General features: G+C 39.1%; 1 protein-coding gene and 1 long non-coding RNA gene across 4 annotated transcripts; one reads left to right on the forward strand and one right to left on the reverse strand.

Annotated features, from left to right (window-relative positions):
- Positions 1 to 1,512: 1,512 nt before the first annotated feature.
- On the reverse strand, positions 1,513 to 76,310 carry RIMKLB (ribosomal modification protein rimK like family member B). 3 transcript variants are annotated; one of them, XR_003375246.2, is made up of 9 exons: positions 75,732 to 76,309; positions 74,707 to 75,128; positions 70,405 to 70,624; positions 33,410 to 33,640; positions 19,240 to 19,326; positions 13,929 to 14,132; positions 7,888 to 8,033; positions 1,921 to 2,108; positions 1,513 to 1,578 (listed from the first exon to the last, which is right to left on the reverse strand). XR_003375246.2 is itself a non-coding variant. In XM_087926055.1 (8 exons), the coding sequence occupies exons 3-8, from the start codon at positions 70,577 to 70,579 to the stop codon at positions 2,016 to 2,018; spliced, it is 936 nt and encodes a 311-aa protein (XP_087782181.1). In that variant the 5' UTR covers positions 70,580 to 70,624; positions 74,707 to 75,128; positions 75,732 to 76,309; the 3' UTR covers positions 1,513 to 2,015. The 3 variants fall into 3 exon arrangements, 2 of the variants coding, with proteins under 2 accessions (XP_087782181.1, XP_026569160.1); XM_087926055.1 differs by having other exon boundaries at positions 1,513 to 2,108; XM_026713375.2 differs by lacking the exons at positions 1,513 to 1,578; positions 1,921 to 2,108 and having other exon boundaries at positions 4,116 to 8,033; positions 75,732 to 76,310.
- A 161-nt stretch (positions 76,311 to 76,471) lies between these two features.
- On the forward strand, positions 76,472 to 83,128 carry LOC148127189 (uncharacterized). Its single transcript, XR_015742052.1, has 3 exons — positions 76,472 to 77,279; positions 77,396 to 77,516; positions 77,725 to 83,128. It is a non-coding gene; the product is annotated as an uncharacterized LOC148127189 (long non-coding RNA).
- Positions 83,129 to 144,179: the final 61,051 nt, after the last annotated feature.

Genomic DNA, 144,179 nt, shown 5'->3' on the forward strand with positions numbered 1-144,179 from the left:
GTCAGACTCACCATGCAGAGTAACAAGTCAAGGAAGCTGTCTCTCATCTTTGCATGTTACATCAGCTAATATTTTGAAATCCATCTCTCCCCAGATGGCAGCATTCTCTGTTCTTGGGTGCCATCTGTATAATCTCCTTCTTCTGCTGCCACCTACCAGTTTTATTATTCTGTTGCAGCACAAGGGCATATAGAAGAAGTTCTTGTTCAGTTCACAGAAAAATCACACAATGGGGATCCTTTAAAGGCATGAAGCTCACTACAACTTTTCCTCCCATACACCCATCTCCTTCAGAAAAATATTGGACAGAAGACCAAGATAATAAACTTTGTAGGTATCGTTACGAGATGGAGCAGATTAAAAATACAAATGCCACCAGATGCTTCTGTTACGTTACCATCACATTTCAACACAAAATATTTAGTTGCATTAAGCATACCTAGTTATTAGTTTCCTCTTTCATAGTATCTTATTTCTTTTTCCAAGTGTATTTCTAAACAAACTCTCATAAACTTAATTCACATAAAACATTAAAAAGTAAAACAGCATTTCCTGAAAACTGGAACTCTGGGCAGTGCCAATTGTCTGTCTTATTGGATTGCCCTTTTAGTGCAAGCAAAGTGAACATTTAATTTTGATGAACAGCACACAGGCTCCTATTGTTTTAATATCATTTTTCATCTTCTCCACTCAATTCCAGCAACTGCTAATTTGCATGGGTGTTGACTATTATAAGGAACAATTTGCAGTACTATCCTTTCTCTTGTTTAGCTTAAGTCACAAGAGTTGCAGGAATCACATTGTGTCAAAAATCCTAAAAAATAGCAAGAGGAAAAAAGTGTGTTTAAGAGCCAATTTTAATCTAGTATTTTCCCTTTATGCAATGCCCATGTATCAAAAATAATAGGGAAGACAATTTTATAAGAGTTTTGCAGAGTAGCCATTTTTTTCCCCAAATAAATTTGAAAAAAAGTTAGCTATGTCTGGGAGAGATTAAATACTTGTGAAAAATAGAAGTTATAGAAATAGTAATATAACAGTATCTGCTTAAATCTTCCACATTAAAAAAATACTCTATAATCTATGTTAATCTATTTTAGCAAAATATCTTGGCACTTTTAAATTTCAAAGCATATATCTGTAAGATTAAACCTGACAAAGAAAACATTTCTCTTGTAATATGACATGTGTTATGCTCACATGCAAAATCATTTGGGGGAGTGTTCATCTGCAATATTTTGTTCTTTCATATTAGCCATTATTTCTACTGCTGGTTGTGTCACTGCTGTCATATGTTTATGCAGCTATTTGGATATTAAACCAAAAGTAAAATATTAAAAAGTTATTCAAACTGTTCATTAGCAATCAATAGCAGCATACTGAGCAACCCGTATGGAAAATTCCTGAAATAAAATCCCCATCTGAATTTTCGCAAGTACGCAATGCCCTCCACCCAAGCCCTGCTTTAAGAAATAGAAAATTATATAAACTTTTTACTCCTATTTTTCGTACCTGTTAATTGATGCCGATTAGTTTTGTGCTGACTGTGCCCCTGGAAAGCATCAAAGCCCTGTAAAACTTAAGCCAAGAATGTATATTGGGGGAAGGGTGCAGAAAGAGGTAGGTACATGGGAAGATCAAGATGGCAGAATCTATGAAGTTACATACCATCCCATCCCTTCTTTCTGTCATTGCACACTGCTTAAATTTTCTCTTGCTGTGATCCTATTTGAACACCTGGATCGCAATAAGTTTTAAAGTCTAATTATGCTAAATATATAAAAAATGAAGAACAAAAAAAGAAATACCATTTGCTTCCTAAAACTCATTATTTTATAGCAATGATTATATTATGACTGGGGAAAAGAAAAAAGGAAAGCAGTGTTAGATAATATGGGATGATCAAGAGCTGAAAGTTACCTGCCAAGGGGTTGGTATTGGATGCCACCAGGCTGCTGCGTTTATTGTTTTACCACAGGGGGGGGAAGTTTAGGGAGGAACATTCTCAAGGATTTTCACAAGCGCTCTCTCTCTCTCTCTCTCTCTCTCTTGTCACCAGAAAGGGGAGAAGGGAACTTTTTCTCTGGATTGTTTGACTTTTTTGGCTCCTGAAAAGTTTTGCAAAGAACAGTAAGAAAGTGTGAATTGTTAGAACATTCAGAAAAAGTAGTGTGCACTACATAGTGGTTCCTTAAGTGTTGCAAATTCCCCCCCCAAAACATCATTATTGACAATGCATTAAACAAAAAAAAAAGTCATTCAACTGAAAACTGTAACATGAGGGATACAGAAATTACCAACGATGGTCTAAGCCATCATCAGAATATCCCAAAATTCACCCTCCAATATCAAGACAATCATTATACACTGCTCAAAAAAATAAAGGGAACACTTAAACAACACAATGTAACTCCAAATCAATCACACTTCTATGAAATCAAACTGTCCACTTAGGTAGCAACACTGGTTGACAATCAATTTCACATGCTGTTGTGCAAATGGAATAGGCAACAGGTGGAAAGCATAGACAGTTAGCAAGACATCTCCAATAAAGGAGTGGTTCTGCAGGTGGTGACCACAGACCACTTATCAATTCCTATGCTTTCTGGCTGATGGTTTGGTCACTTTTGAATGCTGGCGGTGCTTTCACTTTAGTGGTAGCATGAGACAGAGTCTACAACCCACACAACTGGCTCAGATAGTGCAGCTCATCCAGGATGGCACATCAATGTGAGCTGTGGCAAGGTTTGCTGTGTCTGTCAGCGTAGTGTCCAGAGCATGGAGGCACTACCAGGAGACAGGCCAGTACATCAGGAGACATGGAGGAGGCGGTAGGAAGGCAACAACCTAGTATCAGGACTGCTACCTCTGCCTTTGTGCAAGGAGGCACAGGAGGAGCACGGCCAGAGCTCTAAAAAATGACCTCCAGGGGGCCACAAATGTGCATGTGGCTGCTCAAACGGTCAGAAACAGACTCCATGAGGGTGGTATGAGGGCCTGACATCCACAGGTGGGGGTTGTGCTTACAGCCCAACACCGTGCAGGACGTTTGGCATTTGCCACAGAACACCAAGTTTGGCAAATTTGCCACTGGTGCCCTGTGCTCCTCACAGATGAAAGCAGGTTCACACTGAGCACATGTGACAGATGTGACAGGGTCTGGAGACGCTGTGGAGAACGTTCTGCTGCCTGCAACATCCTCCAGCACGACCGGTTTGGCAGTGGGTCAGTAATGATGTGGGGTGGCATTTCTTTAGGGGGGTGCACAGCCCTCCATGTGCTTGCCAGAGGTAGCTTGACTGCCATTAGGTACCGAGATGAGATCCTCAGACCCCTTGTGAGACCACATGCTGGTGCAGTTGGCCCTGGGTTCCTCCTAATGCAAGACAATGCTAGACATCATGTGGCTGGAGTGTGTCACCAGTTCTTGCAAGACGAAGGCATTGATGCTATGGACTGACCCGCCTGTTCCCCAGGCCTGAATCCAATTGAGCACATCTGGGACATCATGTCTCGCTCCATCCACCAATGCCATGTTGCACCACATACAGGCACGTGGAGGCCACACACACTACTGAGCCTCATTTTGACTTGCTTTAAGGACATTACATCAAAGTTGGATCAGCCTGTAGTGTTTTTTTCCACTTTAATTTTGAGTGTAACTCCAAATCCAGACCTCCATGGGTTGCTAAATTTGATTTCCATTGATAATTTTTGTGTGATTTTGTTGTCAGCACATTCAACTATGTAATGAACGAAGTATTTAATGAGAATATTTCATTCATTCAGATCTAGGATGTCTTATTTTTGTGTTCCCTTTATTTTTTTGAGCAGTGTATATTAAAAAAAAGAAAAGCAAAAGAAAGCAAAAAGATAACCTTTTGTCATAAATTTTATAGTACTTTACAAATTCCTAGAATAGTGAAAAATTAAAAATGAAAGAGACAGTAGCAGCAGAGGTTACCTGTCTGAGCACCTACAATTCCATAGAGAGAACAGGAGTTGGTCGTGAGTCTCACACCAGCCAAATAGCTCATAAACCTTCTCAAAAAGAGTGAGCCATGAGAAAGAATTGTACATGTTGATATATCTTACATAGTTTAAACCCTTAATCATTTAACCATCTTGAGCTCTGCTTTTATTAAATGGGAGGATATGAAGTTTAAAACAGTATTCATCAAGTCTGGTACATGTCCAATGCAGCACTTCTAAAACTGTCTTTTATTTTTTTCTCCAAATTTCACAGGCTCGAAACATTCTTCTTGGCATATCTTCTATAGTAAATTGCTGAACAAAGTCACTGTAGTTTGATCCGACAGGTTAAAAGTTTGGTGGAACACAACAAAAATAGTCCACAAATATGCTGTCCTCCCAACATCTGTTATTAATGCTCTACCAAAGTGTTCCAGAATGAGAAGTTTTATCAACAATATAAAATCTGAGAAGATACAAATACAACCTGTAATTCTATACAGTAGAAAAAGTATAAACATAGCATCTGTAAAATAAAAGCACAAATAAAACACACTAATCAAACTCCATCATTATCATCCAACGCCCAAACGTAGTTCCATTTGAATGCTATATGTAATCACTGACTGCTGACATTCACTACAGCTCCTATTTTCCCAATTGTTCAATTCTGTTTTAATAGTTGTCCATTTCAAATTGTGATAAGTAATGTTGGTACTTTAAATGTACTTGACAATATTTTCCAGTGAAGTGTGATGTGTAGCACTAGTTTCTACAAAACTTAAACCCTAGTTATTAGAAACTAAATTCATTTTCTTTACCAATAGTAATGTTTTTAAAACTTTTTTACAATGTTTTTTTTAAAATGATAAAATAAGGAGGGAACATACTACCCCATTTTTTCAAGCACAGAATTTCCTATGTGATTTTAACAAACAGTGCCAGCTTCTATTTCAACAATGTGTGAGACTTTTCTTTGCCCAAATGTTATTCAGTCTCTTTTCCATCTTTCCAATACAACCACAACACACACATGGTCATCACATGGCAAACACATAAAACCAAAGTATAAAATCCCTTTATGTGTTCATTGTGTATGATAAGAACAAAGTGTATGTGTCATTCCATTGCATTTATAGTGGTGTAAATTGGATCTATACATTTTGAAAAAAATTCGTATGAAAAACATTTGTCACAAACTGTTTTTCTCAAACAGTGGAGAAACTCAAGTAGTCCAAATCAGAAGTACCAGGATCAAAGAGTTGTCAAGCTTCTTCTGGCATCAAATTTGTTTCCTTTAAATGTTGCAATACTTTTCTTCTACTTAAGAAAGATTAATTCTTTGTTCGTTTCTGAAATATGTGCAATCTTTTAAAAAAACATTTATTTTAGAAGGCACACATCTAGTTAACAAAGGGATGAAGGGCCATAAAGCAGAAGGAAAGAAAACTACTTTGGGTTTTTCTTTTTCTGAGTTTTTTTTAAATAGAAACCTTTCTGTTTTCTTCAATCTACACACTCTAAAATTTTGTTTCTGCTTCATCAGCTAATGCCATCAATCATCCTTCTATTTTGCTTTTAATAATAACATTTAATTCTACAAAAATGTCATTATTGCATTTTAAAAACCTGTACAAATAGGCATGATCAACCTTCATGAAAGCAGCCAAATACTTTTCTATTTATTCCTAGTGTCTCTGTAAAGTGTTCACAAGTGGTGTTTAATACTGAAGTGAAAGTTAAAACAGCTGAGTGGTAAAGTTGGCCAGTGGAATGAAGCTCAGAGCCCTGGAGGGTAAATTGCTGTTCTGAAGCACTGAGACAAAACAACCCTGAACCCAGAAGCTGCCCACCCTCCAAAACCCTTTCATAAGCCAACCTGCTGTTACAAATATTCTACTGTGTCATGTTGTGGATGGCTGTTTTTAAAGTAACAGGATTTTATTAACATTTTCCTATAATTTCAATATGGTATATACCCATAAATGAGTGAGAAATGGGTGAGGAGGAGGAAGATGAGGCCATTAAAACAGACCCAAAGCTGTTGTTTTGGTTCTTTTATCAAATTTAATAAGAAAATGCACAGCCAGAAGTATCAGGGATGGACTGGGAGAGGAGATCATCAGGCTTTCTGAAAAAAAGTTTGACGAACTGGACAGACAAAAATTAATGACAAAACCAAAGCAAAATACAGACACATACAAAGGGGCCTGAGATCCACACACTGGCGGCCTTAAATCATATTCCCATTCTGGCTGGGCCTTACTGACAAAGTGTTTCCCAAAACCAACACCTGCTTGTTTCTTTCAGGATTTATCCTTTGTAAATCAGGCCACTTTATATTTTAATGCCTTCTATCAATAATAGTGACACATTAAATTTACAAAATTAATTTTGAAATTTGCAACCATTTCAACCCTCCTCCACACCCCTCCCATATTTTCTAGGCATCAGATATTTTTGTATAAGTTTGTTACTATTAGTGGTGATGTTGAGTAGTTACAGGTATTTTTCAAACTGGACCCCTGTTAAAGATGTAGGCATGGAGAAGGAAGTGTTGGACGAGCATGTATTAAAAATGAAACATTTAACACAGCATATATCTTGCAAAAAGGACTAAAACACTAACAAATACAAGTCAATGAACATTTGTTTTAAACTAGTGTTATTCTTTTTCACATTGGATTAAATATTATTTTGTACACCAAAAGTTAACAGTGCTGTTTATCTCAGTTCTTGTGCAAAAGAAAACATGCCACTTCTGCCATCAACGGTCCAAACTGAATTTTACACACATTCTCCCCATCCTGACCTAAAAGCTAGGTTTTAAAATTATTTTTAAAATCCAGATACATAGTAATTTTTTTCTCCCAAGGAAAGTGAACTTGATTTTAAATCTAAGCATGTGGACATCTGTCAATATAGAAATGGCAGAAGTTGCACATTTATTTCAAAAGCTCATGCTGAAGTAATCAATATTGCACCCTGTAAAACTGCTTAAAGGCTGGAATTTCAGAGGCCATTATGGACTGTTTGCCAGGGATACAATTTTACAGATCTTATTGATAATAGATAGAAATGGTAATAATTTAGAACCTTTGAATGAAATAAAAGGCCGTTCTAATTTCTCTCCACTCCTATAAGACATAAAGGAAAAGGCATATAATAACTAATAGGAATGAGCTCCAATGAGGTGAGGGGATGGTTGGCAAAGTATTAGTTCACAGGTGCTTTTGGAGCATTAAGTTTTCAAATTACAAACAGCATAAATGAAGATGAAACATTTTCATGAGTTCAAAGATCATAATGACATCCCTATCAAAACAGTTTTTATCCAGTTCTTTTCCCCCATTTCAGAGTATTAAACAAAGTATTATCAAATGAAAAATAGTTGTTAAAAATAACAACTAAACATATGTTCTGTAAGATTAATAGGAAAGAAAGCAGCATTCACAGAACATGCATGTTTTGATTCTAAGCCCCAAGTTAAAACCCTCACCTCACCTCCATAAGCTGCTTCCAATAAACAGCACTACAAGTTGGTTGCATTTTAAAAAAAATTACAAGAAAGTTGGTCATAGTTATTTACATGTGATATTATTCCACTAGGAGCTTAATCTCATTGGCTATTAGCTGGTTCATATTGAATATCCCCCCCGGGAGCTTGGTGAGCAACTCTCTCTCTGTGGTTTCAGGGTCACTGTCGACAGAGCTGGAGCTAGCACTCATATTGTCGACAGTGGCACTAGCTGGAGGTCCCAGCTCTGGCTCACTAGTCTCGCTAGCCGTGGATACCACAGAGAGCAAGGACATGCGTCGTGTCAAGCGACCGGGAGGAAGCAGTGAAGCGGCATAGTCCGCTATGATACCAGCTACATCTAGATTGCAAGCCTTGTCAAAGGCAATGAAACCTACATTTGCATTGGCCTCACAGACGCAGAACGAGCCATCATCCTTCATTAGGAGGTCGATGCCACAGATATCCATCCCCAAGATGTTAGAAACTTGGACTGCCAGTTGTTTCCCTTGTTCACTGAGTGAGCACATCATACCTATACCACCTAATAACAGAAAGAAAGCTAAATAAGGGTACAATAGTATTCCAACTCAAATTCTCAATCAATAAATCTACATAAGCCACAGAGAGTGCTGTGAGATTTTAATGTTTATTATGGTATTGAGGCCTAGTTTTTAAGAAATTTTGTGAGGATTTTCCATTTTAAATAAAAAAGGAACCTAATTGCTAGTGTTAAAACTAAATGTGCTCTAGAAAAACTTTGATGGGTGAACAATAGAGGCTGATATATCTTCTTTACCTATTTTTATTTTCAATTACCATTTATTTAACTAATTCACAACTACAGTTAGGCTGTGTTTGACCATGCATTTGTTCCTCACTCTCATCTCAGAGAGATGAAATAAAGGACTGAATGAAATAAAATAGGAACATAAAACACTTATGAAAACTTAATCTTGGAAACAAGACTTGCGCTATCCACATAAATCAATTTTAAAAAACAGTTTTTAAAATTAATAATAGTAGAAGTCTCATGAGGTTTCAATATGCTTACACAAATTCTCATGATCAGGGTAGAGAAAGTTGATTTTTTTGGTCAGGTTTTTTATTCTGTTTTACATATACACATCAATGTGTGAACAGTGTGGCACCTGGGTATTATACCTTTTTGTGCAATTAAAAATAATAACATTAATCATATTTGTTACATTCATCAAACTTATGTAATTCTAATGCTAATACACATATTTGTATTAAATTATAATCTTCCATTATTTAAATATTCAATGTTTCAATATATTATTCTAATACCAATCGCAATATTGTTTAAACATACATGATAATTCCATTATTCAATTTCTAATTTCCCCTCTAATTGCTTTTATCTCATTATATAAAAATGTGTATATTAATAATCCCTCCTCTTATTTCTCCATTCTAATTTTTAATCATGCTGCCATTATATTTAAAAAACATTTCCTTTTTATTCCTCATCTTACTCACATTAATACTTTAATTCTTATTTGCCTTCATTTTAATACGAAAACAATTATATTAATCATACATACATCAGGCTAATGTAGTTCTAATATTAATACACATATTTATGTTGTTATGCTATTCCCTTATTTATTTCAATGTTTTAATATATTATTCCAATATTATTTAAACATACATAACACCATTCAATCTCTAATATTCCCATCTTATTAATTTTGTTTTATTATATAAAAGTGTATACACTATTTCCCCATTTTCCTATTTCTATCTCTATTCTAGTTTTTAATCATGCCACCCTTACATTAAAAGACATTTCCTTTCTAACCACTGCATTAGTATTTTAATTCTTACTCGTTTTTTGACTTGCCTCCCTTATTCCTCTCTTAGATCTTTGTTTCTGTCTGCATCCACATCCTGACTATTCAATCCAAATATTTGTCCCATCTCTACCCTCTTCCGTGTCTAGCTTTCAAAGTATCAACCCATGCCCGTCTCCCTTTTGAAAATATCTCCAGGTGTCTTTTAAAATCTCTTGAAGTATCTGTCTTCTTGTTTTATTTCATCAGTCATTGTTATTTTCATTGTTGTCTCCATCTTATCTTCTTTTGTTTGCTGGTTCATCTGTTCCATTTTTTCCTCCATTCTTTCTGTTGGCTCCTCCCTTTCCTGGGTGTTATGTCTCCCCTTTAATTGCAGGAGGGCAAAACGAAACAGGCAGTTCACAAACCAAAAAGCAAACCTTCCCAAAAGGACTGTGGAAGGGTTTCCAGTCCTCAGCAATAAATCCAAACTCTGTCCGGCAAACCTGACGTGGCTATAAATCCCAAAGCCTCAAAGAGTTCTCTCCGTGTGTTCACTCCCATAAATCACTTTGCTTCTGGCAAAGCTCGCCAGCCAAGCCGTTTCCTTTTATCCACTATGAGGGCGTGTTAATCTCCTTAATTAGTCACTGGCTCGACGCCTCCTTCCTAATTGTGATTGACGCCTCAACTTACATCTATTATGCACATCTAGCCTAATAAAAGACTAAAATATCAAGACATAACTTTAAAAGGTTTAATAATGAATGATAATAAGTTTTAATAAAATATTAAAGGGAATGTTTAAAATATTAGTTTGAATATAGAGTTTAATGGATTAATGTGTTGATTGTTATGGATTTATTATTGTAGTATTGGTTTCTGAAATAGTAGAATGTACTAAGCAGAATCTGATTGGGATTTAGGTGTTATTTTAAATTTTAATTTAGGGGAATGATAGAAAGGCATCATACTCCGATTAGTGATTCCAGGGGAAACTATTCTTTCTTAAATTGGAAATGAGACAGATGTAAATGGAGAAATGGACAAAAGATATAAAAATATTTTTCTTTAAAGCAAGATTAAATATATAAAACAGAATTAAGATGAGGCAAAAGTCGAGAGGAGTTATATAATAGATATAGAATGGTAAATAAGATGGGTAATGGTATATAAGAAGAGCATGAATTCAATTGAAGTCCATACAAAAAGAGGTAATCTGGGGCCAAGTTACTTTCTAGAAGAAAGTTTTATGTTTTTATGTCTATGTCTTATGTGTGTGTGTTTAATTAAGAATTAAATAATAAAATCTCGGAGGAAGACTAGATGAGAATAATTATAAACAAGCCAGAGGAAAATATAAATTTGATGACTGAATAGCAGATAAATCAGAAAGGAAATATGATTGAATAATGATTAAAGAGAAACAATGTAGAATTTGGTAAAGGGAATTTACGTGTTTATATGGAAATGGGATAAATTATAAGTACGTGATATAAAGCAATATGTTACCTGCCTTGTAAAGATCTACAATGGAAAGAGGTTTTATGTTTTTAATGTTTAATGATGTTTTGTTTTGTTTGTTTGTTTGTGAAATCAATAAAACTTGTTTAAAAAAAAATCTCTTGAAGTATCTGTCTTCTTGTTTTATTTCATCAGTCATTGTTATTTTCATTATTGTCTCCATCTTATCTTCTTTTGTTTGCTGGTTCATCTGTTCCATTTTTTCCTCCATTCTTTCTGTTGGCTCCTCCCTTTCCTGGGTGTTATGTCTCCCCTTTAATTGCAGGAGGGCAAAACGAAACAGGCAGTTCACAAACCAAAAAGCAAACCTTCCCAAAAGGACTGTGGAAGGGTTTCCAGTCCTCAGCAATAAATCCAAACTCTGTCCGGCAAACCTGACGTGGCTATAAATCCCAAAGCCTCAAAGAGTTCTCTCCGTGTGTTCACTCCCATAAATCACTTTGCTTCTGGCAAAGCTCGCCAGCCAAGCCGTTTCCTTTTATCCACTATGAGGGCGTGTTAATCTCCTTAATTAGTCACTGGCTCGACGCCTCCTTCCTAATTGTGATTGACGCCTCAACTTACATCTATTACGCACATCTAGCCAGGTTCTTTCCAAAGACTCCTCCCCACTAGAAAAGTCTCGCAAGTGTTCCTGGTTAGCTATTCCCGACTGTTGCTCAGCCAGAGAAGAATCAGAGGAGGTCGAAAGTCCTGACAGCTCTATTAAATCAGGTTCGTCTCTCCTAGTTACATCCATTTCCTCATCCTGACTACAATCCAAATCGCTCAACAGAGCCGGCTCATAATTTACCGCCGTTTCCTCTTCGCTTGAGCTCCCATCTGCCAACGGAACAGATTCCAACTCCGGAGTCACAACACCTGGGTGTCTTGATCTTTACTCATTGTCCCTTGTATTATATTTTCCAGCTTTCCCTCTATGCCATGCTTTATTTTCTTAATCTCCTTGTAATTTCTTATTATAATTTCCTTTATACTTTGATACATCAATGCCACATCTTCCAAAGTTCCACTCATTTCCCCCTGATGGAGTATCTCGTCTTGTTTTAATAGGTCTGTCAGATCCGTGTATCTGCCATTCTTCATGGAAGAAGAAGGGGGGGGCAAAGTTGGTATAAGAAATCCTTTTTGATGTAACGTGGGTATATTAAATCTTATATTGAATTTGGATAACCCATGATATACTATGCAGGGACGGAAACCAGATGCCTGGAAACCTGTCACCTCTGAAAGAGACAGCCACAGGATGAAGAGACCATAAAAATTCCTGCTGGGAGATGTCTCCTGGGAACCTCAAAAAAGATCGTTCTCAGAAGAGGGTGGGGGGGGAATAAACATATTGGCTCTTTGTTTTACTAAATACACATCAAGGGGAGGGGTCTTAAACTCCCTATCTATCATGCATGCCTGAGGCACGTTAGATGCTGCTTTTAATCCCTACATGAATTGTCTCTTCTCAATAAAGGATTCCTTTTGATATGTTTGGTTTTCAGAAGTTCATTCTTGTTGGTTGAATAGGAAAAGTTCTGTAGCCTGATAAGGTCTTATCCAGTAGTCCAGGAACCATATATTCAAGCCTAAAATTGCTCTTTAAAAAATACACTGATCATAATTCCTTATCTCCCACAGTTAATCCTTCAGTTCCATTTAAGTAGTCCAGGAAGTTGTTCAAAATCTCTTTAAATCCCCTTTATAAATTTAATCATGTATCATGACATTCAGGCATCACTTTAAATAGACATCTTCCTTGTTGTCACATTTAAATCTCTGGTAGTCATAGGGTAGATGCAGAAAACTCAGTAAATATCTTCACTGTCCTCCAGATCAGTATTGTTTATTCTATATCAGAAATCTTGCCAGGCTTGTAAATATGTGTTATATTTCCTTTCATCAGCAAGTGGCGCTCTCAGCTTAAATTTCAATGTTATAATGAAACCAACCCGTTTCCCTTTCCAGCATTATAAAATTTAAAAATCCAACCAATTTAAAATCCTTCCCAATTTAAAAATCCAATTTTCTGTATTTTTAAAAGTTTTTTGTTTTCTTCCCTTGATCTTGTCTTTCCAATCTAGTATGTTTTTCGAAATGTTCACTCTCTGCTTTAACAAGTAGTACTGAGCAAATAATTCTCCTGGATTTTTCCTTTTGGGGTTAGGTTTTGAATAAAAAGGAATCCTCTCATCCCATTCCAGACACTGTTCACTAACTCCGCTCCTTAGCTGTTCCTCAGCTGTCCCAGCCTCATGGCAGCCATCTTTAGGCTGCCTCTTCTCCTCAGTGTGGCTGAGGGAAAAGAAAGCTTCAGCCCAGGCAGGAGAGATGCAGCTCTCGGTGATCTCACAGGGCATTCCTCTTTGCTTCGCTGCCCCTACAGGATGGCATTGGCTCCTTTTGGAGCCCACCAATGGGGAGAACTCAGTACAGGAGCAACAGAGATCCACTCTCCGTGACCAATTCTGCCACAATGTCAGCTGGAAGCCCAGAAAATTAAAATTTTTGTAAGAGCCTGAGATAGCATTAATTTAATATTTTGGGATGTTGATATTAAAAAATGTTCTGGTGATTACACTGTGTGAAATTGCATGATGTTGGTTCGGCACATAAAATGGCCTATCTACTCTTGCTACTTCTTAACTGTAGTAAATGATGGGGAGAATGATCCAAAAGGAAACTGAGAAATAATGTAAATGTAAAGGCAATCTATACAAATACAAATTATTTAATTTAGTGGACTTTAAATTTAATGGATAAATGGTTGCTAGATCTGAGTTTTGATCAACTTTCGGGCCTTTGCCCCAAATAACAAACACAAATGTGATATTTGGTGAGTCAGTTCATATAATAACCAATGGTTCTCATCAAAAGGTGTTTGATGTTATTAGTTTTTCTACGTAGAAGCATATTTTAGAACTTGAAAAATCCAATTTGCTCTTTAATGTATATGCAAGTTTAGGGTTAGATAGTGATTTCCCTTTTAGCTCATTAAATCAAAGTTTACTGTATTTTTTATTTCAAAATTATCTTTACATTTTAGATGTTTATGAAAAATGTATGTCTTACATTAGAATTTAAAAATTCAACATATATAGTAAATTCAAAGACATTTTTATTCTTACCAAGTGAGCAATTGCTTTGCATTCTACCATCTGTTGAGCAACGCAGCATAGTGCCCACGACACGGCCTCCCACCACGATGACACGCACATCTTTGCCATGAGACTCCTGGACATATTTTTGGAATAGATAAGGGGCTTCATGACGAATTAGATGGCTCAGGTCTGCCAGATGGTGTTTGTCTCTGGCTAGAAACACAGCTTTTCCTGGATCAAAAAACAAAAACAAAAACACACACACACACAAAAGATGAAAACTAGTCAATGATTTTCCTGCCTGTATTTTACACATTCTGTACATTCTCAACTTCTGTACTGAAAACATTATCCTGGTAACAGCGGTGTATGAATATAAATAAAAATGGCAAAGAACTTATAAATTTAGTGCTACTAAAACAGCAAAATTTGGAAAATATTACCTTGAAGTACACTCACAATTTCCAGGGCTTATTCCAGTTCTCACTCCCTCAGTATCCTTCAATCTTGGCCTGTACCATTCCGTGCTATTCTAGTAGAACTAGGTTGCAAGAGTGTTTTGCAACAGGTTTGGGATTCTCTAGACACATAAAACAGAGGGCTGCACCAATCACAGTCTAAAGATGGCAGAGATTCCAAGGTGCTGTTCATGATTAATTGATGAATCAAAGCAAACCAATCCCAATTAAATTGCAGTTGCCAATTAAAATAATTAGTATACCAATGGAATGTAAAACTTATTTAAAATTCTTGCCAAAACAAAATTCACACTAAGTACATTGATTCAAATGTTAAATTTATTGATAAATATCCCTTAGTTGAATACAACCATATTTAGGATAATATCACTAATAAATAAAACATATTTCATGCTATCTTAAGGAGGATTTTATAAATAATCATTTTTTCAGCAACTAATATGAAAGATGTTGATTCGATTTAAAATTTCTTCATTAAGGAATCTGATATACTAAATCTTCTTGTCTTGGGTGATAAGCCTATCACAGATTACAAAGCATATTCTAACATAAACAACTAAACTAAATAATTACTAGCAATGAGAGAATACAAAACAAAACTGAAATCTACAAATAAGCCTAGGTTCTAATACTTGGATGAAGCTCTAAGCAAAATAGTAACAAATACACATTATATACAAAAGTAGGTTATTTCTGCTTTTGTTCTCTAATAAAGGAGTTTTAAAAAGTAATTCAGAGTAACATGAATGAACTAATGCCAATTCATAATGTCCTTGTATAAATCAATGGTGCAACCACATCCGGAATATTGTGTGCAGTTCTGGTTGCTAGACTTATAAAAATGATATAGTGCAGCTGGAGAAGGTTCAGAAAATGGCAACTAAAATGATCAAGGAGTTGGAAAAGCTTCCCTACAAGGAAGGATTGCAACCCATGGATTTTTTTTTTGTGGCTAAAGTAATGAACGAGAAGGGATAGCACTGAGGTGTAAAAATTACACATGGTGAAGAAGGAGAAGCTATTTCCCCCTCCCCAAAATACTAGAATCAGAGATTACTTAGTGAAATTGAATACTGAAAGAATTCCAAACAATCTTTTTCCTTAAAATCTATGCCCCTTGCGACAGACCTCATTTTAATGAATATGTGTGATACTATGGGATGCAAATACAGTATGTAACAGGTTTGACTACATATAACTGATTTCCTATGCAAAGGGGAGGTTACATTTATCCTGTCCAATCAACTTTCCTCTTGCACCTTCTTTGTTAACTATAAAAAAGAATGCAAGATGGGTCTTGAGGTTCTCCCTTTTTATAGGGAGACCACACTTTATTGGGTATCCTAATAAATTGCTTTTAAATTATCTACCCCCTCGACTGCTTACTGGGAAATGTAAACAGAGGCAAAACCTAGCCAAATATGGCTATCAGTCTTTTGAAGGCTAGCTCCTGGGAGACTATTAGGCTTTCTTGTACAATTGGTTGGGTGCCATGAGATAACTGCTGGATTAGATCTGGCAGGGCACTGGTTACATTTTTATGTTTCGCTATGGATGACCATATTCCAGAGACATCATCAATTACTGCTATAGGTTGGATCTACTGCTGCAGCTAATGTAACAATTTATTTCATTACTGCTGGATTTAGAGTGTTCTTTTCTTGTTCTCTGCAAAATTTTGTCTCCCCATGCAGAAGTACTGCAGGGAAATCTATAGGTTTTCTATAATTCTAGATTCCACTTAGCTGGGAAGATTTGAGGGTAATACAATAATACTTTTTTTTCCTTTTAGTGCCTGAATTTTCCTTTTCAAAAGGTGCTTTTAACAGACTTGAGTGAAGCTGAAATACACTAAAGTCCTAAAGTAACAGCTAAACATTAATTCTGACTCATTCATGATGCTTCATGGGTCAATGGTGTTCTTGCTTCTGCTAGGGTCGATTTTTGGTGAGACAGAGCAGTCCACCTTATTTATACAACTCAGTGACATGAAAGGAGAACAAAATCATACAATAGGTCTACATGAGTGATACAATTATTTTAGAATTGTATATTAGTTTTTTATTTAGCTACTATTGCATTATTTATAACTTAAATTTCAAAATGTTCATATTACCTATTTTTTTATGAAAAAGAATGGTTCCCCAAATGCAGTAATTTCATTTTGAAGTCATCCTCAAAAGCAACATTATATCTGAAACTGTACTGAAGAACATCAGGCACTTGAAGAACAGCAGTTAAATTGAAGCCTCCTTCTGTAGACTTCTGCAATACCTGCAATATAATCATCTTACATTGCTCTTCCAAGAGTTCTCACTTTACTTATGCTATTCTCTTCAACTATTCTATTTTTTGTGGATTTAAAAAGAACCTTCTCATTTGTTTGGGGGGGGAGGGATCAGATATAATTTCAAATCAACTTGAAGTAATTGTAATTTTGTAAGATTGGATTGAATAAACTGTATCAACAAACTGTATGGAGACAAAAAATACCACTGAGACGGTAAGGCAGGAGTCCCCAACCCCTGGGTCACAGCCCACTACTGGGCCATAGGCTATTCAAAACTGAGCCGAGCAAGCAGTGGGCCAGCATGCATGCCTGTAGGCAGAGCTTAACTTGTGTGCGCAGCAGGCCAGTGTGCACACATGCACAGCTCAACTCACTCAAGCAGTGGGCTGGCCTACATGCATGTGCACATGTGCATGCACTAGCCCTGGCTTGCTAAGTTAAGTTGCGCATGCATGCGTGTGCGCGCCAGCCTGCGACTTGCATGGTTCAGTTGTCCTCTCGCCCCCACCCCCCAAGCCAGGCCACCAGTAGTATAATTTTTTCCAAAAACTCTCAGAGAAAGTGGAAGTACTGTATATTAAATAATTATTTTCCTACAAAGAATATAGGCATTACAATATTTTGCTGCATTTATCTAAACAGATACAAATCATTAATTCTCAATAAAGTTTAATTAAGGTAGGATGGACTTTAAATCCTCATGACAATCAAAATTTAAAAAGAAAGGTTTTATTGTATGATATTACCATGTCATTGGAGACATTCACAGTAGCTATTTACTATGGTTGGTTGAATAGTCAGCCAGATGTTCAGATTGGATTTGACATTTTTATCCACCTAACTAGTCCTTTCCAAGGATCTGGGATTGGAAGATGTTATTGTTTGATGATGATAATGCAGAACTGAGGTAGAATTGTGCCCAGTTGTTATCAGCAGAAACTTATTCTACTAAAAGAAATATGACAGGGGATTCCACTACAGTGCTGCAGCATTCAAAATATCTGAACCCAATAACACAACTCTTCTATAGTGCCAGGCAAGGCCCTTTTCCAACTTTGCACCACTAGAACTTGTTCAGAACAGATTCCTAAGATTGGCCTTTCAAGTCCCAAAATGTCTCTCTAATATCACCTTGAGTCTAGAGACAGGCCCCGTGAAAGTGGAGGCTAGAATGTAGACAACCATAATCAATTACTGCTTAGATTATTCTTTTTCCTTTTTGGCTTTGCCTCACCAACGACATGAATGATTTTCAGGCTACATGGAATTAAAATCTAAAATTCAGTGACAACTAAAATCTCATCCCTGGGATCTTCTCCAGCGTGGGATATGATCAGGCTGAAGTTCTCATTCAACTGTGTAACAGACACAGAACACCAACTTGACCTAGCCAAGGTTATCAACTTTTTTTGCCAGAACCCAACAGGTTCTCTGCTTCCCTTAGAGCATACTTAACAAATCTTGATATACCTGATCATTGAAGGGCCTTTACTTTGACACAATGTCATACCTCCCCTCAGCTATCTTGAAGGCTGATACAGGAAAACCCTTTACCCAGAGAGACAATGCTCTTGTGACTCTAGACAAATAGAAACAATGGAACACGTACTTCTACAAATCCTGCATTACACATTTGAACTAGTCTCAACTCAGAATTAATGTATGAATACCCAAGTGCACACAAGACTATTTTATACTTCCTTGCTGCTTTCAGATATCATCTCTGATATCTGAACATATAATATTGCAAGTTTTTGCACATTTTTTCACCGCAGCACTTAAAATACACCAGAAGATGACCTGTGCTACAAATCAGTTTTAATGAACATCTAGATGATAATTATGGTGTTTTGTAATACATTCAGTTTATATTTTAATGCTCATTTATTGCTTTTTCTTTTTAGACTTTTTAGATTTTAATGTGTTATTTTTGTATTTTCTAAAGTTTTAGTTTATATCATAACCTAATATAGCTTGTTTGATAAGTAAATAAGTTGTTTTATTTTGGAGAAGAGCCATCTTTTCCAACTAATTTTATAAAATGACATTTAAAAATATATTACTAATACATTAGAAGAGAGCGAGTTGAAAAATAGAAGGCAATTATAAACCATCTCTATACTTTTCCACAAAAAACCCTATATGAATACATCCATGAAGTTACCAAAAGTTATGTTCAACTCATGGGCATTTTCATGAAGAATGCGTCACTAATTTATATGCAGAATCGAAGAGGCACAATCGAAAGTTGCTCAAACTTGACAATTTAAATAAAAAACTTATATTTAAATTGAACTGTTGGGCCAAGTTTATCAATTAATTATGCTTTTGTGGTAGTTGAAAGAAAAAAATTGTAAATCTTTATTATTACAATAATTAAAGATGCAATATAGTAGTATAGCTATATGACTTCTATAATTAGATAAAAATGTATCTAATGTTAATAAATGAATACAAATAAGTTAGGAAATGTAGATATATTCAATGTATTCTGAAAGCAGGTTGTTAATATCGACAAAACAACTCTCATTTAACACTATGATAATTATATACAGACTCTTACACCCACCTCTATGACCTCGTGTGTTTTTCACGACCATGGGGAACTCTAACACTTCTGCTTCATCAATCATTTTGGCAAAGTTTTCATGACCCCCTAGAAAAAAAATAGCCAAAGCTGTAAAAAGGGATGCACAAAATGTGAGAGTTTTGGATGTTTCCTTGTGGTTACAATGTAAAATTGTTATTCTAGACCTGGGGTATCAAACTGCTGGTCCATGGGCCAGATGCATCACGTGCAGACCATGCCCACCCCAGCTCCGCGAAGGGAAAAAACATCATGATACATCACGTGATGGCAACATGACGCGGCAAGTTTGATACCCACGTTCTAGACAGAAAAAAGTATATTTCTCTTGAGTATTCTCAGGTTAATTTCTAATACTTTCAAAAGCTTATATCAAGGGTAAAGAGAGTTTGAAATCTATACATATCAGAGTTATGGCATACTTCTAATTGGGTCCTGGATAAAAATAATTTCCTATAAATATAAAATTATCTTACATTATATTGGTGCAAGTTATAGCTTTTCCTCTTGCAATTTAGCTCTACCTAACAACAGAACTAAAACAAGTTCAGGATAGTTAGATCTTTTCTGCATAGGCATGGCATTATGCTAAAAGGTTTGATTTATAGCCATAGGCTTATACAGTACAGCAATTTGCTTAAGGCCCAGTGATACTTGCATTGTCTTATCAGTTAACAATGGCATGCTATCTATAACTTTTCTTTTTAGTGAATAAACTATATCAGTTATTGTACTACATTTTTCTCAAATTTGACAAGATTGTAAGGATTGGGATGAGAAGTTTATAATTTTTAAACTTTTGGACAATTTTACTGTTTTATTTACAAATATATATGTATGTGGGTATAATATATGTATTTTATATTGCTATTCCCAATTTATATTATACAGATTGCTAATTTTAATTTCTTGTATCTATGTGTAGCCTGAGCTGAACTTTTAGCATATTTTGATTTAATATTGTTTTTAGTCATTTTTAAAAAAATCTATATGTACTTTTCTTAACTATCATGAGATTGTCAATTTAGTTTTAAATAATACCAGTTCTTTTGTGCTGGTTAATGACTACAATAAACTTAGTTAACTAACTATAATCTTTCTAAAACAGGAAAAGCAATACTTCAAAGATCTCATAGAAAGCTGAGTAAATACACAGTGCAAGTGCTATACTATTTATTTATTGGGACATGTTAAAACCCACCCTTCATTTTTGTAGATAATCTTTTTAACACCAAGAAAGGACAATACAAAATCCACATATTAAAATCAGTAATCTTGGGCAAACAAGATATTCAGCTAGCATTAAAATAATTATGAAGATAGTTTATGGGAAATATGCCATTGTGAGGGCATCATAAACTAAAGATTATTATTGTTGATGATCTATAAGAAACTCTAGCCAATTTGGACAAATCTCAAGTCACAAAGAGGCTGACATATGTAGACATTGTTTAAAATATTTAGGCTTCAAGCAGTTTCAGACTTTAAAGGCTTTGGTTTGAATATTGCATGGAAATGCTTAAGGTCAGCACTATCTTCAGAATCAGTGTAATTCCATTCTGCCCAAATTTACAATTTGACCACTGCATCCATGAAGCTTTCAAGCAACCTACCAATCACAACCCACATTAACTGGATTAACTGCATAACTGTATGGAAAAATCACTGATTCACTGTGGCCAATTCATACCCACAAAAAAAAGAATTAAGACTGAACGGACAAATCTGTAAAAAGTATGGATGCAAGCCAACTTGTATTTTGGATGTTTTGTCTGTTTATCATCTGAAATTCAGTTATTCCAGGCAGAAAAAGTGTTTCAATTGTTCTATTTTGGTTACTGGGATTGGTGTGTGTCTCTTGCAAACTGGGTTTTACTATTTAAATTCTCTTGTGCAATGTTGTGTGCTCTTTGACTGAGCCAGAGAAAGGTGAAGAAATGGCACTTCTCCAGTATGAACAACTAAAATTGCCTAGCAGTACATCTCTTCTTCACCAACCATCATCAGGAACAAAATGTTCTCTCCAAGGCAGATAACATTACTCTTACCTGGAGGCTTATTTACTGGAATACCTTGTTTTCTTTTAAAACAATCTCCCCTTGCTAGATTTTTCTGCCCTTGTAATAGAGGGGACTAATAGTAGCCTGTTCACTGGTCTCAAGAGCATCTGTATCACAAACATCAATTTACCTGGGTCATATCCTGAATCAGTCACTTGCTTAATGAGTAAAACTGCTGAGGGAGACTCAATTTGGAAGTGACTCCATTTATCTCACTCGAAGAATTCCTGGGTGATTTACCTATCCTCTTTTGCATGACTTACCAACATCAATGTATGGCCAATAAAGTTTTATGGGCCTTATCTCTGACTCAGCTGAGTTAAACATGTATGTGACTCTGAGGTCACATGCATGATGCTTTGACAGAGTACAAGCCCCAGGAAGAAGAAAAAGTTCTTCTGTTCTCAACTCAGCAAGCTATTGCATAATTGCCTGAAAGATAAGCTACTGTGGGGTCCTTGGTCTCCCTGAGCTTGCTTGTTTTCTTGTAGACGTTTCATTACCCTAACTAGGTCATCATCAGTGCTAGCTAGTTAGGGTAATGAAATATAAACTAGCAAATCCAGACAGCACCCTCATTTCAACCCTGAGCTACAAATATTCTCCTTTATAAATAAGACATTGCAGTTTTTTGTACCTAACCCTAACCCTATACGTTCAAAAAGTTCAATAATCAACAGGAGAAAAGATCATGCACGGAGTATACACAACTAACATCAGCAAGCCATAATCAATTTAGTATTTCCCACCACAGAAAGTGTTAGTTTTCCAATACTTTTGGAATTTTTGTTTTGATTTAATCAATTCTTTCTCAAGCTGTGCAATTCATTTTCGTGGGTTTGGGATATCTTTATATATCTTTTAAATGAAGGCCACTTTTACTGCATTCTGCATGTATGGGTGGGAAGTCAGAGGGAAGGAATCTAGCTTTCTGGTTGTTGTATCTAATATTATGAAATGTGTCAGGAAAATGGGAAACAACAGAACACACAAAATAACCTGGTAGCAGTGCTAAACACTAAAATAGGAACTGTTAGGAGGACATCTGGTAGGAGGGATGCAATCCATACACTACAGGGAAAAGGAAAACAGGTGGGCCTCTGTCATTCACAAACTAAAAATAGATCTCCAATATAGCCAGAACAAATTAAACCAAATAGAATCACAGAATCATACTACTGGAAGGAACTTTGGAGGACTTGTCCTGCCCAAAGCAGGAGACCTAAATGGATATCCAATCTTTTCTTTAAAATCTTCAGCAATGGAACAACAACTGTAATGACCTTCCTCAGCTGTTCCTTTAGGACTCTTGAAACAATTAGTTATCAAAAGGAACTTTTACTGAGAGAAAATGATTGCAGAGAAGTCAGGAGGAATCTGAAGTTAACAAAGCATTAAGCTGTTCTTTCCAATTCATCCCCCCACCCCTTCACCAGTCCACCAGCAGCCAATACAATGCCGCATGGCTTTTTTGAGAACTCTGAGGCATTAGCTTGATTCCCAGGACCCACGCAGAGACCTTGGTGATCAGGCTAGAGCCAGCTGGGAGGAAGCCCATCTGTCTTCGGGAACGCCCCCTCCCTAAATCCCACGCAGTTACAAAAAAAAGTGAAAGCATGCAGAGAATGCAACCCCATTAGCCTTTTCCTATCTCCTTCATCAGAATGGCAGTGTCCCACTAGGGGATCTGACATGCTGCCCTCCCAAAAGAAGGATGGCTTATACCTGCAACACATAACATAATAAACAGGAAAGGAAAAGGAAACATTTAGTCTCATTTAGGTTTATCAGGATATTAGTTGTGAAACCATTTGATTAATTTAGGGGCTCTAACATGGTGGTGATTAACCTATTGGCAAGAAAATCTTTCCATGCCACCAGGTACTGGAGGGTCCCTTGATGTGTATGGGAGTCCAAGATTTCTTTAACTTCAAAATGTTGTTCACCTTCCACCATAAATGGTTCAGGAACAGGGGGAAGAGCAGGCCTCAGGGGAGAGGACACCTCAGGTTTCAACAGACTACTATGAAAGACTGGATGGACCTTGAAGTGGCTTGGGCAGGTCTACTGTAACAGGTTTAGTGATGCGTTTAATTGGGAAAGGTCCAACAAACTTGGGTCCCAACTTCTTAGAAGGTTGCAATGACTGTAGGTGGCATGTGGAAAGGTACATCTGATCCTCCACCTTCAACTTCTTTGGCTCAATTCTTTTCTTCTCTGCTTGACATTTGACATTTTCTTCTCTGCCTGCCTCTCTAGCATCAGTAAGTGCTTACGTACAACCAGCCAGGTGTTTTGTAACTGGCCTATCCAGTCTTTCAGTGAGATTACTGGATCCTTGGTAGGTAACACAGGCATACGCTTGAAGTCCTGACCGATTGCAACTCAGAAAAGTGAAATTAATACTATGAACAGAATTGTTGTAAGCCACTTCTGCAAATGATAAAAGGTCTGTTTAGTTGTCTTTTTGATAGTTGATGAAGCACCTAAGATACTATTCCAGAACTGAGTTCGCTCATTCACATCCCCTCTTTGTTGCGGATAATGACTAGAACTAAGTCCCTGGTTAGTACCTAATCAATCGAAAAAGGCCCTTCAGAGCTTAGAGGTGAATTGAACCCCTCTATCTGATATGATATATTGGGGTGCTCCACATAGCTGGTAGATGTGATGTAAAAACAGCTTAGTGAGTCCCTGCACTGTGGGTATTCTTTGGTATGGGACAAAGTGCACTTCTTTTGAAAATAGGCCTGTTACCATCCAGATTATTGTATTCCCTGAACTTTTGGGTAGTTCATAGAGATCTCTCTCCATTCCATAGAGATCTCTCTCCATGGTGCTGATGGCTCGGTCACAATCTGAAGGAGTCCTGGTGTTTTACCTTTTCTCCACTTAGCAGATGCACACACAAGGCAACTAGACACATAGCTTTCAACATCTTTTTTAAGGGAGGGCCACCAGAATTGTTTTATTAGATGCAATGTCTTTACAAATCTGAAATGTCCTGCCACTTTCAAATCATGGCATGTCTTCATAATCAGGAGCCTTTGGCTAGTTGGCACATAGTTTTGCTCCCACCCAAGCCAGTCAATCCTGAATGGAGCAGACATCACCGTGGTTGCGGAACCATTCATTGCAAGCGTACTGCAAGAGCAGCGAGCAGGCCATGGAGGTGGCGAGAGCAGCAGCGTCAGTCACAGCTGAGACAGCCAGTGTCTCGGGGCAGAGAGTAAGTCGTGAGTCTCCTCATATTCTTCTTGCTGCCTCCATGGCCTGCTTGCTGTTCTTGCAGCGTCTTGTGCAGCACACTTAAATATAGTGCGCTTCACAATGGGGGAGACGGTGTCTCTTCCTCCTCATGAAGCCCATTACGACGTGTAGCATCAGCTGCAGCCAGCCCAGCCAGTGTTTCAGGGTGGAGAAAAGTTGCACGTTTTCCCCAGTAGCTGAAGTGCACACAGCATCAACAAGGACCAGAAAAAGAGGTCAGTAGAGGAGCAATTTGCTCCCGCTCTGGAATATGGGGCAAGTCTCCATCTGCCCCTTTTGCCCTTCCCTTCTCAGGACAGGCAAGGAGTGAGTGGGAGGGATAGGGCAGGGCCAGCTCGTTTAGCTGACAGGAAGCCACAGCAAGGGGACGAAAGAGCTTCAATTTATCTGGGAACCTGAAATGACTCTTGATTTAAATCATACGATTAAAAAGCACCCCAAAAATAAGAAAGAACAACATCAGCAAAACAAAAACAAAACCCCAACCCTCGCCTGTTTTTGGAAATGTTTTTTACACACACACACATGAGAGAGAGACAGAGATGAGAGAAAGGGGGAGAGGGAGAGAGAAAGAGAGAGGCATGAGAGAGGAAGAAAGAGAGGGAGAAGAGAAAGAGGGAGAAAAAGAGAGAGAGGGACAGAGGGAGAAAGAGATGAGGGAGAGAGAGAAAAAGAGATGAGACAGAAAGAGAGAGAAAGAAAGAGAGGAAAGAGAGAGGGAGAAAGAGAGGTAGATATGTGTGTGTGTGTGTGTGTGACAGAGAGGGGGGAGGCTACCTGATTTAGAAGGTCATGAATTAAGATTCGGATGGCACGATCATTAATGATATGATATGGTTAAAATAAATGTTGATTTTAACAATCACTTTTGTTAGATGTTTCATTCTAAGAGTTTGGAATAAATATTATAAACCAATAAAAAGGCAAAGATGAGGATTCTAGAAAAGAAGGTGATAACTGGAGAACAAAGATGGATTATAGGCAGCGTTGGCTGCTAAAGCCTTTTTATCTTCCTCATGAATCATGAGGCTAGAGAAAACTACATCTTACCAGCCCATGAGAGATTGCTAGCCAATATAAATGAACACAGAGCATAGGATAACAAACTTAGAAGGGACCTTGAAAATCTTCTAGTCCAACCTTCTGCATATTTAATACTATTCCTTGGATTTAAATGGAGAGGGGATGTATGTATACACACCCACACACAAACACACACACGAGAGAGACAAACTCTCAGTTGCAGGAAACTGCTTGTGCTAAAACTAAATTACAAGAATGGACCTGTTGAATTATATGTTGGATCATTTCCTGTCAACACAAAATTCTTATGATACACAAACTAAATTGCTAATTAGAAAGCTGTAAAATGGCGATATCTCTTCTGGCATTAAAATGGAACTTAAAAACACGAAAGAAATATTACAAGAACAAGGTGAAATGCTGGGCTTTGCTTCAAAATTCATTGAAAATGTGATTGCAGAGTATGAACAAAAAAGACAAAGGACAGAAGAGGAGGTGGAGCAAAACATAGAAGGGCCCATCTTTAATTACCATCGAGAACAAAGAGCTCTGGAAAGAAAGAGAAAAAGGGCGTTGGTACATACCTGACACGCCCATTCTCCTTGAGTTGCAAAAAGCATCCAGTAGTGGGAGGTGCTTCAGTCTCTGCTTATCTAGGCTGGGCTTAATTTGCGGAATGCTCCTCCTCCTCCACGGGACTCCTCTCCAGCGTTCCCCAGTTTTGGCGAAGATGAGAGAAACAAACACCCTCGCCCTTAATACTGTAAAAATTTGTTGGCCGAAACAGGATCCCACCAGACAGAAGAGGATGGAGCTGGATGCTCTTCGCAGCTCAAGGAGAACGGGCGTGTCAGGTAAGTACCAACACCCTTCCTCCCACGAGCTGCTCAGAGCATCTAGTAGTGGGACATACCAAAGCTTGGCCTGTCCTATGGGAGGGACTCCGTCTGTCTTGGGATCCCCTCCTGGTCCCTGTGGACCCGTTGCAGAACCCTTCTGCCAAAGGAGGCCTCGGCTGATACAAACACATCTATTTTATAATGCCTAATGAAAGGCGACGGAGAGGCCCAGGTTGCGGCACGACAGATGTCAGTGATTGGTGCCTGCGTGGCCCATGCTGCCAATCTTGCGCCGCTCCTTGTTGAATGAGCTGTTATGCCCCTGGGCACCTGAAGTGCTTGAGTCTGATACGTTTTTGCTATTGCGGCCCGTAGCCAACAGCCTATTGTGGAAGATGAGACCTTGCATCCCTGATTGTTGGGCTGAAAAGACACAAATAAAGCCTTTGTTTTTTTAAAAGAGGCTGTGCGGTGAATATATATTCATAACGCTCGCCTCATGTCCAGCCGATGCCATTGTCGTTCCAGCCCTTGGGATAAAAATTAGGAAGTATCAGTTCTTGTGCCCTGTGAAAGGCTGAATTAACTTTGGGTATGAACGTAGGATCGGGACGAAGGACGACCCTGTTGGAATGGAAGACGCAAAGATCTTGTCTGATCGACAAGGCTGCCAGTTCCGAAATACGATGAGCGGAAGTGATCACTACAAGAAAAACTATTTTATACATCAGAAATTGGAGACTTGATGATTGCAAAGGCTCAAAAGGGCACTTAGTGAGTGCAAGAAGGACCTTGTTAAATTCCCAAGTGGGATAACGGTGAACCGTTGGTGAGCATAAGTTCGTGGCTCCTCAAAGGAAACACTGTATGCATGGATGATGGGAAAGAGATAGGAGACCTTCATAAGTGAAGACTGACGCCACTTGTCTTTTCAACGTATTAGGTGATAATCCTGTCAAGCCCCTCTTGTAAGAACTCTAGGATCTGGGCCACAGGTGGACAAATGCGATCTATTTCAGACTTGGTACATCATTTGCAGAAACTGGACCACGTGGCATTGTAGATGCGAGTTGTTGAGGGACGTCTGGCAGCTTGGATGGTGGCGATAACTCTGTTGGGAAACTTTTCGCTCTTCAGACGACTCGCTCAACCTCCAGATGGTCAGGTGCAACCATTGAGGGTCTGAATGTTGAAGGGGTCCTTGAGTTAACAAGACCCTGTCTGGCGGAATTCTCCATGGTGGTGATACAGATAAACTGCAGAGGTCTGCAAACCACGACCATCTGGGCCAGTAGGGAGCTACCAGAAGCAGTTCCGCCCTTTCGTCAAGCAGCTTCTGGATGACCTTGGGGATCAGTGGAAATGGCGGGAATGCGTACAGAAGCCCCAGGGGCCAATGGCAACAGAGCGCAATGCAATTCTCCGCTCCTTGTGAGGGGTATCTGGAAAGAAATCTCGGGAGCGGAGCGTTGAGGGGGGAAGTGGACAGGTCTACTACTGGCTGCCCAAATGTCCTGACCACCTCTTGAAAGAGGGTTGGATGGAGGAGCCACTCTGATGGACCTATCGTGGCCCTGCTTAGCCAATCTGCCTGTGTATTCGCCAGTCCTGAAATGTGTTCTGCTCTGATGGAAATCAGGTTGCTCTCTGCCCAATGACACAAACGCTCCACTTCTCGCATGAGGTTTCGACTGAGTTCCCCCGTTTATGTGAGCTTTTGCAGTTACGTTGTTGGTCAATATTAATATGTGTTGGTTGCGTACCTGTGGAAGGAAGCTGCGGAGAGCCAGGTGTACTGCTCGAAGCTCCAGCCAGTTTATGCTGCGCAATCGTTCTATGGAGGACCAGCGGCCTTGGGCTGTGAGCAATTGAAAGTGAGCTCCCCATCCAATCAGGCTGGCATCGGTTGGTGATGGTAAGTCTGTGGGGCTCTTTGAATAGGCAACCTTTGTTTATGGCTGGTCTGGTCCACCAGAGAAGAGATATGAGGACCTGTGATGGAACTCTGACCTTGTATTTGGAGTTGCTTCGGCCGGATCGCTGGTATGGGAGCAGGAACCACTGGAGGGATCTAGTGTGGAGCCGGGCTCAAGGAATAATAGATATACATGAGATCATCTTGCCTAACAATTTTGATAGATCAGCTAGGGACACCCTCCTATGAACCCTGACCTCCTTAACTAATTGATGAATGCTTTTTTGTCTATCTGGTAACAGGAAAACTTTGCCTTCCACTGTATCTATGACTGCCCCCAGATGGATTAATCGAGTCGAAGGTGTTAAATGACTCTCTTCCCAATTGATTGAGAACCCATGTAGTTGTAGGGAGTGTAATGTGGTCTGAGTATCTATGACTGATTGATGAACAGAAGATGACAAAATTAAGATATCATCGAGGTAACACTGCAGTCGTATGGGGACACCCCAGAGATGAGCAGCGAGGGCTACGAGAACCTTTGTGAAGGTCCTGGGGACAGAGGCTAGTCCGAAGGGAAGAGCCACATATTCAAAATGGAGATTATTATAACAGAATCGTAAAACTTTATAGTGGGAGGGCCGAATTGGAATATGTAAGTTCGCCTCCGTCAGATCTATAGATGTAAGGACGTCACCTTTTCTGATACCAAGTAAGATAGATTGTAGGGTGTGCATTTTAAATTTGCGATGTACTAAAAATTGATCAAGGTGTTTCAAATCCAAGATTGCTCTCCACCCGCTTGAACTTTTGGGAACAAAAAGATGTGAATAGAAACCTCGCCCTTGTTGGTCGGTAGCTACTGGTTGGATGGCTCGTATGTCCAGTAGGTGCTGAATAGCTGTTTTCATAAGATTTCGTTTAATCGGATCTTTGGAAAGAGGGCACGACATAAAGAAGTCTGGGGGAGCGGATTGAAACTCCAGTGTGAGGCCAAATCTGATCGTGTCTCTGACCCAGCAATCAGACGTTGAGGAGTCCCATTGGTCCGCGAATAATTTAAGGCGGCCGCCAATGGGAGCTGGGTCCATGGGGTTATCTTGGACACCGGAAAAATCTATTTCCCGCTCCTCGGAAGGATTTCTTGGGTTGGCCACCCCTTTTGTTCCTATCCCCAAATCTGACCTCTCTGGCTATTGCCCTGGTCGGAAAGGTGGGGGTTTCTGGTAGAGAATGGTCCCTGATAAAAGGGCCAAAAGGATCCCTTCCAAAAGGACTGAGGGTTTCTAGGGTCTGACTTCCGAAAAAGGGAGGGTAAAATTTTCTTTTTGTTTCGAGTCTCGATGAGTAGCGGATCGAGGGAAGGGCCAGTCTGTCTCCCATTAGAGATGAAGCGAGCTTGCATTTATGTTTAATATCCGCTTGCCAATTCTTTAACCATAGCAAGAGTGGCACTGTGACATGTGAAGTGATGGCTCTGGCTGAAAACTTAACTGCATGAAAGGTTGCGTCAGCTGAGAATTCAGCGGCTGCTATAAGCTTTGCAATGTCTTGGAGTGCTCTAGTGCTGGGATTGGGGACATGCTCCCATAATAGCCAGAGCCATCTAAGGGAAGAATGGGTAAAGAAGGAAGCAGCCATAGCTGCTCTGATGGCCCACGCATCAGACTGATGGGCCCTGCATAGGGCTAGCTCGGCCCGTTTGTCCTCTGGCTTTAATGCCTCCAGCGCCTCACTGGGAATGGAGGACGAGGACACTAATCCCACAATAGGTTCCTCTACCTCAGGACTATTCAACAATTTTAAGAAATCTGGGGCCAAATTAAAGAATTTCCTGTCATAACCAGTGGGGGCTGGGTACACTACTGCAGAAGCCCACTGTTTCTGTACCAGGTCTGCAAACATGTGAGGGACTGGAATCATGTCTGCCTCAACTACAGGTTGGGTGAAAATGAGATCCTCTGGTCCCTCGTCTGACAGAGTTGGGATGGTAGAAGGGGTGGGCTTGTCCAGTTGCACAGTGTTTTTGGTCTTGAACAATAGAGATTTGAAAAGTTGTGGCTGGAACAAGCCTGTAAATACAGGTTGGTCGGGAACGAGGCCCTCATCCTCAGACATCCCCTTTCTAAGGGGCCTGCTTCCGACATGGCCGGGTCAGTATCATGCATTGATTCTGATTCACTCTGGTCCGTGTGCTCAACATGTTCTACCTCTTTTGCCTCCTCCTCCTGCTCCTCCTCCTGCGGCTCCTGTAGAAGCATACCCCCTTGACACTGTACCTGGGTATAGTGTGGCTCCGACCTGGCCAATGACCAAACTGATTGCGAATCATACTCAGCGGATGCGGGATGATCCCTGGTCAGAACCGCATGTTGCAGGCCTGCTGCGATTCCCTGACGGACAGCCATCTCCATCCAGGTCTTCATTCGCTCTGGCACATTGTCTGGAAGAGACTGTTCCTGTCGAAGACCGGCAGCCGTTGGTGTGAACGTCGCTTTGGGTATTCTTTGCATGGTTGGTGATTGAGCTGACTGGGCCTGTTGACTCAGGGGAGCCACGCTGTGCCTGGATGAGAGGGAGAGATCTAGGGGGGTAGGAGGGAGGAAAGAGGAGGACAGCTCTGGACTGTGGGGTGAGAAGGCTTGAGAGGTCCTGTGTGCCTCCCGTGTGCACTTATCTATTTGTTTTTCCAGTGCCTTGTGGCGCCTGTTGGCATCCTTTTCTGATGCCTTAGAAGTCCCTTTTTTTGGCTTAGGATTGTGTTGAGATTTGGACTTGCCCCTTGAAGTTGAAGAGTGTGAACCACTACCCCCTGCCATTATGATTGTGGAAGGACCAGTACGCTCGTTATTTAATGCTATATTGTGTAGGCGGTTGGCGTGCCCAGGGACCTGGCCAAGAATGGACAGGGTGCCCTGAAATCAAATCCTTTTTTTTTCTTTTTTTAAAAAATATGGATATCTGCTTCAAAATTAAGTTGTATCTCAACAAATAATTTATTATTGCTATAAAATTGCAAATATTATTATATTGGAATGATTAATATTATCAGAGCGTATGGGTATGCAAATATATATCAAATTTGGATGTCCCAATCAGCCAAATTGAGAACGCCTAGCAGACCAAATTATCACTCACAGGCCTTCAACAGCTTCCCTGCACAGGCGGGCGCTGGCCTAGGTGCTCACTGTTGTGCCGCTGGATAGGGAGAACTGTGAGGGTTGAGCCAACAACACGAATTAACAAAAGCCTCGAATATGTTGGAAACGAGGTTGTAATGATTCCTTGGGGTATTTTGTGTAAAAAAAACCCTTCAATCTGGAACAAGGATTACCTCACACAGTCTTTTGAATTAGCATTCAACGCGGCCACGTGGTCCCTTTACAGTAAAAAAATGGCGACCAGACGTTATTTGTGGCGTGCGCGCCAGCAGCAATCTCCTGCCGAGAAAAAGAGATAAGCTCCAACAGCCTTCCCTTAGGGCTAAACTGGCAGGGAGAGGTGAAACAATGAGGCGATTACACCTCCACCCCTAAATGGCATTCTTGGGGGAAAAAAAGAAACTGCAATACGACTTGGGAGAGAGCGAGAGAAAAAAAGCCTCGCCGTTTAAATGATAAAGTGGCTCGGCGATCATAATGGCAAGGGTAGGGCTAGCGGTTGGGGGGGGCGAAATGACATCGAAGCCTCCCTGCGCTTAGGAGCGCTTCCTGATAATGCGATCCCTGATGGCCAGATGGCAAGGGCAGCGTCGGTAAAAAAAGAACAATTGACTATCTGCAAACCTTAAAAGAGAATTCTCCTGTTTCGGCCAAGGATTAACGAGAAGCACTGCCTATCTCTCACGAGGCTGAGCCAAAACTGGGGAATGCTGGGGAGGAGTCCTATGGAGGAGGAGGAGCATTCTGCAAATTAAGCCCAGCCTAGATAAGCAGAGACTGAAGCACCTCCCAGTACTGGATGCTCTGAGCAGCTCGCGGGAGAAAAAGTTGGAAACAAATATTGGAGATTTGGCAATTTGAATAAAGAGGAAATATCCGGAAAATTAAAAAAGGGAAAAAGTATCAGCAGAAATTCGAAGGGCGGAAGGGAGTTAGAGGGGGATAAAAACTGGAGTGAAAGAATAAAGGGGAAAATACAAAGGGAAAGAAGGGATAAGAAACAGGACTTGGGAACAAAGAAATATGGGAATTCTAAAAAAATGGGAAAAATTGTTTAATTAGACATAGAGATAATGGCTGATTGATATTTGGAGAGGGGATGGAAAATAGAACTGCTATTTTTTGATAATGGAATTCAATGCTCTTTTCCTTTATGCATAGAGATAATTGTAACAAATAATGGAATATATTTATTAAATATATTGAAATATTTTAAATATACTGAAATAAATGAAATGATATAGGAGAGCTGAAATGGAATTAACATCAAGGTTTAGGATTAAATGAGTAGATTAGTATGTCCTTTTTTCCTGAAATTGTAGATAAACCTTATGAAACAATCTGATTTATATATGTTATGTAGTTTTAAATGGGATTATTAATTTTAATGTTTTAGGTAATAAAATGTTAAACATTTAACGGGATTTAAAAGGGGAGATAATTAATGAATATGTAACTTAGAGGTGGCACACTTAAACTGATATTTTAGGGGGGAAACCAATTTATAGAAGGAGTGTTATTAATCAGAATTTAAGAGGAATATATAAATGTGACAGTTAAAAGTACTAAAGTATAATAATTATGAAGTTAATATATGTGAATTAAATAATGAGATAAGCATTTGGAGTAATATAATAAAATAGAAAATGTATAAAAGCATTGTTAAGATAAGAAATTGAAAAGAAAAATTGAATATGTAATTATGGTCATATTTGTACATATTTGTATGTATATGTGAAGCCTATAATCATGCTGTTCACTAAAAAGAGATGTTAAAATGTGGAAAACTGAATAAAACTTGTTTAAAAAAATTCTTATGATACATGTAATATTAGTTTCAGTTAATATTTCATAGATGCATAATAATTGTGGAATTTTTCTTACCATAAGAAAAAGTGTCTGGAAGAGGCACACCATGACCAGCCAATTCTTGGAATGTCCAGAACTTGTTGACACAATTAAGTATGGCTTGTGGACGGTTCATTAGCCGGCAGCCCACCTTCTCCAGATGGCGAAGAACTGTAATATCACTATCACTCTGCACCCATGGTGTTGGTACACGAACCACTACTACTTGTGGGTAAGCAGTGATGAGTTCCCCATTGACCCGAAGACCTGCAGGAAAGAATAACAGGTCAATTTGATTAATATCAGTTAATAAAGAAAAAGCACTATATTTAAACTATCAGAATGGTATATCTAGTCCCTTAAGCTTTTGGAATAGCTCTTACATTACGCCATGCCCCGTTGCATTAGGTTTTACATGATTTTCATAAAAACACTAGTGTTCTGCATAAATAAAAATAGTAGAAATTATATACTATGTATACTACAGCAGGAGTCACCAACCTTCTGGACCTCAGGGACCACCAAACTCATAATTTTAGATCCCAGGGACCACTAACTGGTTCTGTGGTCTAATTTGTGGGCTTGGTGGTCATGTGACTGGCTGGGCATGGCTTGTGTGTTGTCGTGCATTAGGAGAAACTCAGGGCCAACCGAACCAGCATATGGTCTCACAAGGGGTCTGAGGATCTCATCTCGGTACCTAATGGCAGTCAGGCTACCTCTGGCGAGCACATGGAGGGCTGTGAAGCCCCCTAAAGAAATGCCACCCCACACCATTACTGACCCACTGCCAAACCTGTCATGCTGGAGGATGTTGCAGGCAGCAGAACGTTCTCCGTGGCATTTCCAGACCCTGTCACGTCTCTCACATGTGCTCAGTGTGAACCTGCTTTCATCTGTGAAGAGCACAGTGGCAAATTTGCCAATCTTGCTGTTCTGTGGCAAATGCCAAATGTCCTGCACGGTGTTGGGCTGTAGGCACAACCACCACCTGTGGATGTCGGGCCCTCATACCACCCTCATGGAGTCTGTTTCTGACCGTTTGAGCAGCCACATGCACATTTATGGCCTGCTGGAGGTCATTTTGCAGGGCTCTGGCAGTGCTCCTCCTGTCCCTCCTTGCACAAAGGCGGAGGTAGTGGTCTTGATGCTGGGTTGTTGCCCTCCTATGGCCTCCTCCATGTCTCCTGATGTACTGGCCTGTCTCCTGGTAACGCCCCATGTCTCTGGGCACTACGCTGACAGACACAGCACACCTTCTTGCCACAGCTCACATTGATGTGCTATCCTAGATCAGCTGCACTACCTGAGCCACTTGTGTGGGTTGTAGACTCCATGCTACCACTAGAGTGAAAGCATCGCCAACATTCAAAAGTGACCAAACCATCAGCCAGAAAGCATAGGAACTGAGAAGCGATCTGTGGTCACCACCTGCAGAACCACTCCTTTATTGGGGATGTCTTGCTAACTGTCTATGCTTTCCACATGTTGTCTATTCCATTTGCACAACAGCATGTGAAATTGATTGTCAGTGTTGCTACCTAAATGGACAGATTGATTTCACAGAAGTGTGATTGACTTGAAGTTACATTGTGTTGTTTAAGTGTTCCCTTTATTTTTTTTTGAGCAGTGTATATATTCTTTTTCTTACTTTCTCTGTGGTAGTCATGGGGGGAAGGGTTTCAGGCTTGACACATTCCTAAGGGGGGAGGAGTGGAGATAAAGAGAGATGTTTTGGCTAGGTGATCTTTCTTCCCATGGGAAACAAGCTGTCCTTGCTGGGGCCCCTTGAGGTGGAGATTTATGACATCAAGCAACGTTGAAGTACTTCTGTTGGAGAATGTGACTTTTGGGGGTTGTTTCTAACTTGTAATATTGTGGGGTAATTCCAGGTTGTGTCAGATCTGGAATTACCATGGACTTTGCCAATTTGATGCTTTCCTAAATAAATCTTTTTGGAAGATGGACTTTGTACTTTTCTTTTTAAATGGATTTCATCACTTGGAAACCTGACACTCTGTTTTTTTTTTCCAAGCTCAGGACAACACTTTCAGGTACAGTGTATTGTTATCTTTGAAATGGCAATTTTCAATTTGGAACATTTTGAACTTGGAACAATCTGCATACTGATATTTGGGAAATTTTCTGTTGCTGAGTAGTAAATACCTAGCTCCATGAGCTCTGACTTTTCATTACTTTTCTTTTTTAAGAAGTTGTATTTTGTTGAATTGTATTGTGCAGTTCTTGGCACTCTCTGAACTTTACTGTTTGTTTTCATTACCCAACCACATAACATCTTCACTACTCAACTGAATTTTATTGTATTCTTCAATTGCTGTATTATGGTTAGGGAGATCACACCCACCAGGTCTTTTTTTGCCTTTTTTAAAGTTTGACTATTAGCATAATATTTTTATACATTCCCCTTAATATATAGACAATTAAATCTGTGAAGGTTATGTGCCAATAGTCTTTCCAATTTCACTGCTTATTTTTGTTTTTACAATGCTCTATGTGAGTCAAGAAAGAACATTTCTTTGTCTTGCACAAAATTTAATTTAAACTTCCTATTCGCTAGCCTTCCTATAAAAACGAAAGGGTGAAGAAAAGGGGAAATTACAGCTTTCATTCTTCTTTCATGAACTTCCATGGACTAATGTGTTTAGGGTATGTGATAAAGTAGGAAATCCTACTATTGGCAATGGTTCAAATTTTTTTTAAAAAACAAGGTAAATAGGAAATATTCAAATTTGAAAAGAATTTGAGTTATTTCTGCTTAGCAACTTGACAATTACCTCTATGTAATTACTTTCCATTAAGACAGTACCCATAGGCATGTTAAAGGAGAGCCAAGCTGCTTTGGTTTAATTAATATAAACAAATGGTTCCCCCCTGAACTGACATTGGATCTTCCTCTGACCTAGAGGAAAAAGATTGGGGGGGGGGGGAATAAATGTGTTCTACATGTTCATGAACTGAGTCCTAGGAATACCATTTCCAAGGGAATGTGTGAAAAATGCTTCAAGAATTGAAAAAGAAGAAAACTGTTTGCCCTTCCTAAACAATTATCTGGTTCAGTGGTTCTCAACCTGTGGTCTGCGGATGTCTGAGGGGCTGTGATATCTTCAAAAGGAATCTGCAAAAGCTTGAAGAAATGTTATGGTTTAAATCTTGAGGTAAGTTTTGGGAGTCCATGGCCATGCTCCATTGTCACAAAAAGCATTTAAGGGGGTGGGGGCAGTGAAGAAAAGATTGAGAACCACTGATCTAGTCTATTCTGAAGAATAGAGAACATTGCTCCATTAGATCTCATAGGACGACATGATCTAGGTTTTCATTGATTACAGAATATCATGTAATGGGACACAAGAAACATGTTTTGACATTCTCTCTTCCTTTTGGAACAGCCCACCACTCAAGTTTATATTGGCTCTGACCTTGCCAAAGTCTTGGTTATAATCCAGACGGTGGTTCAAGAAATTAGTGAAGCCTGAATAGTTTCTTACTGTTGGTAATGGATTACCATAGAGCATGTTATTCTATGTTATTTCTGCATAAATTTTTTTAAAAAAATTGGCAGACAAGGGTAATCCGTCCCCCAAAGTAACAAACAAGAACATCACCCTCTATGATGGGGGCCTTGATAAGGCAAAGGGGCTTGTGTGGGTAAATGAAACTGTGGGTTATGTTGTCAGACATGTATATGTCCAGAAGGGTATCCCAAGGCACAGGTCATGATAGATACCCCAGACTAAAACCGATCATATCTGCCAACCAGCACTGGACCAGAGTGGAAGATTATGATCTATTCCTTCCACATGCCAATACCAAATGGCCCTGATTCCCCGGAGGCCCTAGGGCCACTACACATGGCAGCAGGAAGACCTGTCCAAAGGCAGAGGGTACTAAAAATCACCAGGTTAAATCAGGTTGACTTTGGACTTTGGATATTAGAACGGTCAACATTCAAACAATGAAAATGGATACTGGACTAGAAGAACTGCTTGAGGTCAACAAAATGCATTGGGATATCATTGGACTACATGAAACATGATGAAAAGGAGAAAATTTAGTTGAACTTGATAGGGCATTTACTCTACACTAGAGGTACCAAAGATAGACAACGTGGCTGAGTTGGTTTTCTCATCAACCAAAAACTAAAAAACTCTGTAGTAAAATTTGAAAGTATATCAGAGAGAGTAACCCAATGTATCATTCAATTGAACAAACAATACAAGCTTCAAATCATCCAAATGTATGTGCCAACAATAAGCTATAGTGATGATGAGGTTGAACTCTGTGACAATGTGACCCACCTTCAAGACAAAGAAAAATGCTGATACAAAATACAAATGAGTGACTTTAATGCAAGAATAGAAAGAACAATACCTACAGAAAAAGCAACTGGCCTCTTATGGAAATGGCAAATGAGATAATAGAGACGACAGACTACTGGATTTTACTGAAATACAGGAACTCTATATCATGAATTCATTTTACAAGAAAAAAGCTAGCAGAAAATGGACATGAAACAGTCCATCTGGATACACAAGCAAAATTGACTACATCATGTCAAATGATGAAACCATATTCTGTAATTGTACTGTCATCAATCGCTTTAACATTGGAAGTGACCATAGAATGGTATGAGCTAAAGTGAAAATAGACTGTAGAAAAAAAGCATATGAAAATGATAAAGCCACAAAAAATAAAGAGTAATAAGTTGTTAGAGGAGAACAGCATTTTTGAGATTAATCAAATTGCTTTGCTCTATTGCAAAATTTGGAAGAGATGAACATTATGGACCAAAATGAACAAATAGTCAAAAACATCCTTGAATCTGCTACATCTATACCACCACCAGAAAAACACTATGTACAGTAAAACGTCTCTTATGATTTAATTGAAAAATGATGGACAATAAAGAATACTGGAAGTTTCACTAATAAACTACAGTTAAGTACATTAACTTTAACATAAGAAATATTCAAAAAGAAATGTGTCAGTTTAATGTGAAGCTTATGAAAAAGGCAACTGAAGAAAACAAAGGAATTAATAGAGCAAAATACAAGGTTTTTGCATTAAAACATGAAGATGGCTCTGTGTGTAGAACAAGACAGGTAACGGTAGAAATAATTTGCAAATTCTATTCAGAGTTATACAAAGAACAAGATCACCTAAAAATAACAACACCAATGAAAGAGGAGATGCCATATATCTTAGTGGAGGAAGTATCAAGTGTCATAAAATCAATAAAAAATGCCAAAGCTTCAGGAAATCACTGTTACGGTTGGAATGCTGAAAGCTGGTAGTCAGTTTACACAAGATACTAACAAAACTATACTCGAGATGCCTCAGAGAAGAAAAAATATCCAATGCATGGAAACATGGTAAAGCAATTTTTATATACAAGGGGCCCAAGATGATTAGCCAATATTAGCCAATAAGCCTTCTTTCAGTGAACTACAAGGTTTTTATCAAATAATAGAAAAAAAAATATTGAGAATGTTAAATGATGCAAGACAAAGGAGTAGGTAGGGTTCAGAAGTGGCTACAGCACAATGGATTACATATGATTACATAATTTTCAAAAACTATCTTCCCCTATGCCTGAAAAGTTTTCGATCAGTGTGTGCTACCTACTCTAATAAAACATGGACACTTAACCTTACAATTTATACAAAAGCTAACAGTGGTGCAAAGTACCATGGAAAGATACATGATGTGGATGACAGAATAAACAAAAATATACAATATCATAAAGAGAGTAAAATAATTGGAATGGAAAAGGGAGGATCACATAGCAAGAACTGATGGCAGGTGGACTAAGCAGTCACAGAATGGATCCCACTTGATAAAAAGTATCCAACAAAAAGGACCTAAAAAAAGATGGAGTGATGACATCGGCAAGTATTGCGGCACAACTGGCAAAAGAAAGCTGGGGACCATATTTGCTGGAAACATGTGGAGGAAGCCTTCATCCTGCAGTGGATACAACCATTTATCACATGATAATGACTAAAATGATGATGATGAACATAAAACATAGGATTGGAGGGGACCTTGGCGGTCTTCTAGTACAACCCTTGTTCAAGCAGGAAACCCTATATTATTCTGGACAAATGGCTTCCAATCTATTCTTGAAAAGGAGGAAGGAACACTCACAACTCCTGGATTAATTCTTCTGTTAGGAAATTTATCTTTAATTCTAGTTTGGATCTTTCTTTGAAAATCTTATTTCTTGTCCCCCTCCTCTCAGGTGCTTTGAAGAATAGGCTGACCCCCCCCCCCTCTTCTGTGTGACCGCTCCTCAAATATTGGAAGACTGCTACCATGTCATTCCTAGTTGTTCTCTTCATTAGAATAGACACGCCTAGTTCCTGCAACCATTTATCACATGGTTTAGCCTTCAGACGCCATATCATCTTTGTTGCTCTTCTCTGCACTCTTTCTAGAGTTTCAGCACTTTTTAATACATTGTGGTGACTAGAATTGGACACAGTATTCCAAGTGTAGTCCTACCAGTGTACTAAAGTGGTATTCTCACTTCACATAATTTTAATACTTTCTCTATATTGATGTAATCTAAGGCTATACTGACTTTTTGGCAGCTGCAGTACACTGCAGTACACTATTTAAGTAGTAGTCCACTAGACACCAAACAGTAGTTAGTGACTACTGTTGAGCCAGATACCACCTAATCTATATCTGTGCATGTTTTTTTCCTGCCTAAGTGTAAAGCCTAAACCCTAAATTAGGTATGTCCTGGGAAACTGTGAGAAAGATCGTTCCTACAGAAGGGGTGGGAGGGGAATTAACATACTGGCTTTTGTTTCTCTAAATACACATCAAGATAAGGGGAGGGGTTCTAAACTCCCTTATGTATCCTTGTATGCCTGAGGGACCTCAGACGCTGCTTTGAACTCCTACATCAATTGTCTCATCTCAGTAAAGGATTTCTTTTGATACGTTGGGTTCTCAGAAGTTCATTCTTGCTAATTGAATGGGAAAAAGTTCTGTAGCCTGACAGCCCCATTGAATGCAGATGGTTAGCCAGATGTGAATCCATCTGATGGTGATGCTGTTTATCCCATATTTTTCTAAATATTTTGTTATTTATTATTTATACTGCCATTTTAAAATTTCTGTTTTCTGACTAATGTCACCTTGATGAGTTTTATAAATTTGAAGAAATTAAATCAGGCATTTTTCTCCTGTTTCTGTAAAAATAAAGATTCAAGTTCCTTTGAAAAATAAAAGCAGAAGATAAAAAAAATCTCTCTTTTTAAAAATATATTTTGTGAGATAGTCAATATATTGCAGCAGTCCTGTGGCAATTCTGGGAAGCCCCTTTCCTTGGTATCCTAACAACTGAACGTGTCTTAGCAAAGGAAGTAATGAGATTTGACAAATTTCTTCAAGCACTTAGCCTGAAGCATAATTCCTAGTTTCTCCAGTTCTCAACATATCCAACATGCATTTCAAAGTTCACTCTATAGTAAAAATAAAAGGCTATAATTATACACAGCTTATAATGCTTTCTGCTATGCCTATCTAGACATTTTTCCGTATCAATGCTTAAAAAAACAAAAGAAAAATCCTGATTTTTCAAAATGTTACAGAAAGAACATTACTGTAAAGGACAGAATTCGCTACAAGATGCTTCATTAGCTGCAAAGCAAGCATTACTGCATTGTTGCATTGTGCTTAGATGTTTATTGCAGGGTTGCACTAATTTCAAGGAAAGTTTAACTTAATAAAGCCACACCAAACCAAACAAGAATCTTTATAGCTAAACTAGAAGGCTATCATCCTATACATATTAAAGGATGGTTCTAATTTGGCATGCAGATAATTTGATACTGTCAATGTGGTTAGTTATCCACTATATGCACAAATGTAAACTCAGCATTGCAAGTATGGCAATTATGTATATAAGGGCCTTGTGAGGGTAGAAAGGAAGATTTTGCACCATATTTTCCCTATAAATTTTTTTTTTCTACTGGGAGAATTGGAAGAGGCTCTCCTCTTCAACATTTTATTTCTAGAATTATGACTGAAATGTTTTTTAAAACATTTTAAAATTATGCTAGCTATGCATTATAGGGGATTTCAATGCAGTAATAGATATAGAAAAAGATTACACAACAAAGAAAAAAAAACAGGAAAAAGAGGAAAACACTGCCAAGTACATTTCATAAATCGATACAAGAATTAAATCTTAAAGATATGTGGAGAGAACTTAACAGACAAGAAACACAATATACGTTTTTTTCAAACCCACATAGTTCTTGGTCTAGGATTGACAGGGTGTGGATGGATATAGAAGTAGCAAAAGATACAGAGAAAATAGAGATACTACCGAACATATGGGGAGACCACAACCCACTGATAGTGAAATGGAAAGGGAGAAGAAAGAGAGGAAGATGGACTTTAAATCAGAAACCCCTTAGGGATAAAAACTACACACAAATGTTAGAAAAAGAATTAAAACTAGGACAATGCAAATGACCAAACAACTTTGCAAAATTTATGGGACACAACCAAAGCATACATCCAAGGTCTACCAATTGCATATGGAGCAAAAAAGAACAAAGATAAGAAAAAAACGACAAGAGAAACTTGAGAAATTGGAACACAGTATGCAAAAAGAACCACAGAATGAAGAAATTAAAAAAGAGATGGGGGTGATTAAACATGAAATACATTTAACTTTACAGGATGAAATGTCACGAAACCTCAAGATGGTAAAGCAAAACTACTTTGAGTATGCTAACAAACTGGGGAGATGCTTGGCCCATAAATTGAAAAAGAGAAGGAAAGGAAAACAATACAAATTCTACAGGATGAAAATGAAATTCCACACCATCTGGCAGAAGAAAAACAATCTATTGCCCAGAAATATTTTGCAGCACTCAGGATGAGATACCAGAAGAGAGGATCAAACAATATTTGAATGAGAAAAATTTACCTATAATCCCAGATCTCACAAAGGAAATGTTAAATGCCGAAATCACAATGACTGAAATGAAAGAGGCAATTAGTAAACAAAAATGTAATAAATCACCGGGACCAGATGGGATCCATGCAGAATTATATAAGGAAATTCAAACACCATTGGAACAGCTAATGTTGGATCTGTACAATGAAACATTAGAACAAGCAAAACTTCCAAATTCATGGACAGAAGCCTTATTTTAAAAGAGAACACCAATGACCAACTGATACAAAACTACAGACCGATTTTATTACTTAATATGAATTATAAAATATTTGTTAAAATAATTGTGGAGAGGGTTAAGAAAATTTTGCATGAATATATCCACCCTGACAAAATGGATTTGTACCAGAGACATTTAAGAAATAACACCAGACTGATAATGAATGTATTAGAGTGTTATGAGGCACACCCAGACAAGCAATTGGCATTAATGTTTATGGATGCACAAAAAGTCTTTGGTAATTTGAACTGGAAATTTTTTATCAAACAATGACATCTAATGAACTTTGGAGAATTTTTTTTAGATATGATCAAATCCATATATATTACTCAAACAGTGAAGATAATTTTGAATGGCGAACTAACAAAGAAATTTAATATATCAAAAGGAGTAAGACAGGGGTGCTCTCTATTACCACTACTATTTATCATTGCAGCAGAGGTACTATTAACATAGATCAGAAATAACCAAGAAATAAAAGGTCTGAGAATTAAAACAGAAGTATATAAAACACAAGCATTTGCTGATGACATGGCATTCATCATAGAAGACCCTCTGGAATCAGGACATATATTGTTACAGGAAATTGAAGAATTTGGCAGAGTGGCAGGACTAAAAATAAATAAAGAAAAAACAAAGATATTAATAAAGAGTATGAGTGAAACAAAAGGAGGAATTGGAGAAGAAATTGGGGATTCAAACAACAACAAAATTAAAATATCTCAGGGTGTAGATGACAGCTAAATGTTCATCGATAAAAACAGATAATGACGAGAAATTACTAAAACAAATACAAAAAGATCTGGAAAATTGGGGGAAACTCCAGATATCATTGACAGGGAGAATTGCTACTATTAAGATGAATATACTACCTAAGGTATTATACCTTTTCCAAATAATTCCAATAAAATTAGGTAAAACCTTCTTTGAAGAATTAAACAAAACAATTAAAAATTTATTTGGCAAGGGAAAAAAGCCCGGATAAAATTAAAGCTCCTGCAGGATAGTAAAGACAAGGGAGGCTTCAGATTTCCAGATTGGGAACTTTATTAATCAAGCCACAATAACAACATGAATTAGAGATTGGGTAAATCTAAAGGATAAAAGAGTGTTAATATTAGAAGGACATGACATGCAGATTGGCTGGTACGCTTTCATGTGGGAAGGGCAAAATAAATTTCATTCGTATTTTCAAAGACATCAAATTAGAGATATATTACTAGGGGTTTGGGAAAAATTAAAACAAAACCATTATACAAAGATCGCAATCTGGATGTCAACCATGGAAGCTATAGTATATCTGAATGTTTTAGACCTGAATAAGACATTGAGCTATAAAGAGCTATTAGATGAACAAGGGAAATTAAAATCGAAGCAGGAGTTTATGTCACAGGGAATGCAAGTAGATTGGTGACCGTACTTACAGACACAATTTAGATATAAGAAAGACATAGAACAGTATGGAATATATTTGGATTAACAAGAATTGGATAAAATTTTACAGGGGCCAGAGAGAAAAATGTACAAATTACCAAAATGTACAAATATTTGTTAAGATATAAATTGGAAGAAGAAACTGTGAAGGAAACAATGATAACTGGGCCCAAAACTTTGGATATAGTATTAATTTGGAAGATTGGGAAAACCTTTGGAAAATATATTATAAATTAACTATCAGCAATTTATAAGGAGAACTTATATAAAATGTTTTATCGCTGACATTTACTGCCAGCGAGACTTGCAAAAATGTTTCCCAATAATTCAGCAAGCTGTTGGACATGTGACTATGAGCAGGGAACCAATTATCATATGTGGTGGACCTGCCCAAAAGCAAAAAAATATTGGCGGAAAATTAGAAATTGGCTAGAAGAAATTACAAAAGTTAAAGTTGAATGGAAACCAGTGTTCACTCAATCTGACATCTCTCAAATTATATAGAATAATCAATCACATTTATTACATTAATGTATAACACAAATTTCATCTAATTATACTGTATATTACACACATAGTTGCATGTAATGTTGCCAATTTCCGTCATACCTTTTTATTTGACTTTTTTTTATTCCTTTCATGTCTACCTTCCAACCAACTGTACCAAGAATTTCAGATCTCATAGTACTCTGACTCCTCACTGTTTTGCTTACGTTGTGATAAGCGGAATGTTTGGTTCTATTGTATTTGTATGAATTGGTTTAATAAAGTATTTTTATAAATAAAAAAAATGCTAGCTGAACTACTATGAACAATTGGTTTCCAAAAATGATCTAAGTTAATCTACAGAATATTTAAAAATTATAGCTAATATACTGATATACTTTATACGAACAATACATTTTCTAAAATATTAACAAATTCATTAGGATAGTAAAACTTCAATTAGACTTTAATATCATTATATATTTTAAAGAGCTAGTATAATTTTAAATTTGGATAGTTGTTAAACATAGGAGTAAGTCATATTACTGTATTATCTTAAATAGCTGGTATAGTTATTTTTAATTGATTCTACATGATGTTGTATTGGAGACTGTCACAATCTCCACTTTTTGTTTTCTCCAATTTTATGTTTGTCTAAACTCTTCCCCCCACCCCTAAAGTAAAACTGGGGATGAGGAATCTTGTTTTTAACACCAAAGCACCATTTTCATTAAGAATAATTGGTACAATTCACCCAGGAACATCCTAAAGTTGGGAACAGAGAATAGTAAATTAGAAATAACAGTCTTTTTAAGCTTAGTCCCTGATGTACATGAGGGACTAAGCTTAAAAAGACTGTTATTTCTAATTTACTTAGTGAAGTGTAGTTAAACAAAATAGCACCTAGCAGCTGATCAGCCTCCTGGAATACCATCGATCAGTTGTTCCAGGCAGCGGGGATAACCCCTGCTGATCGCCGCCACCTATCACTGCCGATCACTGCTGATGCTATTTGGCTGCAGCAGCAGCAATCAGCAGTGATGGTGATCAGCAGCAATGATCTGTGATCCCCGCCTCCTGGAACAGGCCAAAAACGGAGTGTGCGGAGGCCGAAAACGGCCGAAGGGTGGGAGCCGGGTGGGGCTTCGGCAATATTTGCTCCATAAGATGCAGGCATTTCCAGCCACTTTTGGGTGACTAAAAAGTGCATCTTATGGAGGAAAAAATACGGTACATGTATACTTGCACAACGAGGATTTTCAAGACTTTATACTATCCTTGCTCTTGGACTTCTGTATGATGATACTGGATGTTCTATACAGCTACTAGGGGTTTGGGAAAAATTAAAACAAAACCATTATACAAAGATCGCAATCTGGATGTCAACCATGGAAGCTATAGTATATCTGAATGTTTTAGACCTGAATAAGACATTGAGCTATAAAGAGCTATTAGATGAACAAGGGAAATTAAAATCGAAGCAGGAGTTTATGTCACAGGGAATGCAAGTAGATTGGTGACCGTACTTACAGACACAATTTAGATATAAGAAAGACATAGAACAGTATGGAATATATTTGGATTAACAAGAATTGGATAAAATTTTACAGGGGCCAGAGAGAAAAATGTACAAATTACCAAAATGTACAAATATTTGTTAAGATATAAATTGGAAGAAGAAACTGTGAAGGAAAAGTAAATTTGTGCATCTTATGGAGGAAAAAATACGGTACATGTATACTTGCACAATGAGGATTTTCAAGACTTTATACTATCCTTGCTCTTGGACTTCTGTATGATGATACTGGATGTTCTATACAGCTGTGATAATTCTTGAAAGAAATATCTTGGTCATAGGGATTCATGCACTGACAAGATATCTATTTGTTGTGATTGGAAGGTCCAATCCTGTTAGGAACTTTGAATCTGATGACTGTTAGATCGTGGATTGACGTCAGAACCAGGGAACGTTACTCCCTTTAGTTTGATTTGATTGTGAAATGACTGTTGAATTTCAAAAGGGAGTCCTAACAGTTTTGCTTGCAGTTTTGAATGAGAATGTTACAAGGGAGGACATTTGATTTGCAGGACCGGCCTGAACCTTCAACCTCCTCGGCTTCTCAATCAGGTTATCAGCCGGGAACGGTTGTTAATGAGGAACTTATGGAGTCTTCAGGTGAAAGTAATAATTTAGATAATCGCTGGGTGGATGTCAGAAGCAGGCGTCTCCTTACGAGAAGAAACCAACGGGAGCACAGGAGGAGGGCAGATCAGTAATTAGCCTAATTAGTTGCTGCTCAATAAAAGAAAGAGGAATGACTCTGCATTCTGTCGGGAACAAATTGTTTGCAAGGAGAACTGAAGACTTTGGCTTGGAGGATTTAAATCTGAAATATCTTGTTGGGATTTGGATTTATTGGAACTATCATTTTGGATTATTTTGTGGAGGCTAACCACAGCTGTAATCAGTAAGGATTCCTGGTTGCTGCCTTTATTTGCAAGGACTGCTGCTTTCAGCCTTATCTGTTTATTTTTGGAAGGTGGGACATAACATTATTGTTCCCGACCCAAAACAAACCATCTTTCAGGTAAGATGGACTTATAAATCAACTCTGGTGTGTGATCGGAGAAAAGGAATATGTTTGCAGCGTATTTGTGAGACCAGAAAAAAAAATTTGTTGCCTGACAGAGTCCGGGAAATCTGCCAAAAAATTGATTAATTTCCATTTAGCCTGATAAGAGTCCGGGAAGTCTGCCAAAAGACGGGACATCTGTGTTAATTTATTCCTTTGAATTCGGTGTTGTGTACGTTTGAATATTTTGAGCTTTGAAACTTCGTCTGCTCATCTGAGTTTATAGGTAAGACATTACATTTTTTGCTTTCAAGCCTGAAAAACTATCATCAAACCAAGATGGATACAAAAAAGCTGCAGAATTTGATCGAGCAGCAACAGTTACAGATAAATCAGCTCCTGCAAAGCAATGTGACGCTTCAGAATCAGGTAACACAATTGCTGAATTATGTTTCCAGCTCACCAAGCCCTGCTGCTGTTCCCCCTGCCCCTCCTGTGAGGAAAAGCCCAGTATCCATGCCGGAGAAATTTTCTGGGCAAATGGACATGTTTCCGGCATTTCTTGGGCAGTGTCAATTATTCATGTCCTTGAGGCCTGAAGACTTTCCAAATGATCGGGCCAGGACGGGATTCATTCTCAGCCTTTTGTCTGGGCAGGCTGCCAAATGGGCTACTCCCTTATTAGTACAGGATAGCCCATTATTAGACAATTTCCAGGGATTTCTACAACAAATAAGGGTAATGTTTGAGAACCCGATTAAATCACAAACTGTGGATAGACGGTTACGGGACATTACTCAGGGGAAACGTTCCTTCAGGAATATGTTGCAGAATTTCGGGTGCTGTGTTTGGACTCCAACTGGAACGAACCGGCTCATATGGCTGCATTCCAGGAAGGCCTGTCTGATGCCATCAAAGATGAGCTGGTCCATGCAGAGAGGGCTTTAACTTTGGATGCATTGATAGTTCAGTGCTTACGAATTGAAGCTCGTTTGCAGCAACGTGGACGCAAACGGCTCAGTATGGAACCATCTTCGTTTTTTCGTGCACAACCCACGCCACCGAGAGTTTTCCAACCCATAGATATGACAGAGGAGCCGTTGGAGTTGGGAGCACTCCGCCCTCGCTTAACAGCGCAGGAACGTTCGAGACGGTTCCAGGAAGGCTTGTGCCTTTATTGCGGGGGTCTGGGACATTTTGTTAATTCCTGCAATCGGAGAGGGAACCGCAGACCCGTACCTGAAACCACTCTTGGCTCGTCAGGAAAACAGCGTAGACCTGACCTTAAGGAGGCCTTAGGTCTGGTACGTTTCACATCTAGGCCCCGCACTGAACCTGTTACAGATACTACAGTGGTTGGAATTTATGATTCACGATGGAAAAAGGGACGATTCCAGTACTTTGTGGGAAGAGTAGAAAATGAAATGGAGATCCGTTATTGGCAGGATGTGGCTAAGGTACATGCTCCAGACCTTGTTCGAAGATATCATGCAGAATTCCCTTCAAAACCACATCCTGAACGTAAGACTCGGGGGACGGGCCCTGAGGTGGGGGATAGTGTTGTGATTGGAAGGTCCAATCCTGTTAGGAACTTTGAATCTGATGACTGTTAGATCGTGGATTGACGTCAGAACCAGGGAACGTTACTCCCTTTAGTTTGATTTGATTGTGAAATGACTGTTGAATTTCAAAAGGGAGCCCTAACAGTTTTGCTTGCAGTTTTGAATGAGAATGTTACAAGGGAGGACATTTGATTTGCAGGACCGGCCTGAACCTTCAACCTCCTCGGCTTCTCAATCAGGTTATCAGCCGGGAACGGTTGTTAATGAGGAACTTATGGAGTCTTCAGGTGAAAGTAATAATTTAGATAATCGCTGGGTGGATGTCAGAAGCAGGCGTCTCCTTACGAGAAGAAACCAACGGGAGCACAGGAGGAGGGCAGATCAGTAATTAGCCTAATTAGTTGCTGCTCAATAAAAGAAAGAGGATTGACTCTGCATTCTGTCGGGAACAAATTGTTTGCAAGGAGAACTGAAGACTTTGGCTTGGAGGATTTAAATCTGAAATATCTTGTTGGGATTTGGATTTATTGGAACTATCATTTTGGATTATTTTGTGGAGGCTAACCACAGCTGTAATCAGTAAGGATTCCTGGTTGCTGCCTTTATTTGCAAGGACTGCTGCTTTCAGCCTTATCTGTTTATTTTTGGAAGGTGGGACATAACATCTATTGGTTATTACAATGCACAAATATATCTTTTAAGAAGGCTGATCATTCTTCTAGTGAAGAATGGCACCTCAAAAAAGTCCAATTTTGAAAGACATTCACTTTTTTCTCTAATTAAAAAATGGTACATGTTTTTAAAACATGAACGAGACTGAAATAAAAACAAATTACTTGAGCTTCCAGTCTGGTGCCAGAGCTGACAGCTGAGACTTGCAGCACTCAGCAAAGTTCAGTTGATTTCTGCCTGCCTGGAGGCTCCTTGGGGCCATACACTGCCCTGGAGGGGTGGCAAAAAAGGAAGGTCTCCTGTAGTTCGCAAGTAGACAGCAGTTCATGTAGCTGGATCTGGGAAAATCTTCCTGACAGGCAGAGAAGAAGATGGCCATTCATGGCCCAACCAAGGCTCTGATAGCCGGAACAAGCTAGTACAAAGAAAAGCAGAAGGAAATGGTGTACTGGACTAGGGTAAGGAATATTCAGTTTCTACCTAGAATCTAATCTAAACTCACCACAATAACAAAGTGAAGAAGAGAGACTCCAGAGAGAGGGAATAAGAGAATTACTACCCTTTCCCCCTCCCGAAGCGGCGAGAAAAAGTTTGGAGCAGATTGCATGGTCACTAGAAGTGAAAGTGAAGCGTGGAAGCAATCATACTTAACTTGAAGAGGATGACTGGACTGAGTACCTTAATAAGTTACTTTTGAAGACATACTTGATGTATTATTGTTGAGTTATTTCCCCGCCCCCCTGAAATCTTGGTCATATTTAGTGAAAGATCTATTTTTTTGCTGCCATGTTTTTTTCTCTTTACTATTCCTTTTCTGGACGTCTCTTTTAGAGTGGAAAGGAAAAGAAGAGAGGCTGCCATCTAACTGGCTAAAGCAGGAACATACAAGAATACTCTGAACTGATTAGGTTCAACAAAAAGGTGGATAATACTTTTTTTTTTTTTTTGAGAACTACAGAAGCTGATGTTAGAGAACAATTAAAGACGGTGTCCTGGCTTGGAACCTACCAAGTGCAAAGTAAGATTGGAACTGCTGCAGAGGACAATCCCTTTTTGATGGTGGTGGACTACAAAGGACACTAAACTGGAAAGTTAAAACACTTATTTCATTGAAGACTAGGGATACAGAGGGACTTGTGGATTATAAATATTAATGGCAAGGACATAATAAGTATAAAAACAGATTCCTACTTCATGGAAGGAAAATTCAAGGCTGGGTTGTGGCAGGTCTCCTGGATTACAAACTTAGTTGTTCTGGATTAGTTTTGAAACATTGGGCTTTTGGGATATTTAGACACTGAGTCATTGAAGATGGGCTGAAACTGAATTGAAGAAGAGCTGAAGCTGTCATATGGTTTTCTCCCCTTGGACATGTGGGTTATCAGTATCGATTTTGTGGGGTGTTGAATGTGTTGGAATATTATAGGTAGCTAATGTCTGAGTGGTTTATCATTTTGGTGGATAGAAGGATTGGTGGAAATATTTATTGGTAGCTATAAATAGTGATAGAAAGAACCAATAAGCTAACACTAGCCGCTGAGATGTCAACCTCAAACATAACCAAAATAGGGAAGAAGCCATCTTCCAACCTGTCATCAGCATCCTCAAGAGGTCGATTGAAAGCATGCCTACAGGTGGAAAAATCAAATACATCCCAAAAGGAGGTATTAACGCTGCTCCAGACACTACAGGAATCCATGACTAAAAGTCTCAATGAAATAAGATATAGGGGAAGCGAGATATGACATGGGAGAGATGAAGAGGAAAATCCAAAACATGGAGAAAAAAATTGAGAACTTCCAACAAATGATAATAACAAACAATTGGGAGAAGGCGGAGCCACGCCGCTGCGATACAGCTGCAATCTTGGGGCTCTGAGATCGCAGCTGATATCTTCGCCCCTGGTCGGTCCCAACGGACCTAAACCGTCCCATAGGGACGGTGATAGTAAGGGGCGCATTCTGCTGATCCCAGGGACATCGCAAAGTCCCTGGTTGATCCAGGAGAAGCCCTTTTACCATCGGTGGAGAGGCAGCCTTTAAGCTGCTGAAGCTGGGACAGCTCCAGAAGGAAGAGACTGAAAGAGAAAGTGTATCGGTTGGTGAGGACTTTTTTTTGTATTAATATTTGGGACTTAAAGACACCCTAAGAAGGAGAAGAAATCTGTAAGATTTTTGACAAAACTGACTTAGCGGCGATTTTTAAAAAAGAAATGTCAAAGTGAGGCTTGGCTTTTTACTTTTGCTTTTTTTTTTACTGAACTTCCATTGCGACTTAGCAATTATTAACTGGAGTGGTTTTTTCTCTTATATCTACCTATTCTTTCTCTCCTTTTTGACAGTTCATATTTTTTAGAATAGAGGCTCCCTTTAGTAATTTTATTTATATGTATATATATATATACACACACACACACACACTCATCTTTCTTTTCTATTATGCTTTTTCTGGGAAAGAAAGGAGAGTGGATCAAAGAAACTTTGTAACACTGCCAACTAGAGGCTTGAAAATACTTTATTTGAAGCTGAGAGAACTGTGAAAAACTCTCTCAAGGACACTGGAATTTGATAAGATAGAGGGAAGAACACTGGAGAATGTTTTTACAGGTGCTCTTCGGAAGTTCTATCAACAATTGAATATTTGAAGCTTGGCTTTGAAACTTGTGGAGAAGCCATAATAAGAGCCTTGGACAATTAAATAAAACGCAATGTGCTCTCTTTTATTTTTTCTTAGCTATCTTATCCGTCCTCTTCAATCCCATAGTATTTGGCAATAATTGTATATTTATTTAATTATTTTTTATTTATTTATTTTTCTTTGTAAAGGGAAAGCCTTAGAATATTTTTTTTTCTTTTCCTATTGGGATTTTTGCCTTCTCCATCTCCATTTTTGATCCATTTTTGATGGCTATTTTTTACTTTTGAGATCTTCCAATTGGATTAAGGTGTGAAGAACCTGAAGAATTTTTTCTTTTTTCTCTCTTCTTACTATTTTTTAATATTATTGGGTTTTATTCTTTTCTTTTTTTTTCTCTCTCCGTTTTTAATTTTTTTTTTTGAATTATATTGACTACCTCACAATAGGATTAAGGTCTACAAGAACCTGAAGAACTTTTTCTTTTTAATTTTGGGCTTTTTTCTTTATTGTCTTTTTCTTATTTTTATTCTTTTTCTTTTTTCCTAATTGGATTATAATTGACTACTCTACTAATTGGATTAAAAGAGCTTGAAGACCCTGAGTTACCTAAATGAGTAAGAAATGCATACCTTCTGGCATTTCAACCTCTGCTCCTGCTTCACCAACAGCTGGAGGACAACGTTTAACCCAGATAATGTCAAAGTGGATTTAAAGATGATTATGCAAGGAATTCAAGAACTTAAAACGAAATCGGATATCATTGAAAATAGAAAGCATTGAACAAAGAGCTGAGAATATTGAACAAAGGACAGAGAGTATTGAACAAAGAATTGGGAAGACCACCACGAAAAAATTGAAAATATTCAACAAATGATGGTGAAATATGATGAGAGACTTCAAAAAATGGAAGAGAAAGATAAGCAAAGAGACGTGACAATTGGAAATATTGACCGCAGATTAACAATGGTTGAACAAGACAAAAGTGGGATGTTGAAGTGGGAGTTGGACAGGTCAGAATTCTACCTCAAATTTCAAAATATAGAGGAAGAAAAAGGACAAAACTTGGCTGCAATAATGATAGAAATTTTGGCTGGAGCCCTGGGAATATCAGAAGAAAAGATGATGGATGGAGTAGATGAGATATATCGAGTCTTCACAAGATATGCGATGAGGAACAATCTACCAAGAGAGGTTCATGTCAGATTTGCAAAGAAAACTATCAAAACACAAATACTACAAGTGGCAAGAGAGAAGACGTTGAAATATAAAGACAATGAGATTGTGGTTTTAAAACAAGTCCGCAGAAAAGTGAGAGAGATGAGAAGAGAATATCGATTCCTGACTAAAATGTTATTGAAAAAGGAGGTGAATTATAGATGGTTGATTCCAGAAGGATTAATGCTTACATGGCAAGAACAGAGACACAGAATTGACTCAATTGAGAAAGCAGAAATATTTTACAATCAATTTTTGGAAAAAAGAGAAATAGAAACAGAAAAAGAGATCATCTCAACTGAATCTCAAGAGGACCAAATGGAGATGGGAAAAGAAGGTGCAGTAGGTGGACAAGTGGAGACCAAAGAACAATGTGAAATAAGATCTACAAGAGCTGTTAGACCTAAACACAAAATATAATCATGGAGGAAAAAAAATTGATTTCTATGAATATAAATGGACTGAACTCAGCTATCAAAAGAAGAAAAACCTTTCATAAATTAGAGAAGTTAAAATTTGATATAATTTGCTTACAAGAAGTACACATTAAAAAACAACATGAACAATTACTGGCACGACCAAAATTAGGGAAAATATTCACTTCTCTGACCCATTGTAAGAAAAGAGGTTTTATATATTAAAGAAACTATTACAGCAAAATTGATATATACTGATGAAGAGGGAAGAGTATTAATGGTTGAAATAGTGGATAATAATACAAAAACACTCCTGGTTGCAATTTATGCCCCGAATGATAAACAAGAAGATTTTTACAAAGAAATACATATGAAAATATTGGGACTGGACTATATTAATATAGTTATGATGGGAGATTTCAATGGGATTGTAGACAATAAACTGGACTATACAGCAACAGCAACAAGACAAAATAGAAAGACTCTCCCTAAATCCTTTTTCAAAATGATAGATGAATTAAACCTAAAAGATATATGGAGAGAAAGAAATGCTAAAATTCAACAATATACTTTTTACTCAAATAGACATTTATCATGGTCCAGAATAGATATGATTTGGACCTCAACAGAATTAATATCTAATATTCAAGAAATAAATATTGAAACAAATATATGGGCAGATCATAATCCAATGACAACTAAATGGAAAGGACAAAAAAGAAGATCTAGATGGACATTAAATAATACTATTTTAAAGGAAAAAGACTTTACACAATGCATGGAGAAAGAATTAGCCTTTTTCTTTAATGAAAATAAAAAAGAAGATACTTCAATACAGAATGTTTGGGATACAATGAAGGCATATGCAAGAGGTTTAATAATAGACTATACAAAGAAAAAGTATATTAGGAAGAGGCAAACTATCAAAGCCTTAGAAGATGATCATAAAAAACTGGAAAAAGAATTACAGAAAATGCCACAGAAAAAAGAGATTAAACTTAAAATGGACATAATTAAACATAAAATGGGTCAGATAGAGAAAGAAGAACTGGCGCAAAAAATTAGAAGTGCTAAACAGAACTATTTTGAAGATGCAAATAAGCCAGGTAGATGGTTAGCATACAAACTGAGAAAGGAGAAAGAATCAAGGAAAATACTACAGTTAATAGACGATCAAGGCCATATGTGCTATGGTAATAAGGAGAAAAAGGCTATTATCCGAGACTTTTATGGACAACTATATAAACAAGAGGATATTGATGAGGAAAAAGTTAAACAGTATCTACAAAATGCTAACCTACCTAAGATACCTGATGAGACTGAAAAAATGCTAGAAAGTACCACAATGATGGAACTAACTGAAGCACTTAACAGACAGAATAATGGAAAAGCACCAGGTCCAGATGGGCTACCGGCAGAATTTTATAAAACATTACAAGAATCGTTGAACATTCCATTGCTAGAAGTCATGAATGAAGTTATGTCAAATAAGAAGATACCTAAAACATGGTCAGAAGCTTACATTACACTTATTCCAAAAGAAGGGGCTGATCCATTACAAATCAAGAACTATAGACCTATTTCTTTATTGAATGCAGATTATAAAATTTTTGCTTCAATTTTGGCAGAAAGGCTTAAAAGATACTTAAATAATTTTATTCATCCCGATCAGAATGGGTTCCTGCCAAAGAGACAAATTAAAGACAATATGAGGGTAATCCTGGATACTTTGGAATATTATGAGGCGCACCCTGAAAAACAAATGGCTTTGATATTCCTAGATGCCCAAAAGGCATTTGATAATGTGAACTGGAGATTTATATTAGTACTACTGGAACAGATGGGTTTTGCCAGAAAATGTATTCAAGCAATAGAAGCCATATATTATAAGCAAATGGCAAAAGTAATGTTAGAGGGAGAACTTACAGACTCTATTAACATAAGAAAAGGCACAAGACAAGGGTGCCCACTATCACCTTTGTTGTTTGTGTTAACTTTGGAAGTTTTAAGCAGAAATATTAGAGATGAAAAGAATATAAAAGGAATGAAAATAAAAAAGGAAGAATTTAAATTGCAAGCATTTGCAGATGATCTGGTTTTTATTTTGGAAGATCCTCTAGAGACAGCTTTAAAACTATTAGAAAAGATAGAGACGTATGGTGAGATGGCTGGTTTGAAAATAAATAAAGATAAAACAAAGATTCTGACAAAGGACATGTTATTAAGACAAAGAGAAGAGCTGGCAGACCTACTGAAAATTCAAGTTATGAATAAAGTTAAGTATTTGGGGATATATTTGACGTCAAGATGCACTACATTGAAAGAGAATAACTATATTAAACTTAAACAACAGATAGCATCTGATTTGAAGAAATGGGAAAATCTACAACTGTCATTGATAGGCAGAATTTCAACAATCAAGATGAATATTTTACCCAGAATTTTATATTTATTTCAAACAATACCAATTAGGCTTGGCAAAGATTATTTTGAAGATTTAAATAAAATTGAGTTGAAGTATATATGGCAAGGTAAGAAAGCGAGAATAAAATTAAAACTTCTACAAGATGCTAGAATTAGAGGAGGATTTGGCCTTCCTAATTGGGAGTTGTATTATCAAGCTGCAAATTTGACGTGGGCTAAAGAATGGATAACATTAAGAAAGACTAGATTGTTGACACTAGAAGGACATGATCTATTACTGGGCTGGCACGCTTTTCTGTGGTACAAGGGAACTAAATCGCAGGGCTATTTTAGAAGGCATTATATACGGGAGTCTTTATGGTTAAACTGGGAGAAGATTAAGAGACAATGTTATTTGAAAATCCCAGTTTGGTTATCAACTATCGAAGCTTTTTCTTATCCTATAATATACAAGAAGGAACAAACAGTTAGATATGGAGAAATATTGGATGAAAAGGGTGAACTTAAAACGATGCAAAACTTAGAAGAACAAGGTATAAAGATGAATTGGTTTTCATATGCGCAAATACACTCAAGGTATATTAAAGATTCTAAAACAGAGGGATTTTATGATAAATTGACTGACTTAGATAAGATTTTGACAGGTACTGATGAAAAAGTGATTAAAAAACTATATGGTTATTTACTGGAAATTAAACTAGAGGAAGAACAAGTTAAAGAAACAATGATTGCTTGGGGGAAGAATTTTGGATATGGGATTGATTTAGAGAAATGGCAAAAATTGTGGTCTCAAAATTATAAAATGACAATGTCAACAGCATATAAAAATTTTTTGTATAAGATGTTTTACAGGTGGCATTTTCCCCCAACAAGAATAGCAATAATGTACAAGAATAAATCTGAAAAGTGTTGGAAATGTCATCAGACACCTGGCTCATATTACCATATGTGGTGGACTTGTGAGGACGCTAGAAAATATTGGACTAAAATTCGCATATGGTTGGAAAAAATGACGAAGAAACATATAGATTTAAAACCAAAGATTTTTTTATTGGGAATCTTACCTGATACATGCAATAAAAATTTGAAATATTTGATTGTAAATGTATTAACAGTAGCTAGGATTGTATTTGCTAAAAATTGGAAAAGTGAGAAAATACCATCACAGGAAGAAATTATTAAGAAAATATTGGAATGTGCTGAAATGAGCAGATTGACATTTGAAATTAGAGAACAAGAAGATAAACAATTTTATGAAGTTTGGGACCTTTTCTATCAATGGTTACATAATAAAATATAATAATAGAATATTTAGAACCTTAGGAAACAATGAATACATATTTCCTTTTTTTCTATGATATTATCTTTATAAAATTTTATTAAGATAGACTTGCTATGACTTTATGATTTGCTATAAAATAAATTAAGTAAACTATAGTTATCTCGCTAAAGTATGAAAATAAAATTATAGTCAAATGATTGTTTAATAATGATATCAGGCTATATAATTGTTGATTGATAATATGAGCTATTATGCAATATAACTACAATGGAGACTATGAAATGGATGCACACAAAAAAAGTGATAAACCAACCGATACACTGTCTGTAAACTCATGAAGGAAAGGATGATGTTTTTATGTTTTATGCGTTTTTGTTTGTTGTCAAAATTAATAAAACTGTTTTAAAAAAAAAACAATTCAGAAAGTGGAAGAAAAAACAGAACAAGTAGAAAAAAAATGGAAGATACAAACTACTGTATAAACTGTTACAAGCAAATAAGGTGTTAGAAAACACAGTGATAATGCTGGAAACAGATAAAGCTGCCCACTATCTAAGATTTCAAAATATAGTAGAGGAGAAGGGAAGGGATCTAGCAGAGATAATGAAATAATTGTTGGCGAAGGCTCTAGGAATAGGGTTCCCAGAGAAGTGCATATAAGGTTCGTGAAAAAAATCATTAAGGGACAAGATACTTTAAAAGGCAAGAGACAAACCACTAGAGTAGAGAAACAACTGGTAGTATTGAAACAGATCCCCAGGAGAGGTAGGGAACTTAGAAAACAATACCGCTTTCTGATGACTGTATTGATCAAATATATAAATTTCAGATGACTGATACCTGGCAGGATAAAAGACACCAACTAGACTCATTTGACAAAGCAATGGACATTTATGACAATTACCTTAATACAGAAGAATAGGAAATAATAGGAGAAACAGTGCACAAGGGCCAGAAAGTACCAACAGAAGGAAAACATTTACAGCAATTTCAGAATGAAAAGGAGAAAAAAAATGCTCAGAACAAGAAAGTGCAATAGCAAAAGAAGCTAGAGAAACAAGAGTAACCAGGAGTATAAGACCTAGATATAAATAAAACAGTGCAGGAGGAAGTAAAGATGGTATCAGCCAATATAAATGGGTTGAACTCCCCAATGAAAAGAAAACATATATATATTTTTTAAACAAATTTTATTAATTTTCAAAGAGAGTACACAAACAAAACATAAAATATAAGAACATAAAACATCTCTTCTAACAACTACTTAACAAAACAAATAAGGCATCTCATTTAAGTACAATATAGTTCTAAATTATCACGTTTCCACACACAATTTAATATGCATCTTATATATTCAACTTCATATCTTATTACTGTTTTCCACCTTCTTACTGTTTCTTCCTTTATTTCTGTTCAATTTTATTCATTAGACTTATACTTTCATATATCTCATATTACTATATTTCATATTATTACTATTTCATATGTTCTTATCCAACATCATTACTCCTCAATAGACAAACATAGACTAACAAAACACATAACATAAAAACATAAAACTTCTTTTTAGAAAGCGGCTTAACCCTGGGTTGTAACTTTTTGTACAGACGTAAATCAAATTCATGCTCAGCTTATATACTATTTCATATCTTATTTAAAATTCTACATTTTGCATATATCTTCTTCCCTCTTTTCACTCTCTTAATTCTATTTTATTTATTTAATCTCAATTTAAATCATTACACTTGTATCTTTTGTCCGTTCTTTTTCAATTATCCATTTATCTTTCTCTTTAACACAAACTTTTTCCTGTAATGACTGGTTGAAGTATGACACCTTTCTATTTCCCCCCCAAATTTAACACTTAAAATTAGACATAGTTTCTATTCTGATTCTGCTTAGTACATTCTACATAACATTTTAAAATATAAAACATAATAATCTTATAGTATATTAAAAATAGTGTTCCATAACAAATTAGTTAATTAAACATTAATTACACAATCCCTACAGTATTCTATTAACACATATTTCAAATACAAATACTAAAATACAATCTTGTGTACTTTTGCAGAATCTCTATTTAAATTATATTTTACCCTTTAGCTCTGAAAATTTTTTGTTTATTAACATCTTGTTTTAAGTCTTCCCTTCGCTTTGTCCCTTCCTTCCTTATCAAATCTAACCTTTTTACCCCCCCCCAATCTCCAACTTTTTAGTCTCCCCCCTCTGTTGTATTCCTCTTTTCTGTTGCTTTCTATCATTATATTGATTTTTCACCTTACTTTTCCCTTTTTTGATTGTTTTTTTAGAACTTAAATTCTTCATTTTCTTCTCCTTTGTACCCTTTTTTAAAATCATATGTCCATTAAAGATGGCTTCTTCTTCATCATCCCAGCCTTTTTCTTGTTGCATTTCCTGGTAAGCAGAAATCGCCATTTCTAAAAAGCAAAAGATAGATCCAAAAGAGCCCTTGCCTTCCTCTTCCTCTTCTCTTAAGTCTTTCAAATTGCATTTTCAGTTCTTCAACAGATACCATTGTAAAAAAAAAATATTTTTTTTTAGACAGTCCAAATGTTTTCTTAGTCTTTCAAAAGATAGTTAAGGTCCCAAAGTCATCAAGCAATCAAAGTCAGCACAGTCAGCACAGTCTGTTTCACTTTCTTCTACTTTCTCTTCCTGGGGCAACATTCAATTACACAATTCCAAGGCATTTTTTGGAAGTTTTATTGCAATTTAATCTCTAATCTTATAAAACTCCAAGCAGTCTCCTTCAACAAACGTTAGTATAAATCATTTACCTCTCTTCCTTCCCACTTAAAGCAAAAAAAATTTAAATTTTAAAATATCAGTGTTTAGAAATCTAAGGTCCCCTTGGCTTCAATTTTGAAAGTTAGTACCTTCTACTGCCAAAGCGGGTATTTCCGATTTCCATCTGCTGTCTCCGTGGGAAGGAAAGTGAGGAGAGAAAAAACTTTCCCTTTACTTTCCACCGCAGCTTAATGATCCTCTGGGAAACAATATATCACTTAAAAAGCCAAAGTTCCAGGGTATTCAGATGTTAATTGTCGTCCTGGTTCAGCCAAGAGCTTTCTCTGTCTTCACTTCCTCCAGCACATAACTTGTCCGGTTGAGAGGTTCTTTGTGATGGCCATTGCTGACCGTTGCTCCACCACCTTTGGAAAAGGGAGTTAAGCCGGCTGGGAAGGGGGGGTGCGATATCCCCCGACCCCTGCCCGGATCCCCCCTCTCTTCAGCTATCCCTACAGGATAACTATAGCCTCCTAATCCAATTGGATCGAAGACACTCCAGCAGTGAGCACAGCAGGAATCGCGCACAAACGCGAATTCCTGCTGCCTCCGAAGCCTGTCAAACCGGAACCGCAGAAAAAAAATTTTTTTTTAAAGTTACAAAGATTAAAATTGGATATAATATCACTCTAAGAAGTGCATATCAAGAAACAGTAATATAAATTATTGGAATATCCCAAACTGGGGAAATTATTTTATTCATTATTACAACATAAAAAAGAGGGGTGGTAATATATGTTAACGAGACAATAAATTCTAAACAAATCTTTAAAGACGAAGAAGAATTTTAATGCTGGAGGTGACCCTAAACCAAAAAGTCATGGTTACTATATATGCACCAAACAAAGGACAAGAGGAATCCTATAAAAAAAACTTCACAGAAAGATACAAAACAGAATATGAAAACATCTGTGTTATGGGAGATTTTAACACAATAGTTGATACAAAATTGGATTATAAATAAGAGAACAAGAAGAAGCCTACCTAGAACTTTTACTAAAATGATAGAAGAATTATCGATGCAAGATTTTTGGAGAGAAATGAATCCAGGAAAAAACAGTATACATTCTACTCTAATATGCATCAATCTTGGTCCAGAATAGACATGATCTGGATGATTCCGGAATTGAGTGGGAATGTGCAAGAGATATAGAAACAAACCTATATGGATGATGAAAAAAGAAATGGGGTTCTTCTTTAAAGAAAATAGAAAGAATAGAAGAATGTGTGGGACACAGCAAAAGCAGTTATGAGAGGATTAGCCACAACCTATATAGCGAAGAAAAACAAGAAAAGGAAACTGTATCAAAAGACTCTAGAAGAATATAAAAGACTTGAAATAGAGTTACAAAAGGAACCACACAAGATAGGCCTAAAATAACCAAATTGAGTTGATTAAACATAAGCTAAATGTTATGGGGAAAGATGAACTGGCACAACAAATAAAAAGAACAAAACAAAACTGGAAGGTTTATTAGCATTTACTGATTGAAGAAAGAAAACGAAGAAGTGGATAAGTAAATTGCAGGATGAGGAAGGTACATTACAATGCCGAATGGAAAAGAAAAAAGACATAATACATGATTTCTACAAAAATTTATATGAGTATGAAAAAATACCAGAGGAAAAAATAACAAACTACTTGGAAAATGCCAATTTACCAAAATATCCAGAAACAATGAAGAATATGTTGAATGAAAGAATATCATGGGTAGAATTAACAGGGGCAATTAAAAAATGAAAAACCAATAAAACTCCAGGCCCAGATGGTCTATCAGTAGAAATCTACAAAGAACTACAAGATACTTTGAGTTTGTCAATGTTGGAGATGTATAATGAAGCCCTACTAGAAGCCAAAATACCAGATACGTGGACAGAGGCCTACATTACTTTGATACCAAAAGAAGATTCGGATTTTACACAAATAAAGAACTATAGACTAATTTCACTATTAAACGCAGACTATAAAATATTTGCTTCAGTAATTGCTGAAAGATTAAAAAGATTTCTAATTGAGTTTATACACTCTGATCAAAACGATTCTTACCCAAGAGACAAATCAGAAACAATGTTAGAATAATCTTGGACCCCGCTCTAATGCAGGGGTCGCCAACCTTTTGGACCTCAGGGACCACCAAACTCATAATTTTAGATCCCAGGGACCACTAACTGGTTCTGTGGGTGTGACCTAATTTGTGGGTGTGGCTTGGTGGTCATGTGACTGACTGGGCAGGGCTTGTATGTAAATATTATAAATATTTATATAAATATTAAAGTTTTAATAAAAATAGAGCAACTTTTACCCAAAATCAGGCAAAGCAGGCAGGCAGATTGAGTTGCTTACAGAATCACAGATTCATTCAGAAATCTATCTGTCATTGGCTAGCTCAGTCTGTCACATAAAATTTCCTTGCAAGCAAACTCAGAATATCGGTAAACACCATAAACCTGCAAAGAGGGAATCAGGAAAGCTAAGGTCAAGAATGAACTAAGACTTGCAACAAATGCCAAAAATAACAACTAAATCTTTCAATCTGTAATGAGAGAGAGAGAAAGAAGGGTGGAGGGAGAGAGAGGAGAGATCTTGGTGTTTTGTTTTCTGTGGGAAACGAGTTGAAATGACTGAGTATTTAAGGTTGCAGAAACAGGCAGCCAAGCTAAGTGCCTGAAGGACCCCATCCCGTCAGTGGGAGTCCAGGCGCTTCAGCGAGTAGGATTCGTATTAGTGGTCCACGGTATTTAAAATTATGAGTTTGGTGGTCCCTGAGGTCCAAAAGGTTGGCGACCCTTGATCTAGCTCAACCCCACACCCAAGCAAGAGACCCTACACCATTTCTGACAGATGGCAGTCCAACCTCTTCTTGAAAGTCTCAAGTGATGAAATTTCTCCTTATTTCCACATTGAATCTTTCCTTGTTCAGTTTCAATCCATTATTCCTTCTCTGGCCTTCAGGTGTTTTGGAAAATAGCTTGGCCCACTCCTTTCTATGGCAGGCCCTCAAACATTAGCATACTGCTATCATGTTTCCCCTGGTCCTTATCTTCTTTAGAGTAGCCATGTCCAGTTCTTGCAACCGTTCTTTGTGTGTTTTAGCCTCCAGTCCCCTAATTATCATGGTAGCCCTGCACTCTTTCTAGAGTCTCAACACCTGTTTTATAGTGTGGTGACCAAAACTGGATGCAGTATTCTACGTGTGGTCTTACTAAGGCTTTACAGCTGGCTGGAGAATTCTGGGAGTTGAAGTCCACAAGCCTTAAAGTTGCCATGTTTGGAGACCCCTGCTTTACATGGTGGTATTAGTACCTCCTTTGATCTTGATTGTATCCCTGTTAATGCAATTTAGGATTGCATTGGGTTTTTTGGCTGCCGCTGTACACTATTGGCTCATGTTTAATTGGTTGTCCATTAAATCTCCAAGATCCCTCTCACAGTTACTGCTATTAAGCCTGGTTTCATCTATATGTGTACTTTTGGTTTTTCGTGCCTAAGTGTAAGACTTTACTTTTCTCTATATTTTATTAGATAGAGCCCAGTGTTCAAGTCTGTCAAGATCCATCTGGATCTTGAGCCTATCATCTAAGGTGTTGGCTTTTCCTGCCAGCTTAGTATCATCCACAAATTTGGTAAGTTCCCCTTCTAGTCCCTCATCTAAGCCATTTATGAAGATATTGAAGAGTATTGGGCCTAAGATGGAACCTTCTTGTAGCCCACTGCTTACTTCCCTCTATATAGATGTAGTACCATTAAATAATACTTGTTGAGTACAGTTTGTCAGCCAGTTACAAACACAGTCACAGAAAACAGGTGAAGTCCCTTTTATTCCTTCACTTTGCTTCCAAGCTCTGAACATTCTTGACAGAAGACAAAAAACTCCCACACAGTTACAAGAAGGAAAAAAGCAACACACAACCAGGCAAGGTAAGGGCTGGAGGACGTCCACAGATAGCACACACTGGGAAGGATGCCAAACACAGAAAGGAACCATAAACTATAGATATTTCACCCGTACGCATGTCTGTCCTCTTATTCAGTTGTCACAGCTGCAGCCCATGAAGAAGATCAAGGCCCTCTCCTCCCGAGTAGACCACATCTCTCCCTTATCCTCTCCTCCCTGTGTGCCCTAGGATGGAGAGGGAATGGGCCTGGGTCCTCCTCTGACTGCTCAGCTGGCCTCTGCCCTTCCCCAGCCTCCTCCACAACCTCCAGAGCCACACTTCCACTCCCTGTCGGCTGTTCCTCCTCTCCCTCAGAGTCAGTCTCCACCCGGGGCATAACACTTTCTATCTCACTTTTTTCTAGCTTTCAAAGAAGTTGATTGTGCTCTACTTTGTCAAATGCCTTGCTGAAGTCTATTATGTGCAGAGTATTTTGCTGGTCTACTAATTTATTCACTATGTTGAAAAAATGAAATAACATTGGTTTGGCATGATATGTTTTTAACAAACTCATGCTGTCTTAGTTATTAACTTTACTCATTTCTAGTTGTTGGCAAATCTGTTTTTGTTTTTTAATCTTTTCCAGTATCTTCCCGGGTATTGATGTTAAGATGATTGGTCTGTAGTTTTCAGGGTTGCTTTTTTCCCTTTTTTTGAAGATGGGAACCACATCTCTTTTCCAGTCCTCTGGTAGTTAGTTCCCCATTGCTCTAGAATTTTTGAAAGATATGGTACAGTGCTTCCGAGATGACATCTGCCAGCTCTTTTAGAACTTTGGGATGTAATTCATCAGGTCCTGGTGATTTGTATTCACCAAGATCAGACAGGTGTTGTCTTATCAATTTTTTTTGCTTATTTTAACTTTTATTTCTAGTCTGTCTTTTGCAGTTATGTTTTTGGTAGGTTGGGCTATTATTTCTTTTTACGTGAAGACTGATGCAAAGAATGAGTTAAGCAACACTGCTTTCTCTCTGCTGCCTGTCACTTCCTTGCTGTCTCTTCTCTTTAGGGGACCGACTGTTTCCTTAATTTTTTTCTTTTTATATATTGAAGGAAACTTTTATTATTGTTGACTTTTGTTGCAACTCTTTGTTTCTTTCTAAATCTTTGCTTTATTGACTTCATCTTTGCAGATTCTGGCTACCTCCTGATATTCTGCCTTAATTATGTGTCCTTCTTTCCATTTTTTGTACTTGTCCTATTCGTCTTTTAATTTGTTTGTCAGATGAATCTTTGTACAGCCATGCTGGTTTCTTCCTGGATTTTTCTTTTTCAGTGGTTTTGTGCTAGACTGGGCTTTTATGGTTATATTTTTCAGAGTTTCCCAAGCTTCTTGAGTTGTTTCCCCTTTAGGATTTTCATCCAAAGAATCTTTCCCAAGTTCTCTCTTAAGTTTGTTAAAATCAGTTCTTTTAAAATCTAAGACTCTAGTATCATTATGTTCTATTGCTTCTTTGCATTATGTTGAATTCTAGTATGACATGGTCACTCTCACCCAAGGTTCCTGCGGTTTCAACTCCCTCTATCACTTCTCTGTTGGTAAGAATGAAGTTTAGTATGGCTGTCCCTCTAGTTCCCTCCTCTACCTTTTGGACAACAAAGTTGTCAGCTAGGTTGGTAGGGAACCTATTTGATTTCTCACTTGGTGTGGAATTAGTTTTCCAATTGATGTCAGGCTAATTGAAGTCCCCCGTTAGTACTGTAGTGTGTTTCCTACATATATTTGTTAGTTGGTTAGCAAAAAGGACATCTATTTTTTCTGCTTGGTTGGGTGGTCTGTAGTATACACCTATGGCAATGTCATTCATTTTTCTTTTATATTAACCCATATGCATTCTAGGATGTTTTAATCTTTGGTTTCATGCATTTCTGTAGCAATGTAGTGGTCCTTTACATACAGTGCAACTTCACCTCCTCTTTTATGGGGTCTAGTTTTTTTGAACAGTTTGTATCCTTCTATCAATATGTTCTAGTCATGGATTTTGTCCCAGCAGGTTTCTGTAATTCCAACTATATCATATCTACCTTCATGTAATAATAATTCAAGTTCATCCCATTTGTTCTCCAAACTTTGTGCATTTGTATATAGGCACTTGTGGTCTTTCAATCCAGAGTGGGACTAGCTGACAGAGAATGAAAAACTTTTCTTTTGGCAAGATTTTAGAGTCAGAAACATACTTGAGACACAGAGAACATATAGAGATAAATGAACAAGTCTGCTTGTACTATTCTGCATCCCTCCTTCCCACGATATTTTGTCTTTTAGTTTAAACAAGCAATTGACTCAATTGATAATTAATAGACACACATTTCCCTCACTGTTTAAACAATGAATCTTAGATTAACGGAGTGTGACTTTAGTAATGTAGAGGAAAAACAGAATGGATCCATTTTCAGAATTTTTTCTAAACTATTTCTTTAAATTTGGAACCAGTAAACAAAATATTTCAAGGATCCTAGAGCATGGCAGAATTACTAGAGGACTGGAAAAGAGCTGATATGATTCCAATCTTCAAAACAGGAAAAAAAGTGGAACCAGAAAACTACAGACCAATCAATTTGACTTTAATACCTGGGAAAATCATGGAAAAGATGATAAAACAGCACATTTGTGAGCATCTAGAAATAAACAAAAAGATTTCCAAAACCAATATGAATTTGTTAAGAATACATCATGCCAGACAAACCTTAATGCCTTCTTTCATAAAGTGACTAAATTAGTGGATCAGGAAAATGATGTGGAAAAACAGGTAGTCTTCAACTTACGACCACAATTGAGCCCAACATTTCTGTTGCTAAGTGAGACATTGTTAAGTGAATTTTGCCAAATTTTATGACATTTCTTGCCACAGTTGTTAAGTGAATCACTGCCATTATTTAAGTTAGTAACACAATTATTAAGTGAATCTGGTTTCCCCATTGACTTTGCTTGTCAGAAGATTGCACAAGGTGATCGTATGACCCCGAGACACTGCAACTGTTATAAATATAAGTCAGTTGCCAAACACCTGAATTTTTATCACATGATCATGGGGATGATGCAATGGTCATAAATGTGAAAATTGGTGATGAGTCACATTTTTCAGTGCTGTTGTAACTTTGAATGGTCACTAAATGAACTGTTGCAAGTTGAGAACTAGCTGTAGTATACTTAGACTTCAGTTAAGACATTTAATAAAATAGACCACAGCCTACTTCTTCATAAGATAGAACGTGGGGCAGAGAGTACCACTAGCAGATGGTTCACAATTAGCTCATTGCAGTCAGGGTGTAGCCCTTAACAGAACTACATGTACATGGAGGGATGCATGCAATGGGATACCTCAAAGTTCTGTCTTGGCCCAGTGCTCTTCAACTTATTCATAAAAGATCTAGATAAAAGGGGGACTCATCAAATTTGTAGATGATACCAAGTTGGGAGGAATTCCGGCACTTGATTTTCAGTAATTGAAAGGCTCAAGAGTGGGTTGACTTATTGTCTAATGTTTCCTCAAAAAGGGAAGGTACAATAAAATAATATTAACCTGTGTGTTTTCATATGAATAATTTACTGTTGGGTCTCTTATTGCATTAACAATGATTATTCATGCCATTATGCTGCACGACTAGCACAAGATGCTCTATATTGGATGCCTTCTAGAAGCTTCTGTTGATCCCCACAAAAGTCCTGGGTAATTGACTTCACTTCTCAATAACAGCACGTTATACTGGTGTAGTATGGCTGGTAGATAAAACTCAAAGTGCTGACTTTGTCCAAAAAAGCCATCTACACTTTGCATAAAGGCATTTTCACACTTTCCTTATCCAGTCATAATTGATCCATTTGATATAATATATCCTAGGACCAACTGCAACTGCTTCACCACTTTCTGTAATTGGACTGAATGGAGTTTGTAAGAGATGGTTTTCAATGGTCATCCTTTTGCTATGAATAGTTTCCTTTTAGAGATCTTGTTCAATGTGACAGACTTTCTAAAATTTATTAGAAACAAAATTACAGGTAGTCCTTGACTTATGACCACAACCGAGTCCAAAATTTCAATTGTTTACCAAAATACATGATTGATTTGCTCAACAAACCTAGCTCTCCCAGCTGCGGTCATTAAGCAATCATACAGGTTATTAAGCAACACACAGGGGTACCTTGAGGGTGAGGGGAAGGCTCTCAGAGGCCTGGTATAGGCCATGTATGAGTTGGAGAAATGCTATGTAAAACCAGCAGCAGCACTTAGGCCAGGCCAGAAGCAGAGGCCTGGGGCCTTTAGCAGTCTCAGGCAGCTGCCATCACTCCAAGCCTCTATATCAGCTCTAGAACTGTTACCACCACTCAGAAATGCCATCTTGCGGCATTCTCCAAAGCATGTGAATAGCAATATTGCCCTCACTGCCCAGCACTCCTAAACATCTGAATTCTGCTTATCTTAGGGCATTTTTCCTATGCTGTCACATGGCCTATCCAAGACAGCTACATCAAACCCTTCTTTTCTGAGCCTTTTCATGTATCACTTTGAAAGCTTCTAAAAGTTCTCTATGACTTCAGAAGCCTCTAGAAACCCTGTACAAATAGGGCCTGTTCTTCAGAAGCTCCATGCAATTTTGGAAGCCTCTGGAAGCTCAGCATGACTGGAAGCCTTCAGAAGCCCTTGGCTGTGAGAGACTTCCAGAGGCTTCCAAATTTGTGTGTGACTTTTGGAGAGTTTTGAAGTCAAGTGGGACTTCCTGGAGCTTCTGAAGAACAGAACCTGTTTGCACATGACTTCAGAAGATCCATGACATCAGAAGCCTCTGGAAGCCTTGCATGAACAGACTCTGTTCTTCAGAGGTCCCTGGAAGTATGACTTTAGAAGCCTCCAAAAGCTCAAGAAAAGAGGCTATTTGTGTGGGGCTTCCAAAGTCAAATGGGGCTTCCAGAAGTTTCCAAAGAATGGGCCCTGTTCATATAGAGCTTTATGGAGGTTTCCAAAATCACATACGGCTTTTGGAGCTTTCCAAACTCGTGTGAAGAGGCTTTGAGAGCTGCCTCATAGGTCATTAAGGCCATTCAACAGCAGGAGAAAAATACATGAAAGGGAGCAGAACAAAGCAAAACCTTAGGACCAGGGCAGTGAGGGCAACTGTGCCATTCATCAAAGCACACACACCTTGGAGAATACAGTGAAATGGCATTTGAGTGGCAGTAGCAGGGCTAGGGCTGATATAGAGGGCTGCCTAGTGCTGCTGGGCAGGACAGCCTAGATCTGGAAAAGATAGGCAGGCGGAGAATTGGAGAATTGGAGTACTCCTGCAAGTTGTAAGTGCCTGAATTTTTATCGTGTGACCACAACAGTGCAACAACAATTTTAGGCAAGGACATAAATTCATTCACTCAGCACTGTTTTAATTTCAGACAGTTGCAGAATGGCCATTAAACAAAAACTATATGTATTATTTCTAATGAAAATTGAATACACCTTTAATGTTATTCTATTATTTTTGTTGCTTGAATATTTTCTGAAATTTATTTTATTTTATTGTGGGCATATATATTTTTATAATAATTTAAACTATTTTATTCTTAACATGAGTGTTTTATTTGTATTATGTCAACTAACTGATTATAATGGATACAAATTGTATAAATGAAATAAATCATAACTTTTTGATGAGTATTAATATATGTACACTTATAGATTATCCCTCTGCAAATTTATTGTGGGACATTGATTCAGAAATCAATTCACTTTCTTCAGAATTTGAATATTTTGAAGATGGCATAGCTTTCATTTGAAAAAAAAACTGAAATTCAGAAATAATCATTTCAATTAATTGAGCTACTCCCAGCTAATCTAACCAATACTGAGAATTCTGGGAATTAGTCCAAAAATCAGGTGGGCTCAGAGTAGGGAAGACTGCAGTAGGAAGCTTTTCACTGGAGTTGAAATATACTGATGGTAGAGCACAATATAAATATACCATGTAGTACAGAACAATGTTCAGTGCCAGGATAGAACTGGTGATACATTTATATTATACAGCACTGTAGGTTGACATCCCCCCATGGGGGGCTGTTATAATCCCCCTTGGGTTCTGCTATGAGGTAGCTACCATTTTAATTATTAATCTGCTTCATTTTCCAAAAGAACAAGAGACAATGCCAGGCTGACCAAATAGAATCATTTCTGAGATTTCCATACTTGCACTGAGATTTCCATACTCGGACTAGCATTTATGATGTTGCCTAATTTGGGTAGTGAAACATCTGCAAGAAAAAAAGCAAGTTCAGAGAGCACTAAGGACCCCTAATTTCAACCCTGAGCTACAAATATCCTCCTCCATACTCTTCTAATAGTCATTAATTTATATCCTCTATATAATATTCTTACCCAGATTTCCTTGCTCAATGGTCAAGACCACTTCATCCATCAGCAAAGCTCGGAAGTCTAGATCCTCTTCACAACATTTGGCTTTAAGTGCCCTTAGAATTTCCTGCTGAGGATAATCTTCTTGAATACGTCGATCTGTTAAAAACCAGAGCCTGGGAACAACAGAGCTACACATCTTGAAGTAGTTCTGCAGATTTTAGGTATTCTTTGAAAGGAATATCTAAAAAATATAAGTAAGAAACTTAGCTCATGCTTACATATAAACCATTCCAAATGACAATTCATTTTCTTGTTAAATTTGGTAAAAGCTAATGCTCCACTATTTCTTGCCCAAATTGGAGGTGAGAAGGGACTGAGAAAAAGTAGTTTTAATTAAAAGTAATAAATAAAATAAAACTAATAGTTTTAATTAAAATACTGGAAACCATTTAAGTATTTTTATTTTTCAGTACTGTTTTATTGAAATCAGGATAACCTGTTGAAGAAAATTTAAGAAATAAGGAACAAGAAAAATGCTTGAATTGTGCGGGAAAATTATTGAGATTCAAAAGTGACCTCTCTGCGCATCCAAAAGAATTCCTTTTGGAGGAAGAGAAGTAATACAAATCTGTGTGCCTAGGGTGCATGGTTCAGCCCATATCTTGGTTATGCTGTGATTGATTGTATGGTTTTATCTTGGCTCCTATCTTTATTATTTAATGTTTTGCTATATTTTATTTATTTATTTGTTATTAATGCCCCAAGCCATATGTTTGAAATAGAGGATTTCCAGGGGAGATAATGGCAAACCAAAAGCAGCTCTGCAAAAGCAGAAATGACCACAAAAAAGACCAAGAAATTAGTGTGTCGACTGGTTTCTCGGAAGTTCTCTGGTCTAGGATGAGACAGCAACCTTATGTTCCAGATAGCTGCTTCATGTGGGACAATGGTTTTCTGTGGGTCTGAGTGCTGGGAAATGAAGGGATCAGCATTCTTGTTTGCAACACTGGCAAGAGTTTTTAAAGATACTAACTTCACAAACCTCATTTTCAAATCACTTTCGAAAATTGTCCAACACTATATAGACTTTTGGCTGACTTGACTGAAAAGTTATTTTATAAATAAGGGATAGGATATGGGATGAAGATATATTTGTTGGTAGCCTTGATAGAATTGGAAAGCCACTACATTTGTTTATACTTGTGATGAAGATTGGAAATCATATATATATATATATATATATATATATAGTATGTATATGTACATGTGCTCTTTTTCTTTATTATATTCCCACTTTGCCTTTTATAAATTTCATTTTTCCTTCCTATTCCTTTCTGTTTAAATTTAGATTTGCATTAGTTTTTACTACTATAATCAATACATACAACCTCTGGCCATGATCATAATTCGTTCGATAACCTTGGTAATTTCTTCATCTTCTAATGTTTCATCTTCAGGAATTTCTTGGTCGGGGTCATGTTTGATCACTACCCAAGTATGTGTTTGTGACCAGATTCAAAAATTTTGTGAATTTTTTGGTCGGAACCCGATTTGGTAATAGTCAGAAGCATTCGTGACCAGAGGTTCTACTGTATTTTAAATAAAAATAATATGTATGTGTGAGCGTGTATAAAGTGGTGGGTGACTGCATACATTGAATAAATGTTTGGTATACTCTAAAGTTAACTCAACTCTCATTTTTATCAACTATATATTTATGGGGACTAGTAACAGAATCTGCTTATCCTCGTGCAGTAAAAAAAAATGAAGACAAGTGACAAAGCTTTCATTTTTTTTCTTGGCTTACAAAGCACTTTCCCATTTGTTCTGCCACTATTCTATTTATGCCACTTACTGTTTTACAAATATCTGATTCAGCAATCTGTTCTTTCAGATCCATCTCAGACCTAATTAATTATATACTCCATATCACAACTTTGCTGGCTATTATTTTTACTTCCTTGTGATTCTTTGAATCTGTTTTGTTAAAATCAATTTATTTGTTTTTATGTTTATAACAGGCTAAATTCTGGGATTCAGTCTATCTTTTTGGGGGGAGGGAGAACTGTACAACAATTGTGGATAATCTTTGAATGAATAGGGACTACAATTTTTATTAAAAACATTTTTAAGTAATCTGATGAAGTTTGGAAGTTAATAACACAATGTAGAATTCAATTGGAAATATCTTCTGAGTTGTTTTGGGCAGTTTTGCTTTTCTAGATGTGCTAAGCCTGCCAAAAGGATACCACGTTATTTTATTTTTCGCCAAAATTTGGTGGAAAGTCATCTATTTATTTGTTTTTAAAATCTGGCATTATGACTTTAGATATTTTTCAGTGTGGGAGAATATAAATTAGAGGTCCAGGGTCACATAAAAGTGTGTTTGGAGTTACCATCTCTAGTACGCTTGCTGCATTATATAAAAAAACTAATGCAGAAAAAGTGTTACCTGTCAAATTAAAAATTAATGACGGTCACAATCTAGGCACCTAAATTTCACAAAATCTATTTGTATAGGAGAACAAGATTTCAGATTTTTAATTTTAAAAGTGCAAACAAATGTTTTATTTTTGAGTACTGTTCAGTTGACATAGCACAAAATTATATGATGGGGCCCTTTTAAAGATTGCCAATCCATGAAACAAAGTTTTTTATGTCTTAAAATATGAAATATAAATAAGAATAAAATCAAAGATTTTACTTTTGCCATGTTTCCCATCCTGCAGGAATGAGCTCCTGTCACTCAATGACTTTCAAATATTGTTAATATTTTGCTAATTCCTATACAGGTAGTCCTCGATGTATGAGCCATCATGACGGAATGGAATTCTGTCCTATATTTTTCAGTGTCCCTGATGTATACGGTAGTCAAGTGGGAATTAAAATCCAGACTAACAGTCTCAAATCAAATTTTAGACTATAAGGATGTGATCAAGCATATATAGTATCTATTCTGTGTATAGTACAATAATAATTTGGAATATGGATCCAAATATGAAGTTCCTCAAAATTGAGATGACAGGTACTTTTTGCAATCCAATCCTTTGCATAGTATCATATAATACATGATTTAACCCATTTAAAAAAACCTTCAGTATGTTTAAATGTTACGTGTTTAAAGGTATTTTATCTCTTAGATATAATTATATTGCATTTGTTCATTTTTATTTTCCCCTTATTTTTATAAATAACTCAAAGCAACAACCTATCTAATACTTCCACGTACTATTTTTCCCACAAGAAGAAGCATGGTATCTATTTAAATACTGTTTCTTTGCAGTATGTTTCTCTGGGAAGAATTTAATCAACAGAAATGTTTATGCCCTAGGAAAAAGTGAGATAATCAGGTAGATGCATCCCTTTATCATATGACTGAATGAACATATTTTTTTATTTAATTTGAGAGAACATGTGGAAAAAATAACAAAGGTCACCTCCTGGGGTAGAAAATTCCAAATATTATCTATGCTATAGTAGTTTAAAATCATAATCTGTTATTCATAAACGTTTATTTAAAAGGCTACCTTTTTAAAAAAAGGTCACTAAAAATCAACAGATGAAAAGAATCAATACAGATTTGGTGCATACTATATAAAACATAATTTATTGAAAATGTTGTTCTCTGTTCCATATAAGGAAATATTTAGAATTTACAAAATGAAAATCAAGTTGAACTGAAATATTAATTCTGATTTTGCATTAATCTGCCTCCTTTTACATGTAATGCACCGCTGTAAGTTTTAAATTAAACATCTTCACAAAAAGATAACATAAGTATTAGCCAGTCATCAACTGCTACACTCCTTTTAGAGAAATAACCACAGAAACCAGGTGATCAAACATGCTTTTTGACTGCATTAATCTAGCTAACACTACTTCTTTTTTATTTGCAAAGGACGCCACATCCTGGTGAAAAGGGAATATTTCTCCTACACTGTACAGCCAACTGTGACATCTTTTTTTAAACTTTTTCTTCTCACTTGATAAGGGAAAACCTAGCCAATTACTTTTACCTACTTATGAAGCTAATTATCCTTTAAATTATTTCCCATAATTCCACATATCCAAAAGAACAACTCATTTTTTTACTTTCTTTAGGATTATAGGAAGTTTCTCTCCATTCTATAAGTGTGTCTTCTTTTTGCTGAGATGTCTATTCAGTACACAAGCTATTTGAACATCTATAGTACACAACCTAATGCCAAATTATAGGATAAGACCATGCTCAAAACTCCTCCCCTTTTCCTTCCCTTCCCTTCCTTAATCTAGCACTATTTCCTAAGAGGAGAAGGGTGAAAAAATAATCAGGTTATAACTTACCAGACAAAGGTGGGAAAACAGCAATGCTTATGAATTGTTGCTTCTGCCCTCCTTTCTGAGAAGAGGTATTTCTGGAACTTTCCTTTTTTTCCCTCTCCTGTTTACCACCCACTTGGAGGATAATCAAGTCCTCTCAATGCCTTTTGACTCTTCAAGAATTATTTGGTCATTGAACCTCCAAAAAAAGAAAGGTATCATGGGAATTGTTTTTGCCTGGTACCCTGATGGTCCACACCTAACCGTTGTTCTGAAAACTAAAGTAATTTGGTTGTGAGGTTTAATCCTCAAATTACTTCCATAATAAACAAAGGAAAAAAGAATATTAAGCTTAGAAGACTAAGCATTCAAAGCATACAAATGCCTTATTCGGATCTTCCTCAGAACAGGACCCTTACAAAGACTGTACCTGGCATCACCAGTACCTGGAAAACAAGAAAAAATGAGAGAATTCAGGTTAGCTTTCTACATTTAAGGCCTTACTGAAGGGGAAAAAAAGAGTGATTTTAAATGTATAATCTAAAATTATACTTAAGGAAGCATTCAAACTGGACAAAATGAAACTTACTACTCATCAATATGTGATATGACTCTACTGAGATAAAAATCTTTTGAATTGCTTCAACAAAAACATACTTCAAAATCCTTTTATCATACAAAAAAATTAAATTAAAAAAAAAGAAAATGCAAATTGACCATGAGCAAAACTGCAAGCCTGAAGGGGAGAGTCATAGTTTAACAGAATACTTATTTCATTACAAACATATTTTAAAGCAGCACAGTTCAAGAAAGTATTTTCTATGCAGCAGACTATCTTTTCATCCAAAGTAAAACAACAGAGGCTTTGTTGTAATGTAAAACTAGCAAGAAATATTTTTCACTTAGCTGCGATTGCATGGTGATTAACACTTAAGCATCAGTACTCAGACAAAGAATTCTAAAATAACATACGTATGCACATTTCCCTTCCTGAACACAGAAGATGAGGCAATTTGTAGTCGAAAGGCTTTCGACAAGTCATCACTAACCTGGTTGCTCTTTCCGTCGTCTCCTCCTCCTGAACAGGACGCTGTATTTTAGGAAGATTAGGCGGGGAATCCAACGCCTCCCCACGAATATTATCAAAGGGTGTCGATAAAATAAGTGTGGGGAGACATAAAAGGGCTGGGAAAGAAATGCTTCAAGAGAGACTAAAGACTCGGTGGATCCCGCAAATGTGGTACTATTCAAATCTCGGTTGGTAGTATCAGAATTATTTCCCGACGATGTGATAATGATCAAAATTGGAAAAACGAAAAAAGTGGGGAGGTGCCGAAAATCGGCCTCTCCAGCCCCGCGCGCTCTCCCCCACCAAGATCGTCAGCAAGAGGCTGATGATGGAAGGGGGAGCTGTCGTGCCCAACCTTGGTATTATAGATGAACCAGCGAAATTAATGCCTCCCTACGACTAAGGGGAGAAAGGCAGCGCCTCCGCCCACCCGTAGAGCTTCCGCGATCGCCTGGATCGCGCTCGCAGTCCCCGAGAAACCGCCACCTCCGATCTCGACAGCCCAGTCTTCTTGCCTAGCCTGCTAGGGTCAGAAGGAGGGATCGGAAGACGCCGCAAGCGCGCACACGGCAAAGGGAGGGGGCGCGGTCGACACACGCAACGTATTCGAGAACGCCCTATTTCGCGCGCGCCCGTTAGGTGAAAGCCCCCTCCCCTTCCTCCAACCAATCCCGCGCAGGGAGCTATAAAGCGCAGAGATCTTTCCCCTCCCCCGCCTGGGTTGGGTGTCGTCTCTTCAGAAGCAGTTGTAGTGGTTAAAGGGAGGAGGGGAACGCGCGTACGTGAGGCACAAGGGGAGTCGAGTTGGTGTGGCAGGCAAGTTGTCCTTTTCCTTTTCTTCTCTGCTGCCAGTTTTTACTGGGCTTATTCTCGTAAGAATTTGTGGCCGTTTCCCAGTCGACCCCACCCCACCCGCTTTGCAGGCTTCTGTGGGAATATCATGATATACGCCCAATGGTGTGAAGTGCATCTATCTCGTGAGCTAGCTTCGTTGAAAAGGGAGCATTCGTTCTTTGCCAGCTCAGCAGCCAGCTCGATGAAACTTGACTGCAGATAGGGCTGCGTGGGAGAGGGGAATCGGGATTTGTATCCCAGAATATAGAAAGTCCCTCTTTCCTGTAATCTTTGACAACCAGCTGAAGGCTGCATACAGTAATGCAACCCTTAAGATAACATCCCAATTAATAAATTTCCCACCTGATCCTGTCGTTTAAATACTAAAAAAATTAAAGAGGAATTCCTCCTGACAGAGGAACCATAGAGTGGCATTGTAATATGCCAGTTAGACTCAGGCTACTTAAATGTAGCTTCTTGTGCTGTATCCAACATTGGACATTGTTGATTATGTTGGCGATCCTATTTTTATCAACAGACACACAAAAAAGTGCTGCTGAGTTTGGTCTAAACCAGTCCCTTAGATATTGAAGCCATGGTATTCTTCTGCCTGGACCCCTGGAGAATTAAAGAACTATGCTGTATTTTTCCAGGTGTTGCATCACATATCTGAAATATTCTAACTTTTGCAAATGTAGCTGGTGATTGATTATTACCGTAATAAAATCTCACTAGCTTTTGATACTGTCATAGTATCTGACTTGACTGATTCTGCAGGATGAGCGCTGGATTAGTTCCACTTTTAACCAGCAGAATGGTTTTCACCTTGAGCATGGCAACTTTGCTGTGAAAAGTGAATGTGCTGTGCAGACAGTTTGGAGTTAATGGGATTTGGGATTGTTAGTTAGGAATTGAGAGCTGTTCACTTAAGGCAGTGGTTCCCAACCTTTTTTTTGCCCCGCACCCCTAAAGAAATTTCACTCGAACCTCTCCCCCCCCCCCGAAATAAATAATAAATAAAAATGCCAACATATAGCCAATATCCTATTATTTACCTGGACTTTTCTCGCACCCCCTGGAATATCGTCTCGCACCCCCAGGGGGTGCGAGCACCCCAAGTTGGGAACCCCTGACTTAAGGGAATGCATCCAGGGGTGGGATTCTACCAATTGGCACCTATTAGCAAGAACTGGTTAACATTCTAAGCAGTTTGGATAACCTGTTGTAAGAAGAAATTACTGGCCTAATCCTGTAAGGAAGGCAGGAAGGAAACATTCTGGTGTTGCTTACAGAAACTGCCTCTTGATTAACCCTTATTACATTCTTGGCAGGAATACAATTCCTTTCTCAGTAACTTCTCTGGAGTTTTTTCCCCCTCCTTTGCTGGTACTTTGCTTGTGTGGAGTGACCATTGAAAGTTACAATGGCACTGAAAAAAGTGACTTGTGACCATTTTTCACGCTTATGACTGTTGCAGCATCCCCACAGTTTTGAGAGGCCAGGTGAGGAGATGTGTGCCTCGATGTGAGTGATATTGAGTTGGCTACATCCAGCCAATAACATGACCACCAAGCCATGTCCACCCAGTCACATGACCACTAAGCCACGCCCACCACCTAAGCCATGCTCACAGAAACAGTTGTTAAAAAATTTGAATCCCACCCCTGAATGCATCATGGTAAATGTAGTTAAGGTATCCTGGGAAATGTAGTTCATGTCATGTGGCCACATCTGTAATCCTGATTGGTCACTAAATCGACCCTTGTTGGGTTGGGGGAGGCTCCCTCACTCTTGCCTGAATCCATTACCATGCAGCTGCTTCAATCTTCATGGGGATGAAAGTTTATTATTATTATCTAACAGACACAATAACGAAGTTGATAGATCTTCCCTTAGAACCCACCACCTTCTATACAGACAGCAGAGTGGTATTGGGTTATATCTACAACAAGAGTAGACGCTATTTGAATAAAAAGTATATTGCTGGGTTTTACCATTTCTTTCTCTCCATATATTTTTTAAATTTAATTCATCTACCATTTTAAAAAAGGATTTAGGGAGAGTCTTTCTATTTTGTTTTAATGCTGTCACTGTATAGTCCAATTTATTATCTACAATTCCATTAAAATCTCCCATCATAATTATATTGACATGGTCCAGTCCAATTGATTTCATATGTAACTTTTTATAAAATTCTTCTTGTTTATCATTCGGAGCATAAATTGCAACAAGTAGTGTTTTTATATTTTTATCCACTATTTCAACCATTAATACTCTTCCATCTTCATCAGTATAAATCAATTTTGCTGCAATAGTTTCTTTAATGTACAGGACCACTCCTCTTTTCTTACAGTTAGTCAAAGAAGTAAAAATTTTCCCCAGTTTTGGTCTTACCAATAATCATTGATGTTGTTTTTTAATATGTATTTCTTGTAGGCAAATTGTATCAAATTTTAACTTCTCTAATTTATGAAAGATTTTTCTTCTTTTAATAGCTGAGTTCAATCCATTTATATTCATAGAAATCAATTTTTTTTCCTCCATGGTTATGTTTTATATTTAGGTCTAACAGTTCTTGTAGATCTTACTTCACATTGTTCTTTGGTCTCCATTTGTCCACCTACCGCACCTTCTTCTTTCCCCGTTCCCATCTGGTCTTCTTGAGGCTCAGTTGAAATGGTCTCTTTTTCTGTCTCTATTTCTCTTCTTCCAAAAAATTCATTGTAGAATATTTCTGCTTTCTCAATTGAGTCGATTCTGTGTCTCTGTTCTTGCCATATAAACATTAATCCTTCTGGGATCAACCATCTATAATTCACCTCTTTTTCCAATAACTTTTTGGTCAAAAATCGATATTCTCTTCTCATCTCTCTCACTCTTCTGGGCACTTGTTTTAAAACCATAATCTCTTTACCTTTGTATTTCAACACCTTATCTCTTGTGACTTGTAATATTTGTGTTTTAATAGTCTTTTTAGTAAATCTGACATGGATCTCCCTTGGTAGCTTATTCCTCATCGCATATCTTGTAAAGACACGATATATCTCATCTACTCTGTCCATCATCTTTTCCTCTGTTATCTCCAAAGCTCCAGCCAGAATTTCTATCATTACAGCCGCCAAGTCTTGTCCTTTTTCTTCCTCTATATTTTGAAATCTGAGATAGAATTCTGACCTATCCATCTCCCACTTCAACATCCCAGTTATATCTTGTTGCACCGTTGTTAATTTGCTAACAATATTTCCAATTGTCTCATCTCTTTGTTTGTCTTTCTCTTCAATTTTTTGGAGTCTCTCCTCCTGTTTCGCCATCATTTGTTGAAAATTTTCAATTTTTTCATCAGTCTTTGCAATTCTTTGTTCAATACTCTCTGTTCTTTGGTCAATACTCGTTTTGAGTTCTTGTATTCCTTGTATAATCGTCGCTAGATCCATTTGTACTTTATCTTGCTTCACCATTATTGATAGTCGTCCTCCAGTTGATGGAGAAGCAGGAGCAGAAGTTGAACTGCCAGAAGGTAAAGTTTTCTTACTCATTTGAATAACTCAGGATCTTTAAGCTCCTTTAATCCAATTAATAGGGTAGCCAATTATAATCCAGTTGGGAAGAAGAAAAACATTAAAAAAAACCAGTAAAAAATAAAGAGTCCAGGATTAAAAAGAGAAGGAGAAAAAGAAGATTAAAAAGAAAAAGGAGGAGATTCTTCAGGTTCTTCTAAACCTTAATCCTATTGTGGAATAATCAATTATGATTCAAAAATAAAAATTAAGAATAGTGAAAAAGAAAAAGAAAAAGAGAGTAAGACCCAATAATATTAAAAAGCAATGATAAAAAAAAGAGAAAAAAGAAAGAATTCTTCAGGTTCTTCACACCTTAATCCAATTATAAGGTCTCAAAAAATAAAAAAATAACCATAAAAATAAATAAGAAATGAAAATAGAAAATAAAAAAGGCAAAAATCCCAATAAGCAAAAAGAAAAAGGAAAAATATTCTGAGGCTTTCCCTTTAAAAAGAAAAGTAAAATTAAAAATTAAAAATAAAGTCAAACAAAAGAAAAGAAAATAGATACCGTATTTCCCCATGTATAAGCACCCCCTTTGTATAAGCCACCCCCCCAATTTTTGGACTGTGAAGTTTTGAAAAAAATATTTCATTAGAGAAACAAGTTATGAAGAAAGAAAATTTACAAAGAAACAAAATTCAACGTCTAGATCTACAACTTCGGTCATGACGCCGAAAGCGGTGCGGGCGACGCTAGCAATCTACGCATCGGAACGAGAGTAGGAACGAAGCATTCAGGCCGATGCCTAGCGTATGCATTTCTATCGCGTACTCGCACTCGTAATCGTATCATCACGTACAATTTTTACAAAAAAGTATAGCATACTGCTGGAAAACCAGTTTATTCCTACTTTATTATTTTATGCATTTTTCACGTATAAAAAGTGTACCTGCTTTGTATATGCCACCCCCCTACTTTTTGGGCTTGAAAATTTTGGAAAAAAGGGGTGGCTTATACATGGGGAAATACGGTATACAAATATTACAAAATACTGTAGGATTGAAGAGGAGGGATGAAACAGCTAAAAGAAGGTAAAAAAGAAAGCACACTGCATCTTATTAAGTTATCCAAGGCTCTTATTATGGCTTCTCCACAAATTCCAAAGCCAAACTTCAAGTACTCAATTAATAATAGAAGTTCCAAAGAACACCTGTTAAAACATTCTCCAGTGTTCTTCCCTCTATCTAATCAAGTTCCAGTGTCCTTGAGAAAGGATTCCTTCACAGCCCTCTCAACTTCCAATCAAGTATCTTCAAGCCTCTAGTTGGCAGTGTTACAAAGTTTCTTTAATCCACTCCCCCTTCTTTCCCAAAAAAGCCTAATAAAAAAGGGAAATATACATGTATATATATATATATATATTTAAGAAAAAAAAATTACTAAAGGGAGCCTCTGTTCTAAAAAAAACTATTAACAGTCAAGAGGAGGGAAAAAAGAAAGAAAAATTAGGTGAATATAAGAGGAAAAACCACTCTAGTTACAGTTACTAGATCACAATGGAAGTTCAATGAAAACAAAAGTAAAAGTAAAAAGCCAAGCCTCAATTTGACATTCTCTTAAAGAAATCGCCACTAAATCAGTTTCATCAGTTTTTGTCCAAAGTCTTACAGGATTCTTCTCATTTTAGAGTGTCCTTAAGTCCCCCCAAAAAAGATTCTCACCAGCCGATGCACTTTCTCTTTCTGCCTCTTCCTTCCGGAGCTGTCACAGCTTCAGCAGCTTAAAGGCTGCCTCTCCGCCGATGGTAAAAGGGCTTCTTCTGGATCAACCAGGGACTTTGCGATGTCCCTGGGATCAGCAGAACGCGCCCCTTACTATCACTGTCTCTACGGGACGGTTTAGGTCCATTAGGACTGACCAGGGGCGAAGATATCAGCTGCAATCTCAGAGCCCCGAGATTGCAGCTGTATCGCAGCGACGTGGCTCCGCCTTCTCTGGGAGAAAATTAAGAGAAAATGTTATTTGAAAATCCCAGTGTGGTTATCAACTATTGAAGCTTTTTCTTATCCTATAATATATGAGAAGGAACAAACAGTTAGATATGGGGAAATATTGGATGAAAAGAGTGAACTTAAAACAATGCAAAAACTAGAAGAACAAGGCATAAAGATGAATTGGTTTTCATATGTGCAAATACATTCAAGGTATCTTATAGATTCTAAAGCGGAGGGATTTTATGATAAATTGACTGATTTAGACAGGATCTTGACAGGTACTGATGAAAAAGTGATTAAAAAATTATACAGTTATTTGTTGGAAATTTTATTAGAGGAGGAACAAGTTAAAGAACGATAATTGTTTGGGGGAAGAATTTTGGATATGGGATTGATTTGGAGAAATGGGAAAAATTGTGGTCTCAAAATTATAAAATGACAATGTCAACAGCTTATAAAGAAAACTTGTATAAGATGTTTTACAGGTGGCATTTTCCCCCAACAAGAATTGCAAGAATGTTCAAGAACAAATCTGAAAAGTGCTGGAAATGTCATCAGATACCTGGCTCATACTACCATATGTGGTGGACTTGTGAGGACGCTAGAAAATATTGGACTAAGATTCGCATATGGTTGGAAAAAATGACAAAGACACATATAGACTTGAAACCAGAGATTTTTTTATTGGGAATCTTACCTGATATATATAATAAAAATTTGAAGTATTTGATTGTAAATATATTAACAGCGGCTAGGATTGTATTTGCTAAAAACTGGAAGAGTGAGAAAACTCCATCAGAGGAAGAAATTATTAAGAAAATATTGGATTGTGCTGAAATGAGTAAATTGACATTTAAAATCAGAGAACAAGAAGATAAACCATTTTATGAAGTTTGGGATCTTTTTTATCAATGGTTAGATAATAAAACATAATAATAGAATATTCAGATTTAGCATAAAATTTTTTCTTCTTCTTGATATTATCTTTATAAAACATTATCAAGATAGATTTGGTATGATCTTATGATTTATTGCAAAATAAACTAAGTAAACTATAGTTATCTCGTTAAAATATGAATTAAAATTATAGATAAATGATTTTTTTAGTGATATTAGGTTATACAATTATTGCTTGATAATATGAGCTATTATGTAATATAATTATATTAGTGACTAGGAAATGGATGCACAAAAAATGGTAAATCAATCGATGCACGGTATGTAAATTCATGAAGAAGGATGATATTTTTATGTTTTTTGTGTATGTTTATGTTGTCTTGTTAAAATAAAAAAATTTTTTATAAAAAAAAAAGAGTAGACGCTTCTACGTCTGTGTGAGCAACAGAGTTGAGCGGATCAGGAGATCCTCTAAACCTGTGCAGTGGCAGTATGTTCCAACAGATCAGAACCCTGCAGATCATGAGACAAGGTCTATTCCTGCATCCCAGTTATGAACTTCTACCTGGCTCAAAGGTCCCGAGTTCTTGTGGCGTACAGACACCTTGAAGCCAGGGAAACCCGATTTGTATGAACTCCTAGATCCAGATAATGATGGCGACATTCAACCGCTAGTCAAGAAAGTAGAACCGGTCATCCCTCTGGTCGTCTGCCTGGCAACAATGGTCAAACGCGAGAAGGAAGGCCCCTTAAAACCTGCTCTCTTTGAATGCTTCTCCGATGGAAACCTCTTGTACTGGGGATGACTGTGATCGTCCACACAGTCATCTGTCTCCTTGGTCATTGGAAAGGCTTCCAGTCATACTTCTATACTATACTCATGCTGAGAGACGAATATTGAGAAGTGTACAACAAAACGCATATCCGTCGGAATACAGATGCCTGAGTGCAGGAAAGCCCATACCACAATCAAGTCCACTTCTGAGATTGAACCCATACCTCGACAACCAGGAGGTACTTTGAGGAGGAGGTCGCCTACACAAAGCAGAAATGGACTCATACAGCAAGCACCCCATCATCCTTCCTGCTAACCAACATATAACAAGGCTATTGGTACAATACTACCATGAAGCAATCCATCATCAAGGCCGCCACTTCACAGAAGGTGCCATCAGAACGAATGGACTCTGGATCATAGGCGCCAAAAGATATATTGCAACTGTTTTGCAGTCTTGCATTCATTGTTACAAACAATGGGGTCAGACTCTACACCAGATGATGGCTGACCTACCACCCGAACCACTGTTCACCAATGTAGACCTCAATGTATTCGGCCCTTAATCTGTGTCTGCCTGATGGACCAGGGGCGGTCAAGCTAACAGCCAACAATGGGCAGTACTTTTCGCATGCCTCAGCATTTGAGTGGTTCATATCAAAGTCATTGAATCTCTTGCTTCATCAACGCCCTGAGAAGGCTTCAAGCTTACAGAGGCCCAGTCAACGTGTTCAGATCTGACTGTGGAATGAACTTTGTAGGCGCTTGTAACGAACTACAGATAGAAGACGGCATTCACACTGACTCGCTGATCGATGGCTACCTTAAAGCCAACAAGTGCAGATGGATATTTAATCCTCCCCACGCATCTCACATGGGAGGAACGTGGGAATGCATGATTGGAATAGCTCGTAGAATCCTAGATTCTATGTTGGCAAAGGCACCTAAGCTGACACATGAGACCCAATCCACCTTGATGGCAGAAGTAGCAGCCACCATCAACGGTCGACCTTTGGTTCCAGTTTCCTGAGATCCTAAGAATCTGACTATTCTCACCCCAGCTGCCTTGCTAACTCAGAAGATGGGTGATTGGCCCACACCATTAGGGAACTTTGATTCTAAGACTTGTACAAACAACAATGGAGACAAGTTCAGCAGCTTGCCAACATCTTTTGGAGCTGTTGGAAGCAAGATTACCTGTCTACCCTACAAGACCGCCGTAAATGGAAGATCAAAGAACCGAACCTTGAAGAGTGAGACCTTGTCTTGCTGAAAGACAAGGATGTGCATCGGAACGTGTGGCCTATGAGACTTGTGTCTAAAAGCCTGCCCAGCTCTGATGGACTAATCCACAAGGTCGAGGTCCTGATTGTGAGGTTGCTAGATTCCTCCTGCGACCAGCAGACTTTTACCAAGAAGCTCTACACTAGACCAGTCACCGACCTTGTGCTGCTGCGGAGAAAGGCTGAACTCAAAGATTGAATCTCAAGCTTTGCATGTTTTGCTTTGTTTGATGCTTTATTATTTACTGTCTTCTCTTGGTTATACAGCTGTTTATCTTAGTTTTGTCCTGTTTATTTTAGTTATGTAGTTATCTGCTATTCAGTTAGTATTACTCTTTACTGTTTATCTTAGTTATACAGTTACTTTAGTTAGTGGAATTTACAATTCCAGGTGGGGAGTGTGCTGTCTAGACAGTTCAGAGTTAATGGGATTTGAGATAATTAGTTAAGAATTGAGAGCTGTTCCCTTAAGGGAATGCATCATGGTAAATCCTGGGAAATTTAGTTCATGTCATGTGGCCACATCTGTAATCCTGATTGGTGACTAAATTAACCCTTGTTGGGTTGGGGGAGGCTCCCTCACTCTTGCCTGAATTCATTACCATGCAGCCGCTTCAATCTTCATGGGGATGAAAGTTTATTATCTTTCTACACCATAATGCTGATATGCAAAGGATTGGATATTAAGAACCTCATCATAACTGTGAGTTGATAAGGATGCCTGATGAACCAATAAAAAAGACTGTATGGATGCTTTGTGGAGTTGCTCTGTCTGCTTTATAGAGTGTATCCAGAGTGTAATAAGCAGAACAGCAACCTTATTATTGGACATTTCTAATTTTAGCAGAAAAGAAGCAGTTGTAAGCAGGTCTGTGGAGGAAGGAAGAAATATTATCCGTTTCTCTTAATGACCTTGCTCTGAATCATTGGAATGGAAGTGGACAGAAAAGAATAAGGGTCGTTTGCATGCAATGTGACTCTCAGCACAGGCCCTTTTTGTGCTTGCAATGCATGGGGGACAAACTTTATCTCATGATGTTCTACTGCATTCATCATTTTGATGAAATCTTTATGTTGTTATGGCCCTCAAAGTTAGAAAGATTGCCTATCCATGACCAATTTTGTGGCTGATATTTCATCAGTATTGTCACTATATTGGATAGAGCCAGAATTTCCAAATCAGTTGTTATGGGGGTTGCCTTTGCTTGTCAGAAGGTTGCAAAAAGTGACCCTAGAATACTGCAACTATCATAAATATGAGCTAGTTGCTATGTTGAATTTTGATCACATGACCATGGGGAGGCTGCAATGGTCATAAGTGTGAAAAATGGTCATAGGTAACTTTTTCCAGTTCTGTTGTAACTTTGAACAGTCACTGAACAAACTGTTGTAAGTTGAGGACTACCTGTATTCTTTTCAGTTCTTTTCCATGGATTAGGAGGGGTGTGAATCCTGGACACTTCAGAATCTCAAACTTTCATACATTTTCTATGATTTTATCCATTAATTTCTCCCCACACATATTTGTTTGGTGTTATTTTTCTAGGACTGCTGAGGGTTATCTTGTTGGTCAAGATTTATTTTTTAAGGGAGAGGACAAAGAAAAGGATAGGGATGTTTAAGGAAGGAGTAGAACCAAAGGGGGGGTTGCTGGTACTGTTTCCTGTGACCCATGGAGCCAGTGTGCTGAAAACACACCTCAATAAAAAAATGTCTTGCATTCAAAAGAAGAAAACAAGTTCGGAAGTTGGGAGGAGCTGGCGCCGTGACGATACGGCTTGCAATCGAGCTCCTTGATTGCAGCCGATATCTTCGTTTCCGGCCGGTCCAAACGGACCTAAGTTGTCCCGTAGGGACAGCTATTGTGAAGAGCGTATCCTGTGGACTCCGGGGACATCGCAAAATCCCTGGATGACCCGGGAGAAGCTCTTTTTGCTGGCAGTGGAGAGGCAGCCCCCATGCTGCTGAAGTCGGGGCAGCTCCAGAAAGAACGGGTCTGAAAGAGAGTCTGTCGGTTGGGTGAGAAACCTTTTTTTATCTAATTTTTTGAGTTTTGAAAGTTCACTCTGACTACTAGAAGAAACCTGTGTGATTTTTTTTTTGACAAAACTGACTAAGCGGCGTTTTTTCCAAGGGAGACGTCAAAGCGAGGCTTTATTTGCTTTTTTTTTTCTTTGCTACCGGACTTCATTGTTACTCACTGGATAACTGGACTGTTTCTTTTTATATTTATATATTTTATTCTCCCTTTGGATTTTTCATATTCTAATTTTTTTTTAAGGCTAGAGGCTCCCTTTGGTTACTTTTTCTTTTTTTTCTTCTTTTTTGCTTTTTATATATGTTTATATATTTCCTGCGGGCTTTTTATTTTATTTTATTTTATTTATGCTGTCCTGAGAGGAGTGGGGAAAGTGAGAACTAAGAAACTTTGTAACACTGCCAACTAGAGGCTTGGAAATATTTTACTTGAACTGGAGAGAGATGTGAAAGACTCCTTCTCAAGGACATTTCCTGATAAGATAGAGGAAAGAGCCCTGTAGAATATTATTACAGGTGCCTTTCTGGATTCTTGTTTATAATTAAATATCTATGGTTTAGCTTTGAAGCTTGTGGGAAAGAGAAGGGAGTCATAATTAGAGCCTTGGATAACTAAGCAGAGGGCAGTATATTGTTTCCTACTTTCTTTTTCTAATTTTTTTTTTAGTTCCGCCACCCCCTCCACCAGCATTACCCGATATTTTTATTTTAGTAAGGTTTCTATTCTTAACCCTTATTTATTTGCAAGGGGAAGCCTTTGAATTTTTCATTTTTATTTTATTTTGATTTTTTTTCCCTTTCCATTGGGACTTTTGCTTTTCTTTTTAATGTATATCAGTGGACTATCTTTTTTCTTTTCTCAATTGAGATTTTTTTGGTTGGATTAAGGTGTGGAATTTGAAGAAACTTATTCCTTTTGTTCTTTTTTCTTTTTCTTCTTTTTGGCCTTAGTCTTGTTTATTATTATTATTACTGGGTTTTTATTTTTATTTTTACTTTTTCTTGTGGATTACTTTTTAATTGGATTAAGGTCAGGAAGAACTTGAAGAATTTTTTTATTTCATCTTTTTTTCTTTCTCTTTTTTCTTCTTTTTCCCTTATTATTGGGTTTTTTATTATTGGCTTTTTTCATTTTGGATTATAATTGGCTACTCTTTTTTTTTTTAATTGGATTAAAATTTGAAAGAACTTGAAGAGCTGGAATCATCTAAAATGAGTAAGAAACTTATACCTTTGGGTGCCTCTGTGTCTACCTCTGCCTCCCCACCATCTGGACAGCGTTCAATCCAGACAATGTTAAAGCAAGATAAAGAAAAAGAACAAGAAAGAGTAACCTTACAGATGATTATGCAAGGAAATTAAGATCTTAAGATAAAAACAGATACCATTGAACAAAGAACAGGGAGGACGGAGGAAAAAGTGGAAAATATTCAACAGATGATGGCAAAGTATGAGGAGAGACTTCAAAAAGTCGAAGAAGGGGGTAAACGAAGAGAGGAGAAGATTGGAAATATTGATAATAGACTAACAGTGATTGAACAAGAAAAAAGTGGGATGTTGAAGTGGGAGATGGATAGGTCAGAATTTTACCTTAGATTTCAAAATATAGAAGAAGAAAAAGGACAAGATTTGGCTGCGATAATGATAGGAATTTTGGCGGATGCCTTGGAAATAACAGAAGAGAAGATGATGGATGGAGTAGATGAGATATATCGAGTCTTTACAAGATATGCAATGAGAAATAATCTGCCCAGAGAAGTCCATATTAGATTTACCAAAAAATCCATGAAGACACAAATTTTACAAGTGGCAAGAGAGAAGACATTGAAATATAAAGGTAAAGAAATTTTGGTCTTAAAACAAATACCTAGAAGAGTGAGAGAGATGAGAAGAGAATATTGATTCTTGACCAAAATGTTATTGAAAAAGGAGGTGACTTACAGATGGCTGATCCCAGAAGGACTGATGTTCACGTGGCAGGAACAGAGACATAGAATTGATTCAATTGAGAAAGCAGAACTGTTCTACGCAGAATTTTTTGGAGGGAGAGAAGGAGAGGCAGAAAAGGAGGTTTCATTAATTGAACCTCAAGAGGAACAAATGGAGATTGGAAAAGAAGAAGGTGCAGTAGGGGGACAGGTGGATATTAAAGATCAGCGTGAATCAAGACCCACGAGAGTGGTTAAATCTAAATATAAAATGGAAGAGAAAAAACTGATTACAATGAATATAAATGGACTGAATTCAGCTGCTAAGAGAAGGAAGATTTTTCATAAATTAGGGAAATTAAAGTTTGATATAATTTGTTTACAAGAAGTACACATTAAAAAGCAACATGAACAATTGTTAGTACAACCAAAATTAGGGAAATTGTTTACCTCTTTGACTCAATGTAAGAAAAGAGGGGTGGTTTTATATATCAAAGAGGCTATTCCAGCAAAACTGATTTATGCAGATGAAGATGGGAGAATATTAATGGTGGAAATAATGGACAATAATAGAAAGATACTTTTGACTGCAATTTATGCCCCGAATGATAAACAGGAAGAATTTTATAAAAAATTACATACCAAGATGGCTGGACTGGACTATGTTAATATAATTATGATGGGAGACTTCAATGGAATCGTGGACAATAAACTTGATTATATTGCAACAACAGCAAAGTATAATAGAAAAACTCTTCCTAAATCTTTTTTTAAAATGATAGATGAATTAACCCTAAAAGACTTATGGAGAGAAAGAAATGTTAAACTTAAGCAATATACTTTCTATTCAAATAGACATTTATCATGGTCCAGACTTGATATGATTTGGATCTCAACAGACTTAATATCTAGCGTTCAAGAAGTAAATATTGAAACAAGTACTTGGGCTGATCATAACCCATTGACAATTAAATGGAAGGGACAAAAAAAAAGATCGAGATGGATGTTAAATAATACTATTTTAAAGGAGAAAGAATTTACACAATGGATGGAGAAAGAACTGGCCTTTTTCTTTAAAGAAAATAGAAAAGAAGACACTTCAATACAGAATGTTTGGGATACAATGAAGGCTTATGCCAGAGGCTTGATAATAGACTATACAAGAAAAAAAGAATATTAGGAAAAGGCAAGCTTTCAAAGCCTTGGAGGATGAATATAAAAGACTCGAAAAAGAACTGCAGAAAATGCCACAGAAAAAAGACGTTAAACTGAAACTGGATATAACTAAACATAAAATGGACTTAATAGAGAAAGAAGAACTGGCGCAGAAAATTAGGAATGCTAAACAGAATTATTTTGAAGATGCAAATAAGCCAGGTAGATGGCTAGCATATAAGTTGAGAAAGGAGAAAGAGTCGAGGAAAATATTGCAGTTAATAGATGACCAAGGTCAAACTTGTCATGGCAGCAAAGAGAAAAAGAAATTATTCATGATTTTTACAAACATTTATATAAGAAAGAAGACATTGATGAGGAGAAAGTTAAACAGTACCTGCGAATGCAAATTTACCTAAGATACCTAAAGAGATTGAAGAAATGCTAGAAAGTAATATAACAATGATGGAGTTAAGCCAAGCACTTAAGAAACAAAATAACGGAAAAGCACCAGGTCCAGACGGGCTTCCTGTAGAATTTTATAAAACCTTTCAAGAATCACTGTGTATTCCATTGTTAGAAGTTATGAATGAAGTTATGTTAAAAAAGATGATACCTAAAACATGGTCAGAGGCCTATATTACACTTATTCCAAAAGAGGAGGCGGATCCACTTCAAATTAAGAATTACAGACCGATTTCTTTATTAAATGCAGATTATAAAATCTTTGCTTCAATACTAGCAGAAAGACTTAAAAAATATTTGAATAATTTTATTCATCCAGACCAAAATGGGTTTTTGCCAAAGCGACAAATTAGAGACAACATGAGAGTAATTCTGGATACTTTGGAATATTATGAGGCGCATCCTGAAAAGCAAATGGCTTTGATATTTTTAGACGCCCAAAAGGCATTCGACAACGTGAATTGGAGATTTATGTTACTTTTAATGGAACAGATGGGCTTTGCTAGAAGATTTATCCAGGCAATAGAAGCAATTTACAATGAACAAACAGCTAAGGTAATGATGGAGGGAGAATTTACAGATCCTATTAATATAAGAAAAGGCACAAGACAAGGTTGTCCTCTTTCTCCCTTGCTATTTGTATTGACTTTGGAAGTGTTGAACAGAAATATCAGAGAAGATAAAACTATAAAAGGAATGAAAATTAAAAAGGAAGAATTTAAACTATAAGCTTTTGCAGATGACCTAGTCTTTATCTTGGAAGATCCTATAGAAACAGCCTTGAAGCTGTTGGAAAAGATAGAGGCATATGGGGAGGTGGCCGGTTTGAAAATAAATAAAGATAAAACAAAGATTTTGTCAAAGAATATGTTGCTAAGACAAAGAGAAGAATTGGCAGAATTGTTAAAAGTCCAAGTTACAAACAAGGTTAAGTATTTGGGGATATATTTGACGCCAAGATGTAGTACATTAAAAGAGAACAATTATATTAAACTTAAACAACAGATAGCCCAAGACCTGAAGAAATGGGAAAACCTACAATTGTCATTAATAGGGAGGATTTCAACAAGATGAATATTCTACCCAGAATTTTATTTTTGTTTCAAACAATACCAATTAGGCTTGGAAAAGACTATTTTGAGGACTTAAATAAAATTGTTTTGAAGTATATATGGCAAGGCAAGAAAGCAAGGATAAAGCTAAAGCTTTTACAGGATGCCAGAACTAGAGGAGGGTTTGGCCTGCCTAATTGGGAGTTGTACTATCAAGCTGCAAATTTGATGTGGGTTAAAGAATGGATAACATTAAGGAAGACTAGATTGTTGACATTAGAAGGTCATGATTTGTTGTTGGGTTGGCATGCTTTTTTATGGTATAAGGGAACCAAAACACAGGGTTATTTTAGAAGACATTATATACAGGAGTCTTTGTGGTTAAACTGGGAGAAGACAAAAAAACAATGTTATTTGAAAATTCCAGTTTGGTTATCGACGATAGAAGCGTTTTCTTACCCTATAATTTATAAAAAGGAACAAACAGTTAGCTATGGGGAATTACTAGATGAAAAGGGTGAACTTAAATCGATACAAAAATTAGAGGAACAAGGTATACAGATGAATTGGTTTTCATATTTGCAAATACACTCAAGGTATGATGAGGATTCCAAAACAGAGGGATTTTATGATAAACAGACTGATTTAGATAAGATTTTGATGGGTACTGATGAAAAGGTGATTAAAAAATTATATGGTTACTTATTGGAAATTAAGCTAGAGGAAGAACAAGTTAAAGAAACTATGATTGCCTGGGGGAGGAATTTTGGATATGGGATTGACTTAGAGAAATGGCAGAAATTATGGTTGCAAAACTATAAAATGACAATGTCTACAGCCTATAAAGAAAACTTGTATAAGATGTTTTACAGGTGGCATTTCCCCGACAAGGATAGCAAGAATGTTCAAGAACAAATCGGAAAAATGTTGGAAATGTCATCAGAAACCTGGTTCATACTACCATATGTGGTGGACTTGTGAGGATGCTAGAAAATATTGGACTAAAATCCATGTGGTTGGAAAAAATGACAAAGAAGCATATAGACTTGAAACCGGAGCTTTTCTTATTGGGAACCTTACCAGATGTTTATAGTAAAGAGTTGAAATATTTGATTGTAAATGTATTAACTGCGGCTAGGATTGTATTTGCAAAAAATTGGAAAAATGAGAAAATTCCATTGCAGGAAGAAGTTATAAAGAAAATATTGGAATGTGCTGAGATGAGTAGATTGACTTTTGAAATTAGAGAACAAGAAGATAAACAATTTTATATAATTTGGGATCTTTTCTATCAATGGCTGAATGATGAAATACAAAAATAGAATATTTAGAATGTTAGACAATAAGGAATAATATTGATTTCACTTTTCTTTTTTCTTTTTCGGTATTTGATATTATATTTATATAATGGTTTTTTTTTCTTTTTTTCTTTTATTTAGGATAGAACTGGTACGACTATATGATTTGTTATAGAATAAATTAATTAAAATATAGTTATCTCATAAGGCATGATTGAATAAAAGTATAGTCAAATTTCTTTTTCTTTAATAATGATATGATGATATATAAGTTTGCAATGACAATAAGAGTTATTATATAAGGTAATTGTAATTGTGACTACGAAATGAATGCACAAAACTGATGAACCAACCGACTCACTGTTTGTATATAAATACGGGAGAGCTGATGCTTTTATGTTTTGTCTGTTTGTGTGTTAAAAAACAATAAAAAAATTTATAAAAAAAAAAGAAGAAAACAAGTTCTTATCTAGAGAATCTCTGATCTTTAGATCATTACTGATACTTATTTCATTGTAATTTTCTACTCCTTTGATTTTGGTTTCTTTTTAAGGAATTCAGTTTTGTATTTTACTTACATCTGTGGAACATTGCTGATGAAGTCAGAATATTCCATTTCAAATTTCACAATTAAAATAACCCTAATGCACTCATCATAACTCAATAAACTATAACTATCCCTTCATATTGTAGGATTTCTTTCCTGTACTTTTTTTATTTGCGGAAAGCCATTGTTAAACTGAAAAACAGTATAAACTTTTTTTCTAGATAACTATTCTGAGATTGCAAAATATGGAACAATTCCCTTTTGCTAGCACTAACAAACTTGCTTAAATGAAGAATACTTCCTAAAAAAATTATGATCACCTATTTATCTGTCAGATCTGCCATCTTTATCTTCTATGTTTTGCTGGCATCCTGTCATAAAATGCTGCCCGGGGTGGGGGGTAGTAGGCAATGTGATGTAGTGAGTAGAGATAGGGAGGAAGTGGGGGGAGTTGGGGTTTCCTTGATAGAAACCAGAATCATGAAGACCAGCATGTATCAGTCTTCAAGATCACCTGGCTTGGGAAAAGAATGTAAAACTGCACCAAGTGGTGCCACATATCCAAGCTGTTACCAAAACACCTAAAAGGCATGCCATTGGACAGAAATGGTCTGGTCAAGGGGGGAGGGCCAGGAAAAGGGGGAAAATGTAACTTTTGTTTGTTACATCTTCAGATCTAGCCTTTCTTTCTCTGCAACCACTTAACTTTAGTAAACGAACCTATCACTTCAACCAAATGAAGTCGAGGGTCTTTCTTTCCTAAGGTCCTAAGCTGAGGCAGGGCTGATATTAGGCTAGATCTGAAATAGTAGTCAACCCAGAGAGAAGCCTCTACCACAGGGACCATGCAAATGATGTTGACTCACAAGAGCAACCAGGAGAAAACCGAAGCGTGGAGAGAAGCAGCAAGACCTCAAAGTGGAGAAGAGAATGGCTGGGAGAGGCGGAAGCAGTGGTAGGATTCAGTTTTTTTTTACTACCGGTTCTGTGAGCATGGCTTGGTGGGCGTGACTTGGTCATGTGGCTGGGTGGGCATGGCTTGATCATCTGACTGGGTGGGCGTGGCTGAGTAGTCATGTGACTGGGTGAGCATGGCCAAGTCGAAGTCACTTCTTTGCCCTAATGATCTACAAAGAGAAGATAAACAAAAAGAAGTTTATTATTTTGTGCATTTAATACTTAAATAAGAATAAAAGAAGTACACAAAACAATAAAAGGTACACAGATACTTACATAAGAACAATAAAGTGTTATCTGTCTTTAAGGTATTTCCAAATCCATGTTTGATTGGCATCCTCACTTGCACTTTTCTTCACTTTTACTCGAGCATCATCGGCTGTGTGATATGTTCTCAACCATTTTGTGACTGTAGGAATAGGGTCCCATTCTTTTAGAGGTAGGCCAATTACACTAACGGTCATTAAGTTTGTTATGTTGGAAACCGGTGAGTTCTCTGAACATATGTTCATTTTTGAAAAAAACCTTTTCACTTCTGCTGAACTTACAGCAATTGTTTTGACAATATTTTTAGCTTTTTGAATACTGTCAGGAATTGCATATTTCTGGGAATCTTTTAAAACATTGTTTACAAAATCTTTAATCATTATTAATTTCATAATTAAAAATGTCACTAAATGCAAGCAATTGTTCTTCAGATGCTGTCCATGGAACTACTACTTCTTCAATATTCCAGTAATCTGGCTCCAAAAAATTGGAGGAAATAAAAGTTAACATGATAATGATTGATGAGATAAGCCAAGAGGGAGGGATGTGTTAAAGAAACGACAACAGGAAATGGAATTTCAGAGAATATATTTTGAGAGGATGGATAAAATTAAGTAATTGGAAAGAGAAACAACTGAATATAATAGAGAAGGAAGGAAGGAGTAAGGAAAGGTCAAAAAATGAAAGAAAATGGGAAACAAACTAGGAAGCAATTAATGTTTTACTAAGAGTAAGAGACAATGGCTGAAATAGAAAAGATAAAGATGAATAGGTGTATTATTACTTAAGATGTAAAATTGTTAATTGTTAAGTATGAAATTAGTATTTTAATAGAGAACTGGCATTAAAGATACACAACTCTCAACTATAATAAATATGAAAACTAATATGGTAATTGTAATAAACATGAAATTAATGTTTGAAAACAAGATTATAACCAAAGATATATAATTGTTAACTGTAATAAATATGAAAAATAATATTGTAAGGTAGTAAAAGTAATGACATGTAGAACCTGATAGATTAAAAAAATATAGGATAGTGAAATATAGTAATAGATAAAAATTATAGCGTTACTAGAATTGAACAATATGTTAAATGTTTGAATATTGTTTGCTTTAGTAATAAATGGGACTAGGAAGGGACTTTGCTCAAAGTGCAATAGTGGCATAATTAAGAATTAAAAGGGATAAATAATTGAAAATATAAATTAAACATGGACTAATGAATGACCATGCACATTATACAAATTGCTTATTGTACCCTATGACTATTAAGTGTTGTACCTTATGATTCTTGACTCTTGACAAATGTATCTTTTCTTTTATGTACATTGAAAGCATTTGCACCAAGACAAATTCCTTGTGTGTCCAATCACACTTGGCCAATAAAGAATTCTATTCTATTCTATTGTTAAATATTGCAGATATGATGAGTAATACAGAATTTATAAGAAAAGAAGGGATGTTAAGAATGTAGAGATAGACACAAAATAGTACATGGGAATATTGAATAATTAAAACTAAGATTGAGAAGACATAAAAAATTATATAAGAAAGTCAGCAATATCAATGTGAAATTATTGTTTTAAAATGTAAAATACTCTGGGATCACACTGTTCACACAATGAAGTGTTTGTAACAATTATTAATAATAAAATAATAATAATTTAAAAAGTTGCTCACAGGCTTACAATTCTACCTTTCTGCAATATGTACCAAAAAATAGAAGCTTCAGTCCTTGGAGCCTGGGAAGGCAACAGCCTGGCCATTCAACTCTGCTGTCAGGCTTCTCCTTGTAGCACTGAACTCCTTGGCTTTTTAAATCCAGCACTCTTGGATTTCAGGGATCTGGTGGCAACTCTAAAAAGATTTCAAGAGTGCTCAGGTTCAGCAACCAGAGAAGCCGCCATTTCAAAAGCCAAGCAGCTCAGTGCTACAAGGAGAAGAAAAGAAGTGCCACCTGAGAAGCCATCGGCAAGAGGCCTCTCCATTCATGCGGCTGTCAGGATTCTGGCAGCTACCCCAAATAAATCATGAGTCTTGAGCCAAACTTCCAAAACTTCAAAAGGATTTATTGGGAGTTAATATGTCCGGCACTGCCTTAGTGTAGACAACTCTGAGACACATAATTCATTTTCACCCTTAACCCTGGTTTCCCCCCACCCCCTGGGTGTATCATAATTCATATTTTCCAACAAGGACACATTCATAGCCAAGAGTCCTCAGTCATGTTCTCCAGTTAGAATTTTGCACGGCAGAAACTTCAGTTTGAAAACTATGGAATGCACTTTTGGTTTCCAAGCTGCCACACTTCTCCCCCCCTTCCTTTCTGGTGGCAACTCTAAAAAGTCCATAGAAATATTTTATGAGTTGATATTCAGCTCCCCTCACTTCTTGAAGGTGACCTGTACAACACAAAAAGAAAACAAATTTATTGCAGGTATAGGAGTTGTGAACTCTGCCCCCGGCTTGGTTAGGTTTTCTGCATGGAACCTTGTCACAAGGCGATCGGCTTGGACGTTCCTACTCTTTACCCAAGATGCCTCTGATAAGGGATAGCCCTTCCATGTGATTAACTATTGGAGTTGTCTTCTGTGCCACCTCGAATCAAGGATTCAGTGCACCTCATAATGGGTTTGGCCTCCTATGACCACAGGGTCTGGGAGCTCACAAGGTAGGGGCCTCAGGGTTGATTCCATCATGGGTTTTAAGAGGCTACTATGGAGTACCGAATGTATTTTCCCTAACAATTAGGGCAACTTCAGTTGCACCATGACTGAGTTGACGACCTTTACTATGGGGAATGGTCCCATGAACTTTGGCCCCAATTTCTTGCTAGGGAGTCTTAACCTCAGGTATTTGATAAAGAGGTAGACTTTCTTCCCCACCTGGAATGGCCGTTGTGGGGCTCGGTGTTTGCCTGTCTCATATCTCTGTGCCACTTTTGGCAGTGCTTTTTTGGCATTCTCCCAAGTTGCTTTCACTGTTGACATCCAATTGGTCAGGCTGACTGAGGAGGGGGGATCCCTTGGATACTCAAGTGTTGTGACTGGAAGGATCGATCCTGCTGGGAGTTTTGACTCTGATGACTCTGAAGATGGAAGGTTGGAGCCTGCTGTGAATGTGGAGTCTGAATTATCAGAGGACACAGACGTGAGCCAGGAGGATGAGAGATTGTCGCAGAGACAATCCTCCCCAGAACCTTCGACTTCGTTCATGCCAGCAAATGATCAACAAAATGAGACAGAAGTTTCCAGCGAGGAAACTGACAGATCATGGATTGACGCCAGAACTAGGAGAACCAGGAAACGTCAATCTGAAGGGAGGCGTCAGGCCAGACATTGATTGGAGAGACTGACACGCCTATCCAGGTGATTTAAAGAGGCGTGCTGACTCTCAAGCTTTGCTTGGAAGCAAAGTGTTTGATGAGTCAGAAGAATACATTTGGAGTGGCCTTGTGAGTTATGGACAATTCTGATTAGCCTGACAGGTTCTGGGAAGTCTGCCAAGGACTGGAAAACAGTGTTAATTAACCCTTTTGAATCCGGTTTTGTTTCTGCTTGAATATTTTGAATTCTGAAACCTTGTCTTCTTATCTATGAACATAGGTGAGACATAACACTCAAGCATTGGGATGAAGTCCATACCACTCACTACTTTGAAGGAAGTTAGTCTCGTGCTATGATGAACAGCATTATTGTACGTAACCTCCACGAAAGACAGGAGGTCCACCCAATTGGATTGCTGATAATTCACGTAGCACCTCAGGTACTACTCTACCATACATTCAATCTCTCTTCCCCCTCATTGGTACTGGGATGAAAAGCCAAGCTAAGGCCCTGGGATGACCCAATAGTCTGCAGGAACTCCCTCCAAAATTTGGCCGTGAACTGGACTCCTCTGTCTGAGATAATTCTCTGTGGTACTGTCATGCCCCTGGTGGAGACTGACTCTGAGGAAGAGGAGGAACAGCCAACAGGGAGTGGGAGTGTGGCTCCAGAGGTGGTGGAGGAGTCTGGGGAAGGGCAGAGGCCAGCTGAGCAGTCAGAGGAGGATCCAGGCCCATCCCCTATCCATCCTAGGTCATGCAGGGAGCAGAGGATCAGGGAAAAGTGAGGTCTACTCAAGAGGAGATTACCATGGTCTTCCTTGTGGCTTGCAGCATGGAGCTATGCATATAAGTTTGTAACTACGCAGTTAGAATTGCTGGAGTCAAAGTTTAGTGCTTAGTGTTTATCTTTGCTGGCGTTCTTCCCATGGACTTTTCTCAGTTATTTTCCTGGAATTTATAATTAGTTATCTTGGCTTGCTTCGGAACTCTCGTCAATGTGGTTTGTTTTGGTTTTCTTTTTGCCTCATTATTTACTTTTGTGACTTTAAACTGTGCCTAATAAAACAGTGAAGTTAAATTGAAGGCCTTACCAGACTTTAATGTATGTTTTGAGTTTTGGGTTATTTTGAGAGACTACGGGTCATCACATTTTGACTCCAGCCACCCCTTCAACTTATTTTTGCTTTTAGTGGGGTGACCATGGATCAGCTCAGAGCAGGGATTGCCCAGTTAACCCAGCAAGTGGCTCTTTTGACTGCACAGGTGGCACAAATGCAAGCTGCCCAGCCACGTCGAAAATACCCAGTGGCAGTGCCAGATAAATTTGATGGTTCGCTGGCCCAATTTCCAGCATTTTCAGGGCAGTGTCAGCTTTACATGAGCCTTTGGCCTGAGGACATTCCCACTGACCGGGATAAGGTGGGGTTTTTGATTAGTTTGTTGTCAGGCTCTGCAGCACGTTGGGCAACGCCTCTGTTGACCCAGCCCAACCAAGTGTTGGACAATTACATCAAGTTTTGCCGTCAGTTTCAGGCCATGTTTGAGGACCCTGTTTGAAGCCAAACAGCAAACAAACGTTTGAGAGAGTTGAAGCAGGGGCGTGGCTCACTCATGGATTATATTGCTAGTTTTCGGGTGGTTGCTCAGGATGTACAATGTAATGAGGCAGCACTATTAGACCAGTTCCAGGAGGGTTTGTCATCGGAGCTTCTGGATGAGTTGGCACGCACTGAATGCCCTTGCACCCTTCAGGATCTCATGCATGTGTGTCTTCGTATCGATGCTAGACTTCAGCAGTGATGGGTGCGACGACGGACAGAGACCGTATCTGTTTCCAGCAAGACGGCACCCTTGGTGGAAGTGCCCTTGGAGGAACCCATGCAGTTGGGGGCTGGCCGCCCTCGCCTGACTCAAGGAGAAAAGGAGAGATGTTGTCGTAATGGTTTATGCCTCTATTGTGGCAATCAAGGCCATTTTGTGGCCACGTGTCCTGTTAAGACATCCACAGCAATGACGCCTGCGGTGGCAGGAAACAAGCATTGCTCGGCCTACGGGGGTCTGTAGGTTGGAGTGTAAAGTCCTTAGGCCCACCATCCTCACTAACCTTGCCATCCTCGCCATCTTTGACATCTTCAACATCTCCACCACAGTTGCTATTGGTGAAGCATCTTGTGATGAAAGCAAGTGTGTTCATGCCTGGTGTGGGAGTGGTGGAGATCCAAGCCTTGGATGACTCGGGCCACAGCCAATTTCATGGATGCTCATTTTGTAGAGCAGTGGTTCATTCCTCAGCAACAGGTGTCCCCGCCAGTAATGGTAGAGACGATTGATGGTCGGCCCCTTTGTTCGGGACCTGTGGTTGCTGCAACCAAACCTCCTTGCATGCGTATTGGGTAGCATGTGGAGAAAACCGTGTTCTACATTACCACACTGCTTCACTTTCTGGTGGTGCTGGGTTTGGAGTGGTTACAGGCCCATGATCCACAGATTGTCTGGTCGTCTGGAGCTGTGCAATTTCTTGATAGGAAGTGTGCCAACCATTGTGCAGGGAGTGTGGCTATGGCCGTGGACCTGGATCTACCTGCAGAGTTGGTGGACTTTGCTGATGTGTTTGGGGAGAAGGAGGCGGATAGGTTGCCTCTGCATCGGGCATATGACTGTCCAATCAACTTGTTGCCCGATGCAAAATTGCTGGTGGGTTGGATATATTCCCTGTCAGAACTGGAGTTGGCCGCATTGCGGGATTTTATTGACAAGAACCTCTGGAAAGGGTTTATCTGGCCTTCTACCTCCCCATTGGCTGCACCAGTGCTTTTTGTGAAAAAGAAATCGGGGGAGCTATGTTTGTGTTGTGATTACCCCAAGTTGAATGCAATCACAGTGAGGAATCGGTACCCGCTTCCCCTCATCCCTGAACTGATTGAGTGGCTTCGTCAAGCTAAGATCTTTATGAAGTTGGACTTGTGTGAGGCCTACAATCTGGTTTGCATTCATGCAGGGGACAAGTGGAAAACAGCTTTCCAGACAAGGTATGGGCATTTTGAGTATACTGTGATGCTTTTTGGATTAACCAATGCCCCAGCTGTGTTCATGCATTTCATGCACGATGTTTTCCATGATTTGTTGGATCAATTCGTGGTCATTTATTTAGATGACATTTTAATTTACTCAGACTTCCTGCAGGAACATTGGCAACATGTGTGGGTTTTGGGCTATTTTGAGAGACTACAGGTCATCACAGGTACTCCATGCAGGTAGTAGATGTGTTTCAAAAACAGCTTGGCTAGCTGGTGGGCTGAGGCTAGTCCGCTGAATGGTATGAAATGAGCCTATTTGGAAAATAATTATTACAGTCCAGATCACTGTGTTTCCTCCACTTTTCAGCAACTCTACTATGAAATCCATTGTGATCTCCTCCCTTTGCCTCATTTGTTCCACTACCGTCTGTAGCAGTCGGGGGGGGGGTTCCTGGTCATTTTTTCATCATGGCGCAGATGGTGCAACTCTTCACATAATTGTCCACATCTTTCTTTATGCCGGGCCACCAGAATTGCCTCCAAGCTTTAAGAACCCAAAGTCTTTAAGAACCCAAACTGGCTTGCCAGTTTGGAGTCATGGCTCCTCTGAAGGAGTAGAGTGCCTAGGGATTCTGGGACATAGAGTTTTGTCCCTTTCCATGCTAGGTCATTCTTTTTCTTAAGATGTGTTGATTGTCCCAGAACCAATGGTCTGCTAGCAGTTCAGTTTTTAATTTTGTGGTTAAGTTGTCTGCGGGTTGGTCTTGTTGATCACAATGTTGTCGTCTGGTGGTTACTTGGGCAGTTATTTGGGAAGGGGGGATGATGGCATTTATGACCTCCTCCCTTTCACATTTATATTGGGCATGTGAGAGAGGGCATCAGCCAGAAGGTTCTTCCCCCTCCGGGACGTGTTTTAGCATGAAGTTGAATCGGCTGAAGTATTAGGCCCAGCAGACTTGTTTGGCTGATAGTTTTCACAGGGTCCTAAGGCCTTCTAGATTTTTATGGTCAGTCCAAACTTTGAATGGTTTCTGGCCCCCTTCCAGCAGGTGGTGCCAGGTTTGCAGTGCCCACCTCATCACGAAAGTCTCTTTTTCCCATGCAGCCCATCGCCTCTCTGTGTCCATGAGCTTGCAGAAGGTGTAGGGGCAGGGCTGTAGGTTTCCTTGGTCATTTCTTTGAAGTAACATTGCTCCCACTGCCATGTTGCTGGCATCTGCTTGAATGACAAAGGGGTTTTTATGAATTGACACCAACATTCAGATACTGCAGGAAGCTCTGGGAAGCACAGGAAACAGCCAGGATGAGCGGCCACTTTCTGGACAGTGTGGGAAACTCTCGTGAGGGTGGGAAGTGGCCAGGATGAGGGCCCTACCTGCCAGCAGTGCTGGAAGCTCCAGAAAATGCGGAAAGTGGCTGGGATGAGCGGCCTGCCTCCCAGACAGCACGAGGAAGCAGCGGGAAGTGTGGAACCTCCAGGAATGGCCATGGGAGTAAGTCAGGAGAGCATGGGGGGGGGGCTGTGTGCCACATGGAAGGGAGTAAGGAAAGAAGGCGGTGTCAGGGTTCCAGAAAATATCCGTTCCAATCAGTAACTCTGAGACAGTCATAATCTCAAAGTACTTTATTAAAACAGAAATTTGGCATGTCTGTGGAATTCTGAAACTAAAGTTTCCTCCCAGACTTCCCACCCCTTTTCTTTCACATCATAAATCACATGAACCAATCACCCTTCAGCTACAATTCTTGCTGCACCATAGAGAATGACCTTAAAGCTTTTATATATCTATTTTGTCTACTGAAAGCTACTCAAACAACAGCAGCCCCCTTCCATCCTCCACAGCTGGGTGGCAGCTTTTAATAAGGAATCCAAAGCTGACAGGCATCCCCCCTTGAAAAGTTCACCTCCTAAAAAAACATATAAGAAACAAATACAAATGGGTTAATGTTACATCTTAACCCCCTCTCCCCCCTCCAAGAGGACCTTTCGGTTTGTTGGGAAATTCCTCATGAAATTGGTTAACCAATCTATCTGCATGTACATCCCAACTTTACCCAAGTAGCATCTGATATAGGGTAACCTTTACATAAGACCAAATATTGCAACTGTCCTCGGTGTAATCTAGAATCAAGGATTTTTTTGATTTCATAACGTGTCTCACCCTGTACGATTAAAGGGCTTGGGGAAGTGATTGGTATTGGTCTTATCATTGATGCACTAGCTGGTTTTAATAAACTACTATGGAACACTGGGTGAATTTTTCCCAACAGCCAGGGAAGAGTTAGTTGGACCTTGGCTGGATTGATTATTTACGAAATTGGGAATGGACCTAAGAGTTTAAGTCCCAACTTCTTACTAGGAAGTTTTAATCTAAGATATTTGGTTGACAAATATACTTTGTCTCCTATTTTAAACGGTGGTTGGAGGGATCTATGTTTGTCCGCTTGCTTTTTATAATCCTTTGTAGCTTCAGTCAAAGCTTTTTTTGTATTCTCCCAACCTTTTTTTATTGAATTCATCCATTCTGTTACAGGAGGTAACAGAATGTAGGAGGTTCTCTAGGTAATTCTGGCATAGGGACAAATTCCATGCCAGTGTTGATTTGGAATGTAATCAGCCCTGTGCTGCTATGTACTGCATTATTATAAGCAATCTCGGCAAATGGTAATAATTCAGCCCAGTTTTCCTGTTGATAATTTACATAGTATCTAATGTATTGTTCCACCATGGCGTTCGTTCTTTCCACTGCTCCATTGCAAGCTGGATGGAATGCTGAGGATAACCCTTGGGAGAACCCAATAGACTTTAAAAATTCCTTCCAGAATTTAGCGATAAATTGTACCCCTCTGTCTGATATTATTCTATGAGGTAGTCCATGTAGTCTATAGTTATGCTTCACAAACAGTTTTGCAAGCTTTTTTGCAGATGGAAGTCCTTTACTGGCTGTAAAGTGGGCCTGCTTAGAGAATAAGTCAATAACAGTCCAAATGATTGTATTCCCTCCACTCTCAGGTAATTCTACGATAAAGTCCATTGCGATTTCTTCCCATGGCTGTGTTAGTTCAGCTACTCGTTGGAGGAGACCAGGGGTTTTTCCAGTTCTGTGTTTCATCGTGGCACAATTTGAGAAACTTTTTACATAGTCCTCGATGTCAGGTTTCATTTTTGGCCACCAGAACTGTCTTCTGACTAAATATAGGGTTTTTAAGAACCCAAAGTGTCCCCCCAGCCACGAGTCGTGGCTATGTTTTAGTACCATTAATCTTAGGGTTGCGGGTACATAAAATTTTGTCCCTTTTCAAGCCAGTCCTTCACTGATTGTTAATTTGGTTTGATGTTCCACAAACCAGGGATTGGTCAATAGGGCTGTTTTCAACTCTGTGGTCAGTTTGTCTTTTAGGTGTTTGAGGTTGCAGTTGGCTTGGCCTTAAGTGGTTACTTGGTCTGCCAATTGAGCTTCTGATATCAAAGCCTGTACTATTTGCTCTCGGTGACTGTCAAACTGGGGTTTCCTGGACAGGGCATCTGCCAATATGTTTTTCCTTCCGAAGATATATTTCATGTTGAAGTTGAACCGCTTCAAATATTGAGCCCAGCGGACTTGTTTAGGTAATAATTTCTGAGATGTCTTTAGAGCAGAGGTGTCCAACCTTTCACCTTCCCTGGGCCACATTAGAAGATGAAAATTTGGTTTGGGCCGCACATAAAATAAAATAACAGTAACGATACCCAATCATCCCCAAAAACCATAGAAAACATAGTTAACATATTAAATTTATTTGGAAATAAAGTTAGTGAGATGTTTTTATTATTTATTATTAATTATTTATTTAAAATTATTTATTTTTTATCACCGTTTTTTTTATCACAGTTTATTTTCTGGCCAAATTTTGCGGGGGAGCTCGCCTGCCTCACGCCTACCTCTCCTCCTGCAAATAGCCGGGCTGGATGAGGCAGGACTGGAAGGCAGAAGCAGCAGCAGCGGCGGCGGGGGCAGAAGCAGCGGCGGGGAAGGCTTCTGCCCGCCGCCGCTGCTGCTTCTGCCGCTGCCGCCGCTTCTTCCCCGCCCCGCTGCTGCTTCTGCCCCCGCCCGTTCTGCCCCCGCCCCATCCCGCCGCCGCCGCCGCCGCTTCTGCCGCTTCTTCCCCCGCCCCGCTGCTGCTTCTGCCACTGCCGTTTCTGCCCCCGCCACCATCCCGCTGCCGCTTCTTCCCCCGCCCCGCTGCTGCTTCTGCCGCCACCATTTCTGCCCCCGCCACCATCCCCGCCGCCGCCGCTTCTGCCCCCGCCGCGGGGGCAGCGGCGGCGGGGGCAGAAGCAGCAGCAGTGGCAGGGCAGAAGCGGCGGGGTGACGGCGGGCAGAAGCGGCGGGGTGGCGGCGGGGTGGCGGCGGGCAGAAGCGGCGGGGTGGCGCGGGCAGAAGCGGCAGGGGTGGCGGCAGGGCAGAAGCGGCGGCGGGGCAGCAGCAGCGGCGGGGGCAGAAGCAGCAGCGGCGGCGGTAACAGCAGGAGGTGGTGTTCTGACGGTGCCCGCCTTTTCTCTTGCTGCTTGGCCTGGCGCTCGCCTCGCCCCGCCTTGCGCCTGCCTCTCTTCCTCCTTCTCGCTGGCTGTGGCACGATGGTTGGGGTGGGCATTGGGCCGCATTACGAGGCGACTTGGGCCGCATGCGGCCCATGGGCCGCGGGTTGGACAAGCCTGCTTTAGAGCTTCAAGGTTTTTGTGATCAGTCCACACCTCAAATGGCTCCTTCACCCCTTCTAGGAAATGCCTCCAAGTCAACAAAGCCCATCGTATTGCGAATGCTTCTTTCTCCCAGACTGCCCATCTTTGCTCTGTGTCCATTAGCTTTTTGGACACATAAGTGCAAGGCATCCGTCGGTTCTGAGAGTCCTTTTGTAGCAGAACAGCTGCTACTGCCACATCACTAGCATCAGCTTGGACTATAAAAGGTCTGGTCGGGTCTGGGTGTTGAAGAATGAGTTCAGCTGCAAAAAGGCATTTTAAAGTTTCAAAAGCTTTCTTACAGTCCATTGTCTAAGCAAGGGGTTGGCTGGGCTTTGGTTTGAGGCTAGAAGGCCCCGTTTTTAACAAATCCATCAAAGGGAGAGCAACCTCGGCAAAAGAAGGAATGAATTGTGTATAAAAATTGACAAAACTCAAAAAACTTCGAAGTTGCTTGCGTGTTTTGGGGGGTTGCCAATCTAGCACGGCTTTCAGTTTTTCTGGATCCATTTCAATTCTGTGGTTGGATATTCGGTAACCCAGATAATCCAATGACTCCTTGTGGAATTCTCATTTTGATAGTTTTATGTATAACTTGGCAGCTAAAAGTTTTTTCAGCACTTGTCTGACCAATTTAATGTGCTCTTCGATAGATTTGCTGAATATAAGGATGTCACCAGGTAGACTAGGACCCCCTTGTACAAATATGGATGTAGTACCTCGTTGATGAGTTGCATAAATACTGCAGGGGGGCCTTGGAGTCTAAAAGGCATGACTCAGAATTGGAAACTACCCAAAGGGCAGTTGAAGGCTGTTTTCCATTCATCTTCTTTTATACAGATGATGTAGTAAGCTTCTCTCAGATCTAGCTTGGTGAAGATCTTGCCTTTTGACAGGTGGTTTAATAAGTCTTTCATGAGGGGAGAGGGTACATGTTTTTGTCGCACACAGTGTTTATGCCCCTAAAGTCAACACATAATCTCAACCCGGCATCTTTCTTTTCCTTGAGCAGCACGGGTGCAGCTAACGTTGATTTGGCAGGTTCAATAAAACCTCTGTCCAAATTGTTATCAATATATTTCCTCAATTTGCTCATTTCAGCTGGTGTCATGGAGTACATCTTTGGTTTTGGTAGTTTTGCCCCAGGTTCTAATTCTATGATGCAATTGGTGGCTTGATGTGGAGGTAAAACATTACATTCCTCTTCACTGAATGCTTCAGCCAAGTCTTTATATTGTTTGGGTATTTGGGGAGTACCTGGGAGAAGGTTCGAGGCTATGGCTGCTGTTTCGGGTTTTGGATTCAAGTCGGGTGGTGTTTTCTTAGTGGGAGGAAGGGGGGCAGTGGCCCACCCCAATAATGATTTTCCTGAATCCATCCTCCCACTTGATGGTAGGGCCCATTTATCTAGCCAAGCAAGTCCCAATATGACCGATTCTGACATTCTTGGAGCCACTATAAAGCGTATTAATTTGCGGTGAGGACCCATTTCCAATTTGATCAACTCTGTCATTGGGGTTGCTGGGATCCCCCTATTAATGTCCCATCAACTTGCTCAAATCTGATTGGGCATCTTAGTGGGTTAGTCTTTATGCCCAATTGCTCAATGATAGGAAGCCCAATAAGGCATTTAGAGCATCCAGTATCAATGACCGCTTCTAAGTCTCCTGCCTCCCCTGTGTTAGGTACCACTAGCTTGATTTTGACAGTTAAAGGAATGAAGGGAGCACTCACCATTGGGTCATCTTCGTCAGTCGGGTTTTTGGGGAGGTGGTGTTGATTTGGAAGTTTATTGCTCCCTTCTGCATAGAGAGGATTTTCCAGGATGTGTTTAGCAAACTGGCTAGAGTCAGGAGGTTTTTCTTGATTTTTCCGACCTCTGACAGCCGTGCTAGACTTTGATTGTGGTGCTTGTGGAACAGGTATGGGAGCCAGACAGTCAGCTGCTCTATAGCCATCCTGGCCACAATGGTAACATCTTATCATCCTGTTGGGTCGGATGCAGGTAGCTTCATCAGGTTTGGTCAGCAGTCGTCTGGTCACAGTTCTCTTTGAGGGGCCTTCAGGAAGAGTTTTTTTACATGGGTTGATGTTGTGGTCTAATTTGAGGGCGGTGGCATACCATGCTTGCAGAGTCTCTGGTATTCCCCTAATGTTACAGGCCTTCTTTACTTCTGGGTCAATGGTGTTCTTAAAATAGTGTAAGGTCATTCTTTCCAGCCAATCTATGAGATAGCTCATGACCCTTCTAAAGTCCCAAATAAAGTCTGATTAAGTTGCTTGCCCTGTTTCATTTCCATTAACTTCTCCTCATTTTCTGCCACCCTGTCTGGATTTTCAAATATGAGTCTCAATAATCAAATAAATCCATTGACATATTGTAATTCTGGGGCTTGTTTGTTGTGTAGCTGGGCCACCCAGTCAGAAGCATCCCCTTCATTCATCCCATCTGTTATTGCAGTAACCAAATCGCACTCTGTCCCGTATTGGTCTCCAAATTGGTTTATGTGGGACCAGATTCGAGTGAGAAAGTAAGAAAAATGTTCATGGTGCCTGTCAAAAATGGCCTTGAACTGTATCTGGTCTGGTCTGGGTCATGGGTGGGGAGGTGGTACTGGCCTGGCACCTGCAGGTTGAGCTGGAATGAAAGGAGCCTGACTAGGTGCGTATCTAGATTGGGAAGGTCTTCTGAGGCCTGGCTGGGGTGTGTCGCTCTGCAGGGTTGCTCCAATTAGGGGTTGAATTGATGGTTGCCATGAGGAAGGTGGGTATTGCCTCATTCTTTGCCTGGGTGGAGGGGGAGTGACTGTTGTCTGCTGTCTGTGCAGATCCCCTTGTGGGGCAGGGATTGCTGACTCCCTTTTGGACCAGGGCTTTGTTGGCACTGGCATCCATTGGCACTGAATCCACCCCAGCCTGGATAAAACCCCCACCCTGGAGGAGTATTCTTTGCAGGGGATAAACTTCTTTCTGGGTGTTGGGGAGGAGGACTTGGAGGTTGCAACATACCTCTTGTATTCAGCACCTCTTCACCGTGGGCTGTCACACTGGGCCTCTCCCACTTGGCATCTGGGTAATTTCCTCTTCCCTCATAACACTTGGGAAAGAGAAGATGGGCTGTGCCAGGCTGTAACTTGGCCAGATAGGTTGTGGCTTTGAGATAAAACTTCCCACTTTTAATTGCTGGAATTGTTGTGGTAATTCTGCTAATGATTGTGTCAGCCTTCAAGATTTTCATCCTTTGCTTTGCACCTTTCGGCTGTCATAAGTAATGTGGAGAGGAGTGGGGACATGGTTATGGGAAGCGAGCTGGAGGTTTTACAAAACAGAACTGTATAAGTTGGGGGGGGAAGTTTCTTGCTTAGGCTTCTATCCTATAGCGCAGCCGCAGCTCTTTATCAAAATTTGTCAATGTGAATGGATAGAGGCCTCATCACCTGGAGATGCCCACATGATGTTATACAAAACTTTTTATTGGGTAGACAAATTGAACTATTTTTTTTTCAAGACAAATTTTTATTAACTTTACAAAACCATACACAAACAATCAAGGCATAATAACATAAAAAATCTTTTCTAAGAAAACCAGTAGGACATACAAAATAGTTCCAAATTGTAATATATATATTTATGTTATCTGCTCAACTTCATATCTTATCCCAACTTCTCCTTTTTATTCTATTATCCAAATTATATTTCTTGCTAATTAAAATTTTATTACCTTTCAAAAACAATACACAAACATACAAAACATAAAATATAAAAAACATAAAACATCTTTTCGGAAAGCTGCTTGATCCCGGGTTAAAACTCTTCGCACAGAAACAAATTCAAAATTCATATTTACTTTATATATCATTCCACATCTTATTACCATTTTCAATTTTCTATGTAGCTTCTTCCCTCTTTTATCTTTCTTAGTTTTATTTTATTTATCTTATCTCAATACAATTCATAATACTTATCATTCTTTATCTGTTCTTTTCCAGCTATCCATTCATCTTTTCTCTATAAATATACTTCTCCTGTACACTGATTGGAGTGACGCCTTTGACTCTTTCCCCTAACTTAATAATACTTAATATAATGCTTACATTATATTGGGATTCTGTTTAGTACATTCTAAAATTACACATAAATTTTATAAGAAAAGCAACAACAGTACAATAACAAAATAAAAGCATATAAACCACTATCAATACCATTAAAAAGCTAATCATATATATTGATACTCATCTTAAACATTTTACTCTAAATACACATATAAAAATGCAATCTTATGTACCTTCCAGAATCCCTTTCAATTAGATTTACCCATTGTCTCTAAAAAAGTTTTGTTTCTTTAAATCTTGCTTCCCACCATTAAGGCTTCTCATCCCCTCCTTTCTCTCTTGTTTATTTTTCTCCTTGCCCTTTTTACCCCTTTGTCTCTCCTCCTCCCTTTTCTTCTTCTGCTTACCCCCTTTCTGTTATTTTCTAACCTTGTATCCCCTTTCATCTCATTTTTCTCTTTTTTGATTGTTTTTTCAAACCTTAAAATCCCCCTTTTCTTTTCCTCTTTCTCCTCCTCCCCAAAGAAAACCCATTGTTCATCTAAGATGGCTTCCTCTTCTTTATTCCAATTGTCCTGCTGCTTAGTCAGTTTTTCATAAGTGCATACCGCCATTTCTAAAAATTGAAAAAGAGTGCCCAAAGTATCTTGTCCATCTTGCTCTTCTTTTTTATATTTTTGATATTCAATTTTTAGTTCATCCACAAGCAATGCCATCATGAAGAGAAAAACTTTTTGCAAAACAACCACCCAGGTATTTTTAATCAAGAATAATTCCAAAAAGTTCCAAAGTCACTAAAAAATCCAAATAAACTATTTCTTTTAATACTTTCCTTTTCCTTCTTCTCTTTCTCTTTCTGGGGTTACTGTTTGATCAAAGAGTTCCATTTAAAATATATCTTTCTTTAAAGTTCTAGGCAATCTCCTCCTTTTTCAAGTTCTGCTCCAATTTTTTTTTCCTCTCCCTTCCCACTTACAACAACAATTTTCCTTTAAATGCTCAGAAATCCATACCTCCAATACGGGTTTTCCGATTTCTGAAGTTGTTAAATCCAGTGTCCAGGAATCCTTTATCCCTTGTCTTTAACTTTCAAATTGAGTTAGCTTCGGTGCCCAAATAGATTTTCCAAATCTCTGTCTGCTATTTCTATGGGGTGGGAGAGTGAAGAAAAAAAAAAGTTTTCCCTTGACAGCTTTCTCTGTCGCTTTCCAATCTTCTTAGGGATACAATGTATCTTTCAGGCAATTCGGGCAATTCAGTTTCCAGGGTTTTAAGAGTTGTTATTTTCCCGGCTCAGCCAGCACTTTCACTTCTGATTCTTCTTTCTCCTCCTTCCTCCAGCACAATCTTGTCCAGCTGCCGGCTTCTTTGTGGCGGCCATTACTGACCGCCGCTCCACCGCCTTGAGAAAAGGAGGTTATGCCGGGTGAGGAGGGGGTCTGCGACACCCCCTAACCCCTTCCCAGATCCTCCCTATCTTTGGCTGCCTCTACGGGGCAGCCTTATCCTCCAGACCCATCAGGATCGGAGGCACCAAGATGGCTAGCGCAACAGGGATTGCGCACCGAAGCCTGGCAAACCGGAAGGGACAAATTGAACTATTGTGGGTGGGAACATTGCCATCACTTTTTATATGTGATTTGCATGCTCATTTTCTCAGATTCAGAATTCTTTTGTTGCTACCAATTGACTTCCAGTAAAAGATATCTTTTCCCTAATTAATGGAGTTTAAGTATTTCTTTCTTGGATTTTGAATGGAGCACCATCTGACATTATTCTGAATCTCAGTTTACCAGCCCACCCAGAGAATTAATAAATTTTCTTCTGAGGGGGTCTGAACACAATGTCTATTCCAGCCAGTGACCAAGATGACCTTGGAGCGACTAAAGGACCAGATTCCCTGCTGTTAGAGGCGGCAAGGGAAGCCGACTTATTAGCAGAATTAAATCTTGGTGAAAAACCAGTTGTAAAACCCAAATGGTCCCTGGGAGTTGGCTGGAAGGATCCTGAGGAAAAGCCTCCTCCAGGAGTGACCACTACCCGTCGGCGTGGAAGAGAAGAGCCATGGCAAGAGAAGGAAAGAAATATTTTTTTACTAACTCAAGCCCTAGATCTTCTAAATGAAGCTGTCGGAGAAACTCAGACTGATCAAAGGTATGAGAGGGAAGAGGGGGAATGCGTTAAGGTAATTCCCCGTTAGGAGAATGAGCGCATACAGGAGACGTAGTGAGAGTAATGTTGAATAATACACACACAGCACACAGATACACTGTACAGTAAATGTAGGTTTTTACTTCCAATAAATGTTTAAGCAAAGTTCAAACACAGTTCAACTCATTCACAGTTAAATCAGTCAGTTTTCAGTCCAGGGATAATCCAATAACAAAGTCCAGTATCAAAAACAGTTCATAACAGACTTACATCAAATCCAAGAATAACAGTCAATTAGGAGGAACGGCAATACTCTCCAACAGAAGAAACAGAGACTCACTCATACTCTCTTCTGAGACTAAACAACCCAGGTTTCTGGCTCCATCTTATGGCTGTTTGAGAAACCTCACCCAATTACAGTTTAGCATTCTCTTAAAGACATAGTATTAAAATGTCTATCCTAGTTTATATATTTCCAACCGAAATAACTGTTAGGTGACTTACATTCCTAACAGGATGCAGCCACAGCCAGAAGAATCAGAGCAGCCACCCCCATAAATCAACCTGGGATGGCACAACAGGCAGCAGCATCCCAGGGCTCCCCGGCAGGGGGAGTAATTGCCAAAAGGCGTAGAACTCCAAAGGTGCCTCTGTTGGAGGTAAAATATGGGGGGGATCCCAAGGAGTTAGGATTCTTCCTGGCACAAGTCTGGAGTCATATGGAGGATTATGGAGAGGAGGGCTCTTTTTTTTTTTAAGTTTTATTGATTTTAACAACAAACAAAAACACATAAAACATAAGACATAAAACATAAAAACATCATCCTCCTTCATAGATTTACAAACAGTGTATCGGTTGGTTTACCACTTTTTTTTGTGCATCCATTTCCCAGTCGCCATTATAGTTATATTACATAATAACTCATATTATCAATCAACAATTGTATAACCTAGTATCATTACTGAACAATCATTTGACTATAATTTTATTAATTCATACTTTAACAAGATAACTATAATTTACTTAATTTATTTTACAACAAATCATAAAATCATACCAAATCTATCTTAATAAAATTTTATAAAAATAGTATCAAAGAAAAAAGAAAAAGAAAGTATATATTCATTATATCCTAAGTTTCTAAATATTCTATTATTATGTTTTATTATCTAACCATTGATAAAAAAGATCCCAAACTTCATAAAATTGTTTATCTTCTTGTTCTCTGATTTTAAATGTCAATCTACTCATTTCAGCACAATCCAATATTTTCTTAATAGTTTCTTCCTCTGATGGAATTTTCTCACTCTTCCAATTTTTAGCAAATACAATCCTAGCCGCTGTTAATAAATTTACAATCAAATACTTCAAATTTTTATTATATGTATCAGGTAAAATTCCCCATAAAAAAAATCTCTGGTTTCAAATCTATATGTTTCTTCGTCATTTTTTCCAACCATATGCGAATTTTAGTCCAATATTTTCTAGCGTCCTCACAAGTCCACCACATATGGTAATATGAGCCAGGTATCTGATGACATTTCCAGCACTTTTCAGATTTATTCTTGAACATTCTTGCTATTCTTGTCAGGGGGAAATGCCACCTGTAAAACATCTTATACAAATTTTCTTTATATGCTGTTGACATTGTCATTTTATAATTTTGAGACCACAATTTTTGCCATTTCTCCAAATCAATCCCATATCCAAAATTCTTCCCCCAAGCAATCATCGTTTCTTTGACTTGTTTTTCTTCTAGTTTAATTTCCAGCAAATAACTATATAATTTTTTAATCACTTTTTCATCAGTACCTGTCAAAATCCTATCTAAATCAATCAATTTATCATAAAATCCCTCCGTTTTAGAATCTTTAAGATACCTTGAGTGTATTTGCGCATATGAAAACCATCCTTATACCTTGTTCTTCTAGCTTTTGCATCGTTTTAAGTTCACTCTTTTCATCCAATATTTCCCCATATCTAACTGTTTGTTCCTTCTTATATATTATAGGATAAGAAAAGGCTTCAATAGTTGATAACCAGACTGGGATTTTCAAATAACATTTTCTCTTAATTTTCTCCCAATTCAACCATAAAGACTCCCATATATAATGCCTTCTAAAATAGCCCTACGATTTAGTTCCCTTATACCACAGAAAAGCATGCCATCCCAGTAATAAATCATGTCCTTCTAATGTCAACAATCTAGTCTTTCTTAATGTTATCCATTCTTTAGCCCACATTAAATTTGCAGCTTGGTAGTACAACTTCCAATTAGGAAGGCCAAATCCTCCTCTAGTTCTAGCATCTTGTAGAAGTTTTAATTTTATTCTCGCTTTCTTACCTTGCCATATATACTTCAACCACAATTTTATTTAGTTCTTCAAAATAATCTTTGCCAAGCCTAATTGGTATTGTTTGGAACAAATATAAAATTCTGGGTAAAATACTCATCTTGATAGTTGAAATTCTACCTATCAATGACAATTGTAGGTTTTCCCATTTCTTCAGATCAGATGCTATCTGTTGTTTAAGTTTAATATAGTTATTCTCTTTCAATGTGATACATCTTGACATCAAATGTATCCCCAAATATTTGACCTTGTTCGTAACTTGAATTTTCAATAAGTCTGCCATTTCATCTCTTTGTTTTAATAGCATATTCTTTGTCAGAATCTTTGTTTTATCTTTATTTATTTTCAAACCAGCAATCTCACCATACGTCTCTATTTTTTCCAATAGTTTTAAAGCTGTCTCTAGAGGATCTTCCAAAATAAAAACCAAATCATCCGCAAAGGCTTGCAATTTACATTTCTCCTTCTTGACTTTCATTCCTTTTATATTTGGATCCTCTCTAATATTTCTATTCAACACTTCCAAAGTCAATACAAATGGCAAAGGTGATAATGGGCATCCTTGTCTTGTGCCTTTTCTTATATTAATAGAGTCTGTAAATTCTCCCTCTATCATTACTTTTGCCGTTTGCTTATCGTATATGGCTTCTATTGCTTGAATAAATTTTCTAGCGAAGCCCATCTGTTCCAATAATAGTAACATAAATCTCCAGTTCACATTATCAAATGCCTTTTGGGCATGTAGAAATATCAAAGCCATTTGTTTTTCAGGATGCACCTCATAATATTCCAAAGTGTCCAGAATTACCCTCATGTTATCTTTAATTTGTCTCTTTGGCAGGAATCCATTCTGACCAGGATGAATAAAATTATTTAAGTATCTTTTGAGCCTTTCTGCCAAGATTGAAGCAAAGATTTTATAGTCTGCATTCAGTAAAGAAATAGGTCTATAGTTCTTAATTTGTAATGGATCGGCCCCTTCTTTTGGAATAAGTGTAATATAAGCTTCTGACCATGTTTTGGGTATTTTCTTATTTAACATAACTTCATTCATGACTTCTAGCAGTGGAATGCTCAACGATTCTTGTAGTGTTTTATAAAATTCTGCCGGAAGCCCATCTGGACCTGGTGCTTTTCCATTATTCTGTCTGTTAAATGCTTCAGTTAGTTCCATCATTGTTATAGTGCTTTCTAACATTTTTTCAGTCTCTTCAGATATCTTAGGTAAGTTAGCATTTTGTAAATAAAGTTTAATTTTTTCCTCATCAAAATCCTCCTGTTTATATAGTTGTCCATAAAAGTCTCGGATAATTACCTTTTTCTCCTTATTACCATAACACATTTAACCTTGGTCATCTATTAGCTGTAATATTTTCCTAGATTCTTTCTCCTTTCTCAGTTTATATGCTAACCATCTACCTGGCTTATTTGCATCTTCAAAATAGTTCTGTTTAGCACTTCTAATTTTTTGTGCCAGTTCTTCTTTCTCTATCTGACCCATCTTATGTTTAATTATATACATTTTAAGTTTGATATCTTTTTCCTGTGGCATTTTCTGCAATTCTTTTTCCACTTTTTTGTGATCATCTTCTAAAGCTTTGATAGTTTGCCTCTTCCTAATGTTCTTTTTCTTTGTATAGTCTATTATTAATCCTCTCGCATATGCCTTCATTGTATCCCAAACATTCTGCATTGAAGTATCTTCTTTTTTATTTTCACTAAAGAAGAAAGCCAATTCTTTGCCCATCCATTGTGTGAAATCTTTTTCCTTTAAAATAGTATTATTTAATGTCCATCTAGATCTTCTTTTTTGTCCTTTCCATTTAATTGTCATTGGATTATGGTCTGCCCATATACTTGTTTCAATATTTATTTCTTGAATATTAGATATTAATTCTGTTGAAATCCAAATCATATCTATTCTGGACCATGATAAATGCCTATTTGAATAAAAAGTATATTGTTGAGCTTTACCATTTCTTTCTCTCCATATATCTTTTAAATTTAATTCATCTATCATTTTGAAAAAGGATTTAGGGAGAGTCTTTCTATTTTGTCTTGATGCTGTCGCTGTATAATCCAATTTATTATCTACAATTCCATTAAAATCTCCCATCATAACTATGTTAATATAGTCCAGTCCAATTGTTTTCATATGTAACTTTTTATAAAATTCTTCTTGTTTATCATTCGGGGCATAAATTGCAACCAGGAGTGTTTTTGTATTGTTATCCACTATTTCAACCATTAATACTCTTCCGTCTTCATCAGTATAAATCAGTTTTGCTGCAATAGTTTCTTTAATGTACAAGACCACTCCTCTTTTCTTACAATGAGTCAAGGAAGTAAAAATTTTCCCCAATTTTGGTCGTACCAATAATCGTTGATGTTGTTTTTTAATATGTACTTCTTGTAAGCAAATTATGTCAAATTTTAACTTCTCTAGCTTATGGAAAGTTTTTCTTCTTTTAGTAGCTGAGTTCAGTCCATTTATATTCATAGAAATCAATTTTTTTTCCTCCATGATTATATTTTGTATTTAGGTCTAACAGCTCTCATGGATCTTACTTCACGTTGTTCTTTGGTCTCCATTTGTCCACCTGCTGCACCTTCTTCTTTTCCCATTCCCATTTGGTCCTATTGAGGCTCAGTTGAGATGATCTCCTTTTCTGTCTCTTTTTCTCTTCTTCCAAAGAATTCATTGTAGAATATTCCTGCTTTCTCAATTGAGTCAATTCTGTATCTCTATTCTTGCCATGTAAGCATTAATCCTTCTGGAATCAACCATCTATAATTCACCTCTTTTTTCAATAACATTTTAGTCAAGAATCGATATTCTCTTCTCTCACTTTTCTGGGTACTTGTTTTAAGACCACAATCTCTTTGTCTTTGTATTTCAATGCCTTATCTCTTGCCACTTGTAGTATTTGTGTTTTAATAGTCTTTTTAGTAAATCTGACATGGACCTCTCTTGGTAGCTTGTTCCTCATCGCATATCTTGTGAAGACGCGGTATATCTCATCTACTCTGTCCATCATCTTTTCCTCTGTTATTCCCAAAGCTCCAGCCAAGATTTCTATCATTACTGCAGCCAAATCTTGTCCTTTTTCTTCCTCTATATTTTGAAATCTGAGATAAAATTCTGACCTATCCATCTCCTACTTCAACATCCCACTTTTGTCTTGTTCAACCATTGTTAATCTGCTATCGATATTTCCAATTGTCTCATCTCTTTGTTTGTCATTCTCTTCAATTTTTTGGAGTCTCTCCTCATGTTTCACCATCATTTGTTGAAAATTTTCAATTTTTTCATCAGTCTTTGCAATTCTTTGTTCAATACTCTCCATTCTTTGTTCAATACTCATTTTAAGTTCTTGTATTCCTTGTATAACCATAGTTAGGTCCATTTGTGCTTTATCTTGCTTCGCCATTGTTGAAAGTCGTCCTCCAGCTGATGGAGAGGCAGGAGCAGAAGTTGAAATGCCAGAAGGTAAAATTTTCTTACTCATTTGAATAACTCAGGATCTTTAAGCTCCTTTAATCCAGTTAATAAAATAGCCAATTATAATCCAATTGGGAAAAAGAAAAACATAAGAAAAAACCAATAAAAAATAAAAAGCCCAAAATTAAAAAGAAAAAAAAAGTTAAAAAGAAAAAAGAGGAAATTCTTCAGGTTCTTCTAAACCTTAATCCTATTGTGGGATAGTCAGTTATGATTCAAAAATAAAAATTAAAGATAAAGAAAAAGAGAGTAAAATCCAATAATATTAAAAAGTAATAATAGAAAAAAAGAAGAAAAAAATAATTCTTCAGGTTCTTCACACCTTAATCCAATTGGGAGGTCTCAAAAAATAAAAAAAATAACCATAAAAGTAAATCAAAAATGAAAATAGAAAAGGCAAAATCCCAATAAGAAAAAGAAAAGAAAAGTATTCTGAGGCTTTCCCTTTAAGAAGAAAAAAAAAGATAGATATACAAATATTACAAGATACTGTGGGATTGAAGAGGAGGGATAGAACAGCTAAAAGAAAATAAAAAAAGAAGCACACTGCATCTTATTTAGTTATCCAAGGCTCTTATTATGGCTTCTCCACAAATTCCAAAGCCAAGCTTCAAATGCTCAATTGATAATAGAAGTGCCAAAGAACACCTGTAAAAACATTCTCCAGTGTTCTTCCCTCTATCTTATCAAGTTCCAGTGTCCTTGAGAAAGGATTTTTCACAGTCCTCTCAACTTCCAATAAAGTATTTTCAAGCCTCTAGTTGGCAGTGTTACAAAGTTTCTTTAATCCACTCCCCCTTCTTTCCCAGTTTATATATTTATATATATTTAGTTTATATATTTCCAACCGAAATAACTGTTAGGTGACTTACATTCCTAACAGGATGCAGCCACAGCCAGAAGAATCAGAGCAGCCACCCCCATTAATCAACCTGGGATGGCGCAACAGGCAGCAGCATCCCAGGGCTCCCCGGCAGGGGGAGTAATTGCCAAAAGGTGTAGAACTCCAAAGGTGCCTCTGTTGGAGGTAAAATATGGGGGGGATCCCAAGGAGTTAGGATTCTTCCTGGCACAAGTCTGGAGTCATATGGAGGAATATGGAGAGGTTTTTCCTCAGAAATGGCCAAAGTTAGATGTGTTACCAGGGCTCTTGAGGGAACAGCTGCAAAGTGGATGGTGATTTTGCATAATGATAATGCCCCCCAGCTGATGAATTATGACCTGTTCATGACTGCACTGTGGGCCAGGTTTGAAGATCAACTAGCTGAACGCAAGGCTAGAATTAGGATGAAGACCATAAATCGGGCGGAGATCAGTGGCCAATTACACTCAGGAATTTAGAGAGCTGGCATGTCATATTCGAGGCTGGTCCCAGGGAGTCCTGATAGAAGCTTTTAAAGATTGAATGAAAATGTTTGAATGAAAATGTTTATCAATTGAATGAAATTGTTTATCAAAACTGTATTGCCAGAAGAGACCCCAGTGAGCTTCAGCTGTGGTACGTGCACAAGGTACATAATCAGCTCGGAAGTAGTAGAGAAAATGGGCTTAAGGCTAAAGATTTTAAAAATGCCCATAGCCTTTTGCCAACTGGATGGATCGGTAGCTGGGGGTGGCCCTGAACATTTCATAACAGAACCAGTAGAAATGATGATGGGGAAGTATAGAGAGACTTTGTGTTTTATTGTGGCTCTTGGGATGGAGCGTCCCCTAATACTGGGTTTGCCCTGACTCCGGAAATGGAACCCCCACGTCGACTGGAGGAGGGCATCATTGCGCATATGTACTGACCAACCCCCAGAAGGGGAGGGGCAATCTCAACTGAAACCCGAGAATCCCACAGAGCTGGCCTCCACTGGCACCGAAAATCTGAGGGGGGAGGAGAAAATTCCAGAGGAATATTGGGACTTGAAGGAGGTATTCAGTGAGAAGGCCTCAGACAAGCTTCCCCCCATTGCTCAACAGATTGCAGTTTTGAAATTTTGCCAGGAGTGAAACTCCCAAAACTGAAACTACTCAAAGACACTGCAGGAGCTAGAAGAGCTGTGGTCATTTATTGATAAAAAATTGGAATGTGGTTTCATCCAAACTGCTAGGCCCTGAGTAGCAGCCCCAGTATTATTCTGTGAGAAGAAAGATGTCTCTCTTTATTTGTGTATTGACTATAGGAACCTCAATGGATTACAGTGCCTATTCTGAAGAAGGCAAAACCAATATGTAAATTGTAAATAACAAGGAGAACACATACACACACACCCTTCTAACCCTGCTGGAGCAGGTGATTGGACTAGAATAGATATCTCATTATCTTTCTCCTCCCTCCCTCCCTCCCTTCTTCTTTATTTCTTTTTCTTTCTGTCCCTTCCTTCCATCCCCCTTTCTTTGTCTGTCCCTTTTTCTTTCCCTTTTCTCTTTCTTTTCTTCCTTCTCTCTTTCTCTCTCTCAGGCTCACCCCATTGACTTGGTGCACCACTCCGCTAGGACTTGCTTGGGCAGGTTCCTCCAGGGCAGTGGGCTCAATGGGGTGGACCTGCGAGCCTGGCACCAAGAATGCGGCAGTGGCGGCATGTTTGAAAAGTAGAGCAAAGCCAGAGATCGGTAATTTTTGCTGCAAAGAATCACAAAAGCTTCTGGGTTGTGCACAAGAAGGGACACACATGTCAATGCAATTCAGCAACATAAAATAAAGAAATACAAATAAAAATCAACAAGAATCGACAAAGCATCTCTGATTAGATTCTATTCACTGCTAGAATCTAATCAGAGATGCTTTGCCGATTCTAGTCCAATGACCTGCTCCAGCAGGGTTGGAAGGGAGTGTGTGTGTATGTGTGTGCATGGCTGTCAAAACTCCAAAAACAGGTCAAGTAGTTCTGGGGAGGCCAGTCATAAATTAGAACACTTGCATAGAACAACTGTCCATTAAGTGAGGACCACTTGTATTTGGTTTTCCAGTCACCTGGCCAGACCATTCAGTCACATGACCACCAAACCACACCTACCCGGTCATGTGACCAGCAAGCCATGCCCACCCAGTCACATGACCAGCAAGCCAAGCCCTCAAACTAGGCCATGCCCACAGAAATTCGAATCCCACCCCTAGGTGGGGGGCACTGAGGATGAGTTTGTAGCACCAAGGGGGGGGGGTGGATTGAAAAAGTTTGGGAATCACTGATCTAATGATTGGTATTTAGGGTAGCTTTTTTGCAAGCAAAGAAGCTTTTTCTATTTTTGTACAGGTAATCCTTGACTTACAACAGTTTATTTAGTGACCATTCAAAGTTACAATGGCACTGAAAAAAGTGACTTATGACCATTTTTCACACTTATGATGGTTGCAGCATCCCCACAGTCATGAGAGGCCAGGCGAGGAGAAGTGCCCCACGATGTGAGTGATGTTGAGTTGGCCATGCCCAGCCAGTCACGTGACCACCAAGCCATGCCCAGCCAGTCACATGATCACCAAGCCACACCCACAAATTAAGCCAGCCCTGCTTCAAAACGCCTGGTCAATAGTTCCGAAACTGCTTGGGAAAGTGCAGGAATCATATAAACAAGAAGATCTCAAAAGAGTTCAAAACTGGTGATAAAGGTTATCTATTCACCAAGTACCTACAATGCAGACAATGTTCAAAGAAGCTGGGTCTGAAATACATTGGCCCTTTTCTGATCAGAAAAATTATTAACCCAGTAACACTTCAACTTGAATTACCAAAAACTCTCATTCCCCTGGTGGAGTCTGACTCTGAGGAAGAGGAGGAACAGCCAACAGGGAGTGGGAGTGTGGCTCCAGAGGTGGTGGAGGAGGCTGGAGAAGGGCAGAGGCTGGCTGAGCAGTCAGAGGAGGATCCAGGCCCATCCCCTATCCATCCTAGGTCACGCAGGCAGGAGAGGATCAAGGAAAAGTGAGGTCTACTCAAGAGGAGATTACCATTATCCTCCTCGTGGCTTGCAGGTGGGAGCTATGTATATAATTTTGCAACTGCACAGTTAGAATTGCTGAAGTCAATTAGTGTTCACCTTGAAAGAGGCTTATCTTTGTTGGCGTTCTTCCCACGGACTTTTCTCAGTTATTTTCCTGGAGTTTATAATTAGTTATCTTGGCTTGCTTCAGAACTCTCATCAATGCGGTTTGTTTTGGTTTTCTGTTTATCTCATTATTTACTTTTGTGACTTTAAACTCTGCCTAATAAAACAGTGCAGTTAAGTTGAAGGCTTTACTGGACTTTAATATATATTTTGGGTTATTTTGAGAGACTACGGGTCATCACATTTTGACTTCAGCCACCCCTTCAACTTATTTTTTGCAAGCTGCCTGGCCATGCCAAAAATGCCCAGTGGCAGTGCCAGATAAATTTGATGGTTCGCTGGCCTAATTTCCAGCATTTTTTGGGCAGTGCCAGCTTTACATGAGCCTTCAGCCTGAGGAGTTTCCCACTGATTGGGATAAGGTGGGGTTTTTGATTAGTTTGTTGTCAGGTTCTACAGCACGTTGGGTGATGCCTCTGCTGACCCAGCCCAACCAGGTGTTGGACAATTACGCTGAGTTTTGCCATCAGTTTCAGGCCATGTTTGAGGACCCTGTTCGAAGCCAAACAGCAAACAGACATTTGAGAGAGTTGAAGCAGGGGCGTGACTCACTCATGGATTATACTGCTAGTTTTGGGTGGTTGCTCAGGTTGTACAATGGAATGAGGCAGCATTATGAGACCAGTTCCAGGAGGGTTTGTCGTCGGAGCTTCTGGAAGAGTTGGCGCGCACTGAATGCCCTTGCACCCTTCAGGAGCTCATGCATTTGTGTCTTCGTGTCGATGCTAGACTTCAGCAGTGACGGGTGTGACAATGGACAGAGACCGTATTTGTTTCAGCAAGATGGCGCCTTTGGTGGAAGTGCCTTTGGAGGAACCCATGCAGTTGGGGGCTGGCCGCTCTCGCCTGATTCAAGTAGAAAAGAATAGACGTCGTTGTGATGGTTTATGCCTCTATTGTGGCAATCGAGGCCATTTTGCGGCCAAGTGTCCTGCTAAGACATCCACAGCAGCGACACTTACGCTGGCAGGAAATGAGCATCGCTCAGCCTACAGGGGTCTGCAGGTCGGGCTGTAAAGTCCTTAGGCCCACCATCCTCACCAACCTTGCCACCCTCGCCACCTTTGACATCTTCAACATCTCCACCACAGTCGCTATTGGTGAAGCATCTTGTGCTGCCAGCAAGTGTGTTTGTGCCTGGTGTAGGAGTGGTGGAGATCCCAGCTTTGGTCGACTCAGGAGCCACAGCCAATTTCATGGATACTAATATTGTCAAGCAGTGGTTCATTCCTCAGCAACAGGTATCCTCACCAGTAATGGTGGAGATGATTGATGGTCGGCCCCTTCGTTTGGGACCTGTGGTTGCTGCAACCAAACCCATTTGCATGCGTATTGGGCAGCATGTGGAGGAAACCGTGTTTTACATTGCTGCAGTGCCTCATTTTCTGGTGGTTCTGGGTTTGGAGTGGCTACAGGCTCATGATCCACAGATTGGATATCTGGAGCTGTGCAGTTCCTTGATAGGAAGTGTGCCAACCATTGCTTGCGCTTCTGTGCAGGGAGTGTGGCTATGCCCATGGACCTGGATCTACCTGCAGAGTTGGTGGACTTTGCTGATGTGTTTGGGGAGAAGGAGGTGGATCAGTTGCCTCTGCATCGGGCGTATGACTGTCCAATTGACTTGTTGCCCGATGCAAAATTGCTGGTGGGTTGGATATATTCCTTGTCAGAACTGGAGTTGGCCGCATTGCGGGATTTTATTGACAAGAACCTCCGGAAAGGGTTTATCTGGCCTTCTACCTCCCCATTGGCTGCACCGGTGCTTTTTGTGAAAAAGAAATCGGGGGAGCTATGTTTGTGTTGTGATTACCCCAAGTTGAATGCAATCACAGTGAGGAATCGGTACCCGCTTCCCCTCATCCCTGAACTGATTGAGCAGCTTCATCAAGCTAAGAGCTTTACGAAGTTGGATTTGTGTGGGGCCTACAATCTGGTTCACATTCATGCAGGGGACGAGTGGAAAACAGCTTTCCGGACAAGGTATAGGCATTTTGAGTATACCGTGATGCCCTTTGGATTAACCAATGCCCCAGCTGTGTTCATGCATTTCATGCACGATGTTTTCTGTGATTTATTGGATCAATTTGTGGTCATTTATTTGGATGACATTTTGATTTACTCAGACTCCCTGCAGGTACATTGCCATCATGTGCGGCTAGTGTTGCTACGTTTGTGTGATAACCACCTGTTTTCTAAACGGGAGAAGTGTCAGTTTGTACAAACCATGATTGACTTCTTGGGACATCGTATTTCACCTGCTGGGGTGGAAATGGACCCAGAAAAAGTTCAATCATTGCAGGAGTGGGAACCTCCACAACAGGTTAAGGATGTGCAATGACTGTTGGGATTTGCGAACTACTACTGCACATTTATTCCCTGCTTTGCTGCTTTGACTGCTCTCCTTTCTAATCTGCTCAAGAAGGGGGAGAAGTTCCATTGGGGTGCTGAGGAGCAGGCAGCTTTCGATGCCCTGAAGGTTGCCTTTGCTTCTGAGCCTATCCTCAAACACCCTGATCCATTCAAGCCATTTGTGGTGGAAACAGGTGCTTCTGATGTGGCTGTTGGTGCAGTGCTCCTCCAGGCCTATGCTCCCACAGGCACCTTGTTCCAGAGGTGTTCCACCTTGCTTATCATTCCCAGAAGATGTTGGCTCCGAAATGCAACTATATGATTCGGGACAAGGAACTATTGGTGGTGAAGGTCGCTTTTGAGACATGGTGGCATCACCTGGAGGGGGCTCATTACCAAATCGAGGTTCGGATGGATCATCGCAATTTGGAACACCTACGTACAGCTCAGATTGAACCAGCATCAGGTGAGATGGTCCTTATTCTTTGCTCAATTTGATTTCCGGGTGACCTATGTTCCAAGTGGAGGGAATCAATGCGCTGATGCCCTATCTCAGAAGCCCGAGTATACCCGAAGGGAGGATAAAATCTTGGCTCAGACAGTGATTCCATTGGAGCAGTTTGTGACCACCGAGGAACCTGTGGACCTTCAAGTGAGGATTCAGGAGGTGCAGTGGCAAGACCCATTTGTAACAGCTCAATGTCAAGAATTGGATGAGAATGGGAGACAAGAATTGGATGAGAATTGGGCGTATATTGGGGACCTGTTGCGGTTCTGTGATTGCATTTATGTGCCTGGAGGTCCTCTTTGTGGCCTTATCCTACGTCAATGTCGTGATAGTCTGGTGGCAGGACACTTTGGGGTGTTCAAAACACTGCACCTCATCTCTGTGACATTTTGGTGGCAGAGACTTAAACATGATGTGTTGGGATATGTGGCATCCTGTGGGAACTGTCGCCAAGCCAAGTATACTCCTGGTGCATCCCCTGGTCTATTGCATGGTCCCTTGCTCTATTGCATGGTCCCTTGCTCACGCCAGAATGACCATGGGGGGGGCAGTTTCATTGGATTTCATCGTTGAATTACCACCATCGAACGGTGCCACAACCATTTTGGTGGTGGTGGATATGCTGACTAAAATGGCTCACTTTATTCCGTGTGCGGGTCTTCCCCTGTTTAAGATAATGGCTCAATTGTTTATCTCCCATGTTTTCCGGTTGCATGGGTTACCAGACCGCATGGTATCAGATCGGGGGGTACAATTTTCAGCACATTTCTGGCAGTCCCTACTCGCGAAACTGCAGGTTCAGGCATGTCTGTCGTCTGCTGATCACCCACAACTGATGGAGAGAGAGAGAGAGAGAGAGTGAATGCTACTTTGGAGCCGTATCTCTGCTGTTTCAGTGATACTCAACAAGAAAATTGGGTGGAGGTGCTGCAGGTGGCAGCATTCACTTACAACAATGTTCAACATGCATCCACCCATGTGTCCCTTTTCTTTGCTAACTATGGGTTTCATCCATGACTTTTCCCTTTAGCCCCTTCTGATTCCCCAGTTCCAGCAGTGGATACGTTTTTGCAGGAGTTAAAAACCATGCACCACATGGTCCGTGACCAACTAGAGAGAGCCAAGGAAGACTATAAATGGTTTGCAGACCAACATTGTCACGATGTTCCACCTTTAGCGATTGGCGATCGGGTTTGGCTCTCTACTCGATATTTACCAATGACGCGACCATCAAAAAAGCTCGATCACCGTTACTTGGGACCTTTTCCGATCGAGGCGGTGATCAATCCTGTGCCTTATTGTCTCTCCCTGCCACGGACCATGCGTATCCATCCTGTTTTTCACCGTTCCCTGTTAGTCCCTGCCTCGCCTGACAGTCCGCATAGACCAGCTCCATCACAGCTGGCCCCAGTAGCCCCTCTGGGAGAGGGGGAATATGAAGTGGATAGCATCCGAGATTCACGCCAGTTGTGGGGCCGATTTCAGTATTTGGTGGCATGGAAAGGTTATGAATCAGAGGACTTCACCTGGGTCAATTCCACTGATGTTCATGCTCCTCGTTTGGTCCAGGACTTTCATGCTCAGTTTCCTCAACATCCTCATCTGCCTGGTCCTGGGGAAAGGGGGCCCTGCGTGGGGGGATAGTGTCATGCCCATGGTGGAGTCTGACTCTGAGGAAGAAGAGGAACAGCCAACAGGGAGTGGGAGTGTGGCTCCAGAGGTGGTGGAGGAGTCAGGGGAAGGGCAGAGGCTGGCTGAGCAGTCAAAGGAGGATCCAGGCCCATCCCCTATCCATCCTAGGTCACACAGTGAGGAGAGGATCAGGGAAAAGTGAGGTCTACTCAAGAGGAGATTACCATTATCCTCCTCGTGGCTTGCAGGTGGGAGCTATGTATATATGTTTGCAACTGCGCTGTTAGAATTGCTGAAGTCAATTAGTGTTCACCTTGAAAGAGGCTTATCTTTGTTGGCATTCTTCCCATGGACTTTTCTCAGTTATTTTCCTGGAGTTTATAATTAGTTATCTTGGCTTGCTTCAGAACTCTCATCAATCCGGTTTGTTTTGGTTTTCTGTTTATCTCATTATTTACTTTTGTGACTTTAAACTCTGCCTAATAAAACAGTGCAGTTAAGTTGAAGGCTTTACTGGACTTTAATATATGTTTTGGGTTATTTTGAGAGACTACGGGTCATCACATTTTGACTTCAGCCACCCCTTCAACTTATTTTTGCTTTTTATGGGGTGACCATGGATCAGCTCAGAGCAGAGATTGCCCAATTAACCCAGCAAGTGGCTCTTTCGACTGCACAGGTGGCACAAATGCAAGCTGCCTGGCCATGCCAAAAATGCCCAGTGGCAGTGCCAGATAAATTTGATGGTTCGCTGGCCTAATTTCCACTTTAATATATGTTTTGGGTTTGGGGTTATTTTGAGAGACTACGGGTCATCACAAAAACTCTTAGGCACATCCATCCACTGTTCCACTGTAATTTACTAAAACCAACAACCACCTCTTTCCCAGTGGTGGGATTCAGCCAGTTTGGGCCAGTTCAGGTGAACCGTTAGTAAAAATTCTGGCTGGCCCTGTCCCACTCTGCCCAGTCACTACTTGCAGAATCCAGCCGCACTTCTGTGTTCTTCTGCTCACCATTGCTTGCAAAGGTAAGGCTGAAGGGCACAGGCCAGTGGGTAGGTGGGGGAGGGTGAGCTGGTGGAGGGGTGATAATGGCAGCAGGTGGACTGATGCATGTGGGGAGGGAGGGGAGCACATGGGAGATTGTGGCACCAGAGCCCTTCCAGGGTGTTTCCCTTTTTTTTGAGAATTTTTTTTTATTTTTACAACAAAGACCAAAAAAATAAAATCATATTTCAATTCAACAGTGTGTCGGTTGGGTATATACAGTATATCCAGTGCACATAGTAATATCATACATTTCTTATTTGTTTATATATACAACCATTCTAATCAATATTTTATCTGACATTAATCAACTACTATGTTATCATTAATATTCTAATTATTATCTTTCAAAAATATATTCCATCCTCACCTAAATTATATTCATTCTCTTACTCAATTAAATCAATTAATTATAATATATTATTACCTCTGCTATTATCAATGTTTCCATTTCTTACTCTTCTACCTAACCATTCATAGAATAAATTCCAAATCTTATAATAATCTTTTTCTTCCTGTTCTCTAATGCCATTGTCAATCTAGAATGTAATCTGCACATTCCATTATTTTCTTGTTTCCTCTGTCGGACTTTTTTCATTTTTCCAATTTTGTGCAAATACAATTCTAGCTGCTGTTAATACATTAATGATCAAGTATGTTATTTCTCTGCTATAACCTTCAGATAGAATTCCCAATAAAAATATCTCTGGTTTAAAATCTATATGTTGTTTTGTCATTTTTTCTAACCACATGCGTATGCTAGTCCGGTATTTTTTAGCATCAGTGCATGTCTACCACATATGGCAGTATGATCTGGGTGTTTGATGACATTTCCAACATTTCAATGATTTACCTTTAAACATCTTAGCTATTCTTGCTGGGGATAAGTGCCACCTATAAAATATCTTATACAGGTTCTCTTTGTAGGCCGTTCACATGGTTAATTTATAGTTTCTAGTCCATAGAATCTGCCATTTATCCAAATCTATTCCGTATCCCAAATCCCCCCCCCCATGCAATCATTCCTTCTTTAACTTGTTCTTCCTCTAATTTCACCCCTAAACAAGTAGCCATATAATTTTTTAAATCATCTTCTCTTTGGTACCTGTTAGTTTATCTAATTCAGTCGATTCCTTATAAAACCCCAGTCATCTTAGTATCTTTTCTATATCTTGAATGTATTTACATATATGAATACCAATCTATATTTAATCCTTGTTCTTCTAATTCTTGCTTTGTTTTGAGTTCCCCCTTTTCATTTAAAATTTCCTCATATCTAATAGTATGTTCCCCTTAAAAACATTTGGATATGTAAATGCCTCTGCTGTTGATAACCAGACTGGTATTTTCATGTAATGATATTCCCTTATTTTCTCCCATACTGTTAATAAAGTCCTAAAATATCCTAAAATATCCATGTGCCCTACTTTCCTTGTATCATAGGAATGCATGCCATCCCAATTGTAAATCATGTCCTTCCAATGTTAACAGTCTAGCATTTTTCAATACAATCCACTCTTTCATCCTCATCAATATTGCTGCCTGATAATATAATTCCCAATTGGGCAGCCCAAAGTCTTCTTTCACTCTTGCATCCTGCAACAATTTTGTCTTGATTCTTGTCTTTTTCCCTTGCCAAATGAATTTCAACATCATTTTATTTAAGTCCTCAAAATATTTTTTCTTCAGTCTTATTGGAATCATCTGGAACAAACATAATATTTTTGGCAATATGTACATTTTGATCGTCGCTATTCTCCCTGTTAAAGATAGCTGCAATTTTTTCCATTTTTCCCAGTACAAAACTCAACCATTGTTACTTTATTCAGATTATTTGTATAAGAACATAGTCAAATCTTGCTCCATTGTTTTAACAATTCACCCAGAGGGGAAGAAGGTGGGATAGAGGGAACTTCCACAGTAGCCTTAGTAAAATATCCCCCCATTTAGAAATGATAACTCTCCCCCATCTAATGTATGAAAGGGAAAAAGGAAATGAAACACACCCTAGCACAATAGCAGCAAAGTACTGTCCCTAACACAGCACACACACACATATACAGCTAAAACAGACCTCCCAGGCAAAGAAAAACAACCCCTTTCACCCAGTTTAAGCAATGTTGCAACAAATCCTTTTAAAACAACGTTGCAACAAGTTGGAAAATAAGAACTAGTTTACCTGAATCCTGGCGCACCAGTAGCTGGGTTGCTCAGCCCTTACAGTCACAGGTCATCTGTCAACAGGTTGCTAAGAGAAATTTTCCTCCCAAAGGTGAAGGATCACTCAAACTGCCATCACTGAAATCAGCATAGGCACCTGCAGCTGTCAAAATCTGTTGTCCTCCAGAGGAAAAAAGTCTTGCTCCTGGCTGGCTCTGCCAATTGTGATAAATATACCAGCTTTATAACATTTTACTTATTAGAGGGAAACCTGGCAGTTTCAGATTCAGGATTTCTCAGATGTGCCAGTTTACTACTCTAATAAAAGGAAATTTTGAGAATATGTCTGGTTCAGAGTTATCTGTTGGAGTCGAGTTTTTCTGGAACTCTGACATAAACCCGAATCTCCAAATAGTTACCTACACCCCTCTCTGGGGTGCTGAGCCCCAGTACTGACCTAAAGTTCAGGCAGTGCAAAGACTCAGCAAAGATGGAGGAGAAGGAGGAGATCACAGAAGGAGTGGTGGGAACAGATACTGGAAGACTGATCAAGACCCGGTATCCTCTTTCTGAAAAATTTGTGTAGGCCATTGCAGCTGCAGAGGAGAGACGAAGGCTAGGCACTCGGCCCAAGGAAATGGATTCCTGGAAAAGTTGCCAGGCTGATCCAACTCGAGATGGGACTGGAAGAAAGGCCACTGAAACATCATTCCTACTCTAGCCCAGTAAAGTCAGCCCATGAATCAGAATGGAGAGATGTGGGGCTTTTGGGGTCTGACAACTCTCGAGACTGGAACCTATTGCCTCCATCTCAAAGCCAATTGTTGGCAGGACTCCTGGAACAGTTTGAGTGACTTGAAGTAGGGAGTTATGTCCCACAGTCCCAACCTCCCAAACCAAGATGGAACTTAGAGCAACCCATGTTTTTGTGCAACCCACTTTTCCTGATCTGGGACCTGGCAGTGGAACCAGTGTGGCATCGGCTTCATTCCACTCAGTGAGAGATGACCAGAGAATTGGCTCAGCACAGCAGAGGCAAGTAGCAGGGGAGAGACAACAGACGCAGCCAGCATTTGGGATGCTGAAACCTCCAATTGGCCCCCCATGTCAGCCAACCCTTATGCTATGTATTCCTCCAGACTGGGGATTCTATCCTGGTCATGGGTGGGTCCAATGCCAGTGGATGCCACCACCAGTTGCACCATCTGGAATGGGACCACCATGGGGCCAATTTGCAGCAACAATCCCAGCACAGCAATGAGGTCAGATCCAGCAGCAGGTGCTGTTGGTACAAAGCCATGGGAAGAAATAGCAATGGACTTTATTTTTGAATTACCAGAAAGTGGAGGGAATACAGTGATTTGGACTGTCATAGATCTATTCTCCAAGCAAGCCCACTTTACAGCATGTAATGGACTACTGTCACCTAAAAAAACTGACAAAACTGTTCCTGAAGCATATTTATCGGCTTCATGGAATGCTGCGTTGAGTGATCTCAGACCAAGGCATTCAATTTACTGCTATTCTGGAGGGAGTTTTGAAAATCCATTGGGTCATCCCAAGGACTTTCCTCAGCTTTTCATCCTTCTTGTAACAGATTGGCTGAACATGCAAATGCTATGGTGGAACAATACATTAGATATTATGTAAATTAAAAGCAAGAAAACTGGGCAGATCTATTGCCATTTGCAGAAGTGGCTTATAATAATGCAATACACAGCAGCGCTGGCTCCTTTCCAAATCACTACTGGCATGGACTGTCTTCCTATGCCTGAGTTAGCCAGAGAACCCCCAACATCCATGTCCTTAATGGATTGGATGGAATCAACCTTTTTTGGTTGGGAGAATACAAAAAAAGCTCTAGCAGAAGCAGCTGAGCAATATAAAGCCCAGGCAGATAAACATAGATCTCTCCAACCACCTTTGAAGATGGGTGACCAAGTGTTTTGTCAACTAAATATCTTAAGTTGAAGCTTCCTAGTAAAAAATTGGGACCTAAATTCCTGGGTCCCTTTCCTATATCGAAAGTAATCAATCCAGTGACTGTCCAACTTAGCCTCCATTGGTTATTAGGAAAAATGCACCCAGTTTTCATAGCAGCTTCTTGAAGCCTGCTGTTGGTTCCAATCTACGACCCATACCAGCAGATCCCCCAAACCTTTAGTAGTACAAGGCGAAACACATTATGAAATCAAGAAAATCCTTGATGCTAGATTACACAGAGGATGATTACAATATTTAACAGATAACAGATCAGATAACAGATAACAGATAATCAGAGTTGGAAAGGACCTTGTAGGTCATCTAGTCCAACCACCCACCCAAGTGGGAGACCCTACACCATTTCTGACAAATGGCAGTCTAATCTCTCCTTGAAAGTCTCAAGTGATGGCACTCCCACAACTTCCGAAGGCAAGCTGTTCCATTGGTTGATTGTTCCCACTGTCAGAAAGTCAGAATTTAGTGCTGTGGAAAGGCTATCCTTTGTCAGAAGCTACTTGGGTGAAAAGTTGGGATGTACATGCAGATAGATTGGTTAAACAATTCCATGACAAGTTCCCCGACAAGCCAAAGAGTCCCCTTGGAGGGGGGAGAGGGGATTAAGTGGCTTGATGACAATGTGTTGTATTTTGTTTATTGTATTTTTCAGGACGTGATTTTTTCAAGGGGGGACACCTGTCAGCTTTGGAAGCCATATTAGCACTAGAAACTTCCACGCTGCCATATTCTTGAGCCTGGGAAGATGGGAGGGGGAATTGGATGGAGCATATGCAGTAGACATAATAGCATTCTTCTTTAGAGTCAAGGTCATGTTGCTCCTGCACCTGGCTGAGAGGACATCTCAATTTGGGACAGATGGTGGACAGATGGTGATTGGGGCATGTGATGGAATGATGGAGGCAGGGAGTGGATTTGTAATATTTTACTTATTGGAGGGAAACCTGGAACTTTCAGATTCAGGATTTCCCAGATGTGCCAGTTGACTACTCTAATAAAAGGGAACTTTGATAATATGTCTGGTTCAGAGTTATCTGCTGGAGTCGAGTTTTTCTGGAACACTGACAACAACATCTTGAATCTCCAAAGATCTATGCAAGGGTCCTTTTTGTAGACTTCAGCTCAGCATTTAATACCATCATTCCAGATATTCTTCTAACTAAACTAAATCAGCTAGCTGTTCCTGATCAGACTTGTAAATTGATTATAAGCTTCCTAACAGACAGGAAGCAGCAGGTGAAGCTAGGCATCACACCAGATACCTGTACAATTAGTACAGCCCTCCCCCCAAGACTGTGTGCTTTCTCCACTTCTCCTTATATACCAATGACTGCATCTCAAATGATCCACCTGTTAAAATACTGGTTTGCAAATGATACAACAGTGATTGGTCTCATTTGAGACAATGATGAATCTGCATACAGACCAGAAGTTGAACAATTAGCCTTGTGGTGCAACCAGAACAATCTTGAACTCAAAACTATAGAAATGGTAGTAGATTTCAGGAAAAGCCCTCCCATACTACCACCTCTTACAATACTAGACAACACAGTATCATCAGTAGAGACCTCTCAAGTTTCTAGGTCTATCATATCTCAAGACTTAAAATGGACATCTAACATCAAAAAAGTCATCAAAAAAGCACAACAAAGAATGTTCTTTTTGTGCCAACTCAGAAAGCTCAAACTGCCCAAGGAGCTGCTGATTCAGTTCTACAGAGGAATTATTTAGTCTGTCATCTGCACCTCTTAAACTGTCTGGTTTGGCTCTGCAACCCAACAAGACAGACACAAACTTCAATGGATAATTAGAACTTCAGAAAAAACAATTGCTACAAACCTGCCTTCCCTTGAGGACCTGTATACAGCACAAGTCAAAAAGAGGGCTGTGAAAATATCTACAGACCCCTCACATCCTGGACATAAACTGTTTCAACTCCTACCCTCAAAACGATGCTATAGAATACAGAATACAAGGACAGTTTTTCCCGAACACCATCACTCTGCTAAACAAATAATTCCCTCAACGCTGTCCAACTATTTAAAAAGTTTGCATTACTATTAATCTTCTCATCACTCCTTATCACCCATCCCCTCCCACTTGTGACTGTATGGCTGTAATTTTGTTGCTTGTATCCTTATAATTTATATTGTTTCCTTGTATGATTTGATTGCTTATTGTACCCTATATTAAGTGATTCTTATGATTCTTATGATCCTTATGATTCTTATGATCCTTATGATTCTTGACTCTTGACAAATGTATCTTTTCTTTTATGTACATTGAAAGCATTTGCACCAAGACAAATTCTTTGTGTGTCCAATCACATTTGGCCAATAAAGAATTCTATCTATCTATCTATCTGTCTGTCTGTCTGTCTGTCTGTCTGTTTTTCTGTCTGTTGATCTATCTCTGTCTATCTGTCTATCTATCTATCTATCTATCTATCTATCTATCTATCTATCTATCTATCTATCTATCTATCTATCTATCATCAAGGTCAGACAGGTGTTCTCTTAAGTATTTTTTATTATTTTTTCCTATTTGATGCTTAATAAATAGTAATATTTATTAATAACTATCCCAGTTAATATCTGGTCTAATTTTGTTAATTCCTTATTAAAACCATACATTTTAGCATCTTTCTCATATCGAGATCGTATCTGCATCTTTGGCCACCATGCTATAGTCATCTCTTTACTCAGTTCTTGCTTAGTTTTTAATTCCTTTTTCATTCAAAATATCTTTATATCTTTTAATATTTTCCATTTTGATAACATTAATGCTTCCATTGTGGAAAGCCAGACTGGTATTTTTAAACAGTGTTGTTCTTTAATTTTATCCCATGCTGATAGTCGTGCATTTCTATCTTTGAAAATAGCTTCCCCTAGAGTGGGGTGGGAGATTTTACAATAACCTTCCCCTGCCATGCCCACCAAGCCATACCCACCAAGCCACACCACACCCACCAAGCCACACCCACAGAACCGGAAGTAAAATTTTTGAATCCCACCACTGCTTCTGACCCAAACAAGGCAGAGAGTTCTCCTTAAATTTCTCAGCCACCCTGCAAAGCTTTCTCTGCCTGGTTTCTCCTTTTTTAAATACAGGCAGCAGTGGTGGGATTCCATTTTTTTTACTACTGGTTCTGTGGGTGTGGCAGGGGAAGGGTACTGCAAAATCCCATTCCCTCCCCACCCCACTAACCTGCTTTCCAGCTCCATTCTCCTATGCAGGGCAACAAAAGAAGACCCAGCCAATCAGCTGGGACTTGGGAGGCAGAGAATAGATGGGGGTGGGGCCAGTCAGAGGTGGTATTTGCCAGTTCTCTGAACTACTCAAAATTTCTGCTACTGGTTCTCCAGAACTGGTCAGAAGCTGCTGAATACCACCTCTAACAGGCAGTCTCTCTCAGCTTAAATTACAATTTAATCCTTTTTTTTTTGTTCTGGGCCAATAACCTGTTAGATTTTGCATCAGAAATTCAAATCCACAAAGCACACACAGATGACTGATTCAGCAGGATTCATTAACTTCCTTATATACATAATATTTGAAGTAAAGTTTACAATAGCAATGGTAGATTCTTCCAATGTAACACAAATAAAACACAAGCAGCAGCTTCAGAGCTCAGAGCAGAGAATAGAGCCACACCCAGGCTACTTCCAGTTTCACTTTCCAATTCAGGTCTTCATTCTTACTGGCAAGCAGAACTGTGTCATCAGCATATTTTAAATTGTTGATCCAAACTACCATAAGGCCAGCATCTATGTTTTCCAGTGCTTCATTGAAAATTGATTCAGAATAGATATTAAAAAATAGAAAAAGAAAGAAAGGGGGGGGAGAAAGTGAATGAGATATATGGATGGATAGAGAAATACAGGGAGGGAGGGAGGGAGAAAAAAAGGAGAGGAAGGAAGGACGCAAACCCTGGCTTCAGAAGACTCTGAAACAGCTCAACAATCTAGGGCTGGAAGGGATCTCGGAGGCCATCTTCTAGTCCAACCCCCTGCTCCAGCAGGAGATCCTTACAGAATCGTAGAATAGCAGGGTTAGAAGGGGGAGTGTGATGAATCAGAGTGTAACACAAATGTAACAAAATCCAAAATGTAAATAAATGTCCTTTAATGCCTTCAACTTGGCCCCACTGTTCAATAATTCTAAGTTGGAGATAAAACATACTCAAAAATAGTCTTCAAAAAAAGCAATACGGTCTGAAGTTAATGAGCAGGTAGAGGTGAAATAAAAAACCAAAGAAACTACAATGACGAAATTTCCACAACAGACCAGGATAAGTAATTACCAAATTCAAGGAGATAACAAGGCACAGTCTGTTGGAAGAACACCAACCAAGATAACTTCAGCCCAAAATAAAACATGCTTTGCTTATACACTAGTTTCCCCAGCTGCAATCAATGAGGAGGATCATGGCCGTTTCCTCTCTTGTAAGCCAAGTTGTTTCCTTCTCCATTCCTCCCTGCATATCCTAGGATGCAGAGGGCCTGGTTCTTCCTCTGACTGCCCAGCTGGCCTCTGCCCTTCCCCAGCCTCCTTCACAACCTCCGGAGCCACACCTCCACTCCCTGTTGGTTGTTCCTCCTCTCCCTCAGAGTCCATCTCTACCAAGGGCATGATGGGGGAGTGTGTGTGTGTGTGTGTGTGTGTTTCAGGTGGGTCTTCTAGCTTTAGAAGGAAAGAGGGAAGGAGGAGGGGAAGGGACAGAAAGAGAGAGAGAGAGAGAGAAAGAGAGAGGGAGGGAGAAAGAGAGAAAGAGAGTGAAAGACAGAGCGGGAGAGAGGAGAAAGTGAATGAGATATGAATGGATAGATAAATACATGGAAAGAGGGAGGGAGGGAGAGAGAAAAAAGGAGAGGAAGGAAGGAACAAACCCTGGCTTCAGAAGACTTTTTGAAGCAGCACAGCAATCTAGGGCTGGCCTGCAAGGGAACTCGGAGGTCATCTTGTCCAACCCCCTCCTCCAGCAGGAGATCGTTACAGAATCATAGAATAGCAGGGAAGGGAATACTGCAGAAGATTGCGAGGGTAGTAACTTGTGGGGATAATTGACCCTGTATTTATATTTTCTTTCTACAAAAGGATTTCTTGCTCCATAGCACAGAGGGAATTCATAGCATAAAATATACTCAGCTAGATGGCTGATATTACACCAAAGTCTCCTATTGATTTTGAAGGCTATTTTTTTTTATTCAAATGTCCTCTAACCTTGTTTGTTTAAAGTTGGCAGATTTCTGAGTGTATATACCACCAAAAAGGAGGGCATCCTTTTGAGTTGGGAGTTCCTTAACTTTTCATGGTCTCATTTTTTTCTTGATGCATTTTATTTCTTAATCATTAGGATGATTCAGGAAGATCTATACTTCTTGCCTATATCACAAGTCCTCCTACTAAATCATTTTAGTCATTTTTGTTGGGCATGCATACTGAAATTGGACTTTTAACATCTCTGCTGCGTTGAAAAACCAGAACAGCTCTGTAGGATGGTTAATTTGGGGCCTGTTGCTTATACAGGGTTACCTTATACATAGTATTTGCCTGGTTTGAGGTTGTTCAATTGGCATTGCCCCTCTCCTTATTTCTGCATTGCTTGCCCATATTATTGTTAATGTCATTAGGATTCTACCAACTATGCCCATATTATAGTTCACGCCATTAGGATACTACCAAATGAAATCTCCTCTGTGTCTCTAATTGCTATTCGGGGCCACACATCCCTAGATTTTTTATGAGCACATATAGAAGGTGTTTCTGCATTGAATACTTCTAGTTGTTATGCCTATTACCAGAGTTAGTTATTTGTGTAGATTTTAACTTAGGCTATATTTTGTGTTGTAGTATGTGTTGATGCCTCTTTTTCCTTAATTTTTAAAATGAAATTTACTACTTCCTGGTTATCTACTTTGACATAGATGGCATCATTTTTGTTTTAAAAAAACAAAACATTTTAATTGATACATGAGGGATTTTGCTTTATTTCTTCTTATTCAGGGTGCCTACCTGGTATTATGCCATTTTGTCAGCTGGTTTCCACAATACTTCTCTTATTTTGGGGAGGTGGTTGAAATTGTAATTGTTGGAATTATTTTTCTGATATTTTTTTTATTTTTGTCACTTGTTGTAGTCAATATTTTCCCATTTATATGGATACTTGTTCTTTTTTTAAGCCAAAGCCAACTAGACCTAATAGTCTTGCTGACAAATAGCTCCCCACTCACAATAGCTTGAATATGTTACATATTTTATGTTATATGTTTTGAATATATCACAAATATAAGTTATGAATATAGAGGTCCTTTAATACAAACAAAGTTAGCCTTTTTATGAACTCACTGGGAAACTCACATTGCTGGAATGCTCTATGCATAACCTTTCCATGCCACCAAATACTGAAATTGGCCCTGCAACTGACATGAATCTCGGATGCTGTCCACTTTGTACTCCACCTCCCCCTGAGGGGCTACTGGGGCCAGCAGTGGTGGAGCTGATCTATGTGGGCTGTTGGCCAATACAGGGACTAACAGGGAGCAATGAAAAACAGGATGGATACTCATGATCCGTGGCAAGGAGAGGCGAAATGCCACAGGATTGATCACTGCCTCAACCAAAAAATGTCCCAAATAACAGTGATGGAGCTTTTTCGATGGCCGTGTTGTTGGGAAGTACCAGGTAGAGAGCCAAACCCAATTGCCACCGCTAAAGGTGGAACATCGTGATGATGTCAGTCTGCAAAACATTTGTAGTCTTCCTTGGCTCTCTCTAGTTGGTCTTGGACCATGTGGTGCACAGCTTTTAACTGTTCAAGAACGTATCCACTGCCGGAACTGGGGAGTCAGAGGGGCTAAAGGAAAAGTCATGGATGAAAACCATAGTTGGCAAAGAACAGGGACACATGGGTGCATGCATGTTGAGCACCGTTGTAAGAGAATTCTGCCACCAGCAGCACCTCCACCCAATTGTCTTGTTGAGTATCGCTAAAACAGCGGAGGTGCTGCTCCAAAGTAGCATTCACTCTCTCTCTCTCCATCAGTTTTGGAGTGATGGGTGGACGACAGACATGCCTGAACCTGCAGTTCCGTGAGTAGGGTCTGCCAGAAGAGTGCCTTACATTGTATCCCATGATCTGATACTATTCGGTCTGGTAACCCATGTAACCAGAATACATGGGAGATAAACAATTGGGCCATTATCCTGGCTGTAGGAAAACCTGCACACGGAATAAAGTGGGCCATTTTAGTCAACATATCCACCACCACCAAAATGGTTGTAGCACCTTTTGATGGTGGCAACTCAGTGATGAAATCCAATGAAACTGCCCTCCAAGGTTTTTCTGGTGTGGGTAATGGCTGCAAAAGACTAGGGGGTGCACCAGGAGCATACTTGGCCTGTCCACAGATCCCACAGGACGCCATATATCCCAACATGTCATGCTTAAGTCTCAGCCACCAAAATGTCCTTGAGATGAGGTGCAGTGTTTTGAACACCCCAAAAGTGTCCCACCGCCAGACTATCATGACTTTGACGTAGGATAGGGCAATGAAGAGGACCTCCAGGCACGTACATATGATCACGGAACCGCATGATCCCCAATATATGTCCAAGGAGTCTCCCATTTTCATCCAATTCTCGATGCCAAGCTGCCACAAATGGATCCTGCCACTATGCCCCCTGAATCCTCACTCAAAGGTCCACAGTTCTGTGGCCGCAAACCACTCCAATGGAATCACTGTCCATGGCAAGATTTTGTCCTCCCTTCGGGTATACTCAGGATTCCAGGATAGTGCATCAGCACGTTGGTTCCACCCACTTGGAACATAGGTCATCCGGAAATCAAATCGGGCAAAAAACAACGACCATCTCACCTGATGCTGGTTCAATGTCCAAGCTGTGTGTAGGTGTTCCAAATTGCGATGATCTGTATGAACCTCAATCTGGTGTTGAGCCCCCTCCAGGTGGTGATGCCATGTCTCAAAAGCGACCTTCACCACCAATAGTTCCTTGTCCCAAATCATATAGTTGCACTTCGGAGCCAACAACTTCTGGGAATGATAAGCATAAGGGAACAAGGTGCCTGCAGGAGCGTAGGCCTGGAGGAGCACCGCACCAACAGCCACATCAGAAGCATCTGTTTCCACCACAAATGACTGGAACAGATCAGGGTGTTTGAGGATAGGTTTGGAAGCAAAGGCGACCTTCAGGGCATTGAAAGCTGCCTGCTCCTCAGCACCCCAATGGAACGTCTCCCCTTTCTTGAACAGATTAGAAAGGGGAGCAGTCAAGGCAGAAAAGTGGGGAATAAATGTGCGGTAGTAGTTCGCGAACCCCAACAGTTGTTGCACATCCATAACCCGCTGTGGAGGTTCCCACACCTGTAACAACTTGACTTTTTCTGGGTCCATTTCCACCCAAGCAGGTGAAATACGATGTCCCAAGTAGTCAATCATCATTTGTGCAAACTGACACTTCTCATGCTTAGCGAACAGGTGGTTATCGCGCAGGTGGTTATTGTGCAAGCGTTGCAACACCAGCCACACAAGTTGCCAGTGTTTCTTCAGGGAAGCTGAGTAAATTAAAATGTCATCTAGATAAATAACCACGAACTAATCCAATAAATCACAGAAGACGTCGTACATGAAATGCATGAACACAGCTGGAGTGTTGGTCAATCTAAAAGGCATCACGGTATACTCAAAATGACTGTACCTCGCCCAGAAAGCCATCTTCCACTCGTCTCCTGCACAAATGCGAACCAGGTTTTAGGCCCACACAGGTGCAACTTTGTGAAGATCTTAGCTTGACGAAGCCACTCAATAAGTTCAGGAATGAGGGGAAGCGGGTACCAATTCCATACTGTGATTGCATTCAACTTGCAGTAATCACAGCACAGATGTAGCTCCCCTGATTTCTTTTTAACAAAAAGCACTGGTGCAGCCCACGGGGAGGTAGAAGGCTGGATAAACCCTTTCTGGAGGTTCTTTTCAATAAAATCCTGCAACGCGGCCAACTCCAGTTCCAACAGGGAGTATATCCAACCCACTGGCAATTTTGCATTGGGCAACAAGTCAATTGGATAATAATATGATCGATGCAGACGCAATTGATCTGCCTCCTTCTCTCCAAACACATCAGCAAAGTCCACCAACTCTGCAGGTAGATCTAAATCCACGGGCGTAGCCACACCCCCTGCTCAGGAATGCAAGCAATGGTTGGCACACTTCCTATCAAGAAACTGCACAGCTCCAGATAACCAGATGATCTGCAGATCATGGGCCCATAACCACTCCAAACCCAGCACTACCGGAAAATGAGGTACTGAGGCAAAATAGAACATGGCTTCCTCCACATGCTACCCAATACGCATGTGAAGGGGTTTGGCTGCAGCAACAACAGGTCCAGAACAAAGGGCCCAACCATCAATCATCTCCACCATTACTGGCAGGGACACCTGTTGCTGGGGAATGAACCACTGTTTGACAAAATGAGCATCCATGAAATTGGCCATGGCCCCTGAGATGACCAAGGCTTGGATCTCCACCGCTCCCTGACCAGGCATGAACACACTCCCTGTCAGCACAAGATGCTTCACCAATGACAACTGGAGATGTCAAAAATGGCGAGGATGGCGAGGATAGCGAGGATGGCAAAGATGGCAAGGATAGCGGGCCTGAGGTCCTTGGAACCCAACTTACAGACCCCTGTAGGCCAGGCGATGCTTGTTTCCCACCACCACTGACATCACTGCTTTAGGTGTCTTAGCAGGACACTTAGCCGCAAAATGGCCTCTATTGCCACAATAGAGGCATAAACCATCATGACAATGCCTATCCCTTTCTGCTTGGGTCAGGCAAGGGTGGGGAGCCCCCAACTGCATGGGCTCTTCCAGAGGCACTTCCACCAGGGGTGCTATCTTACTGGGAATGGATGTAGTGTCTGTCCGTCATCACGCCCGTCACTGCTGAAGCCTAGCATCCATACAAAGACAGAGATGCATGAGCTCCTACAGGGTACGAGGGCATTCAGTGCATGCCAAGTTGTCCAGGATCTCTGATAACAAATCCTAGACTATCAGTGCTGCCTCATTCCATTGTAAATCCTTGGCGACTACCCAGAAACGAGCAATATAATCTGTGAGAGACCCACGCCTCTGCTTCAATTATCTCAAATGTCTGCTTGCGATCTGGGCCCAAACAGGGTCCTCAAACATGGCCTGGAACTGATGGCAAAACCGGTATAATTGTTGAACACCTGGTTGGGCTGGGTCACCCCACGTAAAACAAAAGCAAGTTGGAGGGGTGGCCAGAAGCAAAATATGATGACTCAGAGTGTAACACAAATGTAACAAAATTCAAAACGTAAATAAATGTCCTTTATTGCCTCCAACTTGTCCCCACTGTTCAATAATACGCAGTTGGAAATAAAATGTACTCAAAAATAGTCTTCAAAAGAAAGCAATACTGTTGTGGCTCCGGGCTTGGATTCAGCTCCTGTGACTGATATGAGTTCAAGTAAGGAGGTCATGGCAGAAAAATATGAGCCGGCCTGGCTTAGTGATTGGACTGATAACCAGGATGAGGAGATGGACGTGACAAAGGACGACAGACCTGATGTATTAGAATTGTCAGGACCTTTGACCTCCTCTGGTTCCTTATCTGATCAACAGCCGGGAATGGCTGACAGGGAAGTTTTGAGAGAGTCTTCTAGTGGAGATGAGAACTTGGAAAATTTGTGGTTAAATGTAAAAAATAGAAGATGGTTGAGAAGGCAAAATCAGCTGGAGCGAATGAGGAGAGCGAGTCAGTAAATTAGCACGTTGCCTCAATGAGTATAAAAGGACACAGCTGGGCTGGTACATTTTGCCAGGAACAAAATGACTATTTGAGTGAGGATGTTACAGCAAGAAGCTCTGAGACTGGAGATTTATTGCCAGGACTGGTTTGCCAGACAGAGTAAAGATTTATGCTGTGGTTTCTGCCAGCTGTTATCTTGTAAGACTTCTTTCCGTTTGATTTAATTGTGAAACGGCTGCTTTCTGTTTTGTTCGTTTGAATTTTGAAGGGGAGTCATAACATCCTGGCCCAAACAAACCATCTTTAAAGCAAGATGGATTCAAATCAACTGCAGCGTTTGGTAGAGCAGCAACAACAACAAATTAATCAGCTACTGCAAAGCAATGTGACGCTTCAGAATCAGGTAACACAATTGCTGAATTATGTTTCCAGCTTATCAAGCCCTGCTGCTGTTCCCCCTGCCCCTCCTGTGAGGAAAAGCCCAGTATCCATGCCGGAGAAATTTTCTGGGCAAATGGACAGGTTCCCGGCATTTATGGGTCAATGCCAATTGTTTATCTCTCTGAGGCCTGAAGACTTCCCAACCGACCGGTCTAAAGTAGGATTTATGATCAGTTTATTAACCGGGCAGGCTGCTAATTGGGCTACTCCCTTGTTGGTTCAAGATAGCCCGTTGTTGAATGATTTCCAGGGTTTTCTTCAACAAATGAGAGTGATGTTTGAGAACCCAATTAAGATACAAACTGTGGACAGACGGTTATGGGACATTAATCAGGGGAAACGTTCCCTGCAGGAATACGTTGCAGAATTTCGTTTGCTGTGTTTGGACTCTAACTGGAACGAACCGGCTCATATGGCTGCATTCCAGGAAGGCTTGTCTGATGCCATCAAAGATGAGCTGGTCCATGCAGAGTGGGCTTTAACTTTGGATGCATTGATAGTTCAGTGCTTACGAATTGAAGCTCGTTTACAGCAACGTGGACGCAAACAGCTCGTTATGGAACCATCTTCGTTTTCTCGTGCACAACCCATGCCACCGAGAGTTTTCCAACCCACGGTTAATGCTGAGGAGCCGATGGAGTTAGGCGCACTCTGCCCTCGCTTAACGGTGCGAGAACGTTCGAGAAGGTTCCAGGAAGGCTTGTGCCTTTATTGCGGGGGTCTGGGACATTTTGCAAATTCCTGCACTCGAAGAAGGACTCGCAGACCTGTGTCTGAAACTACTCCTGGCCCGTCGGGAAACGGGGTAGGCCCGACCTCAGGGAAACCCTAGGTCGGGCACATCCTCCACCCCCATCCCAAATTGCCGAAGTAAATCCTGGTCCTCCTCGGCATTTACTTTTGGACACTTGTATCTTCCTACAGTCCCAGAAGGAAGGAATTCCTGCCGTTGCGCTGGTGGATTCAGGGGCTACAACCAGCTTTATGGACTGTGCTTTTGTTAAACATTTTGGAATTCCTTTGATTCCTGTGAATCCACCCATTAAGGTGGAAACCGTAGATGGGCGTGAACTCAAGTCGGGACCCATTCGCTGCGCTACTCAGCCAGTGCGTATGCTTATTGGGGATCATGAGGAGGCGATAAGTTTTTATGTCACCTCGAACCTCCATCTCCCTTTGGTGCTCGGAATGTCCTGGTTGCATTTGCACAATCTGTTGGTGGCTTGGTCGCAGAACGCCATTTCTTTTCCAAGCCTACAATGTGTGGACCAC

This window comes from Pseudonaja textilis, chromosome 2 (assembly GCF_049901715.1).
Source record: "Pseudonaja textilis isolate UNSWEBS1 chromosome 2, rPseTex1.2, whole genome shotgun sequence".
NCBI lineage: Eukaryota > Metazoa > Chordata > Lepidosauria > Squamata > Elapidae > Pseudonaja > Pseudonaja textilis.

Bases quoted from the DNA above. Each gene is read 5' to 3' on its own strand.
- RIMKLB (XM_026713375.2), bottom strand. From the start codon at position 70,579: ATGTGTAGCTCTGTTGTTCCCAGGCTCTGGTTTTTAACAGATCGACGT. The intron at 33,641-70,404 runs GTAAGAATATTA...TCTTTCCTGCAG, and splicing joins CATTGAGCAAGGAAATCTGG to GTCTTCGGGTCAATGGGGAA. The intron at 14,133-19,239 runs GTGGGTGTAAGA...TTTTTGATCCAG, and splicing joins AAACACACGAGGTCATAGAG to GAAAAGCTGTGTTTCTAGCC.